Source organism: Strongylocentrotus purpuratus, unplaced genomic scaffold (assembly GCF_000002235.5).
Source record: "Strongylocentrotus purpuratus isolate Spur 01 unplaced genomic scaffold, Spur_5.0 spur5_scaffold_14, whole genome shotgun sequence".
NCBI lineage: Eukaryota > Metazoa > Echinodermata > Echinoidea > Camarodonta > Strongylocentrotidae > Strongylocentrotus > Strongylocentrotus purpuratus.
This window is the reverse complement of record NW_022145599.1, coordinates 34,406,863-34,551,041: the sequence shown is the minus strand read 5'-3', so window position 1 is coordinate 34,551,041 and position 144,179 is coordinate 34,406,863. Positions and strand designations below refer to the sequence as shown.

At 37.9% G+C, this 144,179-nt stretch overlaps 6 protein-coding genes across 11 annotated transcripts; 3 read left to right on the top strand and 3 right to left on the bottom strand.

Moving 5' to 3' along the window:
* Positions 1-40,096: 40,096 nt before the first annotated feature.
* LOC105438148 (uncharacterized protein K02A2.6-like) lies at positions 40,097-44,113 on the bottom strand. Its single transcript, XM_030985253.1, has one exon. It carries the CDS (start codon positions 44,111-44,113, stop codon positions 40,097-40,099), a length of 4,017 nt encoding a protein of 1,338 aa, XP_030841113.1.
* Positions 44,114-58,331: 14,218 nt separating this feature from the next.
* On the top strand, positions 58,332-70,854 carry LOC580436 (uncharacterized protein C7orf26 homolog). Its single transcript, XM_030984821.1, has 6 exons — positions 58,332-58,391; positions 65,521-65,750; positions 66,882-67,118; positions 68,009-68,171; positions 69,526-70,080; positions 70,500-70,854. The coding sequence occupies exons 1-6, from the start codon at positions 58,361-58,363 to the stop codon at positions 70,577-70,579; spliced, it is 1,296 nt and encodes a 431-aa protein (XP_030840681.1). The 5' UTR covers positions 58,332-58,360; the 3' UTR covers positions 70,580-70,854.
* A 2,338-nt stretch (positions 70,855-73,192) lies between these two features.
* On the bottom strand, positions 73,193-81,623 carry LOC580493 (ribosomal RNA-processing protein 7 homolog A). The gene is made up of 7 exons (XM_780547.5): positions 81,548-81,623; positions 79,430-79,569; positions 78,826-78,945; positions 78,082-78,211; positions 76,124-76,221; positions 75,384-75,582; positions 73,193-74,216 (listed from the first exon to the last, which is right to left on the bottom strand). Exons 1-7 carry the CDS (start codon positions 81,588-81,590, stop codon positions 74,131-74,133), a joined length of 816 nt encoding a protein of 271 aa, XP_785640.3. The 5' UTR covers positions 81,591-81,623; the 3' UTR covers positions 73,193-74,130.
* Positions 81,624-85,642: 4,019 nt separating this feature from the next.
* Positions 85,643-122,602, top strand: LOC580555 (delphilin). 6 transcript variants are annotated; one of them, XM_030984815.1, is made up of 28 exons: positions 85,643-85,817; positions 89,431-90,125; positions 93,671-93,825; positions 94,559-94,633; positions 94,898-94,983; positions 95,643-95,807; positions 97,047-97,252; positions 97,783-97,853; positions 98,512-98,663; positions 99,781-99,933; positions 101,252-101,326; positions 102,359-102,442; positions 104,661-104,858; positions 105,624-105,671; positions 107,895-108,116; positions 110,722-111,071; positions 111,677-111,914; positions 113,196-113,407; positions 114,028-114,112; positions 114,582-114,611; positions 116,499-116,567; positions 117,109-117,236; positions 117,795-117,863; positions 118,629-118,784; positions 119,286-119,372; positions 120,386-120,568; positions 121,276-121,521; positions 122,191-122,602. In XM_030984815.1, the coding sequence occupies exons 2-28, from the start codon at positions 89,466-89,468 to the stop codon at positions 122,224-122,226; spliced, it is 4,239 nt and encodes a 1,412-aa protein (XP_030840675.1). In that variant the 5' UTR covers positions 85,643-85,817; positions 89,431-89,465; the 3' UTR covers positions 122,227-122,602. The 6 variants fall into 6 exon arrangements, with proteins under 6 accessions (XP_030840675.1, XP_030840674.1, XP_030840676.1 ...); XM_030984814.1 differs by having other exon boundaries at positions 107,892-108,116; XM_030984816.1 differs by having other exon boundaries at positions 107,892-108,116; positions 114,582-114,602; positions 122,191-122,601.
* Positions 122,603-124,779: 2,177 nt separating this feature from the next.
* Positions 124,780-128,306, top strand: LOC105438509. Its single transcript, XM_011666420.2, has 2 exons — positions 124,780-125,752; positions 127,653-128,306. Exon 1 carries the CDS (start codon positions 124,863-124,865, stop codon positions 125,712-125,714), a length of 852 nt encoding a protein of 283 aa, XP_011664722.2. The 5' UTR covers positions 124,780-124,862; the 3' UTR covers positions 125,715-125,752; positions 127,653-128,306.
* A 6,469-nt stretch (positions 128,307-134,775) lies between these two features.
* On the bottom strand, positions 134,776-143,687 carry LOC115923664 (factor VIII intron 22 protein-like). Its single transcript, XM_030984813.1, has 12 exons — positions 143,560-143,687; positions 142,716-142,762; positions 141,980-142,052; positions 141,143-141,302; positions 140,341-140,409; positions 139,665-139,727; positions 139,014-139,071; positions 138,454-138,608; positions 137,718-137,796; positions 136,841-136,890; positions 136,279-136,334; positions 134,776-135,227 (listed from the first exon to the last, which is right to left on the bottom strand). Exons 1-12 carry the CDS (start codon positions 143,616-143,618, stop codon positions 135,140-135,142), a joined length of 957 nt encoding a protein of 318 aa, XP_030840673.1. The 5' UTR covers positions 143,619-143,687; the 3' UTR covers positions 134,776-135,139.
* Positions 143,688-144,179: the final 492 nt, after the last annotated feature.

Here is a 144,179-nt window from a genome sequence, read left to right as displayed (position 1 = left end):
GTCTCCATCAAAATTCAAAATACTGTATCTGAAACAAACCTTTGAGCTGAATTTCTTTTAAAGAAAATAATAGTTTCAACTCAATATTATTTTATAATACACTGTACATAAAAGACCATCTTCATAATAAATTTCTGTTCGTCTGCTAATTAGACTTTCTTATAAAAATATCACACATTAAACAAATTGTTTACTGTAGCTAGTATATCATGAATCCTTAAACTCATCTCCAAAGTTCCATCTGTTAAACACCTAAAGAAATTACTAAAGTCACATCTATTCTAAGAATGACTTTATTATCAGCCTACATATGTATGTACTTAGTTGATCTCTCAGAATTAACTAGCTTTTGTTTATAAGTGGCCCAAACATTGTGGAGCGGTGTGTGCAGCGCTTTGTAACCGCAAGGAAAAGGTGCTATATCGAATATCTGGGTTTTTTCATAATTTGTTTTATAGTTACATGTGTTCATGTATTCATTATGGCATTGACATACATGTATATAGTATACGAACACACATAATATACATACTTGTAAGTTTGACGCCTCTTTATACAGTGCAGAATAGAAACCCTTCTGGAAAACCTTTCTATCTGATATTGCTAGGTCAGTCAGGTTTGGCATGGAACACAAAGCTTCTGCCAGGTGATGTGAAGAGGCCGATGTTGGCCCCGAACCATCTATAAGACCCAACGTTTGGACCTACATGTACATGTAAACAAACAGTGATTCATATAAGTATATTACCAGAGTACATGTTTTAATTGAATGGCTGCAAAAATAAATGGATGCTCCGATATACATGCATGTGTATGGCTATGCTCAGGTAAAGAAATGCTCTGGGCTTTATTTAGTTAAATATATAGGATTTGGATGAGGTCTGCAAATAGGTTTGAGCTTAGGTTGAGTGATAGGTATATACGTTTTGTTGCAGGGTTAAAGTTAAAAAAATTGGTAAGTGCAGGTTAGAAAGCACAGAAAAATTGCTAATGGAGCATATGTCAAACATCAGGACTAAAAATTACAGCCAAAGTGTATTTAATTACCGCATACTACATAGTGATGTATTCAAGGAATATGTATCCTACCAGGAACCGGCTAAGACAGAATGTGAGTTGCATCAGAAGATTATTTTAGATAACATCGATGTTCGTGAAACACCAAACCTTAAATACTGCTGGATTATGCGATATCATAAAGAAATAGTTAAACAAAATAAAAGTGTATTTCTTCCTCAATCACTTCGCTTGTTTGCATCATTCAGAAACAGGATGATTTCGGGCAGCGAAATGCTTCAATACCTCCATATTTGGGTAACGAGGTGCCCGAGTATCATTCTATTTTATTGACAGAAAGGTGCCCCAAAAAAAATTGATTACAATCACATTTGTATTGCTTGCCTGTTTCACTCGGACCCAACATTTAAAAATGGGATGATTCCGGCAAATAAAATGCCATAATTATTCATGTTTTATTTAGTGGTGGGGTGCCTGTATACATTGTTTTATATCTTCTCTCGTGTCTTAATTTACATCAAAATATTTTTAAACTCCTGAAAGATGTCATGTTTTTCACCCGAGCGCTAAAATTAGAAACAAATATGCCTTTATAGGTGCTCCAGTTATAGTCTCCATCAAAACTAAAAATAATGTATCTGAAACAAATCAACCTTTTAAGCCGAATTTCTTTTGAAGAAAATCATTTTTTCAACTCAATATTATTGTATCATACGTTGTACATGAAAAGCCATCTTTATAATAATGTTCCTTTGTCTGCTAAAACTTTCTTTTTAAACTTACACACATTATTTATTTTTCACCTTATAGCTTGTGTTTCCTGAATCCTTAAATTCATCTTTATTGTTACATGTGTACATTTGATTTAATTTGATTTGATGTGGTTTATTGATTAAAAAACATTCATATAGCAACAGGGGCTGAAACAAGTTGAATTTACAAAAGATACATACAAAAGCATAACATATTAATATAACTGGCAATTCACAATAAACAAGTCAACGCAAAGTGTAGCATCCCCTCACAGGGTACCAATAGCCTACATACATCAGAACAAGTTACCTCCATTGGACTATACTATTATTTTCCTAGCAAGGAAGCTCCATTGGACTATACTATTATTTTCCTAGCAAGGAAGCTAACCACATTTTCACATATATAATTAGGTGTTTTTGCATATTTAATGAGCTATGACCTTTCACCTTTGACCTACATACTCAGAAATCGAACTTAGGCTGTACATGTATCATGAGCCTTCATATTAAATTTCATTAAAATTCGTCAAACATTACTCAAGTTATCGAATGGAAACCAGATTTGCATATTTAATGAGCTATGACCTTTGACCTACATACTCCGAAATCAAACTTAGGCATTGTTTTGATACCATGAACCTTCATATCAAATTTCAATAAAATCTGTCAAACTTTACTAAAGTAATCAATCGGAAATCAGATGTGTATTTTTTCGCATATTTAATGAGCTATGACCTTTATACTCCAAAATCAAACTTATCCTGTATTTTGATATCATGTACCCTCAAATCAAATTTCATTAAAATCTGTCAAACATTACTGAAGTTTTTTTTATAATTTTTTTTAATAATAAATGTAATACTTCCTGGGAGAAATTTCAATAGTTTGAACATATTTGTGGCTTACACCCAATAAATACAGATCGATCAATCGATCATATTTACTGGGTGTAAGCCACAAATCTGTTTAAACTAAATTACTGAAGTTATCGATCGGAAACCAATTTGTTACGGACGCACGCACGGAAGGAAGGATGGAAGGAAGGACGGCAGCATTACTATATATAATATATAATATATAATATATAATAATCAAGGATATGATCAAAGAAAAGAAAGAGAAACAAGAGAAGAGATTGAAACAGATGACTAGAGGATAATTGAAGGAGAACGATCAAGTATTAAACAGAAGGCAATAAGATAAATGTAATAGAAGATTAGAATGACTGGTAAGACAATAAAAGAGAGAGAGAGCATAGAGAAATGAGAAAGAGAAGCTGGAGAGGAGACTACACAATAATAGGGACAGATAAATAGGCTGAAAAGGAGAACTAGAAAAATAATCAGGATAAAGTGTTAATAAACCATGAGACTTAAAAATTACAAATATAATAACGTAAATGCAGCAGAATTGTTTAGACCAACTACACCCGACTAAAAAATGAAACAATGAATTCCAGAGCACAAACCGGAATGTCATTGATATATTCATTATAAATATTTAAATATAAAAAAGCTATACAGAATTAGGCAAAACATGGTTAATATGAATGTATTTGCTTCAAGATCCATATTAAGATACATAATTATTATTGAATAATTTAATCTTAAAAAAATAGCTGTTAAAAAAAAGGTAAAATTCTGCAACAAACTAGATGTGATTAACAGAATTGTATTGATGGATTGCAAATAAAATTTAAAATAAATATATTATTTAAAATTTGAATTGATACAATCAAATGAAACGAATGGATTATTATCCTTACAAGCTTATTTTAAATCTGAGTTTATCACTCGTACAATGGTAGGGCTCACAGATTTGCGATATCTCGTGGTTCTACACATTGGGATATTGAGTGCGTTTGAATTCCGAAGCTGACGAGTCGATGTCTGCCCTCGGAACTAGGGCAGGAGATCTCGGTGTCGAGAAGAGAGAAGACGAGGACCAAAGTTACAGAGCAGAGTTTGTCTGCATGCTTCAAGGGATGGGATGCCTAGTGTTTCAAGGGCTGAATGGTCGGAAGTATAACCACTCAGGATAATACGACAAGCCCTTTTGTGGACGAGCTCTAGGTCAGCTGACTGTTGTGTAGTGATTGCTGATGACCAGATAGGGGCAGCATATTCCAATACTGGTCTGATGTACATGACATAAACATTCACCAGTTCAGATTTTCGGAGGTTGCATTTCCTTAAGCGACATAGTATGTATAGACACCTACTCGCTTTGGAGACCATCGAAGACGCGTTAGAATTTCATTTCAAATCGCGTTGGAGAATGATGCCCAGAATTCTAAGACTGTCAACTTCCGGAAGGGGAGATTCGGCAATGTGCAATGCAGGAAAGACGGGTGGGCATTTAGCAAATGAGAAGTTCATCACATTGCATTTTCATGGATTAGGTTTCATGTCGTTCTGGTGACACCACTGGAGAAGATGATGTTCTATCCGATATCCAAGGTTTATCATTACACTTTCGATTGGTAACTACAAGTGGGAAATCAGTTTGATAAGCCCGGGACAGCACATCCTGTAGAGCGTCAACCATGTTGTCAGGAGATTCAAGCTCACGCAACCAATCAAAGCTGAATGTCGTGATCCATTGACTAAATGACAACATATTCAAGTCTCTCAGAGGAAGACTATATCTCTTGATGATAAGAGAACTATAGATTGCCTTCCACTGGGAGGCACAAACATACATGCGTGATCAGAGTTGGCTATTGGTGCTTTGATAACAGCTTCTCTGTACTCCTGAGGGCTATCCGTAAACACCATGTCCAAAATGAGATTGTCACGAGTATTGGTTTTAACCATCTGCGCGACGTTAAGATGTCTGACAAATTGGCTAGTGTCTAAGTCGTTGAAATCCCCAATCACCACAAGTGAAGCACCTGGGTAGCGACAACGAATATGATCCCTGATAAAGATAATGTTATTTATTATATCATTCTGAAATGGTGAACGAGGTTGGGAATAGATAACAGAGATAAAACTATCTCTTTTCCCTTTCATATAACGTTGTAGACTAGCCTAAACCCAGAGAATCTCTAGATGACTTGGAACGAGGTCCGATCGATAGCAGGATTTCAGATATTTCTCATGTAGAGAGCAAACCCTCCACGGCAGGCCGTCAGATGGTAAAACGGTCTAACTCGAAAATTTGACTTTTTGAGGTGAATTCACTTTCCGGGTAATGTGAGGGCGCTCTTTCCAATGGTGCTATCGATAAAATCCCATCATGTCTTCTTTTAGAGATAATTTCCGCTATCTTGGTACTTTTTTTGTATATTTCCTTCAGATTTGATGGTAAAATGGTCTTTGAGTTTATAGCCCATTGTCAGTAATATCGTTAGAAGGTAAAACCTTTTTTTTTTAATCTTTTACATAAACCTTTAACCTTCTTAACTGAGATTTTTTAACCATCGCTGTCAGATGGTAACATGGTCTATCTTCGAGTTAGACCAGTTTACCTAAGTCAGCCCATTGTCGGTAATATCTTTTGGAGGTTCTTCTATCTTTTACATAGTATGGCAATAGTGTTTATGGTCTAACTAGCCATTTTATGATGTGTAGTGGGAGTGTATTCATGTGTTGTGGTTAATAGTGTGGTACGGTATGTCACTGAGACAGCTCCCGTAGGATTTTTGTGCCAAAGTTGATTTTTTTTTGCTGTTTTGGCTTCAAAAGGGTCCCAATTGACCAAAAATGATGGGGTCCAAATTTTCAGACCCCTCCTTCATTTCCTGGGGGGTCCTAGACCGGGAGCCAGTGGGGGTCAACCCAGCAGGGCAGGAAACCAATTTTAATATGCACAGATGTAAAGATCGCATAGCTCCACGTAACCAATTGACCATCTGGCATGTTGTAAGTGGTGAGTGTGGCCAGGCGGACGCCCCCACCAAAAAAGTGTCCCTTTTGACGACAAAATAGTATTATGTAAATAATATTTTAAGGAAACCTTAAACCACAATGAGTAAGGTGTCATATGAAAGAGAGTTAAATTATCTACATTTCGATACTAATTTCAAAGAATTTGGGATTAATTAACATCGCAAATTTAAGTAAAAAACACGATTTTTGTGATTTTTTTCGAAAAATTTAATTTTATAAAAAAACATTGTTTTCCATATCAAAATCGGAGAATTACATTTTTTCATAACTTTCCAGGAATTTGCATATGTAAAACGACAATATCCTGTGCGAGGGAGGGGTTTAAATATCGTTTCAATAAAACGTTATAGCAATCCAAAGTTATTGATTTGATTTCCACAAAAACAACATTTTTGCCCACATGTGTAATAACTGCATGCATATACGTGCATTAGTGTTTGGTGTGTTTACATCGAGTTTTAAAGATAACTTTGTACTAAAACCTCTAATCACCATGTATTTGGTGTCAAAAGATGGATAATTAAAATACCTTCATTCTGATATCAATTTCAATGAGTGATGTAGTGTGTGTAATATAAATTTTGAGCCAAAAAGGTGCTTTATTGTCGATATTCCTCTGATTTTTGCCAGTATATCAGTATATTAACTGGACAAACGTGATTAGACGTTTAGTAGTGCAGAAAGTGCAACAGTTTGGGATCTGGGGAAGGGGCAAACATTCTAGGGGGCTCACCTTTCAGGGCCAGTGGCGTAATGAGCAAAAATGTTTTTTGGGGGCAGAAGAAAAATCTGCACCACCACCACTCTTACATGTTACATGCCGGCCCTGCGGAACGTTTTTCTAAGTGGAGTATTAACGATCAGGTAGAGCAAAGCGAGTGCAGCGTAAATTGGCGTGGGGTCCAGTGTCTTTGCCCCGGCGGGGTCAAGCCCTCGGAAGCTGCACTGGTTTTAGGCATTAAATACGGTCAGATAAGCATATTTAGATACCTTATTTGTGACACTGCCATGTCACTTATTGAAGTAGGATCCAGGGTGTGGAGCCCCCGGAAGCTCAGGGGTTTTAGGTATTTAATTACGGTCAGTAGAGCATATTTTTATACCTCATTTGTGACACTGGCAGGTCACTCATTCTTTCTTTCTTTCTTTTTCTCTTTAACATACTTTTTCAAAAAAGAGAGGAGGGCTCGAGCCCTACCGTTCTGCAGGCCCCTGACATAAATGCTTCTAAATAAGCATATTTGTTTGCCTAATTGTAAATTTGGGAGACTTGTCATTTCCAACAAAGGCATACAAAAGTATAATTTACCTCCCCAAAAGAGAAAAAAAAATCACAGAAAATCATGTCATTTCAGCAACATGTTCAAAAAGATCATATGATTTATGCAACAGGCATGATAGAACTCTAATGTAGACTATAATGTGTTATCAAAATTATAAGCTGGTACCTTATGACATTTTACAATCATCAAATCGTGAGATCCTTAGAAGTTCAAGGAGTTAGTAACGATTTTAAATTATTCATGGCTAAGCAGAAAAGTTTTCAAAATGATCTCAATTGTATTTCTGGAACTTCCTATTTGAAACACACAAAGACTAAAACTGGGATTCAATCGAATCAAGTAGTTTCATAATGTTCCTTCGATTTTTGTACCGAATTACTTGTAATCGAGAGAAAAAAATAACTTTGCATACGTAGCCGAAAATATTTTTTGAGAACAGTTTATGTCATTCTAATCTTATCACAATAGGAATTATGCGGAGTATTGGTTGCTTACAAGCATACACGTGTTTTCTTAGTAGTCAGGCAAAACAAACTATTAAACCAAATATGGCGATATTATATTATATTCATGTTGATCGATGCACTAACTTGTCTTGGGCATTGGCAAGATTATGACAAGCGGCTGGAAGGGGTGTGGTGGGGGTGGGGGGAGGCAACTGCCAATGCCCACATTTCCTGAAACATCTCAGAGTACAGGAGAAGAACTTATCAATTGCACCCAGCGCTTTAAATCCTTTGAACTTTCTGCACTACTAAATGTCTAATCATATTTGTCAAGTTCAATATACCGATATATACTGGCAAAAATCAGAAGAATATCTAGAATAAAGCACCTTTTTGGCTCAAAATTTATGTTACACACACTACATCACTCATTGAAATTGATATCAGAATGAAGGTATTTTAATAATCCATCTTTTGACACCAAATACATGATGATTAGAGGTTTTAGTTCAAGTTATCTTTAAAACTCGATGTTAACACTCCTGTAGTATTTTCCTCATTTCATCTTTCTTTATTTCTCAATTTTATTTGTCACTTTGCAAACCCAACTTGGGAGGACATTGCCCTCCGACATTATGCCAGGCACTGCCACCCTATATGTGTCAACAAGTGTCAGCTTAATGGCGTAATGGCCCTGGACACTGCAGTTATCACCAGTGACTCATTCTACCTTCCCAGAATTTGGTATAGAACTCTCTTTGTTTTATCCTGCCTCCCAAGAAGGATGAAAACAACATCTTCTCTCTAACTTTCTTCACTACCACACTTCTCAAAGTTCTTCAACGAAGTAACATGTTGATTTGAGAATGTCACCTCTATCACAATTTGCTTCATGCATACACAAGGAGCAAATCCTTCTACAATTCTAACTCTCCTTCATTTCATTTGGGGAATTCTCTTCCGTGCCTATCACCTCTTGTATGGCACATCAACTCTTTATCCTGCCGTCTTCAAAGGACTGGCAGTCTTGCGGTGGAACGCTTAAATCAGGACCCGACATGGCTCCTGATTCTCCGCTGGGAGCTGCTAGCTTCTTCTTCACACACGAGCTCGATTCACTGTAGCTCGCCTGAACTTTCATCAACGAGTCCATCTCATTGCAACTCAGATGATTTCACTTCAAAGTCCGGCTCATCGATCCAGCATCGAGCGACTCACTGCTCTTCACGATCACCACTATACCGGCTTTGATGTCTACATTTCAACCTGGGCCTCCGACATCGAGCGACTCACTGCCTCGTCATCGAGCGCCACATCTCTTCTCTTTTCTTCTCGCCCGAGCACTACATTCATCATCATCATGAGCGTCGGCATCGACATCGCATTCTTCTCGGCTCTTCAGCCACGTCAAAGAAGTCGCGTTTCCATCATCAAGCCTCCGCACAATCATCGCGTGAGCCCCTTTCTTCGTTTCATCAGTCATCATCTTCATGGACTTTCGACGTCAATTCTACCATTGTCGTAAGCTCTATTTATTCATCGCATTTGATTTATTCATGTCCATCTCATACATGACCATTTAAACTCCGTGCAATATCCACGATCCTCATTAATGTGATTCTCATTCTGAATCATTTATTTGCTTGCATGACTACACTTTGCAAGTGTTGTGTCTGCAAATCAGTACCCAATAAAATAACGAAAAGGGAATACTTTTTATCATGTATTTTATTGCCAGTACAACCTTGTTTCCTCGTAGCTAAATTAAAAAGAGAGATATGTTGTGTGATCAGTGAACACGCCTTTACAATTTCCATTCACAATTCATCTACACACTAATAATTCCATACACCAAACAGGTCCTTAATACACTAATGCACGTATATGAATACAGTTATTACACATGCGGGCAAAAATGTTGTTTTTGTGGAAATCAAATCAATAACTTTGGATTGCTATAACTTTTTATTGAAATGATATATAAACCTCCCTCTCGCACAGGATATTGTCCTTGTACATATGCAAATTCCTGGAGAGTTATGAAAAAATGCAATTTTCCAATTTTGATATATGGAAAATAATGTTTTTTTCATAAAAATTAAATTTTTCGAAAAAAAAATCACAAAAATCATGTTTTTTACTTAAATTTGCGATGTTAATTAATTCCAAAGTCTTTAAAGGTACTATGTCCCATTTGCAGGCCAAAAAATGAAAAATTTAACACTAATTTAGAACTTCCCTAAAAAAGGTGGGGCTTGAAAATGTCTTCAAGTGGGAAAATAACGACTATTAGTTGTCAAATCGACTTTAGGGCTATAGAGCCCAAAAGTAATAGTCTTGATTTTCAGACAATCGTACCGAATGGTCATAAGTTTTATGCTGCGCAAAGCTTCAATCAGTTTAATCTTGGCCATCACAAGAAGTGGGTTATTGATGTAGACAAATGCTCATGTACCTTTTACAACTCTTTTCATGTATGTTATTACCAAAGATGAAAAAAGCCAGTCAGTCACTCAATAGTGTCTGACAGTGAAGTCTAGCAAGTAAACGGGTTTCCTTGCATAATTTGAATATGAGGACACTGCTAACGTTTTAATTTCAAAGATAGGACATACATGACATATTCATAATTCCTTCAAAGTTCTACAGCATTTGAGGTTGGCTGCAAAAGGGACATAGTACCTTTAAAATTGGTATCAAAATGTAGATAATTTAACTCTCTTTCATATGACACCAAACCCATGGTGGTTCCAGGTTTCTCTAAAATATTATTTACACAATACTATTTTGTCGTCAAAAGGGACACTTTTTTGGTGGGGGCATCCCCCTGGCCACACCCACCACTTAGAACATGCCAGACGGTCAATTTTTTATGAGGAGCTATGCGATCTTTACATCTGTGCATATTAAAATTGGTTTCCTGCCCAGCTAGGTTGACCCCCCTGGCCAGGGGCGTCGCCAAAGCGGGGGTGTCGACACCCCCCACCTGTCAGGATATTGTCGGTAAAATTGTGCTGCCGTCGGGAAAAAGAGAAAAGGGGGAGGGAAAAAAGAGAGGGAAAAAAAGAGAGGGAAAAAAAGAGAGGGAAAGGGAAAGAAAAGAAAAGGAAAAGAAAAGAAAGAAAAGAGAAGAAAGAAAGAGAAAAAAGAAAAAGAGGGAGGAGAGGAAAGAAAGGAAAAAAGAAGAAAAAAAAGAGTGAAAGGGAAACAAAAGAAACGGGGGAGGTAAGAGTCTGAGGAGGAGTGGGAGTAAAAGAGAGAAGGGGGTTGTTGGGTGGAGTCGTCTCGTCTAGGGAGCAAGAAAGATACGGGTAAATATGTTGCTGTGTCGGGTCAGCTGTGTCGGTATTCTTGCTCGATCCTCATGTACTATATCAATGCAGAAGTTTGAAGTCGGTGAGATGTATATTGTCGGTCGGCCGACAAGTTTTTTTCCCTACGAACTGTGACTGATTTCCGCTGTGACGACTTCGAGAGTGACTACAACTACACTACTTGTATTTTCTCGAAGTTTCACTTTCCTATAATATCAGCTAAAGAAATCAGAGGTTTAAAATTTTAGGGGAAACTAAATTCAAACAAGGTTTAAGAGTCAACAACGGTACGACGAATCGTCTGTTTCTTTATATTGTGATGAAACGCCAAATATTCTGCGCTTCGCGCGGAAGGGGAAACTTCATTTAGATGAGTCGAGAACGGTACAACGAATCGTCTTCTTTCTCTAATACTTTAAGGAAACGTCAAAGCTTCCGCGCTTCGCGCGAGAGGGGGAAACTGAATTAAGATGAATAGGGCTTAAGAGTCGAAATAGTACGATGAATCGTGTTCTTTCTCTAATAATTTGAGGAAACGTCAAAGTTTTCGCGCGAGAGGGGAAACGGATTTCAGATGAATAGGGCTTAATAAGAGTCGAAAACGGTATGATGAATCGTCTTCTTTTCACTATATTGTGATGAAACGCCAAATATTCTGCGCTTCGCGCGGAAGGGGAAACTTCATTTAGATAAGTCGAGAACGGTACAACGAATCGTCTTCTTTCTCTAATAATTTAAGGAAACGTCAAAGCTTTGCGCGAGAGTGGGAAACTGAATTCAGACAAATAGGGCTTATTAAAAGTCGAAAACGGTACAACGAATCGTGTTCTTTCTCTAATAATTTGAGGAAACGTCAAAGCTTTCGCATGGGAATCTGAATTCAGACGAATAGGGCTTAATAAGATTTGAAAACGGTACGAGGAAACGTCTTCCTTTTTCTCTACATTGTGATGAAATGTCCGAAATTCCGCGCTTCAAGCGGAAGTGAAAAACTTGATATAGACAAGTCGAGAACGGTACAACGAATCATCTTCTTTCCCTAATACTTTAAGGAAACGTCAAAGCTTCCGCGCCTCGCGCGAGAGGGGGAAACTGAATTCAGATGAATAGGGCTTAAGAGTCGAAATAGTACGATGAATCGTGTTCTTTCTCTAATAATTTGAGGAAACGTCAAAGTTTTCGCGTGAGAGGGGGAAACGGATTTCAGATGAATAGGGCTTAATAAGAGTCGAAAACGGTATGATGGATCGTCTTCCTTTCACTATATTGTGATGAAATGCCAAAAATTCGGAAGGGGAAAACTTCATTTAGACGAGTCGAGAACAGTACAACGAATCGTCTTCTTTCTCTATTTTCTCTATCGCGCTTTTAAGTGATTCTCCTGCTCACTACCGCCTCTCCCTAAAATAAGATCCTAGCCGCGCCTGCATTAAAATAAATTGAAGTAATAATTTGTATATTTATGTCGTCGAGGAAAATGTCATTTTGCGCATATGCAAGTACTATAGATAGTCCATAAGAAAAACAATTTAGCCTTCGGCTCCAGGTTTATAGGGTTGAATTTGTAGATATTGGACTTTTAATTTTGTCGGTAATTGGTGGCTAGTTCTGTCGGTAATCATTGGCCTCTACACCCCCCCCCCCCCCCCCACTGAAAAAGGTCTAGCGACGCCCCTGCCCCTGGCTTCCGGTCTAGGACCCCTCCCCCCCCCCCAGGAAATGAAGGAGGGGTCTGAAAATTTGGACCCCATCATTTTTGGCTAATTGGGACCCTTTTGAAGCCAAAACAGCAAAAAAAATATCAACTTTGGCACAAAGATTCTACGGGATTACATACCATACCGCACTATAAACAGTCTTCATCTGCACAAAAATCTCATTTATTTTATAATTAAAACCAAAAATAAACACAAAATTCTTCAGTTATCAGTGTTTAATATGCGTCTTCCTTTCTCTACATTGTGATGAAATGCCCGAAATTCCGCGCTTCAAGCGGAAGTGGAAAACTTGATATAGACGAGTCGAGAACGGTACAACGCATCGTCTTCTTTCTCTAATACTTTAAGGAAACGTTAAAGCTTCCGCGCTTCGCACGAGAGGGAAACTGAATTCAGATGAATAGGGCTTAAGAGTCGAAATAGTACGATGAATCGTGTTCTTTCTCTAATAATTTGAGGAAACGTCAAAGTTTTCGCGTGAGAGGGGAACAGATTTCAGATGAATAGGGCTTAATAAGAGTCGAAAACGGTATGATGAATCGTCTTCTTTTCACTATATTGTGATGAAATGCCAAAAATTTGGAGGGGGAAAACTTCATTTAGACGAGTCGAGAACAGTACAACAAATCGTCTTCTTTCTCTAATAATTTAATGAACCGGGAGGGGGAAGCTTCATTCAGATAAGGATTAGGAGTCGAGATCAGTACACCGAATCGTCTGCTTTTTCTTGTAATTTAATGAAACGTCAAAGCTTCCGCGCATTGCGCGGGAGGGGGGGGAACTGAATTCAGAAAAGGATAAACAGTCGAGAACGATACAACAAATCATCTATTTTTTAATAATTTAATGAAACGTCAGCCTTTCGCGCTTCGCGCTAGAGGGGGGGGGGGGACTTCATTCAGCCAAGGATTACTAACGTGTATAAGCTCCCGCGCTTCGCGGGAGGCCCATCACCCACACCCCCTAATGAGCGCGCTTTTAAGTGATTCTCTTGCTCACTACCGCCCCTCCCTAAAATAAGATCCTAGCCGCGCCTGCATTAAAATAAATTGAAGTAATAATTTGTATATTTATGTCGTCGAGGAAAATGTCATTTTGCGCATATGCAAGTACTATAGATAGTCCATAAGAAAAAAAATTTAGCCTTCGGCTCCAGGTTTATAGGGTTGAATTTGTAGATATTGGACTTTTAATTTTGTCGGTAATTGGTGGCTAGTTCTGTCGGTAATCGTTGGCCTCTACACCCCCCCCCCCCCACTGAAAAAGGTCTAGCGACGCCCCTGCCCCTGGCTTCCGGTCTAGGACCCCCCCCCCCCCAGGAAATGAAGGAGGGGTCTGAAAATTTGGACCCCATCATTTTTGGCTAATTGGAAGCCAAAACAGCAAAAAAAAATCAACTTTGGCACAAAAATCCTACAGGATTACATACCATACCGCACTATAAACAGTCTTCATCTGCACAAAAATCTCATTTATTTTATAATTAAAACCAAAAATAAACACAAAATTCTTCAGTTATCACTGTTTAATATGCTTCTTCTTGTCCCATTGGTAAAAATGGATTATCCCCATCTCCTAAAAAAGCTCAAACCTCTAAACTTCGAAGTCATTTTTCTCAGAACAGCGATTTTCGAGATAGACCGTTTTACCATCTGACGGCTCCTCTGCGATCTGTCCGATCTCGATGGAAGAGAACGTGACCTTCTAATTGATTTGCAGATGCAGGATTAGATGTTCCAAACCAAGTTTCAGTTACTCAAATAATATCAGCTTGGAATGCATTAGCAGAAGCAAATAGTTCATCGGCCTTATTATTCATTGAGCGAACATTAGTTAGAACAAGGGAAACGCTCTCGGCGGTCTCGCCTGCATTACGCAATTCGATATGATGAAAAATTGAGGTTGGAACATTATTTATAGTCAGGGTGGCCCATTAGCAGGCCCCAAAACATGAAATCTGAATATAATCAGCATTTTGAAGTGAATATTAATTAAAAATCATGAACAAATAACAACAATTGATTCATTTATTCTCATATTAAGTTGTGAAAACATAATCCAAGTCTACTGACCTAAAATGACCTTTGACCTTGTGACCTGGAATTTGTGTCATATGACTTGTGATACTTGATAACCTTTGGGTACAAGTTTCATGGAATTTGAACAAACACTTTTGAAAATATGCTACAAATTCAAAATCTTGATGTTGATGCCACAAAAAAGTCTAAGTTTGTTGACCTAAAATTACCTTTGACCTTAACTTAGTGACCTGAATTCTACTCACATGATTGGGGATACTTGATTACCCTATAGTCCAAGTTTCATTGACTAAGAACATATTTATATCAAAAATTCAAAAACTTAACCCAAGGTTAAGTTTTTGATGTTGACGCTGTCGCCGCCATCACCGGAAAAGCGGCGCCTATGTCTAGCATTTTTGCTAGGCAGGCGAGACAAAAACTGAAGGGAATAATTCTTTGAACTGCCCATTTGGCTTCCTTGGTATAGAGACAAGGGTACTTGAAGGATAAGTTAAATTTGGATTGTTGCAATTGGCAGTTCTATCAAAAATTCTTGTTTTTATTGGCCTATGTACATTACGGCCAGCACGGCATCCACAAAAACGTCGAGCAATACCGAGTTCCTTAGCAACGCACCAAAGCTGATCACACGGTTTTGTTGATACATTAAGTAATGCGATGAGCTCATCTCGACTGTCAACATTCGTCACATATGACGTTCCGCTTTCAATTGTTTGATCAGGATCAATTAGAATATCAAAGCCGGACACAGGGCGTTCCCCGTTTACTGTCCTTGCGTTTAAGTCTGTGGCCGTTGTAGATACTAGATAACCAGATAAACAATACAAATGACAATACGTGAAGGCAAAGAATAATGGAGCATAAATTTGCCATAGCTGACTAGTAAAATACAGGAATATTGATGAAGACAACGAAACCGTCACAACAGGAACACAAAGGAAAATGCTTAAACATGTAAAATTCTAGAGCCACAAAATCTTGGGCTGGGCAGCAACTGAAATAGCGCCCTCTACATGTATTCATCTTATCATTGACATAGTATTCAAACCCACATACATACCTGTAAGGTCGACGCCTTTTCATTTAGTGTAGAATAGAACTTCTCATGGAAAACCTTTCCACTTAGTGTCAGGTCAGTCAGGTTTGGCATGGAACACAAAGCTTCTGCTAGATGATGTGAAGAGGTTGATGTTGGCCCCATAAGATCTAGAAGCACGACAGTTTGGATCTATATGTATACAAATAGTGATTCATACAAGTTTATTACCAGAGTACATTATTTTATTTCAACTGGGTGCTCCCATGTGTATGGCTATGCTCAGGTGCCATATGCTGTGGGCTTTATTTAGTCAGATATATAGGATTTGGATACAAGCTGCAAATAGGCTTGAGCTTTTTATAGGTGTAATGTTGAGGGTTAGGTATAGTTTTTAGTGCAGGGTAGTAGGGGAAATAATTTGTTGATAGATTACGCGTTGAAAAAGAAAATAGGACTGATGTTACCATTAAAGCCGTAATGCATTTAAATACTGCATATATTTTCATCAGAGTAATTGCATCCATCCAAAACATGTAAAAAAAAATAACATGACGGTTAAGTATATGGGGCTTGTCACCACGAAATGAGTCCAGTTGGTCAAATATTTTATTCCTGTTTTTAAGTATTATATGAATCTACATTAAGCAAGCTTTAAATTAAGGGGTCACACATTAAAATTGATAAATTATATCCAGAAATATGAACAAAAACCTAATTGGACTTTATAACAATGGGATTACCCAGTTTTGAGATAATTAGGTGTAAAGTTAATGATGCGTAACATATTATAGTCTGGTCAACAACAACATAGCAACAACACACTTCCCATCATTCGATTTCAATGAAACTTTCAACAAACAAACAAATAATAAGTCGATTTTTGGAAAAATCTTAAATGTGGTAGGTGGGTCAATTTTCAGTACATACACACTATACATCGCTATTACTACGATTGAGCCTAATGCGACACTGGACTCATTTCGTGGTGACTGGCCCCATATTAGCCTAATGGATTTTCAACTCCATCAATTTATTATTATTTTTGATCTACATGTATATTCCTCTTTATATAACTTTTGTTTACTGTCATCATGAGATAAAATGGGTTAAACACAGGCAGATTGGGGGGGGGGCGCTATGATAAAAAATGTAGGATGCAATGTAACATGTGTACATTATTAGAGTAAGCCTTTGACTGTATTCATTACAAAAAAGTCTAGTCAACTCCATTACGAAACGCTCTTGTTAAAAATATACCCCACCACTATAACACAGGAACCAATACAATTCAGGTGGGGTATCACGCCCGCCATTTCATTTCTCTGGATAAAACTTGGACAGAGCCTTGCAGCTCTGCGTGAGAGATTATGATTTTGGATTGCAGCTGTACCCGTCATTATCTTACGTAATAGTGTAAACAAACTCTGACTGGGGCTCTGCCAGAAAGGAAATGAGAAGTAGGAAATATATATTTTCCCTGTTTTAAAGATATTTTCATGTCCAAGAGACACTCATAATTTAGATGACAAAAATACAAGTTTAAAGCAAAATGACCCATAAATTGGTGATAAAACAACAATTCTTAATCTGAAAACTAGCAATCTTTCTCCCTTCCTCTCTCTCCCTCTCTATCACCCCATCAAGGTCTCAGCGGGGGGTTTAAATCCACTGCGCTAGTGTTTACTTAACCCTATATAGCCGGGGGAGGGAGGGTGGGGCTTCTAAAGCCCCCCCCCCCCTACATTTTTTGTGATAATTTTTAAACGCAAAAAAATCTTGCACTGAAATTTTGAGACTTTTTTCTTTCGAGAATTTTTCGGTTGCAAAGTCATGTGACCTTTGTCTTTGCATGTCAACCCGAAAATCGCTCATTTCGTGATTTGTGTACAAAACATATGGAAATATCACTTTTCCAAAAAAGAGATAAAACATTGGTTATTTGGTCTTGTTTATAGTATAGGTGTTTGTTAGGGGTTACAATAGTTGAATTATAGTTAGAAATGAAATAAAACAAAAACAATAAAATACATAATCTAAAAAAAAAACAGAGAAATACATAAGAAACTATCAAAACAAGAGATTACATAAGGAATAACCTGGCTTTTCCAATATTTTTTGTTGTATTATTATTCCAACTAGTCTAAAGAATATATGTAGTGTAAACGAATGTTTAAATATGAAGAATATATGATTTATGGGTAAAAATGAGAATTTTATGACCTTAATTGCATAAATTACCTTAAATATGCGAATGAGTGGATTTTTCGAAAAATTGCAAGTACCATTGTACTTCTATACACTTAACTTGACATGCATGCAAATATTCGCGGCAATCGGCCGAGATCTAAGGGGGGCGGGCCGTAGCACCCCCCCCCCCCCCCACACAAGGCTGTGCAGTTTCAAAATAGCCCAGGCTATATAGAAATGGTGAAAGAAATGTTGAAGACAAGTTTTGTCATGGACATAAAATTGCAGGTTCTAAAGTGTACCAATTCATCAAAAAATGAGTCACGCAAAGCGTAGGATCCCCTTGCTGGTTACAAATGGCCTATATTTAGCAATTTTGCATCTTTAATGAGCCGTGACCTTTGACATACATACTTAACAACATTACTCATGTTATAGAATATAAACCAGACTTTTGCATAAATAATAAGGTATTTTCGCATATTCGATCTGCTGTGACCTTTTACCTACATACTCCGAAATCGAACTTAGGCTGTATTTTGATACCATGTACCTTCATATAAAATTTAAGTAAAATCTGTCAAACGTTACTTAAGTTTAATCGAACGTAAGAATAGAAACCACATTTTCTTATACTTAAATAGTTTTTTTCTGCATACTTAATGAGCTTTGACATTTGACCTTTGTATAAGTAGTAGTAGTAGTAGTACTAGTAGAAGTAGTAGTAGTTGTATCGTTATTGGTATTAGTATTAATATTAGTATTATTAATATTGTTTTCATTATTACAATATGTATTTTCACTCACCTTGGACTTGTTTCCTTCTTTAGCAAGAACTTCATAGAAGTTGCTATGGAAGGATGCCTTGAATGTTGCAAAACACTTAAGGGAGGGTGCAGAGCATACAATTTCGGCCACATCCTGTGATAGAGTTGGACCACATTCCCAAAAATAAACATGAAGATCGATCTTAAAACAAAAGCAAAAACAAAAACAAAAATGATATGAGAAAATAAGAGTCCATTGCCAAAGTCTAGGACCACCTGAAATGTTGTTGTCTTTTGTCACTCGACCTGCATTAAAGTAGCCACACAAAGAATCAAAAGTGTTTTAAAATTGATGCAAAACTCATATCATTGTACCAAGATACTTGTAAACCTCCATACAAAATTTGAAAGAAATCTTTAAAGAAATGTGGCAGTAAGAGCGCACAAAAGACATAGAGGACCTTTGACAAAATAAAAGCAAAACAGAGGTGGCAGCCTCACAAAACACTAAAGATGTGTAGATTGTACTAAGACACACCTCCATACAACATTTGAAAGAAATCCGTCAAGAAATGTGGCAGTTTGAGCACATAAAAGACATATATGACCTTTGACCATATAAAAGCTGAACAATGAGGGCAACATTGTCCAAAAGTGTAAATTGTACAAAGATACATTTCTAATTCTCTATACAAAATTTGAAAGAATCCGTCATGTTATATATGACCTGCAGAGCGTACACTAGACACCCACCAAAATATGACCTTTTGACCCTATAGAAGACGGAACAATGGGGGCAGCATCACCAAAACTTGTAGGTGTGTAGATTGTACCAAGATACATGTACATGTACACCTCCAAAAAAAAAAATTGAAAGAAATCCGTCAAGGAATGATGCAGTTAGACCGCACACTAGAGTGCACACAAACCACCTATCAGAATATGACCTTTGACCCTATAAAAGATGGAACACTGGAGGTAGCATCACCAAAAAATAGGCTTGTAGATTATACCAAGATAAACCTCCGTTTAAAACTTGAACGAAATGCCTTGAGAAATGTGGCCTTTAGAGCGCACACAAACCATCCACAAATCGACCTTCGACCGCGCGCATTCGAAAAGGATGCCTCCGCCATGGAGCAATTTGACGAACCAAAACAGAAGCGAGCTATTTTTGCATACATAATGAGCCCTGTGACCTTTGACCTCGTGACCCCAAAATATTACCAGTTCATCGGCTCTACAAGATAAATACATGACCCAAGTTTAGCCGGAATTCATCAATGGGTTCTTGAGATAACGCGATCACGAGCTATTTTTGCATACATAATGAGCTCTGTGACCTTTGACCTTGGATCTCGTGACCCCAAAATCTAATCATTTCATTGGCTCTGTAAGATACATACATGACCAAAGTTTGGCGGGAATCCACCAATTGGTTCTTGAGATAACGCGATCACGAGAACGGGACGTACGGACGGACAACCCAAAAACATAATGCCTCTGGCTACTTTGTAGCGGAGGCATAAAAAAGACCTTGTACCCTATAGAAGACGGAACACTGGGGGCAGCATCACCAAAACTTAAATTATGTAAAATATAGTAGCCTACACTTCAAAGGGTTTCCTAGAATGAAAAGTTGCCAAAAAATCGTCAAACCAGCACTGAGCATCCAGTGCTTGACAAAATGTTTGATACACTGCAAACAGTGTGCCTTTGGTGTGATTATTACGTAAAAATAGAGTGCGCGCGAAGTGCGCATTTCCTTATATGCGTAATGGATCATTGGATGCACAATAAAAATTACAATTGGATCTACATTATTGCCCACTAGTTTAACACACATTTTGCCATTAACTTTTCAGATCGGGCAATAATATTTGTGTATTGGTTTACTGTATAATATTATTGACCGGCACATTACACACAAAATCACATTGACTTTTTAGATCGGGCAATAATATTTGTTCATTGGTTTACTGTATAATATTATTTACCTGCAAATTACAGACAAAATCCAAATGACCAATAATATTTGTTTATTGTTTTACTGTATATTATTATTGACCGGCAAATTACACACAAAATCCCATTGACTTTGCTGAGCGTTCAATAATATTTTTTTCACCCATAGTTTTGTTGGCTTATCAATTAAACCTCGAGGGCAAAACAATTTAAAAGTTGTCCTGCTCAGATGTCTGATATGGTAAATAAATATTAATGTATGTAAGATATATCAAACTTACCACATCTTTATATAGTCCAGTGAATATATAACCTGCTATGGTGTGTGCTGTCATGAATGGGTTTATTGCCAGAAATGATACTCCACCCCTTAACAAGGCTGCGGTATCTAGGTCCTGACTCTCAAAGGATACATCAACCAAGAAATCCATATCCTCTTGGTCGTACCATCCACCATACACCATGCGTTTCATGACATGGTTTGCAATGGTTTTGTCCCGTGATACAGTGAAGTACAGAAGATGCCTAAAATCTTCCATCCTAGGCAGCACTACTTGCTTCATCAGCCTTTTGAATTTATTGTGATTTGATACGTACAAGGAAGCAAGATAGACTGCAGCCATGTACTCCTGAAAGAGTTTGTGTGGAAAGAAGATTTGAGACTGCAGGTACGTACTGCTCTTTTCATTTATAAATGACTTTCTTTTCTCTATCACCCCTACTCTACAAGCTGTTTCCAGGGATTCGGAGCAATGTTCAAAATCATCTTCTTTGAAAACAGTAGTGTTTTGTTGTAGCCCGATGAAAGCAACTTCGGCAACTGGTTTCATAAGCTTCTCAATTTGAGAGAGATATTCTTTGAATGATGGGCTGTCAAAATCTGTGATTATCTTTTGAGCATAATGCACCCTCAGGAATTTAAACCTTTCATCAAATATTTGTGAAAAAGTTTGAAATGACTTAAACTTTTCTTGTTTTTCGTCACCAAGTTCTCTCCACATAAGACAGAGCATAGATATGTAGATAGGATGTGGGGCCATAAACTTAGATATTATGTCATTGTCTTTGGTTAATTGGATAAGCTGATCTGCTGAGGCCATATCGTCTTCAAAGTACTTGTGAATGTAAACCTCCACATTCTCCTTGCTAAAACCTTCCACAAAAATGAAAGTGTACAGTTTCCGTAGACATTTATCCCATGTAACCTCTATGACCTTCCTTGGGCGACTTGTCACCAACACTGAGCAAGCATCAAGTTCATCTGAACGAAGAATGTCTAAAAGTGCAATGTCACCTCTTTCCGAAGAACTTCCACTTGCCTCTGCGCTGTTGACTCTTGGCTGCAAATTGGCACTTGTTGGGTTTGATGACTTTATCTGCATTAAGTTTGGCCGATTATTCTTTTTCATCTTTGATTCTGGTCTTGCCTTGATTTGATCTGCAGACTTTGGCTGGAGCAATTCTACCTCATCTAATCCATCAAACGCAATGAATACATCTTTTGGATTTGAACGGATGTACCCGTTGATTTGGCAGACTGTTGCTGGGTTTTCCTTTGAAAGATACGACTTGGCAATCTCACCTATCGTGTATTGCTTGGCTTCACAAAGAGGGACAACAAGCACCCACACAAATTTTGGAAGAACAGGACTGTCATTTATCCAGTCCCAAGCAATCTTAGAACAGAATGTTGTCTTTCCAGCCCCAGCCTCTCCCTCAATCATGATCCGCTTGGGAAACTCTCCATTGACTTTGAGATCAAACAGAGCCTTGTACTCAAGTAGTCGCTTGCATTTTCGATATTTCTCTTTTAGTACAAGGTTTGTGTACATGTCCTTGAATTGCACAATGGAATCAGGGTCGAGAGGATCAGCTCTGATCTTACAGAGAGTATTCCGGTAATTGGATTTGAAATCATCTGCACATCTCTTGATCAGTTCAGGAGAAAGTGGTTGAGTCTCTGATCCTGGCATTGTAACAGGTGCACCTTTAAATATAATAGTATAAGTGTGACAAATTATGTTTTTAATCGACATAATTTTTTTCTGAATATTAAAATGTTTCTTTTGAGGATTTCAATTACACATATGATTATATGAACGAGTTTTTGATGTATTTTTTGTTTCTCAACTTTACATTTTCATTTTTTTAGTTTTAGACCAAGATTGAAAGAGAACAGACAAGAACAATAGGTCAGTTTTGTCAGTTTTTTGAGAGTTCATCAGACCATCAGTATCTGTCTCGTGGGCTGTATGTTTACTGGGAAGTACTGCTATAAGTAACCCTATTTGTAACAAATGAGAAAGTGGCAAAACAGTGTTCGTTGGTTGCCTGCAAGAGCAATACCTGCTGACATGCTGTCATGATTTCCTTCTTATTCTCACCTGTCTGCTTTGGGATTAGACTCCCAGCGAGGGACCCTAATTCACTTCTTTTTAATTCCTCTGCAAGAAGAGCCCTGATGTCTGTGCCTGGAGGCTGTTTGTCTCTCCATCTCGTGAACACCGTCATCAATGCATCACTGGTATTTTGGCTACATTCCTTGATTTGACCAAGCTCTGCGATGGAGATGTCCAGGTTAATGCCCACCTCTTTGTAGTAGCTAGGTTCAATTTGCTTGGACAGCTTCAAGAATTCCTTCTCACTGACACTCCTGTAATTAAAGAAAATATTTTATCAAGCAACTCTTAAAGTATATACATGTATTGAGTATCTCTTAATCTTATTGCATTGTAATCACTACAGTGCGTTCATTTAAGCACTTATCTTTATACTTTGAAAGTTTAGTTCATTTGCTGATGAACATTCAGGCGAACAACTTACTACTCCAGCCTACAAATATATACACTAGATCCTACAGTTGAGCACTGTCAGTACCTGCAGCTTCATGTGCATACCTACCTGATTTTATTATGCTACATGTACTGATAAGATTTATTTGAAGGTATACTGAAGCATATACACACACATGACTTATGCCTCATCAAGCAGTACATTTGAATACAGAAGATAAATTGGCATGTATGTGATGATGAAAAGAAAAGTATTTTACTATTGATACTGCTGACTTGTAACAATCACTCACGTAATGACGTTATCTTGTTAATAATTTTTGTAGAACATGCTATCTGATCTACAAAGTGTTGGTTTACGTGACGCAACATTTTGTTGAAATACCGTTCTATAATTAAACACGAACAGGGATGGTACTTGACGCAGATATTAACAAAATACATGTAAATTGTCACTAAAAAGGGACCAACACAAAAGAATTGTACATGGTTCTCTAGTAGTGCTGTAGCCGAACCGCCGAACCGGACGGAAATTCGCCAAACATGGCACTTCCGAACCAAGCTGAATGCAAAGGCCTGGTTCGGATGTTCGGCAGAAAAATGTTAACGTTTCCGCAAGCTATTTAACTTCTCATTCTGTACCTAATTTAATGTCATGATTGCTCCTTTTATATTTACTTTTTTCCCATTTTCCTCCTTTGTGATTTATGCCTATCCAGTGGTGGGCGCGACTTCACTGATGCCATTTAAATTCCAAATCCTGACCTCTGCAACGTCGTCATCGCAAGCCATAAACTAGAATACATGTGCGTTCTAGGCGCTGATTAAAACAAGCTCAGCTCAAACCCAATCAATACAAATATTAATATTTAAATTGTAACAATACAGACAAATTTTATAATATAAATAATGAAATAAATACATAGTCAACTATAGTATTTTAATTTATTATTCAGGAAGAATAGGAATTTTATTATTTACCCTATTAAAAATAAACATTTATTAGAACAGTAATTGAATGAGCCTCGGCTGCTATATCTGTGTATTATAACGTATACATCGGTAAAGCTTTCATGACTCATAACATTTTAGACAACCGTCTCGTCAAATCTTTACAAAATATCATTAATTGTCAAATTGAACATATGATTCTTGTAAAACTGCAAACAGAACGTGATTAAAGACGGAAATATGGATGTAAGTACTACTTTTCTTCATAAATAGTTACGTAAGGCCGATCGGAAGCAGTGTTTTTCACCAGGAGTGTAGGGCAGAAGTCCTCCGTGCTGGTCGGGCCCGCCCACTGAGTACATATATAAAATATATGTCATGCCTAGTCTCAATAACAAGCACTTGTATTTCTTTTCAAGTGATCAAATGTACGGTTAAGTAAAAAAAGAAACATGTTGTATACTCGCAAAAGCGTGAGTATACGTGAATTACCGACCTGTAAAAAAGTGAAGTGTCAACAGAGGTGGCCCTCCCGGGGGGCAAGGGGGGCACAGTGTGCCCCCCCCCCCCACTTTTTCAAGCACCCGAAAATTCCCTTTTTAATTTTTTATGAAGTGCCCCTTTTTACATAGGAATAGTGCCCCTTTTACTTTGACAAGTGCCCCTTTAACTTTTTATGAAGTGCCCCTATTTACATAGGAATAGTGCCCCTTTTCCTTTGCAATAAGTGTCCTTTTTTCAATTCTCATAAGTGCCCTTTTTAATCTCTAGTAAATGCCCCTAGTTAGGTACGAGAAGTGCCTCGTTTCACTTTTGATAAGTGCCCCCTTCACCTCTGATAATTGTCCTATTTAAATCTGAGAGATACGTGCCTCTTCTAGTTTGACAAGTGCCCCTTTTCCTTTGTAAGAAGTGCCCCTTCCCCTTGTAATAACTACCCCCATTTTAACTCGGATAAGCGCACCTTACATTTTCACATGTTCCCTTTTTCCTTTCTAATAAGTGCCCCATTAAAAAAGAGCCCCTTCCCCTTCTCATAAGTGCCCCTTTTCTGGTAAATGACCCTTTTCAGGTACGAGAAGTTACTCCTTTTCACTTTAGATAATTGCCCCCTTCACCTCCGATAAATGCCCGTTCAAAATCTGATCGGTGCCCATTTTCTTTTAACTAATGCACATTTTTCTTTATTACAAGTGCCCCTTTTTCATTCACATATGTGCCCTTTTTAACAATATATAATAATATCTTATAAATGGCCTTATCAAAATCTGATGACTTTTTTCATCCTTGGTGAGTGCCTCTTTTTGAGGGTGTAAGAAGTGCCCCATTTTCACCTCAGATAATTCCTCTTTGTACTTTGGCACATGCTCCTTTTCTTTTCTGATGAGTGTCCCTGTTTCCTTTCATCATTAAACACGCCCTAGCTAATTTCACGAGACTAAGAGCAAATCTTCCCAAAGCTCAATCGATACTCTCACACGCATCTATAGATGGTATACTTGTGTTACTTATCAAAGGTCTTTTCAGTCTTCTGTTGTGAGAATGTTCTTATAACCCGATTAGGATCCATTTTTTCTGATGATGTAATTTTTCGCACTCGACCTCACACATCTTAACAGTTTTCCATCCCTCGCTTCGCTCGCTCGCAAATATTTCGTTAGTCATTCAAACCCAACTACAAAGCATGATGCTTAAGTAATATCTTCTATGGTGTATAAAGTGAAATAAATATTGAAATCTTCCCTGAAAATTATAATAAAAATGTAGGGGTATATACCAAATTCTAAAAAATTGGATGAACAGGAGGCATTGTTTGCGAGAGTGCAAAAATCGACTTGCGCCAAAGTGATGCCTACAGCATGTATTATGTTGGGATTAGCAGAGTGAGAGAATTAACAGGTTAACACAAAGCGTAGCATCCCCTCGTAGGGTACAAATGGCCCATATGCATCAGAACAAGTTACTAGGGGAGGAAGTCAACCACATTTTCACATATATAATTAGGTGTTTTTGCATATTTAATGAGCTACGACCTTTAGTCTTTGACCTACATACTCAGAAATCGAACTTAGGCTGTACATGTATTTTGATACCATGTACATTCATATTAATTTCATTAAAATTCGTCAAACATTACTAAAGTTATCGATCGGAAACCAGATTCGCATATTTAATGAGCTATGAACTTTGACCTACATATTCGGAAATTGAACTTAGGCTGTGTTTTGATACCATGTACCTTCATATCAAATTTCATTAAAATCTGTCAACCTTTACTAAAATTATCGATCGGAAACAAGATGTGTATTTTTCGCATATTTAATGAGCTACTCTGTATGACCTTTGACCTACATACTCCGAAATTGAACTTATATATTAAATAGCCTATATTTTGATATCATGTACATGCATATCAAATTTCATTAAAATCCGTCAAACATTACTGAAGTTATCGAGCGGAAACCAAATTTGTTACGAAGGGACGCACACACGCACGGAAGGACGGACGGCAGCGTTTCGATATCCCCTCCGACTTCTTATAATGTATCAAATGAAATGCATTGCATATGCTTTTTGCAGAAGCAAAGTCACACACAAACACACACACACACACACACACAAATCTTTGTTGATATTTGATATTCGATATTTGATATGTGTGGCATGATTAATTATGTTAAAAAATAGGGATGTTATTCGGATCTGCAAAGATCTTATTAACACGCAAATCCCAATCGTTTTATTCGAACATCACTATTAAAAGCAACTTTGGCGCAAGTTGATTTTTGCACTCTCGTAAACAATGGTTCCTGTTCATCCAAGCGTGAACACATACCACACAAAAATGATACCAAATGATTTGGGATAAAACACTCTTTCATAACATGTATCATAATTTACTGTTCATAGATGATTTTTAAAATAATTAGCAATTTTCTAGGTGTAAACTTTTACATGTACTGTACATGATAACGTGATTACATGATTGATCGTTACAAGCCCCTACTGCATACCTGCCAACATTTGGAATAAGAATTAGAAAGTTTTAGCACAGTATGCCTTCGAAAATAAGAAATTGCACTTGCAGCGGCAATGTAACTGGCAATATGCGGTAAATCTGTACCAAAAAGCAAATACAAATTTGCTGCTCGATCATGCAGCCATTTAACGCACACAATACGTGAACTATCATATCGGGGCACATAATAAAACAAGCTTAGTTTGGCTTTAACAAACGTAAGGATTGGCAGGTATGCTACTCGTTAATAACTGTTGCAATAAAGAATAGGGAATAAGCTTTAATTACATATAGACTGACCTGTCTGGTCCAGGGTTGGTTTCAACATCACCAGATCTGATCAGGAGAATCATGAGCAGATAGAGAAGGCAGTATCCATCCATGGTGCAAGATGTCCTTCTCATTCGACAGAAACTCAGTCCACTGGAAAGGTACATGAATGATAACCCCAGCAAGATATCCTGAATTGACAAAAAGGGGACTCTGCTGGTTACTATGCAAATTATTTATATTAGTGACGTGCATGTACAGTGTACATAAAATGGTTAACTTTTTCCCCCTCATCCAAATATATTTGCCTCTTGACTGGACTCTTGCGATTTACTTCTGAACTTTATTCATAGATAAAAAGGGCTGAAGTGTATTGTAAAGATCTAGCGTATATTCGGGAAAGGAGACAAAAAAAAACATTTAATTGCTTTATGAATTAATGCTAATTAAATGATGTACAGTGAAAAAAATACACGGGGGCTCAGGGCGAAATAGCCCCCGAAATGCCCAAAAGAGCCCCCGAAAATCAGAAAAGAGCCCCTTTAAATTTGCATAGAGTTCAATGTAAAACAAATTTAATACAGAAATAGCCTTTTGATAAACAGGCTCGAGTTGTGCATGAAGTCAGAAGCGAGAGTTTCACTTCCACTATATTGTTTTGGCCGGTAGGGGGCATTTGGATGGGGCCAGCCTATTTCACGTTTTTGAGAATGAGATGTGTTTCAATACTGGGAGTCGTCCCCCTAAAAACAAGAAAATCAGCATAAGCCCAAAGCTGTAAGTAAACTATGCTGTGTTGTAAATTGGAATTTATGTTGTAAATTAAATAGGAATTATGTGGTGCAAAGATGCCCCCCCCCCTGCTTCTTCAGTCAATGACAAATTGTTTCCCCTCTAGAGGGATTCCCATTGTATTGTTTCCCCTCTAGAGGGATTCCCATTATACTGTTTCCCGCCTTTTTTGGGGGTATCTCTATTGAACTCTTTGCATGAGTGGATTTCTTTTGTGTGATTGCTAGCATTGGTGCATGCTATAGCAGGCAGGCAGCCATTCTTATGCCTAGTGCCTAGGTCACATATAAACCGGGCCCCCTACGATTTTCCCTACCCGGCGGCTTGCCGTGGATTTAGAGACCGTACGGGAACCGCCGATTTTCATTTCTACGGCATGTGTGGTCATATATTCTGCGGCGCCCGGGAGGTGCCGGAGAAAATTGGTCGAGTGAAATACAAGGCACCCGTAAGGGTGCCGACAGGGTGCCGCCGAGTGCTGGCCGGTATTCTTACGGGCTCCGTCCGATGAGCAGGTGTACCGATGGCTCCTGGAGGGTGCCCTTTCGGGGCCTTGCCGGGGCCCGGCCAGGTGCCGTGCGGTGCACTGAACTACAGAGTCAGAAAAAATGTCCCACTTTTTAAAAGTTGTATTGTTTGAAGTATGAATATTTAATCATGGGTCTCATGATATATCTTGATAGAGTTAACCTCCCGGTACATTTAGGTACCATTTTCATTTGAATCTCTGAATGCATCACTGAATATAAGGCAATCTTTACAAGACTGCCAGATCTCACTTGCGCCAAGTTACTGGGTGAGGAATAAAACAGTGCATTAAACAAAGACAGTCAGACACGTGCACACGCGCACACAAACACACACACGCACCACAACACACACGGTGAGAATTGTTTCATAATTACCCCTTTTCTGATTGAGCATTGATTTTCATCAAGATCGCTCGCATAACCCTAAAAATCTTTCCCTTTTGTACACATTCACTACCACCATCATGTCATCATCATCATCATTGTCATCATCTTAATCATCATCATCATTATCATCATCATAAAGCACAACATCCGCACCAAGAGGACAGCGGCCACTCAACTTTTCGTACGACAAGAAGAATTCCCGACAAAAAGTAACAGTTTGGGTGGGCCTTGACGTGAATAGAATGCTCATTTGTGTGCGTGTGCGTGCGTGTGTGCGTGTGTGTGTGTGTGTGCGTGCATGCGTGTGTGTGCGTGTGTTTTTGTCTGTTTGGCTAATTGGATAATTGAAAAAACTGGCTGTCTTTGTTCAAAACATTATTTTATTCCTAACCTAGCAACTTGGCGCAAGTGAGATCTGGCAGTCTTGTAAAGATTGTCTGATGTTCGGTCATGCATGCAGAGATTCAAATGAAAATGGTACCTAAATGTACCGGGAGGATAACTCTATCAAGACATATCATGAAACTCATGATTAACTATTCATACTTCAAACAATACAACTTTTAAAAAGTGGGACATTTTTTCTGACTCACTCTGTATGTGTCCTCTGGTATCCGCACCTCCTGTATTTAAAACTGCGTTGTACATTTCGAGATGCCGCCGTGAGGGACCCGCACGGGCAGTATTCATTTTAAATGGCCGCCGGACGGCAGACGCCTGTTGTTGTGCATATCACCCAGGGCTCTTGAGGGGCCCGTAAGGGCGCCGTAGGGTACACGTAAGGAATCCTTGAGCACCGCAAGGCGCCCGTAACGATTTTTCATGAAAATTGACCCCCAAAATCGTGAGAGGCCCATTCGGGCACCGTACGGAACCCGCATGGGACCCGTAAGGTGCCTTACTGGCCCTTTACGGGCTTTCTACGGCTTAACGGTCAGATAAAAATGCCGGGAGAATTGGGAGCAGCCAACTCAGCATGACGGCGCCCGTACGATTAAAAAAACTGTCCCGGCGCCCGTAGGAACTTTACGGCAACCGGCCGGAAACCGGCCAAAAATTCCCAAAATGTCTGTTTTTACTCGCCGTACGGGCCCCGGAGTGTATATGTGAAAGCCCCATAAGCTATGTTATAGGACTGCAAGCACTTGTACATTTGGCCTGCTGTAGTAGATGTGATAAGACTTTGTTTAAAGTAAGTTGGATTGTTTAATAATTATGATTGTATTTCATTTAACTTATTGGAATGATGATATATACATGTACATGTACCTATAAGCATTACTAATGAGAGTTTTGATGTTGAAAGTATGATCAGTATAATTGAATTATGTCTTGCACTGTATTTGCATGGGAACAATGATGCTTCATTGAAATATTTTGTTATATGATATATGAAGGAATTGCAGTATAATTGTGTTAAATTGAACAAATCATCCTTACAACTTTGATGAGAATAAGCTTCCTTTTATAAGTCATTGATTTTTAGTATTATAAGAAATGCCATTTGATCTTATTTCTAGGTCTGCTGTATTTCTATGAGCTGTGGATATGATACTTGGTAGCATGCATACGGTCACTGTTGTTTAGCGTTTTGGCTAGTATTGGCCGGTGAGTTGAATTTACTATGTTATGTTGCTTTATGATTATATATGTGAATGAATCAATACTATAATTTATTGTACCATGTAGTTCATGATATTGGACAGAAGAAGAAACAATGAGTGTAATTTATTTTGTGTATTTATTTTGTATAATAATAAATGGGTTGATTGAGATTTATTCGCATGATATTACAAAACAATGTCAATAAATAAATATTTGTGCTGTTGGTATCAATAATATAATTGTTGATTTATGTAAGTTCACCACGATTTAAATATTTTGTTCAAATTTGATTATTATTACAGAGGCTGTTTAATGAAGAGAAACAATAAAGTACAGACTCTACTTCACTGACTCCGGATGCATTATTTGGTCGTCATGATCTCGAACCCTTTCAGCTGTATATTATGTTAGTCTGATGATCCATCTATGGCATTGTGTGAATGATTTTTGGGATATTGGTGCATTAAGTGAAATTTAATGTAGTTTACATTTGTATGCAAAATGAATTGCTACACAGTATAAATTGCACATTGTAGTAAAAACCATACATGCATTACAGTTTGTAGAAATGAAACTGGATGGGTTCAACAAATGAGAAATTAATTCGGGATGTTGTTTTGATACAAGATAAAGTGTGATATGTTTTATGAAAGACGAAATGACATGTGATAGAAAGAATCATTCAGATAAACTAGATGGAATTTTGACTGCGCGCAGTCGAAAATGATGCCTCCGCCATAGAGCAATTTAAACTAGAGAGTTACTTGACCTATTGTGACCTAAGGTCAAGCCGAAAATTGAGAAATTTGTCATTTTGTGTACAAAATGAATGGCAAAGTGAAGTTTCTAGTTTGGTCTATAAATCAGCATAATTTTACTCTTTAGAGTTTAGTTATCATTTATTCAAGCAAAATATTGATACGTAACAACCTCAAGTATCAGAAGTCCTAAAACAATACAATACATAAGATTAAGAATTAATAACAATAGAATACAAAAGAAGTTCATAAAACAATGAAATACATAAGAATTGAAATAGACATGGACAATTTTTTTATGTGATAATGCCCGATAGGCTTTTTAGAAACTTTTTGCCACAAAATCAACTCTTTATTTATTTGTTTTTATTTATTTATGTAATTGTTAATAAAAATCATTATTCATGAATCTGATTTGCATAAATTAGCATAATTGATAAAATAAGTAATTTTCAGCAAAATTATAGTGAGGTCTCTTCCTTTATGCAATTGCATAAATTAGCATAATTGATAAAATAAGCAATTTTCAGCAAAATAATAGTGAGGTCTCTTCCTTTGCGCAATTTCTCAAGACGCGTGCCAAATTTCGAGGCAATCGGCCCTTCCCCCCCCCCCCCCCCCAGTCAGGGAGGTGCTCAAAATAGCCCAGTTAAGTACGGGTTAAGTAACGGAACATATTTCAAGTGGTTCTTGACATATCATGACAAGTCCTATACATGTAGTCTGAATTTTTCAAGTTGACCTCTATGACCTTTGACATACATGTACTCCAAAATCTAATCTGATCGTTTTTCTATGGTGATATATATACTATCCTTAAGTTTGAAGTTTAAAATCTCAAATGGTTCTTGAGATATCGCGATAACGAGCTGAAGACATGGAATTTCACAAGTTGACCTCTGTGACCCTTGACCTACGTGCTCCAAAATATAAACAGATCGTCTTCCTATGGTGATACATACTATCGTTAAGTTTGAAGTGAAAATTCTCCAGTGGTTCTTGAGATATCGCGATAACGATCTCAATGTATGGAATTTCATAAGTTGACCTCTGTGACCCTTGACCTGTGACCTACGTGCTCCAAAATCTAATCAGATCGTCTTCCTATGATGATACATACTATCCTTAAGTTTGAAGTTTAAATCTCAAATGGTTCTTGAGATATCGCGCTAACAAACTCAATACAAGGAATTTCATAAGTTGACCTCTGTGACCTGTGACCTTTGACCTACGTACTCCAAAATCTAATCAGATCGTCTTCCTATGGTGATAAATACTATTCCCGAGTCTTAAGTTTAAATCTTAAATGGTTCTTGAGATATTGTGATAACGGTCAAACGGGACGGACGGACGGACAACCCGAAAACATGATGCCTCCGGCACCACCTTCGGTGGCGGAGGCATAAAAATGTGTCATGACATGTTACAGATAATAGTTTAAGCATGAATGTTGCTATGAAGTTAAATTTACGGTATTGACTACAGAGAAAATATGATTTACGTATGTCTATGTATGAGGTTACACCATAAACTAGTGTTGAACCTAACTCAGAATAGAGGAGTTCTGTCTCGTAACGAGGCTAGAGTCTGTGGTTTTCTTTTCAACTCTTGGTCTACCCTCACAAATATCTTATTCATTATTGGGAATATTCTGATTGTGTATAAGGAAAGTATAAACCCGCTAAAACATTTTGGGAATTAACATACATTAACAAACGGACTGGTTAAAGTTTAAACGAAATCAGACCAATAATAAGAGACTTATCAGGGTGCTACAAGAATTTTTTTCACCACTTGCCCTGTCGGGCAAGTGGGTTTTCAATTTACTTGCCCAAACAATATTTCCACTTGCCCAAAACTTTAAAGCGAAAAAGGACTCGAGGTTAAAGCATTTATTATCTCGTAATGATAAGTTAGTGTTTTAGATAGCAAATTAATGCACATACATGTACAGTGTAACTGTACTGAATAATAACCTAATATGTCAAAGAAAATGGTCAACAAAGGATGGTTGAAGGTTTAAAAAACGCATTTTATTGATTCTCCATAAATAATCAGATTCACATGAATCTCGGCAAGGTAGAATGGTTCGAGCAGGTTTAAGTTTTTAATATTCAGTCATGTAAAAAAGCATAATGACCCTGTTGTAAAAAATATGATACAAACATGTCATTAATGGTAGCCACATGTACCATGGTGCAACATCACATGTGTGTCTGTGCAAGCCGCTGTCATTTGGAAACGTAGGCTAATTTTCAGCTGTTAATAATTTGGGTCAACTCTTCCATCAAGAAACGTCATGTAAATAATGGGTAATCAACTATTTTAAATAAAGTACGGACATTTTTATTTCATCATTCACTGCTATAAATATCATGTCAAAATTTGTAAATTCTTACTAAATAATAATATTGAAGATATTTTACGATAAATCTCGGATAAGTATGCGAAAACTAGACTAAACAACGTCGCTAAAACCATGAAAACAAAACAACAACGGCTTATATTCTGGGGGTCTCGATACTATTATCAAAATGACTCGCTCGGTCGGATCTTGAGACCGCAGTAATAAATTGAAAACGAGACAAAAACATTCATCTGATTTATATGAGCAGCGAGTTTTAAATAATATGTTCACAATCATTAACAGTCATTATGAATAAATATCAAACATTTGACTTTTTGTACTTACTAGAAAATCCCTGTTGTTTATTCCATTCCGATTCGCACGTGTTCATTTCCCTAGAATAATGACGTCATATTTGGCGTGATTCAACCAATCGGCAATCAGAGAATAGCAAAGGCCTGTCGGTGCGGCCTGCAGAGCTAGAGAGAGAGAGCGCGAATAAGCTCGCAGCTGGTACGATCGCGCTAGCTGTCTCTAGCTAGCTCACGGCCGGCCGTGCGTGGAGGCGGAGCGGCATTCATGGCTTGAAGTGTCACTGTTGCATGCGCGCTGAGCTAGCTGAGCTGGCTAGCTGTCTGTGAAGTTTTTTCGAAATCGGAACGATCGCTTTTTTGCTTCTGGATTTTGACGACGGGTAAGAAGTTGACGGGTGAATGGTAGAGTTCTTGGACACTAGGAAATTACTGTAAAAGTATCACTTGCCCGAATCGGGCAAGTGATAATTTGATTTACTTGCCCGACGGCTCAATTTGGTTGCCCCGGGACGTCGGGCAAGCGGGTTTGTCGCGCCCTGCTTATGAATATCTGAAATATGAGATCACCAAGTCTATGTAAATCTCAAATTGGCAATTTCGTTCGTAGATTGTGACGTAGTCAAGGATGAATCTTCCATTTGCTGTCACAAAAATAACATTTATTCCCCTTCCAGGGGGGGGGGGGGGGATTGGGCGCGCCACGCAGGGGGGTGTCTTTTTTAAATTAATAACAATAATAATAAAGAGTATTTGTAATGCGCCAACTCCACATGACTAATGTGTTTGAGGCGCATGGAGAAGAAAAACTATAAGTAAACAAAAATACACACAAAAATGAATAACGACAATGTAAAAGTAAAACTAAATCTACTGGAAAGCCGCTTTGAACAAATGAGTTTTGAGGGCATGTTTAAAGCAATCTACACTTGAAATATAACAAATATGTTGTGGCAATTGATTCCAAAGGTGAGGTCCAGCGTGTGCAAATGACCAATCCAACCATGATTTCTTAGTTTTCGGAACAACAAGCAATTGAGAATCGGAAGATCTTAAGCGTCTGGGAGGATTATAAGGCACCAACAAATAAATATTGTACTCTGAGGTAGATCGATGTATAAAGTGGAAAAACAAGCAACAATAATTTAAATACAATACGGGATTCAACAGGTAACCAATGTAATGAATACAAAACAGGAGTAATGTGAGAAGTACGTCTGGTAAGGGTAACAATACGGGCTGCTGAATTTTGTAATTGTTGTAATCGTGAAAGTTGAGATTGTGGCAGCTGAAACAAAAGTGCATTACCAAAGTCCAGTCGAGACGATATGAGGGCATGAACTATTTTTTCTGTGGCCGAGTGGGTTAAATACTTGCGAATAATGCCTAAATTACGTAGTTGATAGTACCTGACAGATTTACAAACAGCCGGGATCTGAACAGACATGGACATTGTAGAATCAAATTAAACTCCAAGATTTCTACATGATTTAGACGGAGTAATAACATCATAATTAACCTTAAAGGTAAAGACCAGTATTGGAAACGCCCCAATTTCAAAAAATGAAATGGAAGCTCTCATTACCAATCATGTGAAAGAATATGTTTTGACTAATACATGATGATAAAAAATTTGCCGAAAAACCGCCTACTAATTCATATATTTGGTAAATTTGTTTCTCTCATGGTCTGTGAGAGATATAGCGTAGTCCCATATACATCTTTCTGTGTATAGTGCTTGTAACTTTGCGAAGAATGGGCCAAATTTCTTATCATTTTGATGATTCCAGAACCTTGCAGATGCTAGATGATCAACCTTTTCTGATCGATTCCACAACGTTTCTTTCACAATGCAATCGCATGACCATAACTGGTCTTTACCTTTAATAGAAGGAAGGCTGACCCTGTCTAATAGAGTTTTAGAACCGATAGACAATAGCTCTGATTTTTCTTGATTTAATTTTAAGGAATTAGAGCTCATCCATTTATTGATATCATGAACACAAGCTTCAAGTTTTGTAATGGTATCAATGACATTGGTTTGGTTAGGTAGGAATGATGTACATGTATACAGTTGGATATCATCTGCATAACAATGGTAATTAAAAGAGTGACATTGTCAAATCTATTTCAGACCACTAAAGTAAATTGAGAAAAGTGTCGGGCCTCCAACAGATCCTTGCGGAACACCACTAACCAACGCAGCAGGATCAGACTTTGAATTATTAACACAAACAACTTGAGACCTTTCAAATAAGTATGACTTAAACCATTTAAGAGCTTCTCCATCTACACCAAGTGATTTCAAAGTATCTAACATAATTATATGATTGACAGTATCAAATGCAGAAGATAGATCAAGGAGTAACAGAACAGTAATTCTCCCATCATCCATGTCCCTTAAGACATCATTTGATAGGTTGACGAGCAAAGTCTCTACACCATGATGCAGCCGATATGCAGACTGATGATTGTCCAAAAGATCATTCTCTAGAAGATATTTTGATAGTCTTGAGAAGACAACGCGCTCTAGGATCTTGGACAGAAATGGAAGGTTCGACACAGGCCGGTAATTCTGAAGAGCCTCTGGATCAAGAGATGGCTTTTTCAATAAGGGGCGGATGGATGCTGACTTCAGTGAACCTGGAACTGATTCCTGTTGAATACTCAAGTTGACAATGCTGGCTATTATAGGTGCAAAAACCGGGGCACAATCTTTCACTAAGTTCGTAGGGATCAGATTTAAGTCACAGGACTTGGGTGGCGTATTGTGAAGAAATCTCTCAATCTTAGCTGGTGTGGTAGATCTAAAAGATAGTAAAGATGCAGAGGTTTGCAATGGCGGCGGATGAGTGACATCTGTAGATAAATTACTGCAAATGTTACTTATCTTTGACTGAAAGAACTGGCTGAAAAGCTGTGCCAAACATTGATCATTCACCTGAGCTGGAAGAGGCAACGACTTCTTGCGATTAAGGAGATGATTAGCCACACTGAATAGTCGTTTCGAGTCCGTTCCACAGTCTTCTATGAGACTAACATAGTACTTACGCTTGGCCTTGCGAACAAGAGAATTGACAACCTTTCTTTGATTGCAGTACAGCTGCCGATCAATTTCCAGCTTGCCTTTGGAGCGCCACTTCCGTTCAGCTTGTCGACAACTACGTTTCTCAAGAGCAATTTCATGGTTGTACCACTGGCTGACAGAGTGAATCCTCCTGCGGCGTTTCTTAGCAGGTGTGGCAGTGTCCAGAATGTTACATAGCTCAGAGTTGTAATTGTCAACAGCAGTCTCAATGTCAATGTTTGATGAGAACAACATAAAAGCCTGACGAACATCGGTAGCAAATCCAATCCTGTCTATCACTTTGATATTTCGCAAAACCTTATAACTGCTATTCTGATGAGGTTTATCAAGGTGAAGGTTGCAAGTGATGGCAGAATGGTCAGATATGCCAGGTATGATTTGAACAATGAACATTGGAGTGAAACTGACACACAAACTTGCAAATTATTAATACGTCAAGAATATGTCCCTTCTCATGGGTAGGTCCACCAATAACCTGTAAAAGACCATGGCTAGAAAGTAATTCGTTGAACCTCTTAGTGTTTTGAGAAGTCAGATTGTCCAGATTGTCTGTCATCAAGCATCAAGAAAATTCATCTAAGAACTTAGTGAAAGAAGACCGAGTCCGAGGCGGCCTGTAGATGACAACAATGTGGGTACTGACGCTGTTTGATGTAACAGTACCCGACCAGGCGCGTAGCCAGGGGTGGGGTGGTGGGGGCGGTCACCCCCCCCCAAAAAAAAAAAAAAACCCGGCCAAAAAAAAAAAAAGAGAGAGAAAGAAGAAAGGAAGAGGATGTAGGAAGAAAAAGGATTAAGAGTTGAGAACGTACAAAGAATCGTCTTCTTTTTCTAATATTTTAATGAAAAGTCAAGTCTTCAGTGCTTTGCGCGGAAGGGGCGGGGGGAAACTGCATTCATATAAGGATTAAGAGTCGAGAACGGTACAACGAATCGTCTTCTTTCTCAAATAATTTAATGAAACGTCAAAGCTTCCCCGCTTTGCGGGGGAAGGGGGCGAACTGAATTCAAACAATGATGAAGAGTCGAGAATGGTACAACGAATCGTCTTCTTTCTTTAATATTTTAATGAAACATCAGAGCTTCCGCGCTACGCGCAGAGGAAGACAAACTTGATTCAAACAAGGATTAAGAGTCGAGAACGCTACAACGAATCGTCTTCTAATAATTCAATGAAACGTCAATAAAAACTGAATTTAGCTACGCGCGGAGGAAGGGGAACTTGATTCAAACAAGGATTAAGAGTTGAGAATGGTACCACAAATCATCTTCTAATAATTGAATGAACGTCAATAGAAACTGAATTAAGAATCGAGAATGGTACAACGAATTGCCTTCTTTCTCTAGTAATCTAATGAAACGTCAAAGCTTTCGCGCTTCGCAAGCCTGCACCCACCCCCCTATGGAGCATGCTACGCGCGCTCTGTAAGTGATTTGCACGCTTTGCGTGCTCACTACCGCCTGTCAAAAATAGTGGGTTGGCTCCTTGGTTAGTACTTTACTGAATGTAGCTGGGTCAAGAAAGTAATAAAGCTCCACATATCTTTGCTTGAGGTTCAGGAGTTTATTGGTGTAACTAAAACATCATGCTTATGCTGTGCATGCTAGTGGTCAAGTGCAACTTACCACTCTCACATGTCCAGTACATAAGGCAGTGTATGAGGGTTGAATGTGTGCATATTTAATTACTCATTAAATACATCACACACTCTGTGTGCCAAAAGTACTGTGTTGAAGAGTGCTTTCTGCATGGTTGCTTCTGAATGAATGTGCATGGCTGTTTAACAATGAGCACATACAGGCGTAAGTTATATTCAAATTAGGAGTGCTGCATAACTTCAGCTCATAACATTACATCTCCCTTTCTTCAAAATAAACAATACAAGTTTTTACTCTAAACAGTTAAAAACTTTTCATGCTCTCATCCCGTCCATCTTTGCTTCTTATTTTACTTACATTACAAGTACATATTAGCACTTGACAAATGTCTTGAAAATAAATTCTGTTCAACCTTTCCCCTACTCCCCATTTAAACAAATTTTTAAAAAAAGAAACCTCAAAAGAATGAGGATGACACCTATCAACTGGTTTTACACATCCAGTATACAAGTTGTAAAACAAAAACGGGCTTTTCACTTGGAAAAGGCTACCTTAATCATCAGCATAAGTACAGTTAGTAATACTGCTTTTCTCATTATTTTTCAAAACTATATCATTTTCGATCAACTGGTTTGTCACATTGACTTTTGTATACCAAACTGTATAAATCAATGAAAAACCTTTAGCATTCATGAAGATTAAAACAAATAAAGTTACTTCTTTTTAGTATACAGTTCACAGTTAATCCATGTGAACTTTGGTATTTTTGTACGTTTCTTAATACCACTTTCAAATGATGTTAGTGTGAACATATTTGCACAATTAAGATTTACCTTAACATTTGATGCATTTATCTCCTGTGTGAGTTTGCACAATAATAGACAACAGTTTTCAATATTTTTAGTTGTATGAAAACAATGGAACAATATATTGTACTGAAATAAATAGTAAAAAAAACAACAACATATATAATCAATATATACTTTCTTCGCGACTAAGAAGGGAGAGGTTCCAGAACTTCACCTTCGATCACAGGTCTTTACCACCCGTGTCCCTACATTGATGTGATCCAATGTTGAAATTGGTTGATAACTGAATGTCAACTGAGTCATTATTGTCTTAAAAGTTCAAGTTCAGTCTGAATTTGTGCTTCTTCATCAGTTACATCTCAAAATCATCATACTTTCTAGGGCGTTGAGTGTTTCGCGATGAACGTTGTCTTCAAGGTGGAGTCTCCTCCCGTCCTGGGCTTCGAGGTGGAGCCTCCTCCCGTCCTGGGCTACTTCGAGTCTCGGGAAATGCACGATGTGGAGTGCTCAACTGCTCATCGTGGTCAGTGGATGAGGCACCTTCATCACCTGGACCGTTGCTGTCATCACCCCTGGGAGCCTCAGTTGTAGACTGGTCGGTATGGTCAGGTCTTATGTGCTGCCTGTTTCTTCGTAGGTAACTTCCCTCAGGGCTCTGGAGAATGTAGGAGCGCTGTCCCTCGGCCCTGGTATCTACTGTCGCAGGACACCACCGTCTGGACACTGGGTCGCGATATCTTACATCTTGCCCAAGGTAAAGCTCTGGCAAGTCAGCTCTTCTGGCATGTTTGTCAAAATAGAATTTTTGACTATTCTGTCTTTCCTGCAGCTGATTGTAGATGTCATCAGCATCTGGCTGTGTTCTCTGCAACTTGGCCGGGAGTGTAGTTCTCAACTGGCGATTCATGAGAACTTCAGCTGGACTTGGTAGTTTCTCTGATATGGGAGTTGTACGCCAAAGAAGTAGTGCTAGCTGAATGTCTGAAGTCTTCTTCATGATACCCTTGATGGTTCTGATTTGTCTCTCTACAAATCCGTTGCCTTGTGGTCGTCTTGGGGACGATGTAGCATGTTCAAAACCCCATGACTCTGCAAACGACTTGAACTGGTAACTGGCATACTGGGGTCCATTGTCGCTCACCACCTTTGCTGGTATGCCATGCTCTGCAAACACTTGTTGCATCATAGTGATTACAGCACTGCTTGTTGCTTGGTCTGGTAACTGGCGAACCACTGGGTACTTGCTGTAGTAGTCCACCACAATTAACCATTGTTTGCCTTTGAATTCAAACATGTCGGTTGCCACCGTGTTCCAGGGCATCGTGGGAATGTCGTGTGGCTGGAGTGGCTCTGGCGTTTGTGCTGGTTGATGTTCCTGGCATCTCACACATGACTGCACCACTCTGTCAATGTCTTTGTTCATGTTACTCCAGAACACCTTTCCTCTGGCCAGCAACTTGGTTTTTTGTTGGCCTAGGTGGCTGGTATGGAGCTTTTCCAAGATGTCTGGTTGCATCTGCTTGGGAATGACAACTCTGCTTCCCTTGAGAATTATACCGTCGCATACTGTTAACTCATCTCGGTAACTCCAGAACTCTCTCAACTCTGGTTGCACTTGCTTCACCGTATCAGGCCAACCCGTCACAATAACTTCCATCAGTGCACTTAGGACTTTGTCTTGTCTTGTAGTGTGTTTCAGTTCATCTACTTTCTTTGATGAGAACTGCACCAGATCTACTCTCAGATCAAGTTCAACCGTTTCATTGTTGTGGGTGCTTGGTAATCGTGAGAGACTGTCTGCGAGCAGATTGTCTAGTCCTGGACGGTGTGTGATCTGGAAGTTGTATCCCTGTAGTCGAATCAACATCCTTTGTAGCCTTGGAGGGGCTGCTGTGAGAGGTTTGTCCATAATCATCAGAAGTGGCTTATGGTCTGTGATTACATGGAATAGCCTGCCATAGAGATATGTGTGAAAACGTTCTACTCCAAACACAATAGCAAGCAGCTCTCGTTCAATACACGAATAGCGTGTTTCAGTTGAAGATAGGGCTTTGCTTGCGTAAGCTACTGGGCGGAGTCTACCTTCCTGGTCATGCTGTAGGAGTGCAACTCCTAACCCTTGAAGACTTGCATCGCACTGCAAATACACTGGGGATGTTGTGTCGGAGAACTGGAGTAGTGACTTCTCTGAAACTTCTTGCTTGAGTTTCTCCATGGCTGCTTGATGATGTGGTTCCCAGATGAAATCAGCCTCTTTCTTAATAAGGAGATCTCTCAGAACTGCAGTCTTTGTGCTGAAATCTGGGATGAAGTGAGATAGGTAAGTAATGAAACCTAGGAAGTGCTGCAACTCTGCCTTGGTGCTGGGAGTCGGCATTCCTGCGAGGTCAGCTACCTTCTGGGGATCTGGCTGGATACCATCCTTTGAGTATCGATTACCAAAGAAGTTGATACTCATTTGCCTGATATGGCACTTGTTTGAGTTCAGTGTGAGGCCTCTCTTTGCTGCTACTTGCATGAAGTTGAGAAGGTTGCGGTCGTGCTCTTCTACTGTACGCCCAAAGATTACAATATCATCTGCTATGCATTCTGCCCCTGTACAGCCTTCTAGAACTCTGTCCATCTCCAACTGGAAAATGTCCTGACTTACACTGAGTCCAAATGGTAGGCGACAGAAGACATATCTTCCAAAAGGTGTCTGGAATGTGGTAAGTCTTTGGCTGGCCTCATCTAACTTGACTGACCAGTAGCCGCACTTTGCATCTAACTTGGAGAAGTGCTGCATGTTGTGAAACTTGTGATTCAACTCCTCCAAGGTCTGCTGTTTGTAGTGAGGTCTGATAAGTGCCTTGTTCAATCTGCGAGGGTCTAAGCAAATGCGAATGCTTCCATCCTTCTTGGTGACATATGTGATTGAGTTCACCCATTCGGTTGGTTCGATGATTTGCTTGATGACACCCTGGCTTTCCATACTGTCCAGTTCTGCCTTGACTTTGTCTTTCAAGGCAATAGGCATCTTTCTAGGAGCGTCAACATGACTTGGAACGTTGGGGTCAACTGTCAAGTGATGTGTGGTACGAAATTCTCCAATCCTATCGAACTGCTGTGGAAAGAGTTGTACTAGAGCCTGGACACCACTGACTTGCGTTTCAATGTTCAAAGAGCAATGGAGAGTAACAAGTCCAAACTCTACAGATGACTGGAGACCAAGTATCACTGGGCCGTTGGACTGAACCACGTAAAATAAGGTATCAGTCCATGCTGTGTCTCCATACTTGCAGGGAATAACAACTGTTCCATACTGACCAATCAGTGTTTCATTGTAAGCTGAAAGGATTGTGCCTGCATCTGGTAGATTTCGTGGAAAACCTTGACGATCAAGCTGCTCTGGATACATGTTTCTGAAAGTTCGAAGTGGCAGTGTATTCGCTTCTGCTCCTGTATCCACTTTTACTTTCAGGTCATGGACACCTGGTTTGTCTTTCAACTTGATGGCCAAGTGTGCAATAGCTTCATTCCTCTTCACCGAGTCGATGACAATCGTGTCAAAATGAAACCTGTCAAATCGTTGTGGTAACGTACCCAGTTCACTTTCAGATTCGGTGTGTTCCTCTCGCACGTTATCCACCTGTTTGGAACGTCGTGATGGGTGTTGGCGTTCACCCACTCCCCTCTTCTTCCGGGAAGATGCATACGATTTATGATACTTCTGTGGTGGTTTGAGCTTGGTTGATAGGCACAATTGAGCATAATGTCCTTGCTTATTGCACGAGAAACATGTAACACTCGCTGCTGGACAATACTCCTTGCCGAATCTATGTTGTCTCCCACAGTTCTTACATAAACTCTTAGGTTGTTTCTGCTGTTGCACTGCATCTATGCTCTGTGTTGGATGATACAGAGACTGGAGGGTTTGGACATGTGACTTTGATGCTTCATACGTCCTTCCCAGCTGTAGAGCACCCTGTAGTGTAAAGTCCTTCTTTGTAGTAAGTAGGTCTTTCCGGAAATCTGCGATGGGTGTGCTGGCAATAATCTGTTCAAGGATTCGCTCATCTAGCTCCTTGTGATCAAATTCGCATTTACGAGCTATCTGTCGACATCTGTTTATGAAATCGTCCAACTTTTCATCTGGCCTCTGCATTGTTCTCGACAGCTTCAGCCGACACACTCGAAAATTGTCTTGAGGTTCTAGTTGCTCCTCAAAACGGTCTAGGATGATCTTTGCTGTTTGTTCAGACTCTGATAATGTCCAACAATTGTATCGCTGAAGGCCCTCTTCACCCGCAGCAAGTAGAATGATAGCAACTTCATCCTCTTTAGGTGTGTGCTTAGCCAAAAAGTATAGGCTCAATCTTTGTCTGAACATACGAAAAGCTTCAGCAAGGTTTGGTGCACCCCAATCCATTCGTGGTATATGATCAGCCATGTTAATGTTACTTCAATGCTGTGCTTCAGAAAAAGGAACAAAATGCTGGAATGTGTCACCACTCACCCTCAGGCATCAAACAAACTAACTGTTCATGGAATAATGGTGTCTACAAATTCCTGTGTGTTTCTCCTGAACAAGGAAAAAACCAAAATGGCTGCTGCTGTATTGCAAAATCCAAGATGGCTGCTGCTGTGTTGCAAAATCCAAGATGGCTGCTGCTGTGTAGCACATGGTACTGTACTGGTAGGCTGGCACAAAAAACTGGCACGTTGAAGACTTGCACTCACCGCTTGCCACCATGTCAAAAATAGTGGGTTGGCTCCTTGGTTAGTACTTTACTGAATGTAGCTGGGTCAAGAAAGTAATAAAGCTCCACATATCTTTGCTTGAGGTTCAGGAGTTTATTGGTGTAACTAAAACATCATGCTTATGCTGTGCATGCTAGTGGTCAAGTGCAACTTACCACTCTCACATGTCCAGTACATAAGGCAGTGTATGAGGGTTGAATGTGTGCATATTTAATTACTCATTAAATACATCACATACTCTGTGTGCCAAAAGTACTGTGTTGAAGAGTGCTTTCTGCATGGTTGCTTCTGAATGAATGTGCATGGCTGTTTAACAATGAGCCCATACAGGTGTAAGTTATATTCAAATTAGGAGTGCTGCATAACTTCAGCTCATAACATTACACCGCCTCCCTAAAAAAAAATCCTGGCTACGCGCTTGTACCCGACATCATCTCAAAGCTTTCGTAGACTAATGGTGGTTTAACATTTACATTCAGTTCATTGCGGAAAATGAATCCGACGCCTTCACCACGTCTTCCGGCCCTGGGTTGGTGCTTGAAGACAAAGCCTTCTGGACAGCAATCAGCAATGACCGCATCATCACATGGAGTGAGCCAAGTCTTACATAAATGCAAACAATGTCGAAGCTATTATCTACAACAAAATTGATGCATAAATGGCTCGATTGGGTGCATAATTTTTGCCAAATTAAAAAGAAAACAGTCTTAAGTTGATTACGGATGGACATTCATCGTTTTCTGACCAAATTCATTGTGATCGTCTCCGTCAATGTCATCTCAATAACATTCTGTACATGTTTCGTCACTTTGATCTCATGATGGTCACCGCCAAAAAGCCGGGACAGAATCAAGATAGTGATTTTACACATGTTAATCTTCTTCTTCTTCGGGAGTACTCCTCAACGTTCCGTAAGGAACCAAGCGAGGAGGAATCTACATGCGCAGAAGATAATAACTCGCCTAAATCATGGAAAATCGATGTGCAGTTCTGACTTATAATCGGAAATTGTTGTTCCATGTACTGTACATGTATTTTATTTTGAAAAACATGTTGATATTACGAGATAGAGGTTATTTTTGGATTTTGGGGTTGTGATTTAAAATCCTGTTTCCCCCTATTTCCTCATAATATTCCAGAGTTACAAAGCACAGGGCTTATAAAGATCATGGCCTTCTTACTGTTTTATAAGGTCATGGGTGTGTACGAAAGTGTGCGAATCAGTAATAATACATTTCATATCACCAAAATCGTCTGTTTTTCAACTTTGCTGCTCCCCATTGGGGATGCTTTCATTTAAGACACACTCTTACTGAGCACACCATTCATTTTTCTCTCTTTTTTTCCCCCCTCTCCCCCGCCCTCCCTTAAGTCATGTTCTACATTTTACAGTTCTCTATTTATCACAGACTTGACCTCTAGTTCCGCTCCTTTTATTAATAGGGCGCTTTAGCAACTCGATCGGAAGGCAGAGAGGATGGGAGAATTCACTCAACCGAGATCAAATAATGTCTGCAGTTCGGATTCTGTCTCTTGAAATACTATTATTCTTATCAGGTGAATGAATAATTTGTATTCAGGCACTGCACAAAGACTTATGCATTAAATTTGGTTACATTACGAAAATGGTCTATTGTACGGTGATACAACTCTTCTGTCAAGTTTAGGGAACGAACGGTATTATGGCTGAGAATGGTCGAGAAAATCAACAAGACGGAGAAAATTGATTAGTTCGCTCAGTTACCCTCGTCTTTGCTTCTGTCATGTTTGCAGAAGTGCTCTATAGACAGGTTGCAAATGAAGACGGGAGCATAGTACAAGACGATCTCAGTTGAGTGATTTCTCCCATCCTCTTTGCCTTCCATCACGATGCAAAAGCACCCTAATGTGTTATTTATATGACGAACCCGACCGCTAGTGCCGCTCATACGACCTGTAGTTCCGCTCCTTTTATTAAAGACACTCAGTAGTTAACTCTCATGGGGAATTCAACACCGTTCGGGTGTTTACCCAATAAGAGGTGCTGTCAATCACCAGAATTAGCCTTCAGTTTTATGACCAGCAGGCCTTATGTAACGTACTGCGTTTGCCACCGATACCCCCACATGTAGGTGGGGTGGGCCTGTCAAGAATACCCCCCACGTATCCTCTGCATGTCGTAAAAGGCGACTAAAAGGGAACCATTCAGCATCAGGGGGCTGGTGGTGGTACTGGGCAGCACCAGTAGGACCAATAAAAGCTTGCATATCTCTTAAGACGTTGAATTGAGAAGGAGAGTTTAGGCCGCCTTTAAATAAGCCTAGCTTGCTCTGCATTGGGCAGCAGCGGTGCAGTAGGAGTGTTTCGGCGGAAGATCCTTTTAGGACAACGGTGAACCTCTGATTAATGCCTGGCGTGCTGGATGATCCCAGATACGGCTACATACTGCGGTGAAGAAGGCAACGGAAAACCACTTCACTATTATTCCAAGAACAATCATGATGAACCACAACTCTAAAGCAAAAGACAGAGGCGTAAAGGGGACTCGTCTACCTCAAGGGACAAGCACCTTGCCCGGTAGGGTGTCCCATGGGTGACAGGTGGGCCCCGGCCGTCAGCCAGCTACTGTTCGCAATAGGAATACCATCAAAGTTGGAACATGGAATGTGAGAACACTGTATCAGAGCGGCAAGCTGGAAAATGTTAAACAAGAGATGATGAGGCTCAGTGGCGTAATGAGCAAAAACGTTTGGGGAAGGCTGACAACAACAAAAATCCGCAGCACCCCACTCTAACATGCATGGGCATCAGTGGCGGATCAAGGAATTTCTTACCGGGGGGAGGGGGGGGGGGCACAAAATGGCATGGGGTTAAATATATGTAAAACGATGAAGCGACAGAACGAGGATTTAGCGGCGAGGGAGAGAAGCATTTGCAATTTTAGAACCAAATTAGACGCATTTTCAGGCACTTCCTGGAGTAATATGACGTAACATTGCTTTCTCCTACCCCTTCCAAGAGTAGGGATCTTTTGCAATTTGAGAACCACATTTGGCGCATTAATGTCCACCGGCACTTCCTGGAGAAAAAAACGAGGCCTTCTGATTGGTTAGAAGTTAGAGAAAAGTGATCTGTCACGGCTTGAGAGGATGTAAATGCTTTGATGCCGCACAATGCACAAAGACGGTGGTCCGGTACTTCATCAGTAGTACTTGCAAAAATTTTCTCTAGTGTATAAACTGTGTCGTTATCAGGGGCGTCGCTAGATCTTTGTCAGTGGGGGAGTGGGGAGGGTGTAGAGGCCACCGATTACCGACAAAACGAGCAACCAATTACCGACAAATATATTAATGCCAATGCTCAAATGTCTACAAATTTAACCCTAAAAACCTGGGCCAGGAACTAAGTTATTTTTCAGTCTCCCCCCTCCCGCGCGAAGCGCGAAAACTTTGACACTTCATTAAATTATTAGAGAAAGAAGATGATCCGTTGTACCGTTCTTGACTCTTAATATTTGTTTGGAGCCAGTTCCCCCACCCCCTCCCGCGCGAAGCGCGGCAGCTTTGAAGTTACAATAAATTATTACTCTTAATCCTTGTCTCAATTCATTTTTGCCCATCCCGACACAAAGCACGGAAGCCTTGAAAATTCATTAAATTATTACTCTTCATCCTTGTCTCAATTCATTTTCGCCCATCTCGCGCGAAGCGCGGAAGCTTTGACGTTTCAATAAATCATTACTTTTAATCCTTGTCTGAATTCATTTTCGCCCATCCCGCGCGAAGCTTTCACGTTTCATTAAATTATTAGAGAAAGAAGACGATTCGTTGTATTGTATTCTTGTCTGAATTCAGTTCCCCTCCCTCCCGTGTGAAGCGCGGAAGCTTTGACACTTCATTAAATTATGAGAGAAAGAAGACGATTCATTGTAGCGGTTTCGTCTCTTAATCCTCATCTGAATTCATTTTTCGCCCATCTCGCATGAAGCGCGGAAACTCTGACTTTTCATTAAACTATTACTCTTAATCCTTGTCTGAATTCATTTTCGCCCATCTCGCCCGAAGCTTTGACGTTTCAATAAATTATTAGAGAAAGAAGACGATTCGTTGTATTGTGTTCTTGTCTGAATTCAGTTCCCCTCCCACGCGAAGCACGGAAGCTTTGACACTTCATTAAATTATTAAAGAAAGAAGACGATTCATTGTACCGGTTCCGACTCTTAATCCTTGTTGGATTCATTTTCGTCCATCTCGCGCGAAGCCCGGAAGCTTTCACGTTTCATTGAATTATCAGAGAAATAAGACGATTCGTTGTATCGTGTTCTTGTCTGAATTCAGTTTCCCCCTCTCGCGCAAAGTGCGGAAGCTTTAACACTTCATTAAATTATTAAAGAAAGAAGACAATTCATTGTACCGTTCACTACTCTTAATCTTGTCTTAACGGTGCATGTGCGGTGTTAATACTTGATGTAAGTATGGAACGCCCGGCAGTTCTTGTCACAGTTGCTTCTGGATAGGATTTTTTGACTAGTGTTACTGTAAGTGGCCACGGCCCCTTAGTGACTTTAAAAAAAAACATATTCTCTTCCTGGCCATTTGGGAATGTGTCAGTTTGCAACAGAAATGGAGAAACACACATTATGTTGAAAATCATGTGATATCACAAACATTTATACATCACTTGTATATGGAATTGAAAATGATTCACGGTTCAATTTTATTTGGGGGGGCTGGCGCCCCCAAGCCCCCCCCCCCCCCACCAGTACGCCAGTGATGAGGCTAAATGTCAACATATTGGGACTAAATGAAACAAGATGGCTGAATAATGGCGAGTTTGTGATAGATGAGTACAGATTGATTTATGCAGGAGGTGAAAAGTATGAAAGAGATGTGGGGTTACTGCTGGATCCAGATATCTCTAAGAGTGTGTTGGGACACTGGTGTGTAAAAGCGATAGGGTGCTGCTAGTGAAATTAGAGGGACACCCTTTTAACATCTCAATTATAGTGATTTATGCACCTACAGCAGATAGTGCTGACGAAGTTATTGACACCTTTTATGATTCCTTAGATAAAGCTAAATCTCAGTGCAAATCGAGTGACATTGTCATTGTCCTGGGAGACCTAAACGCTTACCGTATTTGCCGGCGTATAGGCCGCAGTATTTTTGGAAGAGAAAATATCAAAAAGTCGGGGTGCGGCCTATACGGCGAAAGAGTAAAAAAATATTTTTTTTTTTTTTTTTTTTTTTTTTTTTTAGTTTCGATTTATGGCGCTATGCCTGGCAATGTCTCACAGCTCAGTAATCAGTGTGTTGACTCACCACTCGGAAACTACAACAACACTAAAATTTGACTGTCATCTTGGTTTGAAAGTAATCTTTCTAATAGATCTCAATATGTAGTTTATAATAATAGTTCCTCAAATTTTTTTCTATAACAAATGGTGTACCACAAGGTACACCACTGGTACCATAGGTACTTTATTGTTTTTAATTCACATTAATGATCTTACACATTCTTCTAAAAACAACATTGTTACTATTATTTGTGACAAGTTTACAAGCACAAATCAGCGCCTTTAACTGCACCTCGATGTTAAATGAAGGTCCTTCCACGCGTGGGTTTTCGGCAGCAAAACAACAACAAAACAACAACAAAAAATGATTTTTTTTTTTTTTTTTTTTTTTTTTTTTTTTTTTTTTTTTTTTTTTTTTTTTTTTTTTAATGTCAAAATCGGGGGTGCGGCCTATGCGGGGGTGCGGCCTTTACGCCGGCAAATACGGTAAGTCGGTCATGGTACAGAGGGCAAATCAGTAGGTCTGCATGGAATTGGTGAACGAAATGAACGAGGTGACAGATGGGTTCAGTGGTGTGAGGGGGAGAACATGGTCATCACTAATACTTGGTTCGAAGAACACCCTAGACGAGTATACACTTGGAAGAGTCCTGGCGACATCGTCAGAAACCAGATAGATTATATTGCCATAAATAGTAGATTTAAAAGAGCAGTGAAACAATAAAAAATATATACAGGGGCTGACTGCGGGAGTGATCATGTGCCGGTGATATGTACACTTCAGTGTAAATTAAAGAAACTCAAGTTGTGAAAATATTGGATTTTAAACAGTTGAGTAACCCAGACATATGTCAAGAATTTACTGTACAAGTAAAAAATAGGTTTGAGTTACTCATAGATGAAGGTGAAGAAAACATGTGGGAGACGATGAGAAATATTCTGGTAGAAACAGCGGAAGAGTATGTGCCAATAAAAGAGAGAAAAAGAAGGAACAAATGGATGACAGAGGAGATTCTTTTAATGATGAAAGATAGACAGAAAATTGGAAAAAGACAATGCAAGAAATATAGGGACCTAGACAAACAAATTACCGGTAAGCAAAAGTGTAATGAGGCAAAAGAGGGCTGGCTAAACGAGCAGTGTGTAGAAATTGAAAATCAATTCGATAAGAATAGTAATGTTTACCAAAGAATAAATGAAATTTCAGGTAAAAAGTCTGGGTGTTCAAACCCTGGCTGTATCAAAGGAAAAGATGGGTCAATCCTGTTTGAAATGAAGGACAAAATGAGTAGGTGGACGCAATACATTGGCGAACTTGTTGAAGATAGTAGGGAAGCAATGCCAAGTTTTGCAGATGAAGTCAAAGGGGGAAAAATTCTTAAATCTGAAGTCCGTTGGGCAATGTCAAAGATGAAGAAGAACAAAGCAGCTGGACCAGATGGTGTGGTCACGGAAATGTTTGAAGCATTAGAGGAATATGGTGTTGATAGATTAACAGAAATTATTAACAAAATATATGATGACGGAACATTTCCAGATGAATTGGGCAGATCCATTTTCATTACTCTCCCAAAGAAACCGGGAGCCGTGGATTGTGAGCAATATAGGACAATCAGCCTTATTTGCCATATCGATCACTAAGATTATTTTGAGGATTTTGCTTTTGAGAGCAAGAAGTAGAATAACTCCCATGGTCAGAAGGGAACAATTTGGTTTTGTAAAGGATGCAGGCACAAGAAATGCAATATTTGTGGTTAGAAATATAACGGAGAGAGCAGTCGAAATTCAAAAGGATATGTAGATGTGTTTTATTGATTATTCAAAGGCTTTCGATAAAGCAAAACATTCAGAACTTTTTGAAGAGATGAACAAGCTTGATATATATAGGAAAGATCTAAGACTGCTACAAAGTCTATATTGGAATCAGTTTGCATGCATCAGGGTAGAAGGAGAGTGTAGTGAATATATTACTCAGACGGGGAGTCAGACAGGGTTGTGTTATGTTGCCGGACCTGTTCAATATGTACAGTGAAATCATTCTAAGAGAATTGGAAGATGAAAATGGGATACAAGTGGGCGGCCATTCAATCACAAATATTAGATATGCTGATGACACTGTTTTATTTTATGAATCATAGAAAGATCTCCAGAGACTCCTGAATGTGGTTGTAAAAGAGAGTGAGAGAATGGGACTAGAGATCAACTATACCAAGACAAAATGCCTGGTGGTCTCTAAGAAGAGCAGTCCAAAATGTAACTTGAAACTGAAAGAACAGATTATTAAACAAGTCTCCTCATTTAACTACCTCGGCAGCATGATCACCAAGGATGCCAGATGTGAGACAGAGATCAAGAGAAGGATAGCTATCGTTAAATCTGGATTTTCAAAGCTAGGCAAAATTCTGACAAATCGAACAATTAGTATGAGGACCAGAATACGAGTACCGTAAATCTCCGTGTATAAGGCGCACTTTTTTTTTTTTTAGTTTTTATTTATGGCGCTATGCCTGGCAATGTCTCCCAGCTCAGTAATCAGTGTGTACTGTTGACTCACCACTCCGAAACTACAACAACACTAACATTTTTCTGTCATCTTGGTTTAACCCTAATAAGGCCGGGGGGGGGGGCCATTATGGCCCCCCCCTCCACGATTTTTCCGATTGCTCGGGAACGCATATGGATGGCGCCCCGCCGCTCGCTGACTTTTTTCTTTCGAGTCTTGCGCAACTTTTAAAACAATTTTTTTGAAAATCGGACCTACGGTTACAAGGTCACGTGACCTTTTGTCTTTGCATGTCAGCCCGAAAATCGCTCATTTTCGTGATTTGTGTACAAAACATATGTAAAAGTCATTTTTCCTAAAATCAGATCAAACATGGGTTATTAGGTCTTGTTTAAAGTTTAGGTGGTTGTTTTGGGAGTCAAAATAGTTAAATTGTAGTAAGAAATGAAATAAAACAACAAAAACAATGAAATACATAAGTTAAAAAAACAATGAAATACATAAGAAATTATCAAAACAAGGGATAACATAAGGAATAAGCTGGCTCTTCCAAATTTTTTGTTGTATTATTATTCAGAATGGTCTAATGAATATATGTAGTGAAAAAGAATGCTTAAATATGAATAATATATGATTTATGGGTAAAAATGTGATTTTTATGACTTTATTTGCATAAATTACCATAAATATGCAAATGAGTGACTTTTTCAAAAAATTGAAATTATCTTATTATTCTATACACTTCACTTGACATGCGTGCAAATTTTCGCGGCGATCGGCCGCTTCGCGGCTGAGATCTTAAGGGGGGGCCATAATGGCCCCCCCCGGCCATAGTAAGACCTCAAATAGCCCGGCCTTATTAGGGTTAAAAGTAATCTTTCTAATAGATCTCAATATGTAGTTTATACTTTATAATAATAATTCCTCAATTTTTTTTATATAACAAATGGCGTACCAGAAGGTTCTATCCTAGGACCTAGGTACTCTATTGTTTTTAATTTACATTAATGATCTTATACATTCTTCTAAAAATGACATTGTAACTATTATTTGTGACAAGTTTACAAGAACAAATCAGCGCCTTTAACTGCACCTCGATGTTAAATGAAGGTTCTTCCCCGCGTGGGTTTTCGGCAACAAAACAACAACAAAATCAAAAATTTTTTTTTTTTTCCTCCCCAAAATAGGGGTGCGCCTTATACACAGGTGCGCCTTATTATACACGGAGATTTACGGGTATTGAATTGTTACATCTACCCAATACTTATGTATGGTAGTCAAACATGGACTTTAGCTTCTGATACTAAAAGGCGTTTGGAAAGTTGCGAAATGTGGTTTTTAAGAAGAATGATGAAAATCCCCTGGACTATTTGAGGAAGTTCTTACACGAGCTGGAGTGCAAAGGAAAATGATACGTGAGATGTTGATTAGGCAGTTGAAGTTCATGGGTCACATTACACGTAAAGAAGGCCTAGAGAATCTTGCTTTGACAGGGAAAATTGTGGGAAGGAGTAGGGGAAGGAGGATACTTTGGATGGACAGTCTGCGGAAATTGTTGGAAGAGAGAGGAGTGACAAAACTGGGAGTGGTACTAATACAGAAGGCTAGGAGCCGAGGGTTGTGAAACAGCATGATCGCCAAAGTCAAACGATATGGCACTTAGAGAGAGAGAGAGAGACCCCTACATGGTAACGTTATTATCTCACTTTTCTCTCACAGTGGAGATCTCCGAGAGACAAGGGGGTATTTCTCGATTGGCCAACGGGTTCGCTGTGTGCAGACCTAATACCTGAACAGTACACATATTAATGATTTGTATCCACCAAGTTTGTTGTCAGCGAATTATGGCCTTCTGCACATGGAAACTGACGAGTGACTCCCTTTAATGTGTTTTATATCACAGACCCGACCGCTATAGTGCTGCTCATACAACCTCTAGTTCCGCTCTTTTTATTAATGCCTTTTATATCATAGACCCTACCCCTCGTGCCGCCAATATGACCCCCCCCCCCCCCCTCCTCCTAAAAAAAATTAAAAAAAAAAAAAAATTAAAGTGCTCACAAAACCCCTCCCCCTTTTGATTATTCTCCACTTAATATTTTGTCCAGAAAAAAAATTTAGCGCTCATTACCCTTCTCGGGCTTAGCCGCTTCACTCCCTTGCAATGTCCCACTCTCACCTCTGGCTCAAAGTTGGCAACCCTAAGAACCCCCCCCCCCCCCTAAAAAAAAGCTTGTACAGCTTAGCACTAGCAGCAGAGTGTATGCATGAACTGTACGTGACATATCCTCGGACTCGCCCACGCCCCCAACCTCTAGTGCCGCTCTTCGTAGTATGCTTTCCGACAAAAACCTACTTGGCAGCTCTGGAAGCCAGACTATACACCCCCGGGGTGGGGGGGGGGGGGGGGAGGGGAGGGTACTCACATATTAAGACATACAGGGATGTATAGACTATGTGCCGCTCTAAATTGTAATGGTAACTTTTTCACAAAAAATCCCTAAAACAAACGTGGGTCCCACTTTTAACAAAAAATACCATTAAAAATTGGTTCCTTTTTTCAAAGTTCAGGTGCAAACACCTGAAAATTATGATACATGGGTCTTTTTTCGAGATAAAGACCCAAACTGACCCCTCTTAATGATTGAATGGTTTCGAGGCTTGAGCGGCACACCCCGTCCAAACCAAATCTGAGTATTCCCCCCCCCCCCCCCCCCACCACCCGGGGGACTACACTCAACAGCATTCTTCTCACTCTCAGTTTCATATTCAAGGGTAAAGGTAAAAATTGACAATTGGTAGTTAGATCTATAAGAATTTCCCGTACTTACCAGATGGAAATTAGGGCCTATATCATCGGCTCGTTCGTCCGCATGCACAAGCTTGTGTGGGGTGCGGATCGGAGCGAATGGTGGTTTCCCGTTTCACGAAAGTGTCCACAGCTTGGGCAGCTTAATTCGATGATGGAAATCAAGATATGTCATTGGTGAGAAATTAGCAGAAAATACGACGCAATGAATGACTGCGATATTGCCTTCGGTTTTCCGTAATGCCACTCTCGATCGCGCGGGCGGCCAATATAATATTAGGCGGCAACTGAGCTGAAAGTTAGTTATTTCTAGCTCTATATAGATCTATAGCTCTTATCTGGCCAGTCTACTATAGAATGCCCATGCTAACTCATTGTGTTGTTCGTTATTTTAAAATATCTTCCTTTTCTTCTTCTTTTTCTTCTTCTCAATTTTAGTGTTGTATTTCCTGTATATTTAAAAAGGCAATTAGTGATAATTTATGGTCCAATATCTATAATGTAAAATATTTGATTATACATTTATATCATATCCATAATCCAAGTCTGTAAGCTAAAGCCTAAATACAATAGTGAGTTTTCAAGGCGCACTCAACATCACGCATGTTACTATTCCTAATGTGTGCGAAGTTAAATTTATGTGTGATGACGTACGTGCATTTGGAAGGTTTGAAAGGTTTGTAGGGGGGGGGGGCACTTTGCCCCCAATTTTAAGGTATGGTAAGGTAAGGTATTTATTCATGAACATATCGCAGCCAATGACTGAAAATTAAAATATTTGTAAAAAACACATCATATTTACTCTTCATTATTTAACAATATTTTTGGGACCCCAAAAAAGATTGGCTTTCCGGTAGCCAATGACGAAAGTTCTTCAAAAGCTTAGTGGCAAAGTCCCGACAACATTTGCAAGCGCTGAGAGCACGTTGATTAGACTCGTACCCATTCGCGTACAAAGGTATGTTGGAGGAATCCCCCACCTCAATTTTTGTTTAAATAAAAATAAATAAATAAAAAAGTAAAAAATAAAAATAAAAATTTTGCTAATAGGTTACCAAAAAAAGGTGACCATACCCCCCCCCCCCCCAACGAAAGAAGATATCGTTCGGCCAAATTTTCTGGACAAAAAAAAGGGGGGAAAACTACCCCAGACAACTACCCCCTGTACGACAACCATCCTCTACGACAACTACCCCGGACAACTTTCCTAGGGAGTAGTTGTCTGGGGTTTCTCGTCCGGGGTTGTTGTCCGGGGATAGGGTGGTTGTCTGGAGGTAGTTGTCCGGGGGTAGTTGTCCTAGAAGGTAGTTGTCTTAGATGGTGGTTATCCTAGAGGTGGTTTTCCGGGGTGGATGTCCAGGGGTAGGTGTCCGGATACGGCGAGAAGTGTCCTATTTCCACATCTGGTAATTCCTTTTTTTTTTTACTTTCACCATACAATGTGCTCCTAATTTAAAACCCTTTCTTTAATTTTACCTATAGCTCGCTCGCTATGCTCGCTCGTATTTAAAGTTAATATAATTATGTTTCTTATAAAAGGTCTTTTCAGTCTTTCATGATTAGATTGTGCTTAAAACTCCATAAGGGTTGGTTTCTTTTGTCATCTCTTTATAATATGTAATTTTTCGCCCTGCGACGTCACAAATCTTCTTCTTTTTTTTTTAGCTCGCCAGCTTCGATCGCTCACAATGAATATTCAGACCATCAAAACCAGTATGCTCAAACAGTATTTTTTACCATGTAAGAGAAACAAAACTTTGAAAGGAAGACACTCCGCCGCTCCTGCATTGATATATTATAAAAACAAGTTCAATTGATCTCAAAATGTTTCATGCTTTCTCGTTAAATGTTGTCAGATTCCTCTTATAATATCATACGAACCACTACCTAAAGAACAAATATATACTTTGATCTGAAATATTAATATATTTATCGCACCTTCGCACGCAATAGGTCGAACGATATAATCAGATTCCTCTTATAATACCGTACGAACCACTCTACCTAAAGAACAAATATATACTTTGATCTGAAAGATTTTTAGATTTATCACACGCTATTTATAAAGGGCAATACAAGATTTTTGTTTAAGGCCAATATCCCTTTTGCACTGCCAACCTCAAATTATGTAGAACTTTGCAGGAATTATGAATATGTCATGTATGTCCTATCTGTGAAATTTAAACGTTAGCAGTGTCCTCATATTCAAATTATGCAAGGAAACCCGTTTACTTGCCAGACTTCACTGTCAGACACTATTGAGTGACTGACTGGCTTTTTTTTCTTCTTTGGTAACAACATACATGAAAAGAGTTGTAAAGGGTACATTGTCTACATCAATAACCCACTTCTTGTGATGGCCAAGATTAAACTGATTAAATCTTTGCGCAGCATAAAACGTATGACCACTCGGTACAATAATCTGAAAATCAAGACTATTACTTTTGGGCTCTATAACCCTAAAGTCTATTTGACAACTAATAGTCGTTATTTTCCCACTTGAAGACATTTTCAAGCCCCACCTTATAGGGAAGTTCTAAATTAGTATTATCTTTCAAATGCAGTTGGAATTTAACTTTTTCATTTTTTGGCCTGCAAATGGGACATAGCTAGTACCTTAGGGAAGTTCTAATTTAGTATTATCTTTCAAATTCCGGAATTTAACCTTTTCATTTTTGTTGCCTGCAAATGGGACATATACCTTTTAATTAAAGACCGTCAATACTACTATGCCAGAAGGGATTAGACCACCCAGCCAGGTCACTGACAGGTGGCTAACTCAGCTCTTAACTAACAGAAGAAAAAGAGGATCATGGGGGACCAACATGCACCGATTGGGGAAGTGTTCTATAAAGAGGGAGCAAGTACTAGCTTCAAGTAGGACAGTGGGGCTTTAAAAGTTATAAAACATTCTGTAATTTACCTCGCAAATAATACACGGGGGCTCGGAGCGAATTTGCCCCCGAAATGCCAAAAAGAGCCCACGAAAGTGGAGGGGGGGGGGGGGTAAGAGCACTTTTTTTTTTTTTTAATGCTCCCTAATATTTGAAAATCGCGCCGGCCGCAAATTCGCTCATTGGGGGGGGGGGGGGGGGGGGGGGGGGGGGTTTGGGAGTGCGCACTAACTTTTTTTTTGGGGGGGGGGGGCACGTCCCTGTTTGCCAGTACATTTTTGCCAAATTTGGGGCTGATTTCAACCGGGTATCCGTGCCTGGTTATTTTTATGCAAGTAAGCTTGAAAGTAGCCCCCGAAATTTTTTTCCTCGCAATGCGGGCTAATCACGTCTGACTGACCAGTGGGCTAATCCGTCTAGCGCCAACTAACGACCGGGCACGAGCAAGCAAGAAGATGGACGCATACATGGAAGATGAACCCGTCGGTAAATATACATTTATTTAATGCACTGGATGTCTTGAAGTTAAATTTGTGTTTCGAAATACTAGCTAGGTTACATTTGCCGATGATATTTCCCTATGTGAATGATTAGTACTGTTAATTAATTTGGTTATGGGCCTTTTTTATGATGATAAAGTTAAGACGTTCAATGTCATGGTCCCTTTCGTACGTTTTCATGTGTTGTCTGTTCATGAGCGGATTTGTAAATTTGTTTCGGTTATACGCGTACGCCTATGCGGCAACTAACCCCTGGCGCTGGCTTAGGACAATTAACCCAAGACAATAACGTTTCTATTTCAAAATTCGAGAAATGGGCCCCCTGTAACTTACCCGTCTTGTAATCGATTACAAATCATCTTAGACTTCTAACTTCAGTCTGACTTCAGCCAACATTTTCATGACGGACAGCAATAAAAAGGAATTAGGAGGAGGGGGGGGGGGGGGGGAGGCACGTAGCCACAGGGGCGGGGGGGGGCGTCACACATAGGAGCATCACTATCCTGACTGTGTAGTAAAACAGGCAACACTGGCACCAGCACATTAATGCAACACTTTTGAAAGCCTGCGGTATGACACTTTCAAATGAAATAGGCTTGAGTCGGTATGGTCGATCACACCGGGACCCGACCGTTGCCGTCGGGTCCCGGTTTCGTTTTTTGAGAACCGACGCTCCGAAAAAAAATAACGAAATATGTAAGAAATTGTAGTTTTGCACACCACTAAAATCAATCCACCTTAAAACTTAAGTATTTAATTGTTACCAATCATATTCTAGCTCATCCTGAATCGATCCGAACTGCTGATATAAATATGGGTTGCAAGGCAGTTTGCCCCATGGGTTTGTTGTTGCCAGCTGCTAGCTAGCTACTGTACTGGACGGGTCTCTCGGCAGGATTAATAAATCAGGTTGAAAGAAACATTGATGTTTGAATAATAAAACGGCTTTCTAAAAAGTACTTCTTTTGAACATACTGATCGAATAATTTTTAAAAGACAAAATAGATATTTTTTCTTTGATTTTAAATACCGCATGCATCTTTTAAAAGCTGAAAATTACTTGGTAATCACAAGAAGTTTCGATACGGATAGCTGTTGCAAGGCAAGTTCAGACTAGTCTCGGAAAAATGCGCAGTGCTCCACGTTAGCTGTAATGCGTGCCAGAACGAACCCAAACAAAGACGTGATCGTAACGAGAAAAAAAAATCATTAAAAACTACGAGAGCACAATTGGAAAGACAACTACTCAAAATTATCGTAAGCAGATACATATAACTTGGAGGAAGAAAACAATAGTTATCCAAGAAAAGCCACATAAATAGTGATATTTAAGGAGTTACTATAGGTACAATCATTATCGGAAGGGCCTGCTGCAATATCCGAATTACACCTGTTTAAATTGAACACGAGGCTATACGAGGCAAATACCGCCCTCTACGGTAAAAAGCAGTATAACAAAGGATTCAAGTAATTGCAGCAGGCCCCTTGCGATAAAAATGTACCTAGTTACTCCTCGATTATCACAATTTCTGTGGCATTTCTTGGGCGATTATTGAATTCTTTGTCCAGGTTATCTATCTGATTATGGTAATTTTGAGCAGTAGTTGTCTTTCCAATTGTGCTCTCGTAGTTTTTAATGATTTTTTTTCTCAGTTACGATCACGTCTTTGTTTGGGTTCATTCTGGTACGCATTACAGCTAATTACGAGGAGCACTGCGCATTTTTCCGAGACTAGTCTGAACTTGCTTTGCAACAGCTATCCGTATCGAAACTCTTGATTACCAAGTAATTTTCAGCTTTTAAAAAAAAGCATGCGATGTTTAAAATAAGAGATAAATATTTATTTTGTCTTTAAAATATTATATGATCGGTATATTGTACAGAAGAAATTTTTAGAAAGCCGTTTTATTATTCTAACATTCATATTTTTTGACCAGATTTATTCAACCTGCATGAATCAAAATGGCGGCTCGAATGTTGTCTTTCTATTTCTGCCCCAGTTTTTTTACTTTTAGAGGTACGAAAATGGCACTAAACATCGCCAATCATGGATGAAAATAATGTCAAATGGAAGAATATACCGATCTGAGCCGAGGTATGCATGTGTTGATTTATTTGATTGATAAAAAAGGTCACTTTTAAGGGACATACTGATTTTATGCGCTTTTTATAGAGGCAAGTGACAAATCCTGCGAGCTGATTTCGGGACACCGGGTCCCGATCGGTACAAGGCCGTCGGGACCCGGTTTATGAAAATCCCGACATGACTCAGGCCTACTTTCAAATGTCCTACTAATTAATTAAATGGGATATACAGTGTAACCCATCACAAATACATAAAGAATGGAACTTACAAGTTTCGTTGGTGTAAATTTCCTTGGTTTCCAGACATCTGGCCTACTTGTTTGCTTATAGCCCAATCGTCTTCAGCTAACGTGCGCCATTTTCAGATTTAATGACGTTTTTGTCTCGCCTGCGTAGCAAAAAGCGAGACATAGGCGCCGCTTTTCCGGTGACGGCGACGGCGGCGTCAACATCAAAAACTTAACCTAAGGTTAAGTTTTTGAATTTTTGATATAATTTTTAAAGTATAAGTTCTTAGGCAATGAAACTTTGACTATAGGGTAACCAAGTATCCCCAATCATGTGAGTAGAATTTCAGATCACAAAATCAAGGTCAAAGGTCATTTCAGGTCAACAGACTTGGACTATGTTGTAGCATCATCATCGAAAACTTAACCTAAGGTTAAGTTTTTGAATTTTTTATATAATTTTGAAAGTATAAGTTCTTAGTCAATGAACCTTGGACTATAGGGTTATCAAGTCTCCCCAATCATGTGAGTAGAATTTCAGGTCACTAAGTTAAGGTCAAAGGTCATTTAAGGTCAACAAACTTAGACTTTGTTGTGGCATCAACATCAAGATTTTCAAAATGCTTCTTCTTCGTTATTTTTCAACCAATTTTGATTCTGATTGTTTCATATGATAGGGCTAGGAGGGGGATTTAAAATTTCTACTCAGAATCGAGAAATTCATTATCTATGCTAATTTATGCAAATTTATTCGAAATCACATAAAAGGCTTCTTCTCCTTCATTTCTCGACCGATTTTGATTTGGTTTGCTTTATATCGTAGAGCTAACTTTGGTTCACTACACTTCTACACAGAGTTTTGATATTGTGCTCCATTAATTAATTATGGTAATTGATGCAAATTTATTCCAAAAATAACAAAAATTGCTTCTTTTCCCTCATTTCTTGACCGATTTTGATTTGGTTTGCCTTATCTGGTAGAGCTAAATTTGGAACACTAAACTTCTACACAGAATTGTGAGATTTTGCTCCATTGATTAGTTATTGTACTTTATGCAAATGAAATGAAATTATGTCCCTTCCAGGGCATCAAATTTTATTTTTTGACCAGTTCAAAAGTGTACCACATAAAATTTACGATATTTGTTGTTGCGAGATGCGGATGAGCGCTACGCCATTGACGTTCTGGTTTATCATATTGAATTGCGTTATGCAGGCGAGACCACCGAGAGCGTTTCCCTTGTTTTTTTTTAAGACCAGTCTCGCCCTCTACGCCCGAATTGAAATTCGTTGATATGGACGCGATCGGTTGTGTACACAGCACAGCATTAGGCTATTGCGTACGAGCGTTTTTAGAGTTTGGTATTAAATACATATACATTTCATCCCAACTAAGCCAACAGGGGTGGCGGAGCATTACTATATAATTCCAAAGTATAATATTCAATTTAGCAATTGTGGGGTCTTAATAATAATAACGATACTAATAATAGGTATTTCTATAGTCTATTTAGAAATTCGTACGAAATAAGAGGCTAGCTAGGTGCTTTAAACCTGCGATGAAGCAATAAATAAAAACGTCTGCGAGATAAGACAACTACCCGTCAGATATTGCGCAAGATAGCGTCACATATGGTTTCACCAAATTTCAGACAACTCGCCGCGGTATAATAGTAGGTATTTCTAATAATAGGTATTTCTATAGTCTATCTAGAAATTCGTACGAAATAAGAGGCTAGCTAGGTGCTTTAAACCTGCGATAAAACAATAAATAAAAACGTCTGCGAGATAAGACAACTACCCGTCAGATATTGCGCAAGATAGCGTCACATATGGTTTCACCAAATTCCAGACAACTCGCCACAAATACAACTCGCCGCGTCCCTGAACAACTCGACACAATACCCTGGACATCTCGCCACAATACCCTGGACAACCTGCTACGGTCGAGTTGTCCAGGGTAGTGTGGCGAGATATCCAGGGTATTGTGTCGAGTTGTCCAGGAGCGATTTGTATTTGTGACGACTTGTTGGATGCATGTAGAATTGTATGGTAAGCGCAACGTGCACAGTTTTAATGTCGTCGCAATCGAGGAGGGAATCATGCAGCCGTCTCTGTAAAAGAAGGAGAAAACAGTTCTTTAAAAGTGAGTTAAAAACAAATTCTTGCTATACTAACATTAAATTAAGATATTTTAATATCATAAAATGTAAGACAAGTATACATAACCTATGTTACATGTATGTTGTATTTGTCTTACATTTTATGATATTAAAAGTGGAAAAAATCCACCCGCGCATACCACACACATGCAGTGCTAGAGGTCCATACGCATGAGCATGGACTCTCTATGCTTTGCTGGAGTGGGGGGCGGGGCCCCCCAAAAAAAAGAAAATTAAAAAAGGAAAAATATTTAACTAAAAGATAAATTTAAAGAGAGGGGGGCGGGCACACATAGGAGCATCACTATCCTGGCTGTGTAGTAAAAGCTGTGCTTTTGATTCTCAACATTTCAAACACCACTGTACAAAACTCAACTGATTTTACTCAAAATCGGTACTTTAGTGACAATTGATGACACCTAAATAGCAGTAAACTACATTTTTTTAACTTACTGATGTTAAAAAGAATAATTTTTAAAAATCAAATTGTAAGTCTAGTGTCAAACTTTGCTTACAGCTACATCGACATGATTGTGTACAGTCTATGCGATATTGTGTGGTGTGTATATTTGTGTATACTTCTAGGTCCCTGCCTCACAGCATGTATGCAGTGCTAGAGGTCAATACGTTTTATCATTGACTCTCTATGCTTTGCTGGAGTGGGGGCAGGGGGCACCCCCCCCCTCCCCCCCAAAAAAAAATTATACTTCAGTGAAAGAAGCCCCGCTACCGTGCTGTCCGTTTTGAAAATGCATCGGATGGGGCCTTGTTCACGAGTATATAGTATAGTCGTGATACAGGCCCCATGTCCGTGTTGTAGAACATGCAACGCATATCACGAGTATATATAGCGAGTTGAATAGGAGACTCGTATAGTATACTCGTGATACAGACCCTGCGGCTGTGTTAAAGTGCGCGCGATGCCGTTGCGCGGGGCCTCTATAACGAGTATAAGTATAGTCGTGATACAGGCCCCGCTGCTGTATTGAAGTGCGCGCGATGCCGTTGTGCGGGGCCTCGATCACGAGTATATATAGTGAGTTGGCTGAAGTTAAAAGTCTAGTAAAATTATAATCGATTCAAAACAATTGCGGGGCCTATATCACGAGTATGCCCAAGGATCATCTTCGTCAATGTGGACAGATGTGTCTGCACAAATAAAGATCGTCCACATTTCTGATTTCCGATCCGCGTGTTGGCGATGTAAAAAAAACGTTTTCTGCAATGATTTTCTTGATCCAATGATGCATTTTACATTGACGTTGTAACTTGTACAGAGACTTTCACGTTATGAGCGATAAATCCTCTGCAAGACGGACAACCCATAACTTGGGGTATTTATTACGCGGAATTCTTTTTTTTTACATCGAAACCCGCAGAGCGCGGAAGAAAAAAAAACGTCCACGAAAAATGCAGATCATCCTTATTTTTTAGGACGCATTTTGTCCGCGTAGATCTATATGAGGATATTCTCGGAGCACCCCCCCCCCCCTACTGATTTAAGGTTTTATTTTTCATACTTCACTAAGACTAAGTTAAACTCCATTTTTTCTTTGCTTTGCTTAATTGCTTGTCTTTTTAACCTTCATTTTTTTTTCTATTGTATTTCGTCTGACTTTCCTTTCCCTATTCAACTTTTCTTCTCTCCCCTTTTCTCTATGTTTTTTTTTCTTCTTACCCTTCTGTTTCACTCTCTGTTCCTTCTATATTTCACGGTTTTTCCATTCCTTTTTAATTCTTGTTGATGCGGGTCTTCATATTTCTACTTTGCGTTTTTTCTTTGCTTCTTTTGGTCCCCTTTCTTCTTTTTCCATTACCCACATTGTTCATGATTTTTAGTTTTCATCTTTCCCTTGTCGATTTACCTCTTTTTTCTTCTGTCCTACTGCCCTCCCCCCCCCCCCATTATCCTTGCCAAATTGTCATTATGGATGTCTATTTCACATGTTTGTTTTATTGTTACATATATTGTAGTGCATAAGAAATAATGATAATGAAGTAAATGAACCCAAATCATTTTTCTATTATAAATGTAATCTTTTGTTTTGATATGCCTTATACTGTATACAATTAATGCAGATTCCTTATTTCCTTATCATATTCAAGATACAAAAGGTTTTTCCAGAAAGGTGATGTAATTAAGATTGTATTGGAGTTAGTTTAATATTTAATCTTAAAGGCATCGTTTAACAATGTTAAATCAGAGATGCACGGCCCTACGTGTTGTCAGTGTCTGTGATATGGTGTAATATTGAAGCCCTAAAAAAAATTGCACTTCAAAATAATCACGAAGTGCCTCAAAAAATTAAAAATCTTTGAGTGACCGATTTTACCATACTCATTTCCCCCAATATACTGTAGTGTTATAAAAAACTGTTAGGAAAACGAAAAAATGAAATCATAAATATCTTGACAATCAGACAGGCGATTGTCTTGTAAAAGTCATGGGATTCCTCACTGACCTAAAGGTTCATAATTATGATTGCAGCATGAGCTAAATCCAGGATTTTTCTGAATTTGAGGCAATGTTACCAATTCGCCTGTGAGTCTGGGAGTGTACTCGAGTACCTCATTACACGGTTATGCACAGCCTTAATCCAAGGTTAAAATTTTTTTTCCTGCCACCCGCCCTCTCTACAGACGAGGCTGTTTGCCTCTGGTACTCTGACATCGGGCAGCGGATCCCTGCACTACGTCAGATGCTAGGGCAGATGGGATACCCGAGCGCTACCCGTACACTCCTGGGATGGCTCCACAGCTACTTTGAGCAGTGCGACAACTTTCCCCCCGGCAAATTCCCCAATCAGGATTACGTCAAGATGCTCGTCCAGGAGTTTGTCTTCTATAGAGCTGTGGAGAAGAATCTACAGGTGAGCTGCCGTAGAGCAATCTAGCCCATAGCCCCATAGTAGTTCAGAGCTTTGTAAAGGTTTAAAGCCCCACTGCACTACTTATAGCTACTTGCGCTCTCTATATAGCAAACAATGCCTAATCGGTGCCTGTTGGTCCCCCATGATCCTCTTTTTCTTATGATAATTGAGAGCTGATTTGATGAGATAACCACCTGTCAGTGACCTTGCAGGGAGGTCTAATCCCCCCTGGCCAAACTAGTACAGACGGGCTTTAAATAAATTGGCTTTTCCGTCTCCAATCGGCACCAATTATATGTATTTTCCACTCTTTCATGGTTTTAAAGATGTATCAATATTAATAATATAATAATAACAGTGGCTACTGGTATAGCGCACTGGTTCGCCTTTCGGTGCTCATGGCGCTTAGAGAAAAATAATTGTAGCAAACATAAGAAAGAAAAGAAATTTAAGAAAATTACAAAGAATTGCTAATTTCTACATGAAAATGGTGATTATCAATTTCTTTCACTCTGTGTTTCCTAACTATAGAGACTCCAAGGATGTTTTATATATTTTTGAATGACTTACTCTTGTCAATAAATGGAACAAATTAATTGCAACAGAAATGGATTCCAATTTCCCAGTGATTTTTGCACTCTCTGCTCATGTACAATATAAAGTCGGAGCATCTCTATTCATTCTTTTATTGGTTTTGGGGCGATTCCCAGCTATTTTGACCCGTTTGTTACAGACCATATCAGAGATATCTGATAGCCCTACAGGAGCTTGAACATGCTTGTAATTGTTCACAATTCCATGATATGACTCATTAATACTTGGTAACGTACAGTACATTGGACATACCTTGTACTTGCCATTTAGGGGTGTTTATCTGATTAAACTTGTTCTCAATGGGGTGGAGTTTCAAGGGCTTCCTAGAACTGTAGTACATTTGTACATGTAATATTTAACTTTTATGCATTACTGGGACACATTTTTTATACATGTACTGTACATAGGATCTGAAGGGGGGGGGGGGTAGTCATCAGAGGCCAACTAACTTGTCGGGATGGAGTTTTGAATATTGGGTGTCATACATTTTAGACCATGATATAATATGCCCCTTTCTGCGCTTTTTTTCCTTGATAGAAAATGACATCGATCCAAGAGCTCCAACTCCTTGAAGAACTCTGCCGCTACTTGCAGGACAACTCCAAACTGGCCACCCTCCACAACATCTTTGACGGTCTCTTCGGTAACAGCGGCCATCCGCTGAAGGAAGTTGATGAGCAGAGACGCTTGGCCATGACGCGGCTGGTCTCCATGGCGATTAGTATCGGCTGCAAGGCCGTCCTCGATTGTGTAGCTGTTTGGATGTATAACCAGGTTTGTGAACAATTCGTTTCTTCTTCTAGGGATCCAAGCTTGAAACTCTGGTTCACTACTATAGGGACGAATCACAAGTTGGGGGACCTATTGGTAGCAAAATAGCCAATACTCTTTCATCAAATGTAGAGTCTTTCTCTGTTACTTGAGTGTTTGCATCAGTGACCTCTATACTAGTTTATTTTCATAGCTCATTGCTCTAATATTTGTAATAATGCATACCGGTATCCTTTATTTACCATATCAAATATATTGTAGTTGATTCAAATTGACTCTTCAATATGGCATATATTATTGGGATTGTTGACTCAATTTTTGCAGTGATGTCATTTTGGTAGGGGGGGGGGGGTCTTATTTTAGTTAAACTATAAGGATCAGAAATTTGCTTGTAATTGGGCATTAAGAAGGGTTCTGGATAGATTTAAAGCTAGATCTACAAGTACGTAGAACTGTGTCCATAGTAACTTTGACTCGTCGTAGAAATTGATCTCATGCAGTTGGTACTAGAGGATGTATTATTTCAACATAATATATATTTTTCTTCATTTTTCATGAAGTGAGGACAGGAAAGAAAAAATCAATTTCAGGGGCCAGGCTCAACCAGCACTTGTGCTATTGTTAGGTCCTGTTTACGAGCAGCTTTGTCATATGTTTAAATTCTTTAACATTTCTTTACATATTACAGGGCTCCGCAGATCCACATTTATCTTTTGGAAGGGGTCCAGATTAGATTTTTTAGAGTCTTTATGCATGAGCCCTTTGCTTAAATGTTGAAATTTGGGGTCCCGGACTTAGATTTTAAGTGCCCATGTTATAGTTGGTACACATTATATATTCTCATTGTGAAATTAATTTAATCAATCAATGAATCAATATTGTCTGTATCACAGGATTGTTCATCACATAGTATCAACCTAGTGGATTCCATCATGACGGATTTCTGTGACCTGGTCACGGGTGTACAGGGGACCATCCAGAGGGTTGCCCAGACCTCACCTACGTTCACCCATCACCTCCTAACCTCTCTCATGTCACACTACAACACCTATCAAAGTGAGTTCAGTCATAGATGGGTTCTTCTTCTTCCCCTTCTCTCTCTCTTTGCATTTTACTGTACTTCATTCTTTCTCTTTAAAACAAAATTAACAACAAAATTTGTACAGTGAAATGTGCTTGAACCTGTGTAGGGACTGGGAGTTGTAATGAATGGAGATCACGTCCAAGAGGCCCCTTGAAAGTCATCCGTGGCACTGCACGTCTTTTGTTCCCCCTACCGTAATCCCCTTAATCCCCCTCCAAGACCGCACTGCTCCCTGGTAGCACTAAGTTCTCCCTATCCATCCAAAGCCCAGCCCAGCGAGCATGGCGGCTTATGCGTTGCCGGCCCATACTTGGGGTAAAAAGTGGTGATGAATAGACAACTTCTAATCCTCTTCCAACAATTGTGCAAACATATAACACAATTTCATTTAGTTCTTTTGGGAGATAAACCTTTGGACTACCTTCCTAGCTATGTACATAATGTCAATAATTAAATTCGAAAATTATGATGATGAGAACCTGACATTCGCTCTACCTCACGATTTCCTTGGCCGATTTCGCTGGTTCAAATGGCTTTGTCTTCAGTAAAGTTATTCGAGCACGAAAAAAGCATTTGATAACCAATAGAAAGTTGCATTGGTCAATTGTTGTGGATTCTGTATTTTATATGTTATAGCGATATACATCTTCACTGAACATGACATCATTTTTGTGGTGTCACGCATGACTTCTAAGCTCGATGCCTGCATATTTTTACGATCGAGTGTTAAGAAAACTTAGGGAAGCAGACAAACTTAATATATCGTAATATTTGGAAAGCCAGAGGGGATCTGTGCTTTGGTAAGGACAGCCGTTGGTAGATTTGATGGCTGGAGAGGGTTATATTTGTTGTTGTTAAGCCAAATAAATCCTGAATATCTTTCCCTCTGGAAATTCTTTTGAGACGGTATCTCCATTCATTACAACTCCCTGATAGGAAGAACACCCATCTATAAAAGACTATATTTTTTTTCCCCTTGAAGAGTGTTTCTCATATAAACCTGTACTAAAGTAACATGTACCTATATATGTCATTCTTATTGATATCATTCTCTGAATTGTCAGCAGGTTGAATTTGATTTTGATTTATACAGTCAAACCTGCTTTAGTGACCACCTGTCTACAAAGACCATCTGTCTACACCAAGCACATTTTTTGTTTCCCTTGAAAATGGTTTCTCATTGAAACATGTACTAAAGGAACCTGTCTACAAAGGCCACTTTTTGTGTTTACCTTGGGGGTGGTCGCTTTAGACAGGTTTCACTGTATATCACTGTAAGATATTTTTGTTTTGTCTATGATGGCTTTTCATCCATGGTCTAACTAGGTACATCACAGCCAATCAAACTCATCCCCCCTGCCCAGTTGGATGTGATTACTGATTGGATCATTGAACACCCGACCGTGTGTCTCCGCCACGCCCTCACAGGCAAGCCCCCATCCCGCATTCCATCCTTCTACATCCACGCCTCCTACAAGGCGTCGTCCCACGACCCCTCCAGCTCCGGTCCCGTCCCAGGCCTGCTCTGGCAGAGCATCCTCTCCCCTCTCATCCTGGATGCTAACCGATCCCAGATACAGAGGGCGCTCAATAAACGCTTCTCCCTGCACGACTACTCCCTGCTCTTCTCCAAGCTCCATCTGGGCATCCTGCAAGCCTTCGTGACGACGTCGACGTCAGATGCGAAGTCGACTTCCTCCAAGGGGAAATCATCGAGGGCTGTTGCCCTGACTCTTACAGACATTGAGAGCGTGGTCATGTTGACTGTCCACACCATCCAGGATAATAAGATCAGTGGGGATGCTGTCAAGACAGCGGTAGAAAGGATAGCACAATTGCTTCAGGTATCCATGGCAACGGGAATGCTGAATACAACTAAAGGTTTGTGTGATACGACTTCAAAGCTGACAGATTGCACCAATTTCATTGTTTTTTTCTATTTAAAAAGTCCATTGAATATTCCAAAACGCTTTGTGTATTTTGATAATGTGAAACCTGAAGAGATACCAGTAAGATGTTTTCATTGTACTATAATTGTGTATAATGAGACTGTTTTTAATCATTTTTACCAGAATGCTGATTTCATAAATGTCATATGACTTTGTGTCCTCTTGTCAAAATAAGGTGGTGTACTTGTACCAGTACCTTTGTCTCTTTTGCTCTTTGTCTATCCCTATTTTTATATTGCCCTCTTTTCTCAAAATGGCCAAAGTGGAGTTACTGACCCCTCAAATTGTCCCAGGAGGATATTTTGTAGAACCCATTTCTCATATTCCTTTCTATCCCTTTTTCCGTTTCAGAGAAAGTCATTCCACTCTGCAAGGAGCTGCCTTCCAACGATCTCCTGACACTTATCCTCCAAGAGAAACTCCCGTCATGACAGCTGTCCGGCCTCCAAGTATTATCTGAACTGAATTTACACTGGTAATGCAAGTCCTCATTGAACATTTAGAGAATCTTTATGCAGGAGCCCAGTGTTGAAATTTCGTCTATGTGTCCCAGGTACCTGTCGGTGTCAAGTTCTGGGGAATGCAATTGGGTTGATGTTGCAAGAGGGCATTACAGAGAGGAAAGTACGTTATTTTGGTCATGTAATCAGCAAAGAGGGCAGTACAGTCAAACCTGCTTTAGTGACCACCTGTTTAGAAAGACCACCTGTCTAGAAAGACCACATTTAAAAAAAATGAACATGGTTTCTCATTGAAACCTGTACTAAAGGAACCTGTACATAAAGACCACCTGCCTATAAAGACCCCTTTTCTTGTCTCCCTTGGGTGGTCTTTGTAGACAGGTTTCACTGTATTTGAAGGGAAATCATCCAAGGGGGGCCATAGAAGGATGGTGCGGAAGAGGATGTGCGATATCAGCTTGGACAGGTGACATCAAGGCATGGACAAGAGGTAGGATGGCATGATGGACTCTCACCAAGACCAACAGCAGGACCTTGTTTCATAAAACTTGATATCAATAACAAGTTAGAAGCTACTGTTATAAGCTACTAAATCATGGCATCTGATTGGCTGAGAGCAAATTTGTCATAGAAATTTAGCATTTGCTATAGATAACAAGTTTTATGAAACAGGCCCCAGTTCCATTGGGAAGGTGACCACAGCCATTCCATCACATGGAGTTGGACTGTACAGGAGAAGTGACGAGACTATTAAGAGATAATGCTACGCAGCGTGGATGTAAAATGGTGGACTCGCATCAAGACCATAGTAGCACTTTGTTTGAGCCAATACCTGACCACAAAAGAAGAAGAGATACTTCATCATAAAGAAGGACTGATCGTGTAAAGTGGAACCACTTGATGTTGATGCCAAACCGTGGACTCGCATCAAGACTACGTCATTGTTGGCCATTATTTCATTCTTGTAAAACAGGTTTTGTTTTTCGTAAATAAAAGTTCATTCAAGACATTTATGATGTTTGCCCGTTAATTACTGTCTCAATCTTCACTCTTGGTTTCTTCCAATGTGTTCCATTGTATGTGATGAAGAGTCTGTTTTTAAAGTCTACATTCTCTCATTCATTGCTATCCCTTCTTCTTCCTCTTATGGGGTCACTAGTCCGGTCCAGTGCTCCACTTATATCCTCTCTCTCTCCTTAGTCACTTGCTCTATCTTTAACTTCACTCTACATCTGGTGTTTCACAAAGACTAAGATCGACTTTAAGTTGGACCTAACTATGGCAGGCCGTTCATGCCACTGTTTGCTCTCACCACTTACTGGCATTGGTCTCTCAAAGGACGTAAAAATCATGGTCACAAATCTACAGAATTCATATTTTTGGATAATTCATGATGGTAGGAAAAAATATTATATAAAGATCATAATGGTGAGAGCAAACAATGGCATGAACGGCCTGCCATATTTAAGCTCAACTTAAAGTCAATTTTAGTCGTATATGAAACACTCCCCTGTACTACTATAGCTGTCTCTTTCCCTCTTCTCGCCCCCTGCTATCCAATTCACTCAATGTCTCTCATTCAGTACTCTCTTTCTCTCTCTCTCTCTTGCTCCATCTTCTATCTTAGTCAACATCTCCCCATATATCTCTCAAATCCCTTTTATCCCCCTCTTTTCTACCTTCCTTTAAGAAAGCATGGTAATGAGTTCTGTTTTGGAATGTGAGTATAAAATGAGAAAGAGAAAAAGAAAAAAAAGGACAAATAAATCAATGAATAATTCTGTCTTCTATTTTGGTTACCCAAGTTTTCTTAGTGGCTTTCAGGCGCATAAAATGTTCACAAATTTTGCAAGTGTTTCTGATTCCTAAAAGTTTCATGCCACAAGATAATGGTATCCCAACTGACATAACACGAATGTACAGTTTTTGCGACTTGTGATAGATTCTTAAATACACATGGTGAAAGTTTCATGTCCCATGTTGCATAGCTTCTAGTTTCGCAGTAATCTTGATCAAGAAAGAGGTAGAGTGGTTCTCAAAATCCTTCCCATCACCTCCTAACCAGGGAAAAAAATACACGGGGGCTCAGGGCGAATTAGCCCCCGAAAGTCATAAAAGAGCCCCCCAGAATTGCATAGAGTTCAATGCAAAACAAATAAAGAGTTATTTTCATGCCAGCAAGCTTGAAAAGTAGCCCCCAAAATGTTTAAAGTATTTTTTCCCTGCTCCTAACCGTCTGAAGTCTAGTGTACTGTGTGTATGGGATAGCCCCCTTACACAGGATTGGTGTGATGATATGAAAGAAAGGTAGCAACATGTCCGTAAGTCTAAAGTGGATGCTAGTGTTGAACCTTATTCATTAGCATGTCCGAGAGTAGGAGTGATGTGTCTGAGATAGTGTGAGCGCAAATGTGGAGAGTGTTATAGAGAATGGTGATTGATGGGATTTAGCAGAACAGGTGGCAATCATATTTTTTGAATCATTACTGTTTCCAAATCCATCAACCTTTTCTGCTCTCATAATCAAAAACCTTTAACTCTTCATTCTCTACTCGTAATAAAATACTACACAAAATACTTGAATTGCTGAATTTGATACTGATTTTATAAAATATCCATGTACATTTTTCAAAATACATGATGTACTCTTAACATTTACCTCTTTCATATGACATAGAAAAATATTACAGTGGAACGTCGTTATAAAGAATACTGTAATAAGAAACTCTATTAAAACAAATAATTTGGCTGTCTCTTTTCTTTGTCTTCTGCTGTTACTAAACCTTGATATAACAAGGTTGCAAGACAACAGGGTAATATCTTTGATTTTCTTACAACAAAGCTCAACTTAAGTAACAGACATTGTAGAGTGCTAAAATTGTTATGACTGCCCCAGAGTTTAGCTTGGAGGCCAGACAAAGAGTACTCGACCACATCATTGGAGTAGGCTGTCTCGCTAGAAAGGTTTGGCCTTACATGCTGCCCATAGTTAGCTTGGAGATGACAAAGAGTCCATCAGATCAGGCTGACCAGGTAGCAGTAAGGCTCGAACTCTCTAGATGCCTCAGAGTTTAGCTTGAATATTAAACAAAAGGTCCATTGGATTTAGGCCAACATGCTAGTTATGGTTGGACTTCCTTGCTACTCAAAAGTTTCACTTGAATATTTAACAAAAGGACTATTAGATTGGGCTGACTAACTAAGGCTTGAATATTCTCGCTGCCCCATGGTTTTAGTTTTGAAGGTCCATTGGATTTAGGTCGACATGCTAGTTATGCTTAGACTTCCTTGCTACCCCAGAGATTCACTTGAAGATTAAACAAAAAGACTATTGGATTGGCTCACAAAATAGTAGGGCTTGAATATTCTCGCTGCCCCATGGTTTTAGTTTGGAGATTAAATAGTCTTGGACTGCAGCTCTGGATCGGGATGACTTGCTAGTAAGGCTTGACCTTTCTGGCTACCCTACAGTTTAGCTTGAAGATCAGACAGAGTCCACTGGAGTTGGGGCCGACCTGCTACTAGTACGGTTTGAACTTCCTAGCTGCTCTCATTTGTGTTATCCTCTGCTTGTCTTCCTCAAACTTCATCCTCAGCTCAGCTATATCTGTAAAGGTAAATGGTACAGGAAAGGTCATAAATGGTACGGGAAAGGTCATAAAGGGTATGGGAAAGGTCATAAATGGTACAGGAAAGGTCATAAATGGTACAGGAAAGGTCATAAATGGTACAGGAAAGGTCATAAATGGTACAGGAAAGGTCATAAATGGTACAGGAAAGGTCATAAATGGTACAGGAAAGGTCATAAATGGTACAGGAAAGGTCACAAATTGTACGGGAAAGGTCACAAATGGTACGGGAAAGGTCATAAATGGTACGGGAAAGGTCATAAAGGGTACAGGAAAGGTCATAAATGGTACAGGAAAGGTCATAAATGGTACAGGAAAGGTCATAAAGGGTACAGGAAAGGTCATAAGGGTATGGGAAAGGTCATAAATGGTACAGGAAAGGTCATAAATGGTACGGGAAAGGTCATAAATGGTACGGGAAAGGTCATAAATGGTACGGGGAAAGGTCATAGATGGTACGGGAAAGGTCATAAATGGTAAGGGAAAGGTCATAAATGGTACAGGAAAGGTCATAAATGGTACAGGAAAGGTCATAAATAGTACAGGAAAGGTCATAAATGGTACAGGAAAGGTCATAAATGGTACCGGAAAAGGTTATATCAGTATTGTATCATATTTTAAGGTGAAAGTCATCATGTGTACAGAAAAATGACTGGAAGCAACTGGTGCTTGTCCACATGGGGCATAAAATAGTTTCCCTTATTGTCAAGATCTTGAGATGCATCAATTAGGGTAGATCTTTCCAATTTTTAGCATGCTCTCAAGCACCTGGATTTAGAGAAATCATGTGTTAAGCTTTCATACCAGATTTTCAATCACGAAGATGTGTTATGGCAAATTCCTTCTATCATTTATATCTCACAAATGAAATAGTTAAATGTGAATTTTCAAATATCATGTTAACATTTGGAAATTTTGAAAGGAGAACAGCATATTTTATGCGATTAACAGATTTTTCCAGCTAGACATTTAATGGCAACCTACATGTACAGTGTCCTCTCATTGCTTTCAAAGCAAATGGAGGCAGACTGATAAGCAATTTGGTCTTGGACCTAGCTGATGCGATATGAAAAGATATTTTTGCCATTTTTGCTATATCTCTGGGTCCATGTACTCCGAGATATCGACAAACCGCCTCTACTTACGTTCTCTCTTTGATTCTCTACTCTGGAAGGTGTAAAAGTTCATCAGCTCCTTCTCCTCTCTCTTCTTCTTCTCCTTCGCCTGGAGTCTCTTCTGCTTTCGTTCTGACCTTGCCACGACTGGCTTGGTGCTCTTCCTGGTGACAGTGACCCAGCCGTCGTCATCGGGCACCCCTTCCTCCACCTTGGCCTGCTCCTTCTCCTGTTATTAACAACAACAAATTGGCAACATTAGTGTACAGGGGGCCTCAATAAACTATCTCATATGATCAATCTATATTTCTCAAGAAGATGCAGAGAAAAATGAATGAGGTTTTGAAAGAAACATTGTGGAAGTACTTTCTAGCCCTGATACAGATTGCCCAAGCATTCTGAAAGGCAGTAGGAAACTATCAACGGTTTTGTACAGCTTTGCAAGTTTTCATCTATTGCAAGGAAAACACGCATGATTTAATGGTATGAATGCTTATAATGTACAGATTGACACAGATTAAGATCGAAACCAATGGTCTTAATTTGGAATATAGTTCTGATGAAATGCATATTTTCTACATATCCTTTTACAACCTTCACAATTGCGAATTTGCATTTCTCACTCTTTGCAATATTCTTTTTTATTTTCTTTCCTTCTCTCTATTACAGCGCAAAGGTACATATTTGCGACGCACGCTATATAAGTATGGTATATTATTACTATTCTTGGGCTCACAACAAAATGAGCCAATAAAAAAATTTGACTCTACCTCGTGTTTCCTCTTGTCAAACTCTATCATGAAGTCATCTGCCTTCTTCTGGAGCTGCTTAGGATCTTCCCATCTCGCTTCATATTCTGAACACCATTCTACATAAGCAAGAAGGAAAAACATTAAACCACCAAAAAAAAAGAAACTCAAGGATAAGTAAATTAAGAAACGAAAAGTTTGATTCCAAAAGGAGCTAAATCCATTTGTGTAACTTCAGAGAAAAAAAAATTGTTTACCAGATTTTGTACATGCGTCTATGGAAAGTAATATTAGAAGGTGAATTTTTTCATAATTGCTCTCAAAATTTAAGCAAGTAATTTTGTTGAAAGACGGGTACTTAAAGTGCGGGTTCATAGAAAATCATAAATATGGCAAATATCGTATTACAAGAAACTGGTAAGCTAACAGATGGCCATCATGCAAGTTTTAGGTCAACTACATATTCGGTGATTTATAAAATTACAAATAAAACAACCTCCATATCAACTGGGATATGTGAGAGATTCGCCGGAAAAATAACAATGTTTTAATGCCGTCACAATATGAACCAACCTGCCCAAGCAGACGACATCCCATAAAGAATGAACATAATTGCAATGCTTTTATTCCTTTAATTATAATGAGTTTAGTGTATACAAATGTGATGGAATTTTACACCATTCACAAAGGGATATGACCCCCATTCTAATAACTAAATTATGTTGTTTGTAAATACACAGGATAGGGGTTAATGAACCATCAAAGAAACCACACCTTCAAATTAAAAAACCTCCGGAATGATAGCATAGACGTCATTTGTTCCCTCTTGAAACGCCGAACATGCCGCGGTGTATGCAGCTGAAAATACAATGGCGTCTTATTTTGTTTACAAGCGACGGATTCCCTTTTTTTTTTGTCCTTGCATTTTTCATCAAAATAATACAGTGCACGGGGTTTAGAGTGAGGCAATAGATTAAACATTTCGCCTGAGGGTATTGAAGTAAGAGAAATAACTGAAGAAAAGATGACAAAACAGGCACTGAAATTGTGTGAGATGTCATGGGACATCGTCTGCTTGTGTACATCATGTTCAACATGTGACGTCATAACTCAGCAGCGACCGGAGAGCTTCAGTTTCAGGCGCTATGTCGGGGCTGTATCTAAGCGTTTTCTAATTGTTAATAATCATTACTTTGAATGTTTCCAAGCATTGGCTTTTGATAACCTTGGCCAATCAAAGTGTCACCTTTGCAATAATGACATTTAAGTTAATTTTTTAAATCAATGAACCTTCTCTTTAAGTGAATAATGTTCTGATATCACTAACTCAATTTTCATCAAAAGTGCATCTAGCTCATTTTGGAATTAAGCTCTTCAAATGTGGATGCAGTTATAAAAATCTGGTGAACAAGCACAAGACCTTACTGAAGAATGAAATGTCTAAAGGCGAGACACAATAATATTATTGTCTGCACTCTGCACACAGCCAGAAGGGTGTTAACTCAGTATTTTGTACACATAGTTAATGCCCTTCTGGCTCTCAACAGACGATACATTTACAGAGAGTTCAGTGACTTCAATGAATTCATTTATCACTGAATTGACAAGAATAACAGGAGAAAGAGAGAGAAAGAGTTAAGAGAAAGAATGGGGGAAGAGAGAGTGAGAGGGAAGAGAGAATGAGAGGGAAGAGAGAGGGAAGAGGGAAGAGGGAAGAGAGAAAGAGAGAGAGAGAGGGAACAAACACTTGATATGATTTGTTTTACTTTTCATGTCTTGTATACATTACACAAAATTATTTTGTGACATCTCCCCTTCAACTTGGCACCAAATCATCCTTATATGTGCTTCAACAAAACATACATAAGTATCAATTAGGAAAATTATTTTAAAAACCTCACACTGTTAGAATAAAGACAAAACTTTCAACATTACTCATTTATAGGGGTGCTTGTTAAATAGTAACTAGAATTCCTTACTTCTATATCCAGTAACCAGTCCACCAGAATCCCCTTCAGGTGATAATATAAATGGTTCTTTATACTTCTGCTTCATGGCCCGGACAACTGATGAATCATCCTTGAAGACAATGTAAGCTATTTTAAAACCCTGTGAAAGGAAAACGAGTAAACAAATTGAAAAGGACTGTTGTATGTATGTTGCATGTATTTTATAGACAAATAAGACATAGCCCTATATGGTTTAAGTATAATATAAATAAGTGAATGTGTATACTCTATTTATTTAATTCTATTTAATCACTTAACAAGTGGACTGTAAAAAAAGTCTTGAAAACTGTTTTTGAATATGAAAAATTAAAATCAAATAAAGAAGAACCTTACATTGTTTACTGGTACAGGTTATGCTGATAGACTCGACTACGAATGAAAACAATAAACTTGAAATATTCTCTCTGAAGTCTCTTTCATGAAAAAATTATACATTGTTTTCAACAGAGAAGGAGAAAGAGGGGGAGGGGGGGGGGGGAGGAGGAACAGATGGATTGGGATTAAGAGATGAAGAGAGAGATGGAGAGAAAGGGCGAAGAGGAAATGGAAAGAGAGGGAGGGAGAGAGAGAGAGAGAGAGGGAGGGAGGGAGAGAGAGAGAGAGAGAGGGAGGGAGGGAGGGAGAGAGAGGGAGGGAAGGAGAGCGAGAGAGAGGGAGGGAAGGAGAGAGAGAGAGAGAGGGGGGAAGGGTGAGAAACATCTTCAGTATACTCACCCTTGTTTTTCTAATAGGGTAGATTTCTTCTAGCATGGCATCAAGTTCCTTGCCAGCTTTAGCTTGTAATATCACAGACTCCACGCCCCCACACCCACCGAACAACCGCTGTAGACATTCCTGTTAAAAATAAAAACATAAAAAAATCATTTTGAAATAAATCATAGAGCTTTCTTGCTCATCACACATACAGTGGATTATCCTTGTGGTTAGGAAATAAAATAAATGAATGAATATCAAGTGATCAATCAGTCACACACAGTATATGAGTGAAGGAATTAATAAATCTGTTGCTTTCTCAAAATGATGACACAGTACCAGTGAATAAAAAGAATAGACGGGGGATTCCATTTGAATGATATAAAACATTGCATGATGCATTTCATGAGAAATATACATGTAGGTACAGCTGTACATCATATATGATCCAAACCTATTGTCAGCAAGAATATATAGATATAAACTTACTTCTTGCAATACTTTGGACTATTTTTTTCAGCATTAGTTAAATATTTTAAAAACTTAAATAGTATATTTCATAGGCATTAAGAGCTTTGTTAAAAATAACTTTATTATTATCATTCTTCCACACACTAAGTCTTACCTCATTACAATATGGAGGAACATTGACAACAAAGAGAGTCCTGTCTGTAGGTTTAGTGTCTTCACTTTCTTTCACAGAATGTTCCTTATAATAGAGCATATGACCTGCTGAACTCTTCTCACTGAATTTCACAGGGACGACTGCAAGGGAAAAGACAAATTAAAGGGGAATTAACATCAAAATAGAGTAAAACCGCCAAACTTTGGACATTGCCAAACTTCGGACAAAAATTACTTCAACGGCTCGAACGCAAAATATGAGCCTAGCTCAGTCGGGTAACTTGCATGCATTTGATACTACTACTAACCTACATCGTTAGTACAGAAAGTTAGGGCAGGTTGCCGTCTGCAAAACTCACAAAAAACATCGAATTCAGAGACAGATTTCAGGTTACCTGGATTTTTACAGTTCCTTAACAGGGGAGTTAAGGTATAGAGCCTCCAATATATCGATTAAAAACAAATCCTTGGCATATTTCAGGTGGTTTCTGCCAAAATTATGGGAGCTTATGAGATACTTTTTCACTCTATCGCGAAATTTTTCTAATGGCGGCCGTTACCACGGACCTAGGGGTACTATACAGGTACCCCTACCAGAAGATGGCGCTCTTCCAAACTTCGGACAGGCAACATTGAGTGTCATTTTGACTACGAAAAATAGCACTTTCGTAAGATTTTAGCACCAAAATATTGTGTGAGTGTTGTGAAAAACACCTTTCTGATAGTTCTACCTAAAATAAATCTACCCAAAACGAGAAAATAATATTTTTTTCATGAAATCAACGCAGTCAAACTTAATTACCCCGTCGAACGATTTTTGATCCGGTTTCCAAACCTCCGATGAATGCGCACTTTAGCGCGCACGCTATACTAATTTTCTTTTCATGACATACATAAACAGTATTTGCACAATAATAGTATATTTGATCTTTCACTAATTAAAAAAAGAATTTAATGTTTTCCCCCGTTTTGTCTTAAGTGTCCGAAGTTTGGCGGTCTTACTCTACATGTTAATTTCAGTTTGTAGGCCATTTAAAACAATTTAATATCCTAAATATATAAAACATCATACATTTGACGAAAGGGAGGACGTAACTCTTCTTCAGAATCATTTGTCTTTCGCGGCTCTGAGAATTTTCAGAACGTCGCCATTGTGTCTGCGCTCGGCCCGTTCTGTGACATATCGCATGGATTTGACCGCTATTGCGTACGTAAAATGAATGATCACTGCAGATCGCATCGTTTTCCTGTCATACTCGTACTTTTTGTCCAGATATTTCTCCTCCTGCAGAGCTGCTATCATATCGTTCTTCAATTTTTGTTGTTCGATGATCAGAACCGGAGCTACGAGTAGACGAGCAACCGCAGATTGACTAAATATTCAAAGCATCGGATTTTAACGAAGGAAAAAATTATATATATCTCTCTTGATAGAATATTTAGTTATTTACCAGCATAGGCTTATATGAAATATCTAGGTGATTTGATTACCGAAACGATGTTTTTTAACTCCAAAACTTTCACAATAGATTTCTAGATCTAGGGTCTAGACTAGACTTCTATGTGCCAAGACCAGAGGAAATTGGGCGCAACACTTTCGCGCATAATGGCAATGGTTCACTGGGCTGCGCTGCTTGCTGAGCATCTTGCTGCTAGCCGATGCGCGATGTGGGTGAAAAAAAGTACCGAGTTGTCATACAACCCTCCATTACTGTGGGGGGGGGGGGGGACCAAAAATGGGTGGGTTTTTTAACATTAAACCATCTTTATTTCGCTATTCGTTGACCTAGGGTGATCATCTTGGTATCATTTTAGCTGTATTTTTCATACTCTTGCGATTTGTACTATTTCTAAAGAGATTCAATGAATCTTATTTTTTGCTCACCTACCAATGCATAGCAATGGCAATGCAATGCAAAGCAAATGTGAAAATAGAATTCCGAATTCTGTCATAACTCATAAACTCATTGATCACGGTGCACGGACTGCAAACAAAAAAAATGTACCCTATTCCTGCAAAATTTCTGAAAGAATTAATGATGTATATCCCCCCGTAAAACTGTAACTGAAAACTACAAATGTTTGCGTATATGTATGTAGTCATGAATGTGAAAATTACCTCTGAAACCGCCGACCTCGTGAGGAACAGTGTGGGCTGACATCTTGAAATTAAAAAACAGACAGCGATTACGATTGAGATATAGCGCCAGCTTGCGTTCGCAATTCGAGGGGTCCAAAGCTAAATTTATATGTAAATTGTTAATTAAAAAGGAATAATTAAATGGCCATATAATCATTTGTAATTAAAACAGTTCGAGCTTTAGCTGGCATTTGCCCATCTTGGAATGGCAGGACATACTAGAAATAATTCAAAAGTTGCAAGAAATAATGATCCTTCGTACATGAAGAAATGTTATCATTTCATTTCATTATTTATTAAAATCTATATCGTTTTAATTATTACCATTATAATTAGATTTCTTGTGACCCAAACTGATAATGTATGCTATGAAATATTCAAATGAACTGAATATCATACTGAAACTGAAAAAATAACCACCACTGCTGAATTTGTTTGACCATTTAATGTATGATGAAGGGTGTCTGGTGCCCCTTTCAGAATATATAGCATCACTTCGAAGGTCCCTTTTAATAGCTTGACCAATGCTACTGTCTATGACCAATTATAACACTGATCTCAACGAGAAAAAAAGGAGAGAAAAAACCCTCTGTAGATCAGTGTCATAATAAGGTTCCTGATCAACTTCGTTAATTTGTCCGCCTTTGTTACAATTGTGTTTATTTTAACCAGTTGCTGTTCATAAGGTCCGGAAAGACCTTTTGCATGCTGTTATACAAAGAGTACCAACACTTTAAAATGGGGGTGCCTTAATTAATTGGAACAGGTTTTAAATCAATTCTAAACAATTTTGTGGACACGGTGGTCTGAGTCAGAATAACTTGCTGATGAGTATTGTCGTTCTGTTCTAAAAAAAATCATAATGACGTAATTGCTGCATAGTGAGTTAGCTGCTGGGTCATAATTGGAATTAGACTTTTAATTGCTAACTAATAAGAAAATCTTTAGCAATTGATGATGTAAAACCAGAATGGGCCTCAGTTTTGTGATTTCTTAAGAATTAGCGATATATACAATGTCAACAATTATCAGGATTGTTAACACTCTCGAAAGGTCAGCATGTTGAGTAAAAAATTCTGGGATGATTTCTTTTTTTCTAGATTGTATGCCAGAAATCACATATTTTTGAAAATAATTTCTCCCAATCACAATACAAGTCGCATTTTGAAGGCCCTACATTGTAGTCAATTTCTTACAAAATGGTAAAACACGAATAGTAACTTTCTGTTTACAGGCCTTCATATGGTCTGAAAAACTAACTATATATTTACATGTAAAGTTTGCTGCCAATTCAACAGTCTCTGAACAACAGTCAGCAACCAACGTATGCTCAATGTAGGTTTTACATCTAAAATTCATCTTTGCTTAAAGGCCCACTGCACTACTTGTAGCTACTTGCGCCCTCTATATAACAAACAATGCCTAATCGGTGACCATTGGTCCCCCATGATCCTCTTTTTCTTATGTTAACTGAGAGCTCAGTTGATGAGATAACCACCCGTCCAGTGACCTTGCAGGGCGGTCTAATCCCTCCTATAAACTATGGCAGATAAGCTTTAATTTGAACCATGCATTTTAAACTTTTTTTTTAGTAAATGAAGGGACATGCTTTAAATTAGAGAAAGTTTTTTTAATTGTTATTTAAATCTAGCTCCCCAGTCAACATCCCCTAGAGATACTGCCGTCAGCCCAGAGGCGGCCCTCCGGGGGGGGGGGGGGGGGGCGCCCCTGCCCCAACTTTTTCAAGCACCCAAAAAGTGCCCCTTTTTACATAGGAAAAGTGCCCCTTTAACTTTTTAAGATGTCCCCCTTTGACATAGGAATAGTGCCCCTATTAATTTATAAAAGTGCCCCTTCCCATCTTCAACTCTGATAAGTGCCCCTTTTATTTGGACACGTGCCCATTTTCCTTCGAGAAGTTCCCATTTTCCTTTGCAAAAAGTGTCCTTTTTAATCTCTGGTAAGTGCCCCTAGTTAGGTACGAGAAGTGCCTCTTTTCACTTTTGATAAGTGCCCCCTTCACCTCTGATAATTGTCCTATTTAAATCTGAGAGGTACGCGCTTCGTTTACTTTGACAAGTGTCCTTTTTCCTTTGTGAGAAGTGCCCCTTCCCCTTTTAATAACTACCCCCATTTCAACTCGGATAAGCGCACCTTATATTTTCTCATGTGCCCTTTTTCCTATTTTATATCTTATAAATGCCCCTATCAAAATCTGATGGGGGCCCCTTTTCCGTCGACAAATGCGCATTTCTTATTCTCATCCCTGGTGAGTGCCTCTTTTTGAGGGTGTAAGAAGTGCCCACAATTTTCACCTCTGATAATTACTCTTTGTGCACATGCTCCTTCTTTCCTGATAAGTGTCCCCTTTTCCTCTCATCATTACGCGCCCTAGCTAATTTCAAAGCGACTAAGAGCAATTCCCCCCTAAAGGTCGCTCACTACGCTCGCACACATCTATAGATGATATACTTATGTTACTTATCAAAGGTCTTTTCAGTCTTCTGTTATGAGAATGTGCTTATAACCCCATGAGGATATTGTTTTTATGTCTTTATAAGATGCAATTCTTCGCACTGCGACCTCACTCACACATCTTAAACATTTTCCTCGCTCGCAAACAAATGTTTAGACAATCAAACCCAACTACAAAGCAAGCTTAAGCAAGATCTTGTATGGTGTATACAGTGAAACAAATTTTGAAATCATCCAGGTTAATTGTAATCACAATTGTAGAAGTATATATACCAATGTCTAAAAAATTGTATATTTTCGCTTTGAGATTTCCTTTGTAGGTGCCCTTTCCCCCCACAAAGTGCCCTTTTTTCTTGGTCCCCCCCCCGCACTTTGGAAGTCGCTCGGCCGCCCCAGCGTCAGCCCCATCCTATTTCCATTTGCAAGAAGCCCCTCGTTGTAACAAATGGCAGATGAATAATCGTAGAATCTTTGTCTATTTTTAAATTGAATCTTGCATGCATACCCTATAAATTGGCAGATGCAGGTCTCCAGTTCGGTGGTGTCTTTTGTAATCACAATCACCCGAAATGGGAGGAAACAATATTTTTCCTTTTCGGAACTGTGCCACCTTTTACAAAATTCCAGACCCGTCGCTGTTTATGGCCGGGGTTAAAGCCCAAGTCCACTCCAAAAATAACTTACTTTCAATAGAAGCAGAAAAATCAGACTAACCAATCAAAAAAATTCTGAGCAAAATCAGATAATTAATAAGAAAGTTATGAATTTTTAATGACGTTAAAAACTTTGAAAATCACTAGACTCATGAGTCTGTGACATAATGTCCTCACTATCCTATATTGATGATATTAAATTTCCTATGTTCTCCTTAAGAATCTTATTTCTTCACACCAGCATCCAAGTTAGATTAATAGTAATATGTTTTTGTGTGGATGGCTGGATGCACTAACATAGAGTATTTTTTTCCACTTAAATCATAAAAAATATGAATTTTGATAAACTATTTATATAAAAAATCAATAATTATGAATATGCAATATTCAGAAAATAGTGTAAATTCTTCAAAGTTCATAAAAGATTTTGTGAAATGTCATGCACGCAATATGATACAAATCATATAACCTGGGCAAAGGCATGGGGAAATCAAGTTTTGGGGAATAAAAAGGGAAATTAATGGGATTAAACCATACAGAGCAATTGATAAATAGTGAGGACATGACGTCACAAACTGATAACCATATTGGCAGTTTGTGTTGTGATTCTCAGTCTTCCAAGTCCCTGGTTTTACATACTTTTTCAAAAATTCATAACTTTCTTATTTTAATATTGGTTAGGTCTATCCGATTTTGTTCAAGTTTTTTTGATTGGTTTGTCTGATTTTTCCACTTTTATTATTGAAAGTAAGTTATTTTTCGAGTGGACTTGGCCTTTAAGTCTTTTCTCTGTTATTATAATGTAGGCTATGTTGTCTTGGGAAAAGGGAGATTAAGTAGAATAGACAAAAAGCAGTGCCACCTGCTACTTGTCTGCGATTCACTAATTGGACTGCGCACGCGCACCATACAAATTAAAATCTATACCCACCTGCAACACAACATGTACTGCATGCATCGCATGAATTGAAACCATAGACGCTATCTTCACAGTAACGGGAATTCTCGCGAGCGAAATTGAATGATGGCGGGGTGTAAATTCCTCGTTTCTCGTGCAACCGTACCCGTTTGGATGATATAAATTTGGATTATAGTGTAAATTTTGTCAAAGAAAACTCCTGGTAAGTATAATGCTGCATGTTTGTTTCAAAAGGGGGTAACATGTTGTGTTTGTAAGTAACATTGATCGAGAATTTTCAAAATGATTGGTTTTCCAGTCGAGTGATACAGCGGCGTGCGTGTTGTGTTATGTGTGATACAGTGGGCCGTAGCTTGTGGCTGCAGTTGCATCTGCGCTGCGGACTGTTCCTAACCGACGGCCGACTAGACTCTATACCGGTTTTTATGTGAAAGTTTGATCAGGGAGAAGTGCAAGTGTCTCCCTGGTTTGATCGACAAATGAAATTGCCTTGCAAAATACACGTCATGAATGCCATGATTGTTGTTTGTATTGTCTCTACTATCTATTTACTCAATCTGCGAAGGATACACTCCGCGCGCAGTTCTCCAAACCTGGAGGAAACCAAGAAAGAAGAAGAAGAAGATGTGATTGTCATGCTTGATTAGCTCTCTTAATTTCATAAATCTGTTTCAAAACCAATTTGATATCAGATCAGGATGAAGTGCGCAAATATCCATCTTAAGAAAGAGGGGAAAGAGTTCCATATTTACCCCCGCCCTGCTAAATAAATACGAAAACAAAATTTCTTGTATTGTCTTATTATTACTTACTTTACTTTACTTACTTTAATCCATTACACTTTCTTGCTATATCTCATTGTCTAACTCTAGCCCTAACCCTAACCCTAGTTTCCCATGTGTCATATATTATATTATCATCAAGTATATCACTCTGAAACATATCTATATATTTTTTCTCCAATTTTAGTGGGGCCGGCCCTGGGGTTACATACAGTGTATAGAACTCTTTCCAAAAGAGGATATTGTAATTTGTATGTGTATAATCCATAATCTAAATCTCTTATAACCAGATAACAATTTAGGGTCTGCAGATGATTGCACCCTTGTTTCTGTATACATTTGTTACTTGACCATGATTTAAAATTGCAAACTTTTCCTGTAAGAGTTTGATTTACTTTGTCATAATTTAAATCTTGATACTCTGATACTGATAGAACAGGTTCTAGATGATATCTAGATCTTGCTGCATCTGTTTTTCTTTTCACTTTATATCTGCTTGTATTACGCGGAACTACAGTCTTAATCATATTCCCATTTCTTTTTAAAAGAAGTTTTTATCAAAATCATCAAACTTTTAAAAATATGTATTTATTGGAAGTCTGAAACTACAATTATAAACTTGAATAGAATTCAATAGATTAATAAATCAAAAGAAGAACCATACCATAGAAAATAAGCTGAGAAAGTAGTGTTTGATACAAATGACAATGTTTTCTACGTACAAGTACCTGTACATGTACCCTCAACTATTTCACAATATTACACAACAGTGATTGAGGAAGTAGTATACTTTTTACATGATGGAATGAGTTCAACAGCTGACTGCATCTTTTTTTGTTCTGAATACATGTAGATCTCGTACCAGAACCAAACTGCACTCTTAAGATTGGACTTCCCCCTTAAAAAGGAATTAAATCTGGATTTAAATCTTAATACATGTATTACAATGGATTAGGATCTGCAGCTGACTGCACCCTTTATAGCTGCATTTTTTAAACCAAATTGTGAGTGAACTTCCTGATTACATGTAGGAAGAAGCTTGGGTTGTAAACAGGTTCTGCAGTTGACTGCCTGACTGTATTGTTAGCTACTTCTTTTTTATGATCAAACAAACTTCTTGAATAAGAGGAGCATTGCAATGGATCTAATGATCTGTAATATTACAATGGAACAACAGGTTGTGACTGCAGCTGACTGCCTCCTCTTTCTTGTACAACAAATCTACCCTTATCAAACCAAACTGCAACTGAACCCCTTAAAGAAAAAGAAACTTTGATCTGCTTGTACATACATGTTAATCTTTAAAAACATTACAATGGAACAGGTTCTGCAGCTGAGTGCATCCTAGCTTGTTCTTACTACAGTGTACTGATTGTAAGTGTTGTTGTTTTAATTGAACGGATGCAGTAAGTGTGATTAGCTGTCAACCTGAACTGTGACTGATGCAATTAAATGAACAACTCAACTGTGAAGTATAACCATAGAGGAAGTGGGTTTGGGTCAAGAAACTTGGAACTATGAATACAATGTGTTTACTTTGCCTTATGAAGCATAGAGTTTTTAAACACAAATTCTCTGTGGATATTTTACTAAGAAGTGGACTGACAAACAGATGAATGTTGAAGCACCATGAATCTCTGCCCCTCCCCCATAAAAGATATTTCTTAAATTTGATAGGGTTGGGTGACTGGGTCCTTCAAGCATTGACATCAAGTACATCATGTTTGTTAACTTTGTTCACTCTAGCGTGTGTGAAAAAATAAGCATTAATAAGTCTAATTGGCCGACCAACAGGTACATGTTGATCTGTCAAGTGGAAAGGGTCTGTTATCAAGAGTCAAACAATTTTACTGGAATGAGGGGAAAAGAAGTACCGGTAGCTCAATTAAATCACAGAGGATGCATTCTTACTCATTGTAAAAAGTTAACACAAGAATCTTTCTTTCAGTCTATCATTGAAAACAACTTATTTTGAAGACTCATGAAAGTGGTGAAATTTTCTTGATTCACATTAGTGCTTTGTAAGGTGCATTGATGGGCACCAACACGAACAGTGTAGCTTAATCATGTCCATCGTATAAGGATGCAATGTGATGTGCATGTTTAAGTGTACATGAATGAGTGTTTATTATTGTAATATGATTCCCGGCAGGAGTTCAAAGGCTTGCCCCTAGCCTGACCTTGATCACCCAATGATCTTCAGAGCTCCCATTCGCTGTTTGTCGTCAGCCGTCTCCAATGCGAAAACTAGGCGTGGGGTCCTTAAGAAACTGGAAAGCAGCTATAACATTACAAAATGTATGGAAGATACATTGTAGTAGGCCTACTCTTGTTCACATCAAATAACAATGAAACTCGTGAAAAGACTGCTTTAGGGAGACAAGAAAAGTGGTCTTTATTATAGGCAGGTGCCCTTTATGAGAACTTGTGAAGTACCGGTACAGGTTCTTCTAACACTTGTTTGAAAATTTCAATCACAAGTTCTGTTTAGTGGGAACAGAATAGTTGTTTTTACAGACATGTGGTATTTCTATACAGGCGGTTGCTAAAGCGCTTGTGACTGTTTATGTCATGCTTCAAAGTTCAATCTAGTTTTCCTCCAGATTTACAAAGAAAACAAAATCTCCATTAGTGAAAAGGACTATCTTAGGGGGTTAAACATACAGTTACATATCCAGAAATATTTTTGTGAGAGGGGTATGGGCAAAATGTGTGGGGTTTTCAAAACCCAATTTCAATTTGCCACCATGATATGGAGGCTGAACTGTCTATTTTTAGTGAAATGTGATTCATATTCATTTAAAGAGGCTCAAAGTGAAGTTTGAAAAAACCACCTGTATGACTATTTAAAAAAGTTAACACATACCGTATTATTAGAAGTAAAAACAAAAGCATTTATTTATGAAAATAAGGAAGTGAGGAGGACTAGAGTTTTAAAAACAATATTTGCTTGAACTTTTTGTAGTTATACATGTTGTAAAGAAGAATTTAAAGAAGGAATATTAATTATTCAAATGTGTTTTAATTTTCCAGATTTTTCCCCAGGTATGGAGACCTAGAGAGGAATCATGCCTGGACGGTCAACATCCTCTCGTGCCAGTCGGTCAGTGCGGTCATCTAGACCCTCCACAGCATCGTCCAAGAGACCACACAAGAGACCGCCCCTCCCGATGCCGGTCAACAACAAAACCTGGCCCAAATCATTTGGCTTCACAATCGGGGGTGACGCCCCTACCTATATTCTCTCCGTGGAGCCGAACAGCCATGCCCATGCGGCCGGGCTCCAACCTGGAGACCAACTTGTGGAACTCAATAACCAAAGCATCCTCCACTTGGGTGCAGAGTCCATCATGACACTCGCCAGACGATGTCCGGAAGTGCCTCCGAGCATCGTCGTCGTGTCCTGCGTGAAGACGTGTGAACTCTACCGCGATCGCAATGGCCACTTTGGCTTGACTCTCATTGGAGGCGGTCCCGTGTACGTGGAGGTCGTCGAGCGCGGTGGTCCCGCGATGAACTGTGGGTTGAAAGCAGGAGACATGGTGTTAGAAATCAACGGACTTCCCATCAAGCATTCTGATGATGCTAAGTTGTTTGTAAGGGGAGCGGCCAGATTGAAGATGGTCATCATTCCTGGTGCGGGACACCAATCAGTCAAGAAGATTGCCCAAAGGTTTGAAGCTCATGCTCAGGACAGGAAAAATAAAGCAGATGGATTCTTCAGAAAGGTAAGTTCAACCATATACTTTTTAGTCAGTCACTGGCCTTGGGACTCAAGACAAGCAGGACTCTAGTGCTTGTATAGGCCTCCATATTTTTTTTTTTTACAGATTTGAACAAGGGCATGCATGTACATGTACATGTACAGTATGTGACATGCAAAATAACCGCAAGCTCAATTCCAAACTCCCAAATTTGTTATCTGAACAATTGCCCAGTGGCCCTAGAAATGTTTATTGTTTCAAAATCCTCTTGTAAAGATTTTTATGGATCGACCCATGTCATATCTTTCAGTTGCACTGTCATTGTGCATTTAAGATGTACACAGTAGAGGGTCAAAAAGAGTAACGCTGTAAACTAATTACTTTTACCATGAAATGGAGCTAGTCGGTAACCTTCGTCTTCATTGTATCAAATCGACTCATGCATAATTCAACGCATTTGCTCAAGTCCGGTGATATGAATTGGATGACTAATGTTCCTAGAAACTAGAAAGGCAACTAATTAGTTCTCTGCAATTGGTCTATAAATGGGAACGACAAGTAAACGGAAGTATGTAACATGTAAATGATATGGGTGCATCATAACAGGTTGAACGCATTTGAAGGAAAACAAAATGTCAACTATCCCTAATTCAAAATCTCTTATAAATGTTATTCCACTGAAAATGTTGTACACTTTAAGTCTGTTTTATCAAATGTTTGTGAAAATTTGTGATCCATCTTTCAAGACTGTTTGAAGTTAAATAAATGTGGAAATTGATGGGGGGAAAAAATGATCACATTTTGCATTGAGAGCAAATTACTTTATACTGTAACTAGTACATACATGTAATGCATGTACAGGAGTTTGCCGGAGGGGAAAGAAGTAGTTGCTATGATTTTACAGGTAATATCGTTTGCTTGAGGTCCTACATTTTGAATTACATTTCTTTTTAAATAAAATATATGGAGAAAAGACAGAAAAAGGTTTTCAAGCACTTGCAGTATCTTAGGCTGGTAGTGTGCATGTAAATTTGTACATACATGTACAGTGTAAATAAGAAATTAGTATTCCATTCATTTGCAAACTAATTGTTTTTTTAAGCAGCAATATATATGGACATATATCTGTCCATACAACTTTTTTCAAAGCAAGCTTATTAGACTCAAATATGATTGCTTGATGAGACCTTGATGGCTTTAATTGATTGCATGCACGATATGCTCTACATGATGCAATGCTCTGCATCGGTTCCCAGTTATCACTTTCCACTGTCCACAAGCCCTAAAGCGGTTAGGAAGAAAGGCTTTTAAATGTGATTGCCAATGTGCGAGTGTGTGTGTACGTGCATGTGCCTGAGTTTGGCAGACAAGCTGAGATGATGAACAGCGCACACACGTTGCCATAGCTACGGCTTCCTACTAGGCTGTCGCTATGGCAACCATTGTAAGCTATACTGGTGCTGTATGCTGCGGGATTGCCTGTGTGGTTCTAACGGACATGGAGGGCATTTTGTTCAGATCTTGTTTGCTATTGTTGAACTAAGTAATTGACACACTCAGTAGTTTAAATGGATTAATTGATATTAAGTTCACACCCTCTGCATTGAAAAGCCTTTGGGAATTATGCAACAATCATTTCAATTAATAGATTGGCATGAATACATGTAAAGAAAAAATTATATGTACATATTTATTTGAAATCAATCAGGCTTTTGTGTACCACTCTAAAGAATTATTCTGCTTTATTCTTTCCCATTGCTCATGCATCTCTCCCTTCCTCTTTCTCTTTCTCTCTATCTCCCTCTCCTTCTCTCTATCTTCCTCTCATTTTGAAAGTTTTCCTTTGACCCTACCCTAATTTTCATGATTGCCTTTTTTCTTTAACTCCCTTTCCTCCCATTCCTGTGTTATTTATCTCTCGCTTCCTTCTACTTCACTGAAGTTCACTCCTTTTCCCCTTATTGTATTTCCCCTTATTATATTTCCCCTTTTTTTTTGGCTTTATCTTTTTTTTAATCTTTAATAATTTATCTGTTTTTACTGCCTGCCTGCCTGTGTCATATTTTCCACTCTCTCTCTCTCTCTCTCTCTCTCTCTCTCTCTCTTCCTCTCCCCTCTCCCTCTCTCTCCCTCTCCTCTCTCTCCCTCTCCTCTCTCTCCCTCCCCCTCTCTCTCTCTTCTTATCTCTCTCTCACTCTCCCTCTCTCACTCTCCCTCAGTCTTTCTCTCTCTGTATGTCTCTCTTTTTCTCTCTGCCTCTCTCTCTCTCTCTCTCTCTCTCTCTCTCAAATCTTGTCGTTTATTATCTAGCAGTCAGTGATACAAACATACAGTTCTGTACAATACTGAAAACAGTTCAATGCAATACAATTTCTTGCGTAGAGCTGCATCATGTGTACACAAATGATGTTGGCGAATTTCATTAGGCAATTAAAGAATCAAGTTAGTTTCTAGGTGGAGTCTCTCACTGTACATTATTGATGGAGATGGCCATTGTCTCTGCTCATGATATCATCCTCGGAAGACAAAAGCCCCACGAATGATTCACCTACCGCATCAAAACACACCTACATTTAAATGCAACTCCCTAGAACCAGGATCAATAATTCTGAATTTGATTGTCAAAGGGAATGGCCATCACTCATAAAGGTTTGATTGTTACGGGGAATGGATGAAAAGGCTCATTTCTATAGGCGCACTCCAATGGAGCATGCTTAGTAAGGAGTCCGCTGGGGTGCTGTAATCGATTGTGTCACCAAAGCTCAACCAATTTGCCTTTGTGCACCACTTTTTGAATAAAACAACTCTTTAAAGATTGGGATGGGTGATGTATATGGATGAAAGAGGATTTGGGGGGGGGGGGGGGGGTGTGCTATGAGTTGAATGGATTTGCTTGTAATGACAGATAATTCTATGAAATGTAATACCTGGTGCCTGTTAGTTGTAAACATGGTACCTGTTACGAGCTTGAATCTTGAGTTGTGAGAGACTTTTACATCATATAATAGTTTTGTTTGTTTGGAATTTGTTCAAGCATACATGTAGGTAGTCCAGACTCATAAATGAGATGCTTTGATGAACACTTTCAGCTTTTCAAATAAATGTCAGACAAATAAGTATGTACATGTACACTGTTTGTACTGTAGATGCTCTAGATCTGTCTGCTTTACTTTTTATGATGAAACTAGATTTCTACAATTAAATGTAATATAGACTGACTACATTAGAGTACAGTACCATTTTTTTTTTAGTTTGTGCCAATTTAAGAATATACATGTATATTTTTTTCATAGAGTTTTTTAACCAGCTATATTTGAGCTCTACATTTTTTTTTTCTTGAGAGATCAAATTAGGAAAATTCCTGTAATTTATAGGGCTCAGTTTCCTTCAATCCCATATAATATCTGTTTCCCTTTCACACGCAATGTTGTACACAAAATATTATAAGGAGACATTACTGACCTCCCTAAAAAAGAATGCATGTAATTCTAGGGGAATCCTTCTTTCATCAATGTATTTATTTATTTGTTTAAATAATTGTTATGTTCTACTGTTACCTCTGTTCATAGCTTGATGCAGTGTTTTACAATGACCAATTGAAGAAGGAGACATTACTGGCCTTACTCAAGCGATATGCAAAGGATAAGAAAGTGGATGCCTTTGGTAGAGCACTGGCAGGTCTTCTGGATACACCTACAGAGAAGAAACTCTTTGAAGATATCAGGTATATTTGATTTTGGGGTTACTTAGAAAAAGTTTGCCATTCACCCATTTAAGCTAGTTGTGAAACATTGAATAATTTTTTTAAGAATGGGCTGGTAAGAGAGAAAAGAAGAGCGAGAGAAGGGAGAAAGCATGGGGTGGGGGTACAGCTTGGGTGTAATGCATAAAATAGTCAGATATACTAAATTATTTTCCTTATTCATTCACCCACCATCACTGTTTTAGGATGCGATGTATCCTCAAAATTGTTAAGGTGATAAAGCCCCTCTAAAGTGTTAGGAGCCCAGGGAAATAAATAAATGGGGGCTCAGGGCGAATTTGCCCCCCAAATGCCAAAAAGTGCCCCAAAAATTGTAGGAGCCCCTAATTTGCCAAAAATTTAATAGCAAAATATCACTAAAATTGTATCATAATATGAAAGGGAATAATATCATTTGAGACACACTTCTGCAAAGATTCCTCCCCCCAATAAAATGTGTTTGAAGACAAATATTGATAAAAGAATACGTAATTTGGGTTTTCTGTTGTGTGCAGAAAACTCAAACTCATTTGTTTTGAAAATCCTTGCAGAAATGTGTCTTAAATAACATCCTCTTTCACATTATAATACAATTCAGGTGAAATTTTGCCATCATATTTTTGAGGCTCCCAACACTAGAGGGGCTTTACATGTCTTTGTCACTTTGCATAATATGTTGTTCATCTCTAACAAGGTAACTCTTTTATTTCCCCAGGATCTTTGTTCCGCCCAAACACAGAGATAGATTTGATTTTCTGGTGACCAAGGATGAACCTGCAAGAGGAAAGAGGTACAAAATCAGTCTTTGTTTTTAAGAAAGAATTTGAAAAAAATGAATACATGTATATATACATGTACATGTTTTGCCTACCATTACTTATGTAAATGTGTATACATGTATGTGTGCAGTCATTTCATTTGTAATCTTTGCTTCTATGAAATTTAAAAATGAGAAATTGACTCCATGTTCATTTAACATGTACATGTCTCTTGCTATCCGTAGCACTTCAGATTTTTAACTATGACATATCTTATGATTTTATTTTAATTTTAGGATTGTGACAGTTAACCGAGCTGGAGGTTCTTTTGGTTTTGTATTAGCTGGTGATATCCCTGTCATCATAGAGACCATAGATAGAGGTAAGTCGTAGATCTATGTTTATGTATCATCAGTGTTTTCAAATCACTGTGGTACATGTATGGTGGATTTTTATGATTTCATAATTTTAATTTTTCTAATGGGATATGCATGATAGTTTGTTTGACAAGTAAAATGTTATTGTTGAATATTCTTCTTCTTCATCTACATTTAATTGGTTTTATTATTAGTATAATTCTGATTATTATTATTAGTAGGAGTACATTTAATTAGAAGTAGTATTTTTCTTCTTTTTCTTCTTCTTCTTCTTCTTCTTCTTCTTCTTCTTCTTCTTCTTCTTCTTCTTCTTCTTCTTCTTCTTCTTCTTCTTCTTTCTTCTTCTTCTTCTTCTCTTCTTCTTCTTCTTCTTCTTCTTCTTCTCCTCCTCCTCCTCCTCCTCCTCCTCCTCCTCCTCCTCCTCCTCCTCCTCCTCCTCCTCCTCCTCCTCCTCCTCCTCCTCCTCCTCCTCCTCCTCCTCCTCCTCCTCCTCCTCCTCCTCCTCCTCCTCCTCCTCCTCCTCCTCCTCCTCCTCCTCCTCCTCCTCCTCCTTCTTCTTCTAGTGTTATCATCAGTGACAGCTTCATTATTATTTTTCTGTCGTTATTTTGTTACAAATATTTTGTTACTGGACATTTGTTTTTCCTTTGATTTCCATTCATAGGTGGAGCAGCCGAGAGGGCCGGGCTGCGGACAGGGGACAGGATCATGAGACTCAACGGTCTCAACGTCCGGAAGAAGACCCACGATGAACTGGTAGAGCTCCTCAAGGGGAGCGGATCTACACCCACCCTGGTGGTTGAAACCGGTCCCATTATTCCATCCTCTGGTAAGTGAACCACTCCTTAGGTACCTCTTAGGTGTCTTTGATCGATCCTTAACCTTTTGGATGTAATTTGATTTTGATATATAACAAGGTTTCCATGGATGTCAGCCTAAATTGACTCGATCTAAATTCTAATATTTTGATTTAATGTGGTTGCGATTTAAATTGGTATAGAACAAATTTTCCATGGACCCCAGTCTGAGTTACATGTACATTGCAGAAGTCTATGATTTCAATGAAAGTAAACAAATTCCCTAGTTTACCTCCAGAAATATGTTGTACTACTGTATGAGTAATCATTGTACAAATATTGAATGATTCGGAGCTTAATACAACAAAATCAACAAACTGAACACATTAACAAATTCATAATTTTCCCTGAGTGACAGTTATATTTCATCAAGGCTGTTAAAATATAATTGCACAAGGGAAATTCAGAATTTGGATGTGAATGTATGTTAATATATTGAACAACAAAATGCATTCAATATAAATTAAGGGTATTTATGATTTCATGCATTGCTTTTTTTGTGAGTTAACATCTCTGTCTCAGTATACAATGTATGTTTTAACATCATTTACTATACTCTACGTGTACATATGCTGTATATGGTGTGTGTAATTACCAATTTGCTAGGCATTGTTGGCTTTGGTATCAGCAGCTGCTGTATTCAGTTCAGGGTTCCTTTGACTTCTGTAAGCCTCCATTATTGGTTGAGTTGCTGGATATAAATATTTGATTAGTGGGAGCCACCCTTGGTTCTGCCACAGCTGTCTCAAGTACTAACAATATTTGGGAATCCAGATTTGATATGACTTCCAAGATTTTATTTCAAACTACTATGTGTATACATGTAGGCAGGCATGTCGCTGGGGGGGGGGGGGGGGGGGGGGGTTAAACCCCCCTTTGAGGTTTTTTTATGTGTGTATTTTTTAACAAACCCCCCAATCAATTTTCAAATAGTCCACCAGACTGCTCTGCTTTACCTGCTCAATGGCCAAACAAAATAAATGTTTTTGGTATTACAGTCAAACCTGCTTTATAAACCACCTGTCTATAAAGACCACATTTTTTGTTTCCCTTGAAAATGGTTTCTCATTGAAACATGGACTAAAGGAACATGTCTACAAAGACCACTTTTTATGTTTCCCTTGGGTGGTCACTATAGACAGGTTTGACTGTACCACCCTGATTCTTTCTGCTATAATATTGTGCTTTCCTCTTTGTTGTTGTAATTGTAGCTAACTCGATGGCGAGTGCCAGCATGGTGTCCAGCAGTGTCCTGAGCACGACACAGACCAGTGATGTCACATCCATCGCAGGATGGTTATCGGAATCAGGGACCAGTCGAGCCACGACAACCGTCTACGATGGTGACAGTATTATCGGCCTCAAGCCCTTGTCCAAGATGGATCTGTACTCACTCGGAAGAACGTTCAAGGAAATGGTAAGAAACAATGGGGACTAGTGTTCCAGCTGAGAGGATATTTATCCTAATCAATCATTAAAGGTATAGACTAGTTTTGAAAATGCCCCCACCCCCCTCGCAAAAAATGAAATGAAAGCTCTCATGACCAATCATGTAAAAATATATGGTTTGACTAATATGTCATGATACAAATTTTGATAGGAGCAGGATATGTTACCTTGTATCATTGATAAATCTACACATCTAGAGTTAACACCCTTCTGGATCCAAACAGGTGATACAAATTTTGACGGAAGGCGGAATATGACTCTTTAGACATTTCTAGAGAAATTGTCTATTACTTATCACCTTATTAAACGATTTTGTAGAATGCAGGGTTTCCGGCTATCCTTGATATCAGAGAAAAAAAAGGGAAACAACTTCCTTTTTCTAACTTTATTAGGGGGAAAATAAGGAATTTTCTGATAGATTTATCATAGCTTTCATCCCTATGTTTGACTTGATTTCTATCTCTCTACCAATGTTTTTTTTTTGTTGATCAAATGTAGATGGAACATCATCTAACACCTGATGAGAGGAAAGTGATCAAGAAATGCCTCAGAGACTACCATCATACAAGGTAAGATTAGACAGTTAAATGGTTTTATTTACTTCCTAAACTAACTATATTCTTAACTTCAACACTGGACCAAGCACTTTTTACTAATCTTAACCCTCTTCCTAAACCCAATTGTAACAGTATCCCCCACCCATTGTCTTGGATGAATATAGTCCTAGAGCAAAAGTCGCCAAGAGAAAATGATCAGATTTATATCCACCTAATGTGTTTCTCTTCCTGATTGTGTAATAGGATATTGATAGATTGTCTGATGCTCGAGTGGAACGTTTTATCAATCTTTATGTCGTACAAATTCTAGATAGCAATCCTAAAAGTCTTTTAATGTTGATTTTTATTTTCTTTAAGGAAAATTGATGGTTTGATCATAGCGATTGTCCTTATCATGGACACTAATGCTAAGTGTTTGTGAACATTTATCTTTGATGAATTGACCATTGAGATTGTCCTGATCAAAAGTTGACTTTTCATTTCTTACAGAAACATTGATGGGTTGATTGTAGAGATCTTCCCGATCTTGGACACCAATGCTAGGAGTTTGTTTATGTTCTTACTTTTCTTTTTCTTTTAGAAACATCGATGGGTTGATCGTAGAGATCTTCCCGATCTTGGACACCAATGCTAAGAATTTGTTTATGTTCTTACTTTTCTTTTCTTTTAGAAACATTGATGGGTTGATCGTAGAGATCTTCCCAATCTTGGACACGAACGCCAAGAGGACGATCTGGCCTTACATCATCCACATCCTCCCCGATGAGGTCCAGGAGAAGTGCAAGAAGAAGGTCATCTATCTCATCGATAGACATGCTGCAGGTATGCATCATCATGTCATCAAGTTTGATTTAGTGTCTAAAGGCTCGTTCAGATACGATATGGTAAACCACTACAAAAACGCTGCGGTTTTCTAAGTGTAAATGAACCCTTACAAAAAAAATGTTCAATGGTATACCAATGGTATACCATTCAGAATTACCACTGAAAAATACCATACAGATACCATTCACAAACACCATTTAAGTACCATTCGGATACCATTGAGATTACGCTCACAACGTACCATTGGGCACCATTCATCTACCAGTAAAATACCATTCAACCTAATAATAATTTTTTGGACGCTCATTTGCATAATCACCAATGGTAGATCAATGGTACCATTTACACCATTGAAATTTGAATCATACTTTCGCTAATTGCCAATATTTAGGGTTGTGTCAATTTGTGATCCATTCATATTGTGGCATAAAATTGTCATGATTGGGGACTATTTATGAAATTCAGGAACATTTTATTTGGAAGCAAGTTTCTGGTTTTAGAGTATACACTGTACTCATGTTGCTAGTAATTTACAGCCCAATCCTTGGATTATTTGTAATGATACAAGTAATAATATGTTCATTTATATAGCGCTCTTACACAATTGGTTTCACAGCGCTTACAGAAAAAGCAGTGGTATGAAATCCTGTGTGGTTAGTGAGAGATAGATGAGAATTAATTGTAGTATGAATAACATAGGGTTAAGTGCAGTGCACGGTTGCTGAATGACTATAATATATTTATACAATGCCTCAGGTAATATATTTATATAGTCATATATTATACCTGATTATTTTTTATAAATTGTATATATTTTTCACACTCTTTATTTCGATTATTGATATTTCTTGGTATATCTTGCTCTGTCTATACCATCCACATTCTCCCTTATTTTTCTCTTTCTATCTCTCTTGTGCTCTCTTTCTCTCTTTCTCTCCCTCTCTCTCTCCCTCCCTCCCTCCCTCCCTCCCTCTCTCCCTCCCTCTCCCTCTCTCTCTCTCTTTCTCTCTCTCTCTCTCTCTCTCTCTCTCTCTATCTTTGTTTCTTTGTCTCTCTCTTTTGCTGGTAACTAAGAAAAATTAGAACACATTTTTATTTGTCATTTTGTTTTTAGATGCTGTTTACAAGCCGAAGGGTAGTCCCCTGCACCCTGATGAAGAGGTCCCATTCAGGGCCAAGTCAAGGAACCATAGTAGGGCTGCAAGCTATGACATCACACCCTCGTATGGTGATGTGGTGTTTGGCGCCCCCGGCGAGTTTGAACCAGGTAAGGAAGCCTCCCCCTCCCCCACCACCACCACCACCACATCAAATGTTTCATTCGCCCCTTTGCCTAACCCATCAAAGATGACTTAATTTTGCGTAGCAAATACCCTCCCCTAGATACGACTAAAATCAGCAGTGCCAAGTCCGATTTTTTTCTTCTAATGTTGAATCTCAAAAAGATTTTGAAGGGGATCACTAAAAAGACTTTAAATAGTTTTTGTTTAAAAGAGAAGAATTTGAAGCTCCTTACCCTAAAAAGCCTGTAGTTTCATCGCTTTTGACACTGTCGAAAACAGACTGAAAAAAAAAATCCTATCCCTTAAAGAGGCCTTGACTGGAGTGATATCCTGCAGTATATATTATAAGGTGTTAAAATCTCCCATATAGCAGCACTCAATAACTATACAAATATACATCGACATGTACTAACATGTAGATCGATCTAGACAGTTGCCACACCTTAAGGATGAGTTGCAGATCGGGCATTATTGCAAGAAGAAACTGAAGCTTGTTCACTATTAAAAGGAAAATGCTCCAAGATTACTCTTTATTATCTTGTTCAAGAAGGCAAAGTAATATAATTCTATGCATTCTTGAAAAAATTGATACTGACTCTCATGAAGAATTTGATTGTCATCAATGAAAATTGATTTCAAATTACTTACAAGAATCTAATTTTAATTAAATGATTTGCCATTCTAACAAGTACATGTATTATTATGAAGCAGCTAAAAGAAATTTAGAATCTGTGAAATAACTCAATTTATTTGGATAGTATACTTAGCATTTACAGTAACTTGTTTTTGGATGTTTTAAACTTGACATATATTAGCTTATTAGACACAATAATAGTGCGAGAAGTAAATCTGTATAAATCTATAATCACAAAAATTTACATGGTTTCCATATATTGTATAATCATAAGTAAAAGCAGTTAAATTGAGGATTATTTGCAACTGTAACCTTTTTTTAGAATATTTATTCACTGATTTAATGCTATTATATCTTACTTAATAATGATAATTTCATATGCTAGTTGAAAAGTTGCAGATAGTTCATTTTGTTTTTGCATGAGCATGCTGTGTGTGGGTGGGTATGCACTTAGATTGTCTGCACAACCTTGTCCGCTTGTAGTGCCATCTTGTTTTTACATACCCTACTCTTTTCTGCTTCTTTTTTCGGCTTCCATCTCTCTCTCTCTCTCTCTCTCTCTCTCTCCGCCCTGCTTTGTGGTGTGTCTCCATTGTTTTTGCTGCTCCCGGCTCTTGTTTTTCTCCTGTGTGCTCGTTATGAACCCCTTCCTAAACTCCCGCCTCTAGGAGAAGCAGCTTACATGTTTCAGCAGGAGCGGCGGAGAAGGATGCGCCGGCATCGCTCACTCGGCCATCTTGGTTGTAAGTAGTCCTTCCATTCTGTACGGTTGTTTAAATTTGGTATCCATATGTATGCAAGTTGGGTTGTAACAATTGACTGATCATTTAACCTATAATGAAAAGCAAACTATTCACAATTTGGCTGTTTAATGTAACTGATTTATGAAAAGAAAGGACAAAGCACTTCAACTAGTGATGAAGATCTATGCAACTATTACTGAGGGACTTGTGAAGTTATTATGGAGAGTACTCATTGTGATGCTTCACAAAGCATCATTATCTAAATTTATCTTTATTAAAAAGAAAAATGCTTTTGAAACAAATAATATGAGAGCTACATTTTCACAAATGGATAAATCATATTGTGCTTGTGATGTTGTGGCAGTTCACTTCCATAGTTGGAGGGAAATGGGTATGTACTTGGTGCGTAAAGTTTGGGCTTCTAAGATAAGACTGCCTTTAAACGCCTTTTTTATGAAAGGGAAAACCAGATCATGTAATCAAGTATTGATGAGCTGTGAGAAACGCTAAAAGTTGTTAACTATTTGATTTAATTAATTTGATTTCATACAATACAAGGAAAGCTTTCATCAGCCATACAGTACTGTGAAAGCTACTTTCTTTGACTCAATTAATATGATATCACAAATATGGGTAGGGATACACTTATATAACTCAATCTCAGAGTCTACGTTTAGGTCAGTCAGGAATCCCATGATTTTTACAAGCCGATCACCTGTCTGATTATCAAGATATTTATGATTGGAAATCAAAATTTCATATCTCATTTTCCTGACAGTTTTTATAACACTACAGTCTATTGGGAATTGAGTATGGTAAAATCTGTCACTCAAAGATTTTTACTTTTTTGAGGCACTAAACTTGATCATTTGAAGCTCAATCTTTTTAGGACTTCAATATTACACCATATGACAGACACTGATAACACAAAGGGCCATGCATCACAGATTTAACATTGTTAAATGATACCTTTAACATTTTGTCATATGGCTTATGTTATAGATGGCATAAATTATTCTTATCGTCTTTTAGATTCCGGTGAGCCTCAGTTGATCAGCAAACGATGGATGGATCCTTCTTACGATGGGAATTACCCACCTGCTATGGTCAGCTCAGGTAAGAGAGTTACCACTTTCATCCAGAATATAATGATATGCAAATTTATGCAGAAATGATACTGATTTTCTAACTAAAAAACAAAAACACATTATTAACAGGAAATACCTAACATGAGATTATGCAACTAATTATTTTGTCAATTCTGCTTATGTGCAATTTAATTCCTATGAAAACGTTCATTCGCCATTGATTATAACATAAGAATCATGACATCTAACTTATTTGTTTTTATTGTGACTTACATATATCTTCCTGTGTTACCCAATAACACAAACCTGTTTTCAAACGTTATCAGTTAAGCTCAGTGGTCTCCTGCATGTAAGTGTGCCCTAAATTATCCCTTTCATAACTTTTCCTTCCGGCAATAGATACAATTACAACCATGTGATTTGTAACCCAGCTTCAGTTTAGCAAGAGCAAATATAATTTAGTCCAAAGCGATTTTGTGTTACATCTCCCAAATACCCACCCTCTCTTTGCAATATCGCTATACATGTGCATTGTCTTTAGTCCTTTTATAAACATGCACATTTATCATTTGATTTTGTATATTGGCTAGAATAGAACTAAATAGTATGACAAATATATGTTGCAACACAATAAAATAAACAAAAAAGAATTGTATCAATTTGACCAGAATTTCGTCCTTTTCCCATAAGCCCCGAGGAGACCGCATATTGTATACGTAGCAGGTATTATGACAGGTTTATATAATCAATATAATCTTTTTCTTTTTCTCTTACTTTATGTAGTTTTGTTTGAATCATTACTGTACTCTTATCTTCTTTACTTTGGTTCTAACTCTAATTTTATGGTCACTTCACACCTTACAGTTCAACTACAAACAGATTTGGGAAAGGAATTACCTAGAGATACATGACATGAAAAAAGCAATTGAAATCCTGAATATTCATATGAATACTACATGTATATATTTTTACACATATATTTGAATATTGTGTATTGTGAGCATTCAATTTTGTAAGAAAATGGCTAAATCGCCTCCAAATCAGGGATATGTTTGATTATGAACCACAGACGTATCCTACATTAGCAACCTCTCAAATCTGGTTTTACAATTTATTTGGAATGTAAGGTGTTCAGTGGCCTTTATATTACACTCTTTTTGTCTTTTTCATGGATCATGTATGAATTTTACTGATGTTCATTTGTGACTTGGGTTTTATTGATTTGAAACTGTTCCACTTTTTCTTCTCAATATATGGTTATATTGGGATTTTATTTATTCTGGTTGTGGAACTTGCATGTGACTCTCATAAAAACACTGTACACTCTTTTATTAAAAATAATTTATTATTGTATTTACTATTTTCTGTGATAGGACATTCAGAAGTATTATTCTTTTTTTTTAGTATTTTTGATAGCTTATATTTATTTTTTTTATATTCAGTTTTGACATGATTTCACTACATGTTTTATTAATGTTGTAGTTATTCTACAGGTCATGATACATGTACAAGTTATAGATTAGTGCATGGGTGCATCCAAATGTATATTTGGACATGTCTCTATATAACCACCAACATGTCGCAGATGGACGCACGACCAGCGGATTTACATACAGAGTTATAGAAGTTTGCATCGTAAAGTTTGACGATCCTGTGATGACATCAGACTCACATACATTTAGAAAATCCTTCTGCTGGGCTTACAATGTAGATTAGTTCATTTTAACACTGAATAGATTACAATCAAAGCTGTAATTATTGTTAACTAAAGAAACCCCTTACATTCTATACTGGTGACTTGTACTGTCTCCTTTATGAAAAAATGTATGTTTTAGAACCTGTGTAGAAAGAGGAGTGTCTGTACTACAGTGGCCATATTTTGTAGTTTACTGCAGTTGACCTGTTAATAAAGATGTTACTGTAATGGTACATACAGTACATGTAAATGAATTTTATAACTTATAATGAAACCAACAAATGCATTTGTTCTGTAAAATTCAACTTGCATCAATTACAATAGTTTCAGCTGTACATTATATCCCTAACTAGCGTTATTGTTAAGCGTTATTATCCCCCATATTTTTGCACTTATATACAATACTTCAAAATGCATGGTGTGATAAAAAGATAGATACAATGCTTATTTCTAACATAACCCTTCTAAAACAAAATACCAGCAAGACTTTTTCACCCCAGCATCCCTCCCAATTTTTGCTTTGCTTCCTCCTCTAACAATGCATGAACAGTTGATGATTACGAGATGCTGAGACAGCGGAGTAGGGGGTCAGTGGATGGTTCGATGATGGGAGACGATAGGGGGACGTTCCCACGGAGGATGCGGCAGCGGCATCGGAGCCAGCCGGACCTCCGCAGGTTCATCGACGAAAATGACGATGACGATTCGGACATATTCCCCATACCACGGAGAATGGATAGAAGATTTGGTAAAAGACGAATTAATATTTTTCCACATCTTCCTCTTTAATAGTGCCAGCATGTATCATAGAATGTTCAATGATCGTTAATATATTTGAACCGTTAACATGTATTTGGTCATATACAGTGATATAAGAGTAGGATTTCTTTAGAAGTAGATATATATATATATATATATATATATATATATATATGTCTGTATTATAATTATAAGCATATAATGATCATTCTCTGCATGTACTGTATCAATGTTTGAGTCAAACTTCCTTCTCTACATTTACAATCTCAAGGGACCCTTATAACATCAATAATAAAACTGGATTTATGTAGCGCATAAAACAAAGTATCACCTTTAAGAGCTTTACAGATATTAGTATTTCATCACTCATAAGATTCATTCATGTACAATGTGTGCACCATCTCCACTCCCTAGGAAGTACTCCTACCGTATAGTCACTATGTTGGCATATGGCAATTGCTTTACACAAAATATCTACAGGATCAACTTTTTATGTCATCAACATTCAGTATTACAGAGTATACTCTATTAAAGACACAATTATCGCAATATTCATAATGTTATCATAGTTTCACAAAGTAATGAAAAACTAATCCTTCAAAAATATATAACTACATTAAAAGACAATGTAGTATAATGTTCAAGAGGATTTAAGAGGAAAGTAAGTATGATAAATCAAAGATGTAATATCCACAGGGACTTAATTCAGTAGCCAATAAATGTTAATCTTTTCTTATTTCAACAATTCGTTTAGTGTCAGAGCGAACTCGCCATGCCATTTATCTACCTGAGAGTGATATAGGTAACCTCATAAATCATCAATATCTTTTCCTAAATCATGAAATCATCAACATTTTATATTCCTGAATCACTTGTATCTATCCCTACACCATACCCATCATACCCTTGATTATGTTCATGTTGACATTCCCTTTTTGGCTGTCTGTTTCACATTGGTCTCTTTTCTAAAAGGTTTGGTGTATTTATCAACTGACACTATTGTACATTTAGGCTGTAAATATTCAGACTTGCATTCGAACCTGTATGTCACCTGCATTCAGACATGTATTTGAACCTGCATTCAAATCTGCATTCATATCTGTATTCACATTTGCATTCAGAATTGTATTCAAACCTTGGTTTACATCTCCTTTCAAACATGCATTTAAAACATGCATTCAAACTTGCATTCACATCTTCATTGAAGACATGCAATAAAACCTGTATTCACTTCTGCATTCAGACTTACATTAACACTTGCATTCAGATCTGCATTTAAGAGTGACATTTTAGTCGAGACTTCTTTTCAAGGCCAAGGATAGGGCATATATTTATATATATATATATATATATCTAAAAGTATGAATATAATGATGTACATGTACATGAATAGGAAACAAAAGAAATTTCAGTCTGAACTACATTAATAAAGTCATCCTCCAACCCTTGTCACAACTAGAAGCATTCAAGTTTGGTTTATATTTCATGCACAGTGCAACTTATATGAAGTTTGAAGTTTATTATAAAAAAAAAAAAGTACATCAATTTAACAATCAAATGTGAATGTTAAACATTGAAAGGATAAATAGTAGTATGTTGACAATGATACATGGATATTTCTGCTAATTTCTTCTAGACTGCATCTTTTTTATGCATGAAATTTTTTTATGGCATGTTCTTGGAAATGCTCTATGATTTCATTTCCAGTCAGAGAGCATGCTTAGATTTTGTGTTGTTCATTTTTCTTTGAATTTCTTTCTCCCCCCCCCCCCCATTTCCCTTCAAACATGTACATGTCTTAAAATGAACTGTTTACCACTTTTGTTTGGGTTCTGTCGATGCAGATTAAATGATCAGAATATTGTCTCATAATCTGTCAATATTTACTTCTGAAGAGATATTAAACAAACAAATTTGTATACTATGATTACAATTTACTTGTGGGTTCATTCATTGATGCACTTTGAAGGGTAATGATGATACATGTAAGTCCTACTTGATTCTTAAATGTTTTATTTTTATTCTCTTCATGTACAGTACATGTATTTGGACCACAGTGTTTGAAAACAATATACAATTATTAAATACAGTATAAGCTCACATGTGTCATTTCCAATAGATAAGAACAATTTCAAGAGAAAGCATTTCTTCAATAGAATTGCGATAGGAAGATGTAATGTTATTTGTGACACTTAACTGTACATTTATGAGATGGAATACTAAGTTATTTAATTAGCTTGGGAATCATCTACTTTATACTTTCATTTATCACTGACTCTATCTTTATACATGTACATGTTGTGCATAGTGTATGCTCTATGGCATGGTATTCTTCTTGACACTTCTTGCTTACTGTAATCTCATATCCCACCTTTCTATATTCAAATGCTACATAACTGTAAGGTGTATACATCAGTGATTATTCCTCATGTACAAGACCTTGTGCCCATTTGACTTGATTTAATACAAACCTTGTCATGTAGCAGGTTATCAAAGTACATTGTAGTCTATACATGTACATGCAGACTCCAAAGTGTATAAAGTTGTTTGATATAATTTTGTAAGTACATTCGCATGTATTTCTTATATCTTTTCCAATTGGCCTATATGCACTTAACTTTTGATTGATTATAACATGTACAGTATAAATGAAATCTGTCTGTGCAATTTTATTTTAAAATACTTAAATGTAGTAACCATTCTAAAGTGTAGGTCATGTGTCCCTCTTTGAGTTGAAACTTGTTTTAAATTTGTTGTTTTACACTGATTAATAGTAAAGAACACTTCATGTGTGTAATCGTTTTTAGACTCTAACTGAAATACGATAGATACATGTGACACTTCAATGTTAATTCAAATACATGAGCACTTGTCTAATTTAATTCTAGATTTCTTTCTTGGACTATATTAACAGATAGTCTGCTTGAAATATCCCCCCCCCCCTCCCCCGCTAACAAATTGCATGACATTTTGCCTACTTACACCCTGCATTTCCCCTCCCTCAATCTCTAACCTCACCCAGAAGATTTTGATGATGACGACGATCTGGTGCCGGATGAGCGCTTGTTTTATCCTCGCAACAGATCCTCTTCTCACCAACAGCGCCCTCTAGGGGAACAGTTCAACACCTTTCACTCTCTCCCCTCCGGCCGTAGACGATCCCAGCTCTCTCAGGAGACTTTTTTATCTAATGCGGGGGGCTTTGAGCACAGGGAAATGGGTTCATTCGTGAGGAACCCATTGGCAGGTTAGTTGTGTTCGTTTTCTTATACAAATGGTTTTGAGTATAAGTTTAGTAAATAAGAGTGATGGGAACCGTTACCCGATACAGTATATATAAGTGATTTTAGTTATCTTACGCAATAGGTTTTAAGTAAAGAGGGAAATGGGTTCATTCGTGAGGAACCCATTGGCAGGTTAGTTGTATTTGTTTTCTTATATGAAGGGTTTTGAGTATAAGTATAGTAAATAGGAGTAAGTAAGGGGAACCGTTACCTGATACAGTACATTTAAGTGATTTCAGTTATCTTGTGCAATAGGTTTAAATATATAGAGGGAAATGGATTTATTAATGAGGAACCCATTAGTAGGCTTGTTGTATTTACTTTCTTATATAAAGGGTTTTTAGTAATGGTATAAGGTTTGAAAGTAAGGGTAACCGTTACCTGATACAGTACATATAAGTGATTTTAGTTATCATAAATGTATGTAATAGGTTTTAAGTATAGAAGGAAATGGGTTTATTCATGAGGAACCCATTGGTAGGTTAGTTGTATTTGTTTTCTTATACGTAGGGTTTTTAGTACTGGTATAAGGTTAGTAAGGGAAACCAAATGATACAGTACATACATGTACATGTATAAAGGGATGTTAGTTCTCTTAAAATGCAAACATGGTTTATTATAGAGGGATCCCATTGGCAGGTTTGTGGTACTTGTTTTTTGTACAAGGGGTTTTTAAGTACTGGTACAAGTTTAAGTAAAAGAAATGTTAGCTGGTAAGTTAGATTACATAGATGGATCTTATGCATAAGATTTTTTTAAAGACAATGGTTTCAATTGTCAGGAATCCATTGGCAGATTAATGATTTTAAGTTTCTTATACTTGTACAAGGAGTTTTTAGTATGGGTGTAGGGTTGATCCACTTATATTTAACTAAGAGGAACCTTTTAGTGATCTCTTTATCTTATGCATCAAGTTTTTCTAGGGGAAGGAAATGGGTTATATAAAGAAAGAAGGTTTCATTTTATCAGAAAAGTTTTTGAAGTGTAATGGTACAGTCTTTATTTTCTTATATGCACATTATATTAACCTTGAAGGCAAGGGCACGGATATATGTACATAATCAGATTTTAAAATGTAGATTGAAGCATTTTGATGTGCCGAATTTGCTTCATTTGGAGAATTTTTGTGAAATTATTAATATAGCAATGATTATTTTGTCTGATTGAATACTTTTTAATAAACTTATTGAATATTGAGATGTTTTAGAATTGAAAAGTTAGTTCATCATTATCCTGTTTTACCAAAGTGGAATATATTGTTTTAAAACTGAAGTATATGTCAGTTATATATAATTGCATTGACTTATACAATTGACTTGGTTGTTTCTTTCATTTTGCTTGTCAACTGAGTTACACAGTATGTATTACACTAATTGCATGCCGCATTGCATTTCCCCTACCACATTCCAAGATATATTCTTATGTTGCATTTCAAATTACATGTATAATTATAATTCATTTTCAAAAAGTGTGTATCATGAAGTTTGCATTCATCATATATAAGTTTCAAATATCACTCATTTATTTATGCAGTGACAGTAGTGAATATGAATTCACCTATTTTTTTCTTTGCCTTTATTGGGAAAGTTTAGCACTTGTTCATCATTTTTCATATCCAGTGTGACATGTGATATATGCAGTATTGTATAAGAATGGCACTTCTTGTGTAGCACTTTGAATATATCTGTGTATTCATGGCTTTATTGTAATTTGCACTGGCTTATATTACAGATATTGACTAGTAGGGTGTGTAATGTAACAATTTTGGACCGATGAAGGGGGTTATATTTCCTCCTGTAATAATGATCACAAGGAAAAATATAACTCCCTTGCGGTCCATTAAAAGTATATTACACCCCATCCAGTTATTTATATCAGATAGCCTTGATTAGAACTTGTTATAAAGTTCAGGGAAATCGTGATCTCATGCCTTTTTTTTTCTTGAGCAGCAATGATAGCGCGTTAAATGTATAAGGCTAACACATTGCAAACAATGGGTACACGCTTGTGCGCGTAGGGTTACTTGGATATGGGAAGACGAAAAAATATATATTCATTTGACTGGTTAGTCAATTCAACCATCGAAAATTACATGGCCTGAAATATGCTAATTAAGATCCCCACAATGGATATCACATGATGAGCTCTGGACCAATCATGCCTTTGTATCTGTAAGAGCTACTTAATATTTTGATATATTGCATATTCTTACTACATGAGGAATTTTGTTTTTGTAATTCAATCTAGAATTGCAGTGTAATAGTTGTAAATAATAATAACGATAATAATGGGTTCTTGTATAGCGCTCTTGTCAGTCAGATTTGGCGCTTCTGATTATTACCCTAGGTTTAGCATGGCTGCTATACGGCGCTTTAGCATTTCAAGGAATAAATTCCTACCAGGTACCCATTTACTTCACCTGGGTGGAGTGTGGCAAATGTACATGTAGATCAATGTCTTGCCAAAGGACATTAGTGCACATACTGTACATGTAGCTATCTCATTGCTATTTGATTATTACTACCTCTTTTTTTGTAACCTGCACATGACTCTTTATCATCCTCCTAGTTGTTGCTGACCTCGTGTCAGACGAAGAAGGCGCGGCCGCGTCCATTCGCAGCAGCCAATCCCGGTCAAGATCCGTGCCAAGGTCCTCCAGGTCAACCCAACAAAATGGCCACCGCACTCCACACAACGAGAGTGTCAACAACAACAATAACTCACGAAACAACGGGAAGTTTTCCCCGCCCATGTCCACGTCCGGTGGCGGCTTCGCCTACTCCACTCCGCTGACCAACCGGAGGGAGTCAGACGAGATAGGGAGCTTGGATGCTTACCAGGATGGCAGGCAGCGCTCCCACTCAAGAAATCGGCAGCATCATCACCAAGACAATAACTGGTCCTTTCCAGATGTGCAGGTAAATTAAGAACCTTTTGTAAGGTGGGGAGGGAAGGGGCAAAAGGGGATCTGCTAGGGGGGGGGGGGATGTCCTTTGGCAAGACATTGATCTACATTTGCCACTCTCCACGCAGGTGTCGAATGGGTACCTGGTAGGAGGCCAATATTTATACCGGTATTTCATTTTTTCTCAAAAGCAGAAGTGTTTTAGGAGCTAAATGTTCTAGTGCTTATAGTGCATCCACAGGGGCATCCAAATTATCAAAATTGTAACAAATCACTATCCACCTATTTTCAAAATTTCCAAAAACATGTTTCCATGTTTTGTATCATATTTCTGTTCTTTGTAAACTTTGAGCCTTTATTTTACAGTGGGCAAGCCAAATATTCATGTTGAATGTTTCAAGTGCAATCATAATCACTTCCTGAGTATTCATGAAGTATTATATTCCTATCTTTATTATTTTTATCTATTTATTTATTTGAGATCTGCTGCATTGGGGGGGGGGGGGGGGGGGGGGCTTAGTATTCATCCATACAGGGAAATGCATTTTTGTTGCATTTTGATCAATCTTCACGTTCATGTACAATTTGACATGGGATCTACCTTTCTTTGTGTTTCAGACAATACCGAATTCCAGTCCTGGTGAACACAACCACTCAAACCGCAGTTCCGTAAGCCACGCCTCTAGCCCGCCCCTCTCGGAGAAGAGCATCCAGGAGCGTATGGATGAGCTGATAAGAAGCACCCATGAGAGTCAGCCACGCCCTGTCCCGCCCCCTGTCATGCCCCACCCCCAGGAAGAAGAACACAATGGATCGCTGGAGTCTACCATGATCAATGGCGATGATGAAGAAGAAGGTTTGTGGATAGAGGGATAGATTGATGGATAGAAAGAAGAATTTTAAGATAGTGGAACATATAAGTGTAAAATTGAAGTAGGCTCTTTAAATTAGATTCAGTCAGTCTACAATGTTCAGTGAGGAGGATGCTACCACTGAAACAGAATTGTGGTATGACGGATGGATGGAAGGAAAGAAAGATAAGTCTTCCGGGAATAATGGTATGAGATGACACCAATTATTACGGTCCTACAGAAACTAAGATCAGATGGAGAGATGATGTAGGATGGAAAACTAATTTAAAAGAGAAAAGTAAAAGGGGTAGCCAAATAAATATGTTTTTACTATAATCAATAGCGATGAGAAGGGTTTGTGGATAGAGGGGTACAGATAGAGAGGTAATGGAATATTGATTTATAGAAAAGAAAAGAAGGAACTGAATTTCATTGAATATGATATATGTATTCTGCATACACAATTTTATTATTTACATGTACATGTATTTTTTTCAATCCCAATATTTACAAACCTTTGTCTCCGTGAATCAATTTCCAGTGATTCATATGTGTCATATACTAAGGCTTTATTTGACTAACAATAGTTAAATCAACAGTACGTGTACCCAAAGAGACCTGCATCGTGTACTTGTTTTACTAACATGTTTGCCATAATCAGCCTGAAGCTTACTATACTCTGCATGACTAAACATCAAAATGATTTCATAAGTGGCTATTAAACGAACATGTAACTCATGGACTGTGATATCACAAAGAAAATCTAGCTTTCATGTCAGATTTTTAGTAGGAATATATTTGTTTAAATCCCAGTACCGTATCTGATTATCTGAATGCATTGATTTTTTTTTCATGGAGTTTGAATATTGCAAATCTGAAATATCCTCATAAGTTGTTATAAGTAGCTCTATGATTGGATAATTTAAAGATTCATACATGTATGTCTAAAGTGACAATATTAAACATAATGTAGTATGTCGATTTATGCGTACAAAAAATGTTCAGATTAAAAAAAAAAAAAATCAAAATTCTTTTTCAACTTACGAAACTTTATCTGTTTAACCTGTCCAATACAAAGCCAAAGAGAAGTCTTGAGTTAATCCATTGGCTGTGTACATTTACGTCAAATGAGAATCAAACTATCCCTGCTGATTTAGTGATACATTTTCAAACCATTGAACCCTCAAGTTATCATAGCCTGAAACGAATGTTTTTTTGCAACTGATGTCTCATTAAAAAAAAGTTGTTATGCTTTGTTAACTTCCTTCTCTTTTTTCCTCGTGCAGTTGGCTCATCCTCACATGGAAGCATGGAAGGCCAATACCCCATCTCCATGGTACCTCCGCCCCCACCCCCACCACCCCCTCCCCCCGTCCCTCCTCCTCCCCCTCCCATACCGGGGGAGATGAATAACAACTGGTCGAGTGAAGCCAAGATGTCCGTCAAGAGGCTCAATTGGGAGAAGCTGCAGGATACAGAGAACACCGTCTGGAGTGGGGTGAGTCAAGGTTTTATATTTCATCTAAAGAACTATGGATAATGTTCGACATTTTTAAGTGGTACAGTCAAACCTGTCTATAGCGACCACCCAGGAGAAATACAAAAAGTGGCCTTTGTAGACAGGTGGTCTTTGTAGACAGGTTACTTTAGTACATGTTTCAATGAGAAACCATTTTCAACGGAAACAAAAAATGTGGTCTTTGTAGACAGGTGGTCACTAAAGCAGGTTGGACTAGCATCATGTACTTTTATTGGTTACTTACAAATGAAAAGGCACTGTTTACTGATAATAATAATGATATTACATATCTTTAATAAAGTGCACATATCCACCATGCAAGGTGCTCCAATAATACCCTGGTTCTGCTACACTACCAATTTTGGTGCTCGCACCCTTGAAGGAATTCCTTACCACTGGATGGAGAGTTGCAAATGTAGATTAATGTCTAGCCAAAGGGCATTCATGCTGCAGCACTGCATAACAACAGTTTAAATGATTAGCTAAATTCTCTGTCTCTTATGCTTTGTCCCTCCCTCTCCATTTTGATCATCTTTCTCTCATCTTGTATGTCTCTGATTGACTCTTCATGTACATGTATATCTGTTGTACTTACACAGCTTGGTGATGAGGTTGGCTACTTTGATGATGTCATCAAGCACCTCGAGCTCGAGGAGAAGTTCAGCACAGTCAGCAAGGGCAAAGGTCAGAGTTCGTTCATATTTTCATTCTTTATGGAACCATAACATTTATTTTCCTTCACAGATTTAAAGTCGTGTTAGGAATCAAAGAATGTTTATGAAAATATGAATGAAGTCTTGTTCATCCAGAATAGCATTAGTTCCTGTATTGTAACAAAGAGTGAACTTCGTTCTGGTATTTAACAGGTAGTACTGTTTGATCTGTAGTGAGTTCTGATTCACAATGCAGAATTCCTTGATAACATTCAAATCCTTTAGGTGCTACAAGTGACTGAGACTTTGTGCATTTTTCTCAAAAAATGAACTGAAGTCATTAAGGGTTCTAATTTTATGATTTCTTGATACATGTTTGTGTACATGTACAGCTGTATCAATTTACTAAAATTACTATCTATTGCATTTGCGATGTTTTACTTAAAGAGAAGTGTATTATGTTTATTTATTTTTTTAATCATAACTCGGTTCTTTCACAGATGGAAAACCTGGAAAAGGAGGTAAGCTAGGTCAGAATATATGATGTGATATACTTGTTGTTGTTAGAGAAATTGCACTTCACAGATGTTGGCATATTTCATTTTTGTTCTAGCAGAATCGCTGTTTTGTCCCGTCACTGTGTTTATGATGCTGATTTCATGTGGCCACTGCAGGAATATGTAGAATTTCATTCATCAATGCATTTCACCTCACTTTGTACTTGTCGTTTCTAAATTGTTTCCTGAAATGTTTTTTGCAGTCTTAAATTCATCACAAATATTTTTGTATGAAGTTGTGTTTTTTTTGTATAGGAGTGGATTTATTTTTATTAAATTTTGCTACAGAAGGCAGTAACATGATGGAGGTTAAAATGAATACTAAGATTTTGACTATCACTTTTTATTTGGGGTGGGGCAGGGGGTTAGGTAAAGGAGATATGACAGTTATAAAGTTGTTTCATATAAGCCAAATTAAGTAGTTTAGTAAAAAAAGAAAAATCAATTCAAAAGACCCATTCATACTTCATGTTTTATCACAGTATACCCCCAACACTTTTAACAGTATGTAGAGCTGGTTTTGTGTTTGATTAGGGGTCTAGGCATTTTTTTAATTGATGTCTTTTATATGTGTGATATACATGCACAGTATAGGTAAGGTACATGTATATGTGTTTATGTGCAATTTGGGTTATTTCAGCTGAAAATTAGTCAGCTCATTCTCATGTAGTTTGCTAAATGTGTCTTTAAATGAGTTCACATAATGATAACAAAGTCCAGGGAACTGAAAATTAGGCAATCAAATTATGATGTCCTCCCAAAGAAGCTGCTGCATAGGTTTGAAAAAGGTCCATATTATCAATCACAAATCATTAAATTTTCATCTTTTACATTTCCATTTCTTCATAATTTCATATCACATGTAAGTTATGTATTTATTACAATGGCAGTCGGTGGATTAATTCACTTTCAATCTTCTCATCAATCTAATAAATTATTTACCTGTTGTACGCTGGATGCCATACATGTACATCTATGCAAAACACAGGCAGGTGCGGCAGTGAATTAACTGTAAGGGATTGTTGACATTTGGAAGTAAAATCAGATTAACAATGCTTACATGTATTTTTTATGGATCTTTTTTTTTTTTGGGGGGGGGGGTATCACATTTGTGTAATTATTTCTTTAGCTTCAAAAGTGCAACAAGATCAATGTACAATATGTTTCTCCAAAAAATAGAGCTGTGGCTTTATGTTTGCATTTAGCTACAATTAGGCGCCAAGTCTCAGATTAACATGTAACTATTATGCTCTCATAACCAAAAAAAAGGACAACTTTCAGCTTAAATATAAAATATGTATTTATATCACTGCATGTTTTGTCATTAGAATATCCTTTATTTGATATTAGGACCTTTGGAAAATCTTATGAAAGTGACTTTACTTTAAATATAATACATGGGAAAGAGGATCAAAATCTTACTTCCACGAACATACCGAGTGGCTCTATATTTTTGTTTATAATCTACAACTTAATACTTGCCTCTCACAATTTTCATGAATTTACTCTTTAATGTGATAAACTTACTCATGCATGTTTAATTATTTGATATACAAGTAGAAATAAGGTCACCAAGATTTAGCTAGATCACTAAAATAAAAACCAATTTCCACCTGTCCAAAAACTGTTGTCAAAAAACTAAAAGCCGAAAATTAGGGGGAAAATGCTCCTGCTATCATTGTAATGCACTGTCATCTTTAATTTCTTTGTGAGTAATTTAATTAGGCAACAACAAATATTTTTTATTGTTGTTGTTGGCGTTGAGCTTATGATGTTGCCTTACATATAAGAAGAGAAAAGTCTTGTCACTCTCTTGGGCTAATGATCTAACTTTGTTTTTGTTTTTTTATTTCCATACAGGCTTGTCCACCCCAAGAGACAGGAAGAACCAGATATTTGTAATCAACCACAAGAAAGCACACAACACAGGTAAAATTAAAGCCTATGTATAGTTCTAATTGAGCCCCCCCCCCCCCCCGAAAAAAATATAAAAAAAGTTAGTTGTAATCTTTTTTTTCTTATGAGAACGCAAGATGCTTATTAAATTTAGATTTTACATGTTTTTACAAATTCAGACAAACTAAGCCACACAGATTTTATATGTTACAAATTCAGACAAACTTAGCTATTCATGTACAGTATTATGAAATACACTTAAGGGTCTTCATGAAATAAATTGTGTATACCGGTAGTTTTTTGGTGTTGTTGCTGTTGCTCATCAGTGAGGTTTGTCGTGCATTAGTTTAGTTGCTAAAAATGTGTGTAGCTTTATCTCAAAAATGAAAAATAAAAAAACTTTTTTTGCTGGTTTATACAGACTTTTAAAGAAAAGAAAAGTATGCCCCTTTTTTCGACCAATATCTTGAATCCACCTCTGACTTTGAGTCTATGTAACATATATGAGTAGGGTACATGGATTATGTACATGTACATGTATTATTACTATCTGTTTTCTCTTTCTTTTGTATAGCCATCTTGCTTGGTCACCTACGGACACCTGTGGAGGAGCTAAAGAAAGATATTCTTACCATGGAATGTAGACGACTCTCTGTAGCTCACATCCAACAGCTTGCTCAGTATGCCCCTGACACTGATGAGGTAAGTGTTTATCTAAATTCTGTTGTAAAAATAGTCTAATATTGCCTTAAGGTCACCAAGCGATTGGGTAACTTTGTCTCTGAAACAAAATCCTGGATTTAGCTCATGCCGCAATGATAATTATAAACCTTTAGGTCAGTCAGGAACCCCATGATTTTTACAAGCCGATCGCTTGTCTGATTATCAAGATATTTATGATTGGAAATTGAAAACAAATTATGCGTTTTCCTAACAGTTTTCATAACACTACAGTCTATCAGGGAAATTAAGTATGGTAAAACCTGTCACTCAAAGATTTTTACTTTTTTTGAGGCACTTCCTGATCATTTTGAAGCGCAATTTTTTTTTTTAGGGCTTCAATATTACACCATCTCACAGACACTGATGACACGTAGGGCCATCTATCTCAGATTTAACATTGTTAAACGATACCTTTAATAAAGAACTTGTCAAGAAAGGCTACTTTCCTTGATTTCAATCCCTTTGGTAGCTTCCAACATCCTTGTTCACAAAAATTTCAAAAATCTATCTAAATTGCATTTGCATTTTCATTTTCAGGTTGACAGCTTAGCACGTTATGCTGGCCAGACATCGCAGCTCAGTGAACCGGACAAATTTGCTTTTGAGGTAAGACCAATTCCAGTTCTAAAGTTACATGTTATCCAGTCTCTAGTCTGATGAAATATTGTTACATGTCTATGTATGAAGTGGTGTCTGTTCACATTTAAAAAATGTCCTAATGTCTGACAATCTAATTCATTAAGATTATGATTTATTACAATACACAGTCAAACCTGCTTTAGTGACCACCTGTATAGAATGCACCTAGCTGTCTACAAAGACCACATTTTTTGTTTCCCCTGAAAATGGTTTCTCACTGAAACATGTACTAATATAAAGGAACCTGTACATAAAGACCACCTGCCTATAAAGACCACTTTTCTTATTTCTCTTGTAGACAGGTTTCACTGTATAAAGAAATTACACATGAGATGTTTCTGTCTCTTTGACCATCGCAGTTGTCTATACATTTCATTTTAAGAAGTAAATGACTGTATTTTTTAGAATAAGTTACTTTGCATAAAACTTCACTCTGTATTTGATAAATTTGATACTTTAAAATTTATCTTTAGATTGTTTTGCTTAAAATAAAAATACATCTACATAGTACATTACAATACAATAAAGTAATTTCTATAGCGCTCTTACAAACTGACTTTTGTTTCACAGCGCTTTACATACAAATTATCAAAGAAGTTGTTGATCATGGTCAAAGAGGAGAGTTTTGAGACATTTTCGGAAGACATCCAGCGAAGGTGATAAAACGAATTACATATTGATTAAGGGCTCCACAGTTATCATTCTTTCTATTTTCTCTCATTTTCTCTGCAGATAAGTCGAGTGCCAGGCTTCAAGCTTCGTCTCAGAGCGCTGATGTTGAAAGCTGGATTTCATGAGAAGGTGGATGAGTTGGTGGGTTATCTAAACATGATACAGCAAGCCTCCTCGGAGCTCAGGCAAAGCCAGAAACTAGCCAAAGCTCTTGAAGTAAGTTGTATGTAATGATGAACAATTATGGTTAATGAGGGCATGAACCCTCTGTTACATATTGTCCATAGATCACATGTTTTTCATGTTTTAGTTACAGTACATTGAACCATTCTTCTCAATGACATCATGTACAGTAAGTATGCTCAGTATGCACTGAAATGGATAAATCGCTTCTTTCAAATGATTTTGAAAATGAGGACCCACATATACATACATATGTATTTATATTGAAGAATACAACAACAAAAACATTTAGCAGTATATGTATTTTGATCAATATCATAGTTCTTTTACCAATGTTTATACCAGGTTTACATGCTGAGTGTGTTTTTTAGTTATTCATATTATATTTGAAAAAATTATTTTAGCATTTGCAAATTATACATGTAATTTGAAAAGATGTATACGAAAATACAGTACTGTGCCATTCATAACATTGTTTATAAGTGACACCAGTTAGTAGCAAGATAATAAAATTTGTGTTATTGTTCTTTTCAGCTTGTTCTTGCCATGGGCAACTACATGAACCAGGGCAATCAGAGGGTTGCCGGGGCAACAGGATTCAAGATCAGCTTCCTAAATGAGGTAAGGAGTGATCGTCAAGATTGTTCTCTCTCTTTCAAATGTACCATGCATTCTCCAGAGGGTTGTTTGACACTTACTTAGGGGGAAGGTTTCAATAATTTTGGTTAACCCTATGTTAACTGGGGTCAATTTGACCCCCCCCCCCTTCCCCCCGTAGTATTTAGGTGACTACTCCGGAACCGCGGGAGATATAAAGTTTTCCTTTTGTGACTTGTTGTTTTCGAGTCTTGCACATCTTTTAAACCATTTTTTTTGAAAATCAGACGTATAGTTACAAAGTCACATGACCTTTTGTCTTTGCATGTCAGCCCGAAAACCGCTCATTTTTGTGATTTGTGTACAAAACATATGGAAATATCATTTTTCCTAAAAAGAGATAAAACATTGGTTATTTGGTCTTGTTTAAAGTTTAGGTGTTTGTTTTGGGGTCAAAGTAGTTGAAAAGTAGTTACAAATGAAACAAAACAGTTAAAAAAGTTTTAAAAAACAATGAAATACATAAGAAATTATCAAAACAAGAGATAACATAAGGAATAACCTGGCTTTTCCATTTTTTGTTGTCGTATTATTATTTCAAATGGTCTAACGTATATATGTAGTGAAAAAGAATGCTTAGATATGAATAATATATGGTTTATGGGTAAAGATGTGAATTTTATGACCTTATTTGCATGAATTACCATAAATATGCAAATGAGTGAATTTCCCCAAAAATTGAAATTACTTTCGTATTCTGTACACTTCACTTGACATGCATGCCAATTTTCACGGCGATCGACTGTGAAATGACCAAGATCTTAGGGGGGTCAAATTGACCGCGCCCCCCCCCCCCCCAGTAAAAAGCTGGTCTGTTAGCCAAGTTAAAATAGGGATAAGGGTCAGGGTTAGGGTTACGTTTGGCTTAGGGCTATTGTTAAGGTTGATATTAATTGTGTGGTGGGGTGTTCTTCAATTGTTTCCCAACATGTATAACCAAAGAATTCATTTATCCTCTTGTTCTTTTTGCAATTTAGTTGGACACAACAAAAACGTCAGACAACAAAGCCACTTTCCTCCATGTAGTGGCCAAGGCCGTCCACTCCAACGTTCCTGAAGTGATCAACTTCCGAGATGAGATTCCATCGGTGCCGAAGGCCGTTAAGATGTCTCTCAAGGCAGTCAAGGATGAGCTTACTCAGCTTACGGACCAACTCAATGTAAGATGAATTAAAATATGCTGCTGATTGTAATGGTGGTGGTGATGGTGATGGTGATAGTGATGATGATGATGATGATGATGATGGGGGTAGTGGTAATGATGATGATGATAGTGATGAGGGTGAGGGTGATGATGATGGTTATGACGATGATGGTAAGATGGGCTAATATCTTACCCAGTGACATTAATGCTATGTAGCAATATGATTTCACAGGGCAGTAGAAAATTGGCAAGGACAATGGCTTTCTGTAATAATGGTGATCCTTACAGGTTCCAATTCTCTTATAAGGTGAACAGTGGCATATGCAGATAGATTTCAAAACATCTCTGAGCCGTTTTGCATACATAGTCTTCTTATACTGGTTTGGAGATGTACATGTGTCATTACGACAGATGAAACTGGTTGATAGATCATGGGAGTGTTTCACAAAGACTTAACTATGGCAGGCAATTCAGGCCACTGCTTGGTCTCTCAAGGGACGTACAAATTATGGTCACAAATCTACAGAATTTATATTTGTTGATAATTCATTGAAGGAAAAAATATCTAAAGATCATAATGGTAAAAGCAACCAGTGGCATGAATGGCCTGTCATAGTGAAGTACAACTTAAAGTGGATCTTAGGCTTTCTGCAACACCCCTCACCCCCCCCCCCCCTGTATATTCTGACACATTTTCACACTCGTCTCCATTTGGTCATTCAGGACATGGATCGTGAGGTGGAGCGGTTCAACCAGGAGGAGATCATCATTGATGAGGACGATCGTTTCTCCGAGGTCATGGCCGTCTTCCTCAAGGAGGCTTCGGAGCACCTCTCCAGGATCCATGAGCAATACGCTCTTTGCTGTGATGACTTCTACAAGACGGCACAGTTCTTTGGAGAGGACCCCCGCAGCATGGAGAGCGCAACCTTCTTCAGCATTTTCTCCCTCTTCATCACTAAGTTTGCTGTAAGTTCATTTCATTTCATTTATTGACCATTAAAAGACAACAAAATATACAAACATCAATACAATACATGTAGAAGAAGAATATTAAATAACAACAACATAAAAAGTAATAATGGCCAGGGCCCCTGAGAATCAGGACCCTCCATATAAGTACATTATAATAGAAATATAAATTCAATGCACACACACATAACCACGCACACACATACACTCATACACACCCGACAGGATAGAGCAAAGGTATAAGAGGAAGGAAAAAATACATTATAACACGATTATTTCAAGATTTGAAGTTAAGTCATCAAACGTTGTCTCTTTCTGAATCATTCTAGATTTGATTGATTGATTATATTTATAAACAGATATATAAATAATTTCTTTACTCTTATAAAACTCATACAGAAACATACATTTCTAATTTACGGAAAAGAATACATGTGGCTACTGAATTGGACCCGAAAAATTGCATACAGTGTATGTACTTATCCAGAATGCCCCTTCTAACAATATGTTGAATTAGTAAGAAAATGTGCGAGATACAATACCATCGGAAGACAGTGAGTTGCATATTCATTATGTAATGTATAATTAAGTTTCATAATGGTTCTTGATTTTATAATGAGTATTTGTATTGATTTAATTTATTTTATTGATTTAATTGATTTACAGAAAGCTCATGCCGACAACATGCAGAGGCCGTCATGACAACGAAACATATCTGCCTTCAGCAAGTTACATGTACAGGTACCAACATCAACATGATCAATGGAATTACAGGCTGCAGAGTAACTACATGTATTTAAATCCAGTATTCCAGTTCACAGATACATACCACATTGGGGAGAGTTCTTCCCAAGTTGGTATTTGTGTTGAAGTTTTGCATTCATGTGTTACAAATTATTGTATTTTAGTAGCCAGCATTCATTGTTGCTATGTCAGAATTCATGTGTACAGGTGCAGACATTAATTGTGCCATGTCAGACAGGCCCCATGCAAGCTGAAGCACATCAACAAAAACCATCGTGTAGAGGTGTCCCGCCCCCCCCCCCCCCACTAAGTGTTAATTAGGGTACGCATATGCATGTCCCCCCCCCCCCATAAGTCTGCTGTGTAAAGTCAATACAGGCAGATCTTTTTCTGTGTTACGAGCCGGAGATTTTGGGAGCATGAATGCGGTCCCTCCATTCCCGGATTGGGGGGGGGGGGGGCGGGGGAGAGGTGTGCTTGAAATTTGAAATAGCTGGTGTATTCTTAAAAGATAAATCTGTGTGCTTTAATAGGAGAGATACATGGAATGCTCTTCATCACAACAGTTATACAACATGAATCTACTATGTTGATAAAGACTTTATGTACATTATCATTGACAACAATTTATGGATTTGCATTGTAAAGACATGCCAATCAGTTTTTTATTGAGAAGCATACATTTTAAAGGTACTATGTCCCATTTGCAGGCCAAAAAAATGAAAAAGTTAAATTCCAACTGCATTTGAAAGATAATATTAATTTAGAACTTCCCTAAAAAAAGGTGGGGCTTGAAAATGTCTTCAAGTGGGAAAATAACAACTATTAGTTGTCAAATCGACTTTAGGGCTATAGAGCCCAAAAGTAATAGTCTTGATTTTCAGACAATTGTACCGAATGGTCATACGTTTTGTGCTGCGCAAAGATTCAATCAGTTTAATCTTGGCCATCACAAGAAGTGGGTTATTGATGTAGACAAATGCTCATATACCCTTTACAACTCTTTTCATGTATGTTATTACCAGAGAAGAAAAAAAGCCAGTCAGTCACTCAATAGTGTCTGACAGTGAAGTCTAGCAAGTAAACGGGTTTCCTTGCATAATTTGAATATGAGACACTGCTAACGTTTAAATTTCACAGATAGGACATACATGACATATTCATAATTCCTGCAAAGTTCTACAGCATTTGAGGTTGGCTGCAAAAGGGACATAATACCTTTAAGTGTTTGGAAGGCTTTTGAGAAATAATGTTGCCTGTGTGTGTCTTGTTTCTTGAGCAATATTGTATATTGGATTCTGAAGTGGAAATGTGTTTTATATTTGATGGGTGATGCTTAGTTGTGCGTTTAATGTACATTCAAATGCATCTATAAACAATGATTACACTTACGGTTGTACAGTTACACATATAGATATGCTGGACTTGCTTGCATGTGAAAATTAAGTTTTTGTGTTTTATTTGTTGTGAAAGGTGATTGATTGTTCTTTTCATGTTATTTTCGGGTTGGACTACAAGCACCATCTTGAATTTTGGATGGTTTCTTTGTTAATTTAAGTCCATTTAGATGAGATAATAGATGAGGATTAATTTGCTTTTAAAATGCTGCTATCTAAACATTTCATTACCAGAGTGCATCTTGAATTTCATTTGCTTTGAGTTTATATTTATTTACATGTATTTAAAAAAAACAGTAAAATTAAACTCAACTCTGACCTGTATGGAAGCCATTTTTGTAAACATTCCATTTGTAAGTGTGACTATTTTATTTCATATTTCTCGGTAACGAGAATACATAAGAGCCCGCCCGCAACGCTACAATCAATACGTTCGTCGCGCTTACATCGTATGATATACGAAATCTTCGAGCTGCAAAAATCTGTTTATATTTTTGCAATCCTTCGTTTCCGGCAGAGTTTTTTGCCGAAATCCACTCGTAGAAAAGTTTCTGACACTTTTGAAACGGGTTTTGTTCTGAAATGGACAAATCTTGGGACTCTAAAAACAATTTTGAAATCCCATCTTCTGCTCGGTGCCTGCCGGGCACGAGCAAGTCACCATCGGAATCTGCAATCACGGGGACGGGTACTAACCCGCAGGCAGCCGGGACTATAATGCCTACCTTACCCGGTGCTTCTCCCCCGACGAGTAAGGCAAAGCCGAGCTCGGGCATCGCTGTGGGTACTCCCAAATGCAAAATTAGTAGCAAGGCAAAGCCGAGCGAGCAAGAAAATACTAAATCGTCTAAGACGAAAGTCAAATCCTCTGACAATAAATATGTTGGTAAGGCTAAGCCGAACCGCGAGGTTGACAACACGAGCAAGGCTAAGCCGCGCTCGGACTCAAAATCGAAGTCTGTGGATTCACGCATTGATAAGCTGGAAGACATGCTTTCTGTGTTAATGGAGAGAATCCCTGCCCCGGCACAGCCGGCTCTGGCCCCACAGACATTCTCCTCTCCGGTTGATAAAAACACGGAGCCCCTCTCGGTAGGAAGATTGACCTCTGGGGAAGGCCTTTTGGCCGATGATTTTTATGATGGAAGTGAATCGCCAGGTAGCGAACTTCTTTATGATACCGACGATGTCGGAAGCATGGGCAGAGCTGTTGGTAGTGTGCCTACTACTGCCGGCAAGGGACAAGATACAATTCCCATGATCGCCGCAAAATTTGCCATGCCCTCGGGGATTGGTGCCCCCTTACATGACGACATAGCTCAATCTATGACTTATTTGATGAGCAACAAACTGGAAGAAAAATCTCTGGATGAGGCGGCTGAGAAATATCTTTCCCCCGAAAACTGTGAATTGCTTGACACTCCAAGAGTGAACACAATTATTTGGGAAAACTTGCGTTCAGCAACTAGAAATAAAGATCTGAAAATTCAGTACATCCAGAAGTCATTAACCAAAGGCTTGTGTGCTTTCGCACGATCTCTGAACCCGGCTACGATGACCGAGGAGCAGCATGATGCATTGGCGCTGCTGTGTAATGCCAATTACGGCCTAAATTCCATGAGGAAGAATTTGATCAAACCGGATCTCAACCCTCTTTTTCATCATCTGTGCCGGCCAACTTACCCAGTTACCAAACACTTGTTTGGCGAGGATCTGGGGCGCCAGGTTAAAGAACTGCAAGAACAGCAAAAAGCCACGGCAGGTGTTATGAACACGAGAAACCAGCCTCAAGACAGGCATCAACGCTCATATCATCCTTATCGCAAGGTTACAGACTATGCCAAGCACACCATGAAACGAGCTGGCTGGTTCCCCAATCGAGATCAAGGCAATTCGTCATCCCGTATGTATGGGAACTCAGAGCGCCCTTTTTTAGGGCAGCGCCAGAATTCCAACTTCAAGAAAGGGAATTCAAAACAGCAGGCATCACACACCTACACCCCAACAGCAGCCAACAGGGGCAAACAATCGTACCATCGCAAGAAGTAGTCGAGGGAAATTCCCCTTCAGGCTCAAGCACTCAAGAGGTTAGTGTTTGTAATGAAGCCGTGTCTGATATGGTCGGAGGTCGACTGAAGCCATTTTATGAAAATTGGTGCAAAATTACTTCAGATCCATTCTTACTTCAAGCTATTCAAGGCTACAAATTGGAATTTGATCCAGACAAATTCCCCCCCATACAAGACAAGCCCCTCCACACTTACAAGCGAAATGCTATGGAGATGGCTAAGATCCATGAGGAGTTGAATACTCTAGAAAATAAAAACGTCATTGAGCGTTGCTCACACGTCAATGGTGAATTCATTTCACACATTTTCACAAGACCAAAAAGAATGGAGGAGTTAGACTAATTCTGGATTTGTCCAAACTTAATAAATACATTACTTATTACCATTTCAAAATGGACAACATTTTCACTGCTGTCTCCCTCTTGTCTGAGGGAGACTTCATGGCTTCAGTCGACCTTCGCGATGCATACTACACGGTACCCATTCATACAGAATCTAGAAAGTACCTTCGCTTTGTGTGGCAGGGACAATTATGGCAATTTAAAACCCTGCCAAATGGGCTTAGCTCTGCCCCCAGGCTATTTACTAAGCTTCTCAAACCTGTGTTTGCCTGTCTTAGACAATCCAAACACAAAGTTGTTGGATATTTGGATGACACTATAATTATTGGTAAAACCAAGTCTAGAACACTAGAATCCGTGACAGCCACTACAATGTTACTGAGTAGACTGGGATTCATAATTCATCCAATAAAGTCGGTGCTTGAACCGACTCAAGAAATTGAATTTCTTGGATTCAGACTTAATACAATTAGAATGGAAATTACACTGCCTGTTAACAAAGGCAAAGACGTAAGAGAGGCATGCATTGGGTTGCTAGAGAAGAAAGCCCCCTCCATAAGGGAAGTTGCGAAGATAATTGGGAAAATAGTAGCAACATTTCCAGCTTCTCAGTATGGGCCACTGCATTACAGGGCACTAGAGAAAAAGAAAATAGCAGCATTAAGGTGCAATAAAGGGCACTTTGACAGGCCCATGGTACTTTCACCTAAATCTAAAGATGAAATAAACTGGTGGGTTTCTAATGTTACTTCAGTTAAGTGCCCTATGCATCATGGGAAATTCATGATGGAATTGCGCACCGATGCCAGTGGAAAAGGCTGGGGTGCTACAGATCTAAAATCACAAACAGGGGGCAGATGGAACAGCCAAGAATTAGCTAGGGCTCACAATAATGAAATAAATTATCTTGAGACCCTTGCAGCAGGCCTCGGGTTGAAAGCTTACTGTTCTAACATGAGAAATACACATGTTCTGATTAGGCTTGATAATATGACAGCAACTGCGTACCTCAATAATATGGGAGGTATTAGATCACACTCCTGCAATGAAATTGCCAGTCAAATTTGGGAGTGGTGTAAGGATAGAAATATTTGGTTAACGGCTGCTCATCTCCCAGGTACTCTAAACGTCGAAGCAGACCGCATGTCTAGGAAATTTAATGACAACATTGAATGGATGCTCGATAGGGCTATGTTCAAGTCAATAGTGGGTAGATATGGTCTGCCAGAGGTAGATTTGTTTGCAACTAGACTCAACGCTCAGCTACCAAAGTATATTTCGTGGATGCCAGACCCTAATGCTTGGGCAGTGGATGCATTCACCGTAGACTGGGGTACTCTCAATTTTTATGCCTTCCCACCTTTCAACATAATTCCAAGGTGCCTACAGAAGATTAAAGTAGACAATGCACGAGGCTTATTGGTGGTACCAAACTGGCCTACACAAGCCTGGTTCCCCATTCTTGAAGAAATGTTGCTTGAAGAGCCCATGCTTTTGCCATGGAACATTTCACTTCTCACTCAGCCAGTGTCTGGCAGTCCTCACCCTCTCACTAATCTTGATCTCCTTTGTTGCAGGCTTGGCGTGCACACTGTGACCTACATGGATTAACAGAGAGAACTACAGACATTATTGGTGCATCATGGAGAGAATCAACAAAGAAACAATACAACATTTACATCTCCAAGTGGAAAATTTTCTGCGAACAGCACAAACTTCCATGGATGCAGGCTAAAGCTAAGGATATTTTAGAGTTTTTCAGTGACCTTTTTTACAGACATAATGCTAGCTATAGTGCTATCAATACAGCAAGGAGTGCCCTGGCATCAGTCATGAGTTTGGATGATAGCAACTATACGATTGGTTCACATCCTATCATAAGCAAGTACATGAAAGGTGTTTTCCAGCTAAGAACTCCAACCCCACGCTATGCTCAGGTTTGGGACGTCAGTATTGTATTGGATTACCTTCGTCTTCAACCAGCTAATGATAAGCTTCCTTTGTGTAAATTGACTCAAAAATTGAGCATGTTACTTGCGCTTACTTCAGCACAAAGAGTACAAACTCTTTGGAACCTTAATTTGGACAAGATGTGTTTGAAGACGGACTCGGTGGAATTCCACGTTGATAGCCTGCTTAAGCAGAGTAAACCAGGAAATGTTGGTATAATGGTGAAGATATCAGCATTCCCAGAGGATGAACGGCTTTGTGCCGTACATTGCATTGAACAATATATAAAACTGACAAAAGAAATAAGGAAGTCAGAGAGACACCTGTTCATCTCGTTTCGGAAGCCACACAAAAGGGCATCCTCGCAAACAATTTCGAGATGGATCAGAGTTGTGATGAAAATTTCTGGCATCGATACGGACCAGTACAAGTCTCACTCTACAAGGGCAGCATCTACTTCAATAGCCAAGAAGATGCACATCCCAATGGATGTGATTCTCAAGCATGCCGGTTGGGCCAATGAGAAAACTTTTGAAAAATACTACAACAAACCAGTGAATACGGGACATTCTACTTTCACTCAAGCAGTCCTACATCACTGATTCTGATTTCTACCAGGACCAGGTTAGCTATTCCTGATATTTGTTGACAAATTATTGTCGCATATGTGACTACTGAGCTTTGAAGTCTCATGTATTCTCGTTACCGAGAAATATGAAATAAAATAGGAGGATTAAACGAGAACTTACAGTTTGAAGTTTGATCCTTATTTTATGAGTATTAGGAGGTTAGAGAATACATGCCCTACCTCTCCCTCCCTTGCTCAGGATCATTAGTATGTTCTCATCAGTCCTATTTTATTTATTTATTTTATTTGTTCATCAGTAGTCACAGTTGCTTTGAAGATTGATTGTAGCGTTGCGGGCGGGCTCTTATGTATTCTCTAACCTCCTAATACTCATAAAATAAGGATCAAACTTCAAACTGTAAGTTCTCGTTTAATCCTCCTATTAATTTTGATAGTTTTGACCTGTAGTGGAATGATTTTATTAGATTAATTTTTTGTTGAGTCAATTTTTATAGCAGTTTGTATAAACTTAAGATCTAAATGTAAGTGAACTTTAGGAATAGACCATTTTGTTTGGACAGGTTAATTTGAGGTTTAAACTTTATGGCAGATATCTGGTGTGTCTTTAATTTACATAAAATACAACAAATAACATTAATGTAATAGTACAATCCAAAAGAGAGAAATAAACAGAGGAATATCTCAATATCATTAGAAATCATACCAGCACATGTAATGTAATTTAGAATTGTGTATCATTGAAATTGGTTTGATATATTTTTGTTGTTGTTGGAATCTGTTCATTTTGTGTGTTCAACTGTAGCCTTTGATTTTTATAATTTGCATGTATTGATTGTGAGTTAAATTGTACATATGAACATGGAGTTACTAGCCTAGTAACTCCATGATATGAACCAGCAAACATTATTCAACAGTGCCCTGTATATTGCATTCCAATTTGTTATATGTATGTATTTGTTTGTGTTATGATGTGCTGCAATAAAACTGTGAACCTTGAAGTCTGGATTCATTAACAGCTCCATTTTATATGGGAGACGCGAAAAAATAAAATCCATCTGAAAATGTCTGTACAAAAAATGCATGATTATACAGGTTTGTTTAAGATAACAGTTAACATTTTTTTTTTACTTACTTCTCATATACATGTACAATGTAAAGCGCTTAGAAACCTGGTATTAGCTAGCGCCATACAAACATGACTACCGGTATTCATAGTAGTATCATTATTATGTACAACTACACATACTAATGTTTGACTTTAAATATTTCACATTCTTTATATAAAGGTTAACCAAGGTTTTTTTTTCTTCTTCAAAATACCAATTTATATCCAAGAAATAAGAACTCTTTCTAAAGGGATGATTTATTCAATACGTTCAAGTATTAAGTGTACTTTTTCTTCTTGCTTGTATGTACACACAGGCTGCGCTCAGAAATGTGGACAAAATTCTTCTTGATTATTGATAGTCATGTATATGTGTCTTAGTTACATGTTTGGTAATATGGTATCTAGTGTTTTAAAATTTAAATTGGAATGTAAAGAGCAGAAATAGAACATATGTAATATAATAGAAGGAACTCTCAAATGACATTCATTCCAGGTATTCATTTTCTTGGTTTGAAAATTTGGAAATATTGGGGCTGTTTTTTATTTTCCTCAAAGTAGAAATGTATTCAGGCTCCAATTTTGTTGGAACTTCCACATGTGTATGTAATGGAACATTTTTATGTGCCCATTGTAGAATTGAATGTAAAACAAGACTGTAAATATGTGTGCTGCCAATTCATTCTGTTTCATTACTACGATATTCCATGTATGTGAAAATAAGTTTGTTCCTGTATATGACCTAATTTTCGTTTTCCTTTCTCTCCAACTCTGTTAAATCTACCAGAAACTGTAAAACAAAGACATTGTCAGATTTATCATGCATTAGATGTGGAGATCAGTTGTAAACTCTCTTTTATGCGTTGAAATAATGCATGCTTAACGTCATGGTTATCAGGGTAAACATGTTTTATTACTTCTGAATTTCTAGTCCATAGTCCAGCTTTGTACCTTGTTTGCAGTTGTATTTTTTTCCTCAAGACTATTAGACTAAAAGACTACATTTTCGATCATTTCACCAGGCAAACACAATGAACATCAAAGTAATTTTTAAATGCAGAAATAAGAGCAAACAATAATAGAATTCAAGTTATGGGACGCCTGGCAAATTTCTATTCATTAATTCTAATGTTTTTATGGCATAGTGCATTTGCATGGTCAGCATCTAAGGGTTCGCCATCAAAGAGTTTTGCGAGACAAAAAATTTTGACTTAAATTTGCAAATGTTATTATTAAACAGATTTCTTGTTCATGCTTCAACAGGGTTAATAAATAAAATGTTTTTAGAAAAAAAATCAAGGTATTTTAGAAAAATTGATGGAAAGCAAAAATGGACCAATTTTTACATGGAAGTGCAAGATTATGTAAAAGATGAGTACCAGGTAATTAATTTAATGCATAATTCAGTTTTAATATATGTGTGTTTCTTTTTATAATGCAAGGGAAAACTGCATGATCTTCCAGCGCACCAAGTATCGTCATGATTTTTTTCAGGTTATGTTTAACACCTTGATTCAATATTTATTGAAAGCCTTGAAATAGTAAAATTGAAAAAAAAAAAAAATGACTTGCTGCCCTTCATAGATCTTTCTCTGTACCAAACGGTGCCCTATTCTTGATAGAGAACTTTTTATTAGTCATTGTGATGTCATTCAGTAATGTATTATATATATTTCTTATGTGTATTATAATAGTCATGAAACAGAGGCTTTCTCATAGTATTTGTTACCAGGAGTGAAATATGTTTTTTGGGCTGACTGTATTTCTGTATATATTTCCTATAGCTTACACATGTACACCTTGACTTTTGAATAATGTACAGCAAAATCTTATTTACTAAAGTATGTGATAATAAAAAGTGTGCAAACTCATGTAAACTGAACAAAAATGTTGTGTTGTATATTTTGTTGTATTTATTTCTGGATTAGTATCTGTATTTTAGGTCTGTGCAATACATTGAGGCCAGCCCAAGTTATCTGGTCATTTGGTGTCCCATACTTAACCAAAATTGTGGAGTTACAGCAAAGAAAGAATCATTTTGGTTTAATTTTTTGGTGTGTTCCAAACTGTAGTAATGTTATTAACTCGATTTAATAATCAGAAAGAAAAAAAAACATATACTGCTGTATATCAAAATTTTGGATGTGTTCAGTAATGTACAGGACAAAATAGCTTGGACTTGCCTGTTTATATCTTTATATTTTCTTTTGAGTTATTTCATGGAGACAAGAAGGAGCATTGACAAATTGATTGATGTAATAGCATTTTATTAAGTACGTTCTCTACAATTTACAAATGTTTTCTAAATTTTACATACATACATATACAATATACATCAGAGTACATTTTTAAAAACATTTTCTCTTCATATTATAATATCTCTTACTGGACCTTTGTTAGGCCGCTTGGTTAAATGTAGTGGCACGAAAAGATGTGTCCGGAACGCAACATGCATAATGCATAATTTTATCACACAGAAGTAGCAACACTTGGTTAGGATATGGCGCAGGTAAATGCACATACCCTCTCAGTGAGGCTTAATGTTAGCTTAACTTTTTTTGAGATATATAAAAACAGAATTTTAATGAACTTACATCTTTTTCATTACGGATGCCTCTTGTCGTGCCACTACATTTAAATAGCTAAGCTACTTCACTGACAATTCTTTAAAAACACTGGGACACAATGTATGCAGATGCTCAACAACACATACATATTAATGGTGCTTTTTTCTCTTGTAAGGAACTTTTTTGGTGCTGAGTTTGTATGATATATTTTTTTGCTTCTAAGCAAATGAGCAATTATTAAAGCTGAACACGGTTTGATCTCATTTGCATCAATCCAGACTCGATGACCAAGTAAATACAAATGTACCAACATACATAGTGTCATTGGGGAGATACTTTTCCAGCATTCTCTTGCAAGTTGGATACAATAACAGAATGACACAAAATAATATTTTTTGTAGAGCTTTTGGCCAATGGCCTTACTCCAGGAATGAAATAGATCAAATATTTGACAGGTTCGTTACTCCTAAAGTGCCAGGGTCAGTGGCGTACCTGGGGTACTCCGTCAGGGGGGGCAAGCGACCGAAACAAACAAAAAAGGCGATGCTAATTTTCACTTCTGGCGAGCGAGCGAGCGAGCAAAAAAAAATCTTTAAGTAACGTTTGGCATATAAACTGGTATTGTTGCAAGTTGGGGGTGGGAACATTCACTTGTTAGCGACGTTAATTTCATTTTTTTGCAAACTAGTGTAGCGAGCAAGAAAAAAATCACTTCTGTTTTAATAATTGCCACTTAAACTTGGTTCAATTGTCCCATGCAGGGCGCGGGAACAATATTGTGTTTAGGGTGATTTTATACCCATTTTAGCTAGCGAGCGAAAATACATCTTTCTCTCAATGAATTGCTATATAAAATTTGTTTCATTGTTGCAGGTAGGGGGCGGGCACAATCGTGTTTAAGGCAATGTCAATCCCATTTTGGCGGGCAGGCAACCCCCTACATTTTTCTTTTTAATGATATTGTAGCAGGTTAGTGGTGGGCACATAATTCCACGAGCTAGCGAGCGTAGCGAGCGAAAAAAAAAATCACTTTTCTTTTATAGGGAAAATATGGTACATAAAACTTGGGTTCATTGTTCCATGTCAGGGACGTGATTATTAAAAGCGGTGTTAATTCTATTTTGGCGAGCGAGCAAAAAAAAATCCCTTCTCTTTATAGGGAAAATATGGTATATAAACTTGGTTTAATTGTTCCATGTCAGGGACGTGATTATTAAAAGCGGTGTTATTTCTATTTTGGCGAGCGAGCGTAGCGAGCGAGCAAATTTTTTGTAATGATAATTGGTTCATAAATTTCAGATTTTTTTGTTGCAGAACAGGGCTTACACAATCATGTCTAAGGTGATGTTAATTCCGTTTTGGCGAGCACGAGCACACCAAAACTTCTTTGAATAACGTTTCGTACATAATTATTAACTGGTTGTTGCAGGTTGGGGCGGGCACGTTAGCGGTGTCAATTCCATTTTGGCGAGCGAGCATAGCGAGCAAGCAAAAAAAATTAATTCTCTTTTAATAGAAATTAATAAATAAACTTGTTTTTATTGGTGCAGGTCAGGATGGACGCAATCGCGTTTAACGCGATTCAATTCCTTTTTGGCGAGAGGGCGAAAAACTCTTACATTTTTAATGATATTGTTGCAGGTCAAGGGTGGGCACAATTGTTTCCAAAGCAATGTCTATTCATTTTATTCGCGAGCGAGTGTAGCGAGCGAGAAAAATGAATTAGTCTCTTTTAGTAACATTTGGTACATATATTGTGTGTTATTGTTGCCATGGTTGCAGGTCGGGGCCCGTCGGGGCAGGCACAATTGTATTCTAGGCAATACTAATCCTTTTCTTTTTTCAGGGGGACGAGGAAGTGAAAACATTTAATACAAAATAGGCTAGCAAGCAGTTCGCGCCAGCGAAGAGTTTCAAATTTGTTATATCACTTATATTTTCCTATTTTCATTTGTTTTAATTTTTCAGGGCCGTATGCGGAATATTTTTCTGATGGGGAAGGGGGAAAGATGCGTTAAAAGTTTTCGAAGAATCTCAAAAGCAAAAGGAGTGAAGGGAGTTCGAGCGACCGAACTGGTCATGAGGGTACTTTTGCATTTTCAAAAGTAGAATTGAAGGATTTGGTATAGGCCTACACTACATTTTCAGGAAAAAAACTGTACGATTTCAAAATATCTGGGGTCAACTGCCCCCCCCCCCCCTGGTGCTTACGGCCATGTTCTTTATTTTTTTTTCCCATTTTTATTCCTTTCCTTTTCTTTTCCCTTTTTCTTCCTTTTCTCTTCTTCTTCCTTTTTTCTTTCCTTTTTTTCCTTTTTTCTCTTTCTTTCCTTTTTTCTTTCCTTTTCCTTTTTTCTTTTTCTTTCCTTTCCCTTTCTTTTCTTTTCTTTCCCCTTTTTCTTTTTTTCCCCTGGAGCCCGTCAGGGGGGGCACTCTGCCCCCCCTGCCCCCCCCCATAGGTACGCCAGTGGCCAGGGTAGAGTGAGTTCTACCATTTCAAAATGATGAACCTTCAGAATCATGAGCCCTATTTCATTTTCAGCATTACAAAAACAAACCCTATTTCATTTTCGGAATGATGAACCCTGCAGGTACTTCATTTCGGAATCCAAACTTATGGAATAATGAACCTTTGCAATAATGTACCATTGGAGTGAAAAACCTTCAGAATTTGAACCTTTACAATAACGAACCTTAGGTGACAAATATATAATCAAAAGAATACATGTATAAAACACATACTAGATACATTTATGGATGATCTTTCAAATCCAATATCAGTCCATGGATATTGCACTGTTCAATCTGGAATATGACCAAGTTTTGTTTCCTGTACTATACATGACTTCTTGTTCATATTGCACTTGCTTCTTGAGGGGGTAGTGCTATCTGCTCCAAGACTAGGTGGAGTATGTGATTCTGTTCTGCTGATAAGTGACACCTGAGAGAGGGAGAGAACGAGAACGAGAGAGAGAGAGAGAGAGAGAGAGAGAAAGAGAGAGAGAGAGAGAGAGAGAGAGAGAGAGAGGGAGGAGAGACACATAGAAGAGACACAGAGAAAGAGGGAGTGAGAGAAACAGAGAGAGAGAGAGAGAGACACACACACACACATAGAAATATGGAAAGAGATAGAGACAAAGAGATAGAGAGAGAGAGAGAGAGAGAGAGATTGAGGGAGGGGAGTGATTCAAATAAAAGTTAAATACAGTAAAAGTCCAATATATAAAGAGTGCTTACTTACAACTTCAGAATAAACGGTATCACAAAATGCTCAATTAATTTTTGATAAATGCCCTGGAATTAAATTGATATACACACAATCTTTGAAAGGAGGTCATAAAGTTCATGACTTTTCATTGAACTCATTGACCAGTAGAGGCATTTGGATCACCTGATATAAAGTAGTTCATTTCAGAATATACATGCATGGTATTTCCTGTCTTACAAGCAACATAATGGAATAAAACACTCTGGGTATGTTGTCTGACATTCTCATCTATTCATAGATTTGTAAATGTACATTTCAGGCAGGATCTGAAATCAACATCCACAGGTGTTGCATTCCTCCTTGTTTACAGAAAGGGATTTCATCTTCTAGTTAAGTAGGTCAAAGTTCTTCCCAATTTCCGGATGGACTCAAGTTTGTTTAACCTTTTAGCAACTAAACCGCCCGAAACTGCCCCTCCTTTTACTCACTGAATACGGTAAACCATTTCTAGCCAAACTTCACATTTCCTGCATCTTGAACACAAACTTAACGATAAGAGAGTATCATAAGGCCTTTGTTCCATGCAGTTTTTTTTTTTAATCCCCATTGCCATATATTTACACATAAAACAGTTTCTTCTTTTTTGTTTTGAGTGTTTGAGGCATTTTACTTTGTCATATGTAAATGGGCCATTATATGGTAGAAAAACTGTTTAGGAAACAGGATTCTATAAATGTAGGATCTTTAGAATAGTAAAGCATTATATGTCAGCTGTATAGCTCACCATAGATCGGCCTGTAGTTTCTTCAATGATTCAGCGTCTTTAGACTGGCAAGCCATCTAAGAAAGAAAGAAAGAGGCAAAAATAGTATAAAGATGTTATATTCTAAAGATCAGTATTGCTATTATGTTATTGCTAGCAAATCATGGAATTTTAATGACTGAAAAGCAATTTTTGAGCACATTTAAGTTAACATAAAAAAAATCTTTGATTTTGGTCTAATATACAATGTTACATGCTAGACAGGTATCATATTTTCATATTATCTTTAATTATCTAATATTCACAGTTATGTATATCTCTAGTAGTGTTGTTTCATCTCTATCTAGCACTATGATTTATTATTTCATCCAACTTGTTTTTCTCTATGTGCAGTTCATGTAACTTGTATTTCAAATCTGGTATCACCTGATATTTGTACAGTACATGTAAATACAGTATACATGTACCGGTATATGCAATTCAGATTAGCCTACGCAACATATGATCTTATAAACTATTTCTTTAATTGAATTGACTTGGGAAAATAGAAACTCTTTATAGATTTCAGAAAATATATTCTTACCACAACTGATTGGAGCAGGAGAAAGACTTCTTCAGTGATGCATTCAGTAGCTGAAATGGAAAAGGAGCGTTGCACTAATGACAAATGGGAAAGGAACAGGTGCTCACAAACTAGTCATACAGTTGCCAATTGGTGTGTAATCGATGACATATTTTAAAATTCATAACTTTATCACACAAATTTTGATTTTCTTGAAACTTTTACTTATCTGTTTCTCGTATTGATATGCTTTTAATTAAGCTGGCTTGATGCCAGAGTGGACTTCTTAAAAGATGACATCGAGTTATGGGACCCGTTTCACAAAGCCTTTTTTCAATGATAATGACAAAAATCAGTGACAAATCTGCTAATAACCAAACAGAAGCAAGGATTTCACTAGCTTATAACAAAAACTGTCATTTGTCACTGATGACAAGTTTTGTGAAATGGATCCCTGGTTATGCGATTACACTGTGAAAAACTACCTCAAAGTAATTGGAAATGGTTAATTATATAAGAATTTGTGTGCAGGTATACTGTGAGGTTCCTGAATCATCAAAACTGAAAGAGATTTAGATGTCCTGCACACAGGAATGTGTATACATGGGGCTACACACACCCGTCACGGTGGCATGAAAGTTTGATCTACCGGTAAACTTTATAGCTATTTTTTTATGAGGGCATTTGAAAAACAATCCTTTAGCATAGATTATTCCTTCTATTCTTACAAATTGATATACAAAAAATGATAATGCTCACAAATATTCTTTCATCTTTACAAGAACTCCACCTTTTCCATTGACTGTTCTGTTTCTCTTATTTTTATGATCTTAATTAAAGCTAATTTCATACCATAGTGGACTTTCCCTTTAAGAATGAAAGTTTTTTTAAATTTTACCTGGGTTAGTTTCGTCACTTTCCCAGGTATACTTCTCTAACGTCTGTGCATGCTCTGGTCGTATACGCTGAGGTGTGGGCTAGAAGGGGGAAATACATGAACAAGAAAAAAAAGTACTGGTTTATTTTTATCTGACTACTAGAAAGCATGTGAATGCTTGTCAGTATGCAACCAAGGGACTAAACGCTTTTACACTTTGGTTGCTTACTTTGCCTCTCTGCATAGTTGCTCATTTGCCACACATGCAATTTTGCACAAACAATATGAACCAGTCGATGGAAGGATTGCATTGGGCAACACAATGGCTTTGTAAAACTACCATTTTTTTCTGTTGATTAGCACAATGCCAACCATTTTAATGTCGGTATAGATTAATCTTGTAAGGAACAGTTAAATGGTCTTGAATGAAGCCTTTGGTATATCTATCAGATAATAAATACAATGTGGCACAGGGAGATTATTTGTGTGGCATATAAAGAATTACATCCTCTCCAAGGGACTTGCTAATGAGAATTAATGCCTTCCAAACGGAACTAGCACATCTGAACAGTCAATATTTTTTTAAACTATCATACATGAAAGGGATAATGGTAATTATAATCATAATAATTAGATCAATTTTTATGGTGCAGCTACTATATAACCATACTGCGCTGTGATGGAAACAAATTAACAGTCCTAATTTACAGACACACAATTAAAAATAACAATATTCAAAAGTAATAATATTTAATACCTGTAATAGCATAAGAAGAAGTACTCTACTGATCTCACAGCTAGCTAGGATGTCTGAGAATGAGCCGATGGGTAGATTATTAGACCCTATGATACCCCTATCTCGTACCAGGTATTCCATCTCTGTCAACACCGCCAATGCACCATCAAAATCACCTGTGGAACAATTATCACAAATGAAACACTTATCAAAACATTTCTTAAAGAGGAAGTCCATCCTGATATTTATTTGGTTTTTAAATAAACACAGAAAAATGAAAGACATAGATTAGTGAACTTTGAGATAAAGTGAAAACATGATTTTTCTGTCCTTGATAAACTTGATATATGACTGAACTAACAAAATTGCAAATTAATACAAATCAATTATATGAATTAGTTATCAAATGATTTTGGAGATACATGTACATGTGATACAACTTGATTAATTAATTATTAATGTCTCTTTAATTACATAATGTTTTGCTCAGATATAGTACCTTTTAATATCACTTCAATACTTCATAAATATGATAAATCATACAAAGTTACAATATTTCTCATGAAATATGAATCACTTACCTATTTCAATTTTGCATGATGCAACTTTTCCTAATGAATGCAGACAATCCAATGGACACTGAAACAAAATCAGACACGAAGCAGGGAACAAAAAACAGCATATTACTGTATGTACTATGTACTAATGGACCGATACAAGGAGATTTGATAGAAACATACAAAATGTTCAATGTGTATGACCAAGAGGTAGTGCCAGACTTAGTAAAGGTTCAGGGGCCAACCAGAGGTTAAATCATAAAGCTGTATATTCTAAGGTCTGTCAGTGAGAAAATATTAAAAACTCTCTTTACATAAGAATGAGGGCCTATTTAAAACACCCTGTTTCTACAGCTTTGACAATTTTGTGAATACGTACTGGAGAAGTGAACCTATCAAGTTCAAATTCAACGCCGATCCACCTGGACATGATCCTGCCAACTTAAAACGGCGACAGAAAGTGTCCCATATGATAAAAGATTTTCAGCCCTTTCTATCATTCAAAAAATGAAAAACCCTTTGATATGATGACTTGAATAATGGTTCTTTTCGTATCTACCAATTTTCATTGGTCATGTCAAGATTATTTCTTTGGATAAAATAAAGGGATAAAAGTCACATGTTGTATGCGACACATTGCACAGAATTTCCCCAAAGAGGGCTTATGAATGATACCTGGTATTGAAGTTCTGCTGCCTTCTGATAATGCCCCATTGCATCTGCAGGTTTCTTTAATCTCTAAAAAACAAACACACAATAAACACTAGAATAGAAAGAGTTAAATTTCAGTACTGGTTACATAATTATATATTGTGTTGTGCTGCAAGTGGTGGAAGAAAACTACAAGTCACTAACCTGTGCAGTTAAAGATTCTTGTTAGGCACTATTACACATTGAAACTGACATAAAATATATAAAGATTACTTGAACTTAAATTATGAAATTAAATTAAGATCTAAAATTAGTCCAACATCTTCTACACTTGCTACAGGATGAGGTCCACTGTGCCAAACACACTGCAATATCCTCTTAGGAATTTAACTGTGAGGTAAACCAATTCAGATTTGGTAAAACCCACTTTAAACAAGGGATAACAAAAGGAGGGAGAATTTTCTTATTACACTTATTACAGTCTGAACCAGCTTAAACCGGAGACTATCGCCCACACTGACCCTGTCAATTTAAAAATAGCCCTGACACCCCCCCCCCCCCCCCAATCTTCAAATTCATCCACCTTATCCGCACCTCCAGTGAAAACTCAGACGAGTATTTTGGAGGACCAACAAACCAAGTAACAAGATGGTTTCAAGTTTTTTTTACAAATCTTAAAATAGAATTTCAGTTTTCTTACCCTGAGACTGTTCCCTAGTTGGAGGCAGAGTGTTGCTGACAGGGCTGGCTGCTTATGCTCAATACTCACCTAAAGTTTCAAGTGAAAAAAGAACAAGATATTTTCTAAATTACTTTGCTGTTACTTAATTCGTAATGGCCTAATGTGAAAGTATCCACTCCTTAGTTCATTTACCAAAAGCATCTTCATGTTACTTAAGTGTAAGTGAAGTCTTATGGATTGTTCACATAAGAATGACAAGATAATAATAATAATAATATTAATATACCGTTCTTGTATAAAGTGTTTCCAAGAAGTTTGGATTATCTTAGCTTTAGCTCTGGCAGCCATAATCACGGCACAGTGCATTTCACCCATCCAACACATGGGTGGAGAGTGGCAAATGTTGCTTAATTTCCCGCCAAAAGACACGAATGCCAAGGAAGAACACCAAAAAAAAAAAACCATGAGAACTACAGCCCAGTAATACGGCAATATCAGTTTTGGGACTTTTAAACCTAAGTTAGAGCCCCCCCCCCCCCTTCCCCCCCTCTGACCAACAACCTATGAGATTGACACTTTCTATCTTCCCCTATATATTTCTTTAAAGCCCGACTATACTACATGTACTTGTAGCTACTTGCTCCCTCTATATAGAAAACAATGCCTAATCGGTGACCACTGGTCCCTCATGATCCTCTTTTTCTAATGTTAATTAAGAGTTGAGTTGATGGGATAGCCACCTGTCAGGGAATACCCTGGGTGGTCTAATCCATCCTAGCCAAATTAGTACAGATGGCCTTTAAGTCCTTGGAAGACATACCCTGACAGCATGGTTGTAGCAATTGATGGCTGCACAGAGATTCTCTTCAAAGTTTGGGCAGTGCATGGACCTGTCGCTCCACTCAGCATCAAGGAACTCATGGGCCGCTTCCACCAGAGCATGGACTTCAGCTGGATGGTTTGCTAGGGTGTGTTCACATCTACATACGTGTAAAATAAAATAAAAATAAAATGTAAATTAAAGAGTTCAGTGAGATACAAAAATAATAATAATAATGGTGGCTTCTTTTGTAGTGCAAAGGTCCGTCACATCCCCAGTCAAAGCTGGTGACCACCTTCATGTGTGTAGGATGTAGCGCTCTGGTATTATCAGGTAATCATTTATACTTGGGTGTCAAAAGTGGATTAGTGTCTTGCTAAAGAATGTTAGTGCCGGGCTGGGATTCAAACCCTAGGATTGAGAGTGAAGTGAATTATTAAATCTATACCACAACACCTCCACAGATAAACAGTAATGCCTCATCACTCCAGTAATTAATAATCTCTTTATGAGAACAGAGGGAAGAAATACTTATCAAACCGGTATCTACTATTTGCTTAAAAGTGTTACCCTTACCATTAATATCATCCAAAAAATGAAACTATCTTGGTATGACGATGCCTTAATGTTTGTGCTACTGTAAGCCAATGGTCATATCATGATATTTTCATTTCTGAATGAAATGGATAGATAGATGTCATATGTTGAATAGGACACACTGCAAAGAATCTACCACTTCTAGTTTGTCCTTTTAAGCATATATATATATTTCCTAATCATTGATACAAAATGTAAAATGTGCATCTCATGTTAATCTCTACAATTAGTACTACTTACCTGGCCTTCGCTAGACTGAATAGAGCTGCATATGATGGACATTCTTGGTTATGTAAAACCTTGGCAAGATTTCCTATGAAAAACAAGGATAAGTTGTTTCATTCAGTAACAAAACCATCACTTTCACAATAAAAAAGCATGGAAAAGGTTTCAAAGTAAAAGTAATAAGACATCATGCACGAGTCAAATTATTCTTAATATTGTCAGCACTGCCAAGAACTGAGAATACTTATGATGCACATATGGTCATTGGGACAAGGATGATCAAATCTCAGTGGTTTATCCAATTTAAGGTGCTCACTTTGGCATGTTTGGACTCAAGTAAGACAAAAAATATTAGAGAGCACATTTCGAGAGAACAATAATAATAGAGTCAACATCAGACTTGCTCTAGACTTCATTATTTGGGCATATTTTCATCAGTGAACAAATGCTTAACTCTTCTTCTCAATGCAACTTTATCATCTTTAATAACTCCATTATACCAAGGTAAATTAACTGTAAAGTAAAATATACCAACACAGCAATTTTGTTAGGGTCTGTGGGCAACTGAACTTACTAGCCAGATAATGCAATGTTTTGAGAAATACTCCATTATTTTTCTCTGCTAAACCATTTAGGACTCATTTCATGAATTACCCCCCTAGGTTAGCATAAGAACTAGACATTAATCTTATAATGCAATAAGCAGGTAGGAACCCCATTAGAAATTATTCCTTATTTTCACAGAACTTACCAAACTCATCAGCTGCTTCAGCAACATTTGGCTTGCGTAAGAAACGCCTGATGAAAAAAAATGAGAAAGGTTTGAAAATGACACAAAATTATTGAGACATTTTTATTTTATTTTTACTCTAGACCCCGTACACAACTTTATAAGTTTATAGTTTTTTCAAATTAAATTATAAAGAACCTATTTCTATTTACTGAATAAAAGGAGAAAAGGGAAATAAGCAACAACAATAAATTAGACTGAGTAGAGTTTTGTCTAAATTTTAAAACCAGTTAAGTTCTCAACTAGCTAGTCAAGACGCAATTTTTTTAAAAAGTAGTCAATTGAAATGGGTTTGAGCAATATATAACACGAATGGAAAAGCTAGGCGTTGTGGCGTGCGCCTGTAATCCAGCTAAAAAATGGAAGTTACAAACTGATTCAGCCGAGGACACAGGTTCGAAACTGAGTCACGTCTTTCGGATGGTGACGTTTAAAGGTCGGTCCCAGACGTAATTATCTGATTGATTGATACATGTCTGTAAAAACCCAATACACACACACACACACACTAGTTCCACAGCATTTGAAAATATATACTATAGGGGCGAGGAGGGGCACGAGAACTCAAAGGCCCTACCCCTGCCTTGGATCCACTACTTAAGTTTTGATATTATTTCAACCAGAACCTAGTTTCACCGAGTGACATTAGGGCCTACACGAAAAGAAAGGGATGGGATAAGCGACCAGATTGTGCACGCCCATAAATGATAAAACTATGGAAAGTGGTCAGAAAATTCGGTGGATATATACAAAAAATGATTGTTTATTTTCAAAAGTAGTAGGTAATTCATGAATGTATACTTACTTCTTCAATTTGCCAGAAATAGCACGATATTTCCCTAGATAGTCGCTGTCTCTGTCCATTTTGATGTTTTGGAGTGACGCCCTCTCGTGTTCTCTGCTCGCAATTTAATCAATCGGAAAATTCAAGCGAAAAAGTAGTGGTGGGGCGAATTCCTCTTACCAGAGCCAACTGACTCCAAAAGGGGGCATGGGCATGGGGCCCCATGTAGCACTTGAAGGACGGCAATTGAAAACGCAAAAGAAAGAGAGAGAGAGAAAAAATGGGAAAAGTAAGAAAAGATAATGCCCTTAAAGGCATCACAGTATTATATGCGCTCCTATCCAGTGAAAATTGTTGGGCTTGATTAAATTACACAAACTTTTTCTAAGGCTGCACTTTTCTCCCTCATGTGTGTATTATGTGTGTATTTTTGAGCAACCCCCCCCCCCCCTTGTGTGTTTTTTTTTTATAATAATAACAACAACAACAAAAATATGCCATTGGTTGACCTAAAAAAAAGAGGTGACCTTAGACCCCCCCCCCCCCCTACGGAACAACTTATAAATGTCAAATTTTCAAATTTCGAGACTACAAAAAAAAAAAAAATTCCAACAAAAGGTTTTCCACGGGGCACTGAAAAT

Coding starts and splice junctions, on each gene's coding strand:
- LOC105438148 (XM_030985253.1), bottom strand. CDS start 44,113: ATGGCTGATCATATACCACGAATGGATTGGGGTGCACCAAACCTTGCT.
- LOC580436 (XM_030984821.1), top strand. CDS start 58,361: ATGGACGCATACATGGAAGATGAACCCGTCG. Junction 67,119..68,008: donor CTGTTTGGATGTATAACCAG/GTTTGTGAACAA, acceptor TCTGTATCACAG/GATTGTTCATCACATAGTAT. Junction 70,081..70,499: donor AATGCTGAATACAACTAAAG/GTTTGTGTGATA, acceptor TTTCCGTTTCAG/AGAAAGTCATTCCACTCTGC.
- LOC580493 (XM_780547.5), bottom strand. CDS start 81,590: ATGTCAGCCCACACTGTTCCTCACGAGGTCGGCGGTTTCAGAG. Junction 79,570..81,547: donor CGAGGTCGGCGGTTTCAGAG/GTAATTTTCACA, acceptor TTTCCCTTGCAG/TCGTCCCTGTGAAATTCAGT. Junction 78,212..78,825: donor ACCCTATTAGAAAAACAAGG/GTGAGTATACTG, acceptor TTCCTTTCACAG/GGTTTTAAAATAGCTTACAT.
- LOC580555 (XM_030984814.1), top strand. CDS start 89,466: ATGCCTGGACGGTCAACATCCTCTCGTGCCAGTCGGTCAGTGCGGTCA. Junction 102,443..104,660: donor ACCTGCTATGGTCAGCTCAG/GTAAGAGAGTTA, acceptor ATGCATGAACAG/TTGATGATTACGAGATGCTG. Junction 117,237..117,794: donor ATGCCCCTGACACTGATGAG/GTAAGTGTTTAT, acceptor TTTCATTTTCAG/GTTGACAGCTTAGCACGTTA.
- LOC105438509 (XM_011666420.2), top strand. CDS start 124,863: ATGGGCAGAGCTGTTGGTAGTGTGCCTACTACTGCCGGCAAGGGACAA.
- LOC115923664 (XM_030984813.1), bottom strand. CDS start 143,618: ATGGACAGAGACAGCGACTATCTAGGGAAATATCGTGCTATTTCTGGC. Junction 139,728..140,340: donor AACTAGGGAACAGTCTCAGG/GTAAGAAAACTG, acceptor TTTGTTTTTTAG/AGATTAAAGAAACCTGCAGA. Junction 138,609..139,013: donor ATCATGCAAAATTGAAATAG/GTAAGTGATTCA, acceptor ATTGTTCCACAG/GTGATTTTGATGGTGCATTG.